At 46.1% G+C, this 107,429-nt stretch overlaps 2 protein-coding genes across 4 annotated transcripts; one reads left to right on the top strand and one right to left on the bottom strand.

Annotated features, from left to right (window-relative positions):
• Positions 1–25,671: 25,671 nt before the first annotated feature.
• Positions 25,672–104,362, top strand: FGD1 (FYVE, RhoGEF and PH domain containing 1). 3 transcript variants are annotated; one of them, XM_072124327.1, is made up of 18 exons: positions 25,672–27,096; positions 84,166–84,357; positions 85,453–85,630; positions 85,806–86,256; positions 96,656–96,745; positions 97,024–97,172; positions 97,451–97,607; positions 100,313–100,451; positions 100,955–101,013; positions 101,179–101,325; positions 101,519–101,611; positions 101,693–101,772; positions 101,920–101,950; positions 102,224–102,325; positions 102,423–102,548; positions 102,689–102,847; positions 102,947–103,090; positions 103,176–104,362. In XM_072124327.1, the coding sequence occupies exons 1-18, from the start codon at positions 26,832–26,834 to the stop codon at positions 103,440–103,442; spliced, it is 2,829 nt and encodes a 942-aa protein (XP_071980428.1). In that variant the 5' UTR covers positions 25,672–26,831; the 3' UTR covers positions 103,443–104,362. The 3 variants fall into 3 exon arrangements, with proteins under 3 accessions (XP_071980428.1, XP_071980430.1, XP_071980429.1); XM_072124329.1 differs by lacking the exon at positions 25,672–27,096 and adding an exon at positions 56,881–57,714; XM_072124328.1 differs by lacking the exon at positions 25,672–27,096 and adding an exon at positions 82,639–82,745.
• On the bottom strand, positions 71,893–76,387 carry ITGAV (integrin subunit alpha V). Its single transcript, XM_072124322.1, has one exon. It carries the CDS (start codon positions 76,377–76,379, stop codon positions 73,188–73,190), a length of 3,192 nt encoding a protein of 1,063 aa, XP_071980423.1. The 5' UTR covers positions 76,380–76,387; the 3' UTR covers positions 71,893–73,187.
• Positions 104,363–107,429: the final 3,067 nt, after the last annotated feature.

The following is a 107,429-nucleotide window of genomic DNA, read 5'->3' as shown; positions in this document are numbered from 1 at the left end:
GGTGTCCTCATTACAATGGAAAGTGCCCCCATAACAACAAGGTGCCCTCATTACAATGGAAAGTGCCCCCATAACAACAAGGTGCCCTCATTACAATGGGAAGTGCCCCATAACAACAAGGTGCCCTCATTACAATGGAAAGTGCCCCATAGCAACAAAGTGCCCTCATTACAATGGAAAGTGCCCTATAACAACAAGGTGCCCTCATTACAATGGAAAGTGTCCACATAACTACAAGGTGCCCTCATTACAATGGGAAGTGTCCACATAACTACAAGGTGCCCTCATTACAATGGGAAGTGTCCACATAACTACAAGGTGCCCTCATTACAATGGAAAGTGCCCCCATAACAACAAGGTGCCCTCATTACAATGAAAAGTGCCAGATAACAACAAGGTGCCCTCATTACAATGGGAAGTGCCCCATAACAACAAGGTGCCCTCATTACAATGGAAAGTGCCCCCATAACAACAAGGTGCCCTCATTACAATGGGAAGTGCCCCCATAACTACAAGGTGCCCTCATTACAATCGAAAGTGCCCCCATAACAACAAGGTGCCCTCATTACAATGGAAAGTGCCCCATAACAACAAGGTGCCCTCATTACAATGGAAAGTGCCAGATAACAACAAGGTGCCCTCATTACAATGGGAAGTGCCCCATAACAACAAGGTGCCCTAATTACAATGGAAAGTGTCCACATAACTACAAGGTGCCCTCATTACAATGGGAAGTGTCCACATAACAACAAGGTGCCCTCATTACAATGGGAAGTGCCCCCATAACAACAAGGTGCCCTCATTAAAATGGAAAGTGCCCCATAACAACAAGGTGCCCTCATTACAATGGAAGGTGCCCCATAACAACAAGGTGCCCTCATTACAATGGAAAGTGCCCCCATAACAACAAGGTGCCCTCATTACAATGGAAAGTGCCCCATAACAACAAGGTGCCCTCATTACAATGGAAAGTGCCCCATAACAACAAGGTGCCCTCATACATTGGGAAGTGCCCCCATAACAACAAGGTGCCCTCATACATTGGGAAGTGCCCCTATAACAACAAGGTGCCCTCATTACAATGGAAGGTGCCCCATAACAACAAGGTGCCCTCATTACAATGGAAAGTGCCCCATAACAACAAGGTGCCCTCATTACAATGGAAGGTGTCCACATAGCAACAAGGTGCCCTCATTACAATGGAAAGTGTCAGATAACAACAAGGTGTCCTCATTACAATGGGAAGTGCCCCCATAACAACAAGGTGTCCTCATTACAATGGGAAGTGCCCCCATAACAACAAGGTGTCCTCATTACAATGGGAAGTGCCCCCATAACAACAAGGTGCCCTCATTACAATGGAAAGTGCCCCCATAACAACAAGGTGCCCTCATTACAATGGGAAGTGCCCCATAACAACAAGGTGCCCTCATTACAATGGAAAGTGCCCCATAGCAACAAAGTTCCCTCATTACAATGGAAAGTGCCCTATAACAACAAGGTGCCCTCATTACAATGGAAAGTGCTCTATAACAACAAGGTGCCCTCATTACAATGGGAAGTGCCCCCATAACAACAAGGTGTCCTCATTACAATGGGAAGTGCTCTATAACAACAAGGTGTCCTCATTACAATGGGAAGTGCCCCCATAACAACAAGGTGTCCTCATTACAATGGGAAGTGCCCCCATAACAACAAGGTGTCCTCATTACAATGGGAAGTGCCCCCATAACAACAAGGTGCCCTCATTACAATGGAAAGTGCCCCCATAACAACAAGGTGCCCTCATTACAATGGGAAGTGCCCCATAACAACAAGGTGCCCTCATTACAATGGAAAGTGCCCCATAGCAACAAAGTTCCCTCATTACAATGGAAAGTGCCCTATAACAACAAGGTGCCCTCATTACAATGGAAAGTGCTCTATAACAACAAGGTGCCCTCATTACAATGGGAATTGCCCCCATAACAACAAGGTGCCCTAATTACAATGGAAAGTGTCCACATAACTACAAGGTGCCTTCATTACAATGGGAAGTGTCCACATAACTACAAGGTGCCCTCATTACAATGGGAAGTGTCCACATAACTACAAGGTGCCCTCATTACAATGGAAAGTGCCCCCATAACAACAAGGTGCCCTCATTACAATGAAAAGTGCCAGATAACAACAAGGTGCCCTCATTACAATGGGAAGTGCCCCATAACAACAAGGTGCCCTCATTACAATGGAAAGTGCCCCCATAACAACAAGGTGTCCTCATTACAATGGGAAGTGCCCCCATAACTACAAGGTGCCCTCATTACAATGGAAAGTGCCCCCATAACAACAAGGTGCCCTCATTACAATGGAAAGTGCCCCATAACAACAAGGTGCCCTCATTACAATGGAAAGTGCCAGATAACAACAAGGTGCCCTCATTACAATGGGAAGTGCCCCATAAGAACAAGGTGCCCTAATTACAATGGAAAGTGTCCACATAACTACAAGGTGCCCTCATTACAATGGGAAGTGTCCACATAACAACAAGGTGCCCTCATTACAATGGGAAGTGCCCCCATAACAACAAGGTGCCCTCATTACAATGGAAAGTGCCCCCATAACAACAAGGTGCCCTCATTACAATGGGAAGTGCCCCATAACAACAAGGTGCCCTAATTACAATGGAAAGTGCCCCATAACAACAAGGTGCCCTCATTACAATGGAAGGTGCCCCATAACAACAAGGTGCCCTCATTACAATGGAAAGTGCCCCCATAACAACAAGGTGCCCTCATACATTGGGAAGTGCCCCCATAACAACAAGGTGCCCTCATACATTAGGAAGTGCCCCTATAACAACAAGGTGCCCTCATTACAATGGAAAGTGCCCTATAACAACAAGGTGCCCTCATTACAATGGAAAGTGCCCTATAACAACAAGGTGCCCTCATTACAATGGAAAGTGCCCCATAACAACAAGGTGCCCTCATTACAATGGGAAGTGCCCCCATAACAACAAGGTGCCCTCATTACAATGGAAAGTGCCCTATAACAACAAGGTGCCCTCATTACAATGGAAAGTGCCCCATAACAACAAGGTGCCCTCATTACAATGGAAAGTGCCCTATAACAACAAGGTGCCCTCATTACAATGGAAAGTTCCCCATAACAACAAGGTGCCCTCATACATTGGGAAGTGCCCCCATAACAACAAGGTGCCCTCATACATTGGGAAGTGCCCTATAACAACAAAGTGCCCTCATTACAATGGGAAGTGCCCCATAACAACAAAGTGCCCTCATTACAATGGAAAGTGCCCTATAACAACAAGGTGCCCTCATTACAATGGAAAGTGCTCTATAACAACTAGGTGCCCTCATTACAATGGGAAGTGCCCCCATAACAACAAGGTGCCCTAATTACAATGGAAAGTGTCCACATAACTACAAGGTGCCCTCATTACAATGGGAAGTGTCCACATAACTACAAGGTGCCCTCATTACAATGGGAAGTGTCCACATAACTACAAGGTGCCCTCATTACAATGGAAAGTGCCCCCATAACAACAAGGTGCCCTCATTACAATGGAAAGTGCCCCCATAACAACAAGGTGCCCTCATTACAATGGGAAGTGCCCCATAACAACAAGGTGCCCTCATTACAATGGAAAGTGCCCCCATAACAACAAGGTGCCCTCATTACAATGGGAAGTGCCCCCATAACAACAAGGTGCCCTCATTACAATGGAAAGTGCCCCATAACAACAAGGTGCCCTCATTACAATGGAAAGTGCCAGATAACAACAAGGTGCCCTCATTACAATGGGAAGTGCCCCATAACAACAAGGTGCCCTAATTACAATGGAAAGTGTCCACATAACTACAAGGTGCCCTCATTACAATGGGAAGTGTCCACATAACAACAAGGTGCCCTCATTACAATGGGAAGTGCCCCCATAACAACAAGGTGCCCTCATTACAATGGGAAGTGCCCCCATAACAACAAGGTGCCCTCATTACAATGGAAAGTGCCCCCATAACAACAAGGTGCCCTCATACATTGGGAAGTGCCCCCATAACAACAAGGTGCCCTCATTACAATGGAAAGTGCCCCCATAACAACAAGGTGCCCTCATACATTGGGAAGTGCCCCCATAACAACAAGGTGCCCTCATACATTGGGAAGTGCCCCTATAACAACAAGGTGCCCTCATTACAATGGAAAGTGCCCCATAACAACAAGGTGCCCTCATTACAATGGAAAGTGCCCCATAACAACAAGGTGCCCTCATTACAATGGAAAGTGTCCACATAGCAACAAGGTGCCCTCATTACAATGGAAAGTGTCAGATAACAACAAGGTGTCCTCATTACAATGGGAAGTGCCCCCATAACAACAAGGTGTCCTCATTACAATGGGAAGTGCCCCCATAACAACAAGGTGTCCTCATTACAATGGGAAGTGCCCCCATAACAACAAGGTGTCCTCATTACAATGGGAAGTGCCCCCATAACAACAAGGTGCCCTCATTACAATGGAAAGTGCCCCCATAACAACAAGGTGCCCTCATTACAATGGAAAGTGCCCCCATAACAACAAGGTGCCCTCATTACAATGGGAAGTGCCCCATAACAACAAGGTGCCCTCATTACAATGGAAAGTGCCCCATAGCAACAAAGTGCCCTCATTACAATGGAAAGTGCCCTATAACAACAAGGTGCCCTCATTACAATGGAAAGTGCTCTATAACAACAAGGTGCCCTCATTACAATGGGAAGTGCCCCCATAACAACAAGGTGCCCTAATTACAATGGAAAGTGTCCACATAACTACAAGGTGCCCTCATTACAATGGGAAGTGTCCACATAACTACAAGGTGCCCTCATTACAATGGGAAGTGTCCACATAACTACAAGGTGCCCTCATTACAATGGAAAGTGCCCCCATAACAACAAGGTGCCCTCATTACAATGAAAAGTGCCAGATAACAACAAGGTGCCCTCATTACAATGGGAAGTGCCCCATAACAACAAGGTGCCCTCATTACAATGGAAAGTGCCCCCATAACAACAAGGTGCCCTCATTACAATGGGAAGTGCCCCCATAACTACAAGGTGCCCTCATTACAATGGAAAGTGCCCCCATAACAACAAGGTTCCCTCATTACAATGGAAAGTGCCCCATAACAACAAGGTGCCCTCATTACAATGGAAAGTGCCAGATAACAACAAGGTGCCCTCATTACAATGGGAAGTGCCCCATAACAACAAGGTGCCCTAATTACAATGGAAAGTGTCCACATAACTACAAGGTGCCCTCATTACAATGGGAAGTGTCCACATAACAACAAGGTGCCCTCATTACAATGGGAATTGCCCCCATAACAACAAGGTGCCCTCATTACAATGGAAAGTGCCCCCATAACAACAAGGTGCCCTCATTACAATGGGAAGTGCCCCATAACAACAAGGTGCCCTAATTACAATGGAAAGTGCCCCATAACAACAAGGTGCCCTCATTACAATGGAAGGTGCCCCATAACAACAAGGTGCCCTCATTACAATGGAAAGTGCCCCCATAACAACAAGGTGCCCTCATACATTGGGAAGTGCCCCCATAACAACAAGGTGCCCTCATACATTAGGAAGTGCCCCTATAACAACAAGGTGCCCTAATTACAATGGAAAGTGTCCACATAACTACAAGGTGCCCTCATTACAATGGAAAGTGCCCCATAACAACAAGGTGCCCTCATTACAATGGAAGGTGCCCCATAACAACAAGGTGCCCTCATTACAATGGAAAGTGCCCCCATAACAACAAGGTGCCCTCATACATTGGGAAGTGCCCCCATAACAACAAGGTGCCCTCATACATTAGGAAGTGCCCCATAACAACAAGGTGCCCTAATTACAATGGAAAGTGTCCACATAACTACAAGGTGCCCTCATTACAATGGGAAGTGCCCCATAACAACAAGGTGCCCTAATTACAATGGAAAGTGCCCCATAACAACAAGGTGCCCTCATTACAATGGAAGGTGCCCCATAACAACAAGGTGCCCTCATTACAATGGAAAGTGCCCTATAACAACAAGGTGCCCTAATTACAATGGAAAGTGCCCCATAACAACAAGGTGCCCTCATTACAATGGAAGGTGCCCCATAACAACAAGGTGCCCTCATTACAATGGAAAGTGCCCCCATAACAACAAGGTGCCCTCATACATTGGGAAGTGCCCCCATAACAACAAGGTGCCCTCATACATTAGGAAGTGCCCCATAACAACAAGGTGCCCTAATTACAATGGAAAGTGTCCACATAACTACAAGGTGCCCTCATTACAATGGGAAGTGCCCCATAACAACAAGGTGCCCTAATTACAATGGAAAGTGCCCCATAACAACAAGGTGCCCTCATTACAATGGAAGGTGCCCCATAACAACAAGGTGCCCTCATTACAATGGAAAGTGCCCTATAACAACAAGGTGCCCTCATTACAATGGAAAGTGCCCTATAACAACAAGGTGCCCTCATTACAATGGAAAGTGCCCCATAACAACAAGGTGCCCTCATTACAATGGGAAGTGCCCCCATAACAACAAGGTGCCCTCATTACAATGGAAAGTGCCCTATAACAACAAGGTGCCCTCATTACAATGGAAAGTGCCCCATAACAACAAGGTGCCCTCATTACAATGGAAAGTGCCCTATAACAACAAGGTGCCTCATTACAATGGAAAGTGCCCCATAACAACAAGGTGCCCTCATACATTGGGAAGTGCCCCCATAACAACAAGGTGCCCTCATACATTGGGAAGTGCCCTATAACAACAAGGTGCCCTCATTACAATGGGAAGTGCCCCATAACAACAAAGTGCCCTCATTACAATGGAAAGTACCCTATAACAACAAGGTGCCCTCATTACAATGGAAAGTGCTCTATAACAACTAGGTGCCCTCATTACAATGGGAAGTGCCCCCATAACAACAAGGTGCCCTAATTACAATGGAAAGTGTCCACATAACTACAAGGTGCCCTCATTACAATGGGAAGTGTCCACATAACTACAAGGTGCCCTCATTACAATGGGAAGTGTCCACATAACTACAAGGTGCCCTCATTACAATGGAAAGTGCCCCCATAACAACAAGGTGCCCTCATTACAATGGGAAGTGCCCCATAACAACAAGGTGCCCTCATTACAATGGAAAGTGCCCCCATAACAACAAGGTGCCCTCATTACAATGGGAAGTGCCCCCATAACAACAAGGTGCCCTCATTACAATGGAAAGTGCCCCATAACAACAAGGTGCCCTCATTACAATGGAAAGTGCCAGATAACAACAAGGTGCCCTCATTACAATGGGAAGTGCCCCATAACAACAAGGTGCCCTAATTACAATGGAAAGTGTCCACATAACTACAAGGTGCCCTCATTACAATGGGAAGTGTCCACATAACAACAAGGTGCCCTCATTACAATGGGAAGTGCCCCCATAACAACAAGGTGCCCTCATTACAATGGAAAGTGCCCCCATAACAACAAGGTGCCCTCATTACAATGGGAAGTGCCCCATAACAACAAGGTGCCCTAATTACAATGGAAAGTGCCCCATAACAACAAGGTGCCCTCATTACAATGGAAGGTGCCCCATAACAACAAGGTGCCCTCATTACAATGGAAAGTGCCCCCATAACAACAAGGTGCCCTCATACATTGGGAAGTGCCCCCATAACAACAAGGTGCCCTCATACATTGGGAAGTGCCCCTATAACAACAAGGTGCCCTCATTACAATGGAAAGTGCCCCCATAACAACAAGGTGCCCTCATACATTGGGAAGTGCCCCTATAACAACAAGGTGCCCTCATTACAATAGAAAGTGCCCCCATAACAACAAGGTGCCCTCATTAAAATGGAAAGTGCCCCATAACAACAAGGTCCCCTTATTACAATGGAAAGTGCCCCATAACAACAAAGTGCCCTAATTACAATGGAAAGTGCCCCATAACAACAAGGTGCCCTCATTACACTGGAAAGTGCCCCCATAACAACAAGGTGCCCTCATTACAATGGAAAGTGCCCCATAACAACAAGGTGCCCTCATTACAATGGAAAGTGCCCCCATAACAACAAGGTGCCCTCATTACAATGGAAAGTGTCCACATAGCAACAAGGTGCCCTCATTACAATGGAAAGTGCCCTATAACAACAAGGTGCCCTCATTACAATGGAAAGTGCCCTATAACAACAAGGTGCCCTCATTACAATGGGAAGTGCCCCCATAACAACAAGGTGCCCTAATTACAATGGAAAGTGTCCACATAACTACAAGGTGCCCTCATTACAATGGGAAGTGTCCACATAACTACAAGGTGCCCTCATTACAATGGGAAGTGTCCACATAACAACAAGGTGCCCTCATTACAATGGGAAGTGCCCCCATAACAACAAGGTGCCCTCATACATTGGGAAGTGCCCCTATAACAACAAGGTGCCCTCATTACAATGGAAAGTGTCCACATAGCAACAAGGTGCCCTCATTACAATGGAAAGTGTCAGATAACAACAAAGTGCCCTCATTACAATGGAAGGTGCCCCATAACAACAAGGTGCCCTCATTACAATGGAAAGTGCCCCCATAACAACAAGGTGCCCTCATACATTGGGAAGTGCCCCCATAACAACAAGGTGCCCTCATACATTGGGAAGTGCCCCTATAACAGCAAGGTGCCCTCATTACAATGGAAAGTGCCCCCATAACAACAAGGTGCCCTCATACATTGGGAAGTGCCCCTATAACAACAAGGTGCCCTCATTACAATGGAAAGTGCCCCCATAACAACAAGGTGCCCTCATTACAATGGAAAGTGCCCCCATAACAACAAGGTGCCCTCATTACAATGGAAAGTGCCCCATAACAACAAGGTGCCCTCATTACAATGGAAAGTGCCCTATAACAACAAGGTGCCCTCATTACAATGGGAAGTGCCCCCATAACAACAAGGTGCCCTCATTACAATGGAAAGTGCCCCATAACAACAAGGTGCCCTCATACATTGGGAAGTGCCCTATAACAACAAGGTGCCCTCATTACAATGGGAAGTGCCCCCATAACTACAAGGTGCCCTCATTACAATGGAAAGTGCCAGATAACAACAAGGTGCCCTCATTACAATGGGAAGTGTCCACATAACAACAAGGTGCCCTCATTACAATGGGAAGTGTCCACATAACAACAAGGTGCCCTCATTACAATGGGAAGTGCCCCCATAACAACAAGGTGCCCTCATTACAATGGAAAGTGCCAGATAACAACAAGGTGCCCTAATTACAATGGAAAGTGCCCCATAACAACAAGGTGCCCTCATTACAATGGAAGGTGCCCCATAACAACAAGGTGCCCCATAACAACAAGGTGCCCTCATTACAATGGAAAGTGCCCCCATAACAACAAGGTGCCCTCATACATTGGGAAGTGCCCCCATAACAACAAGGTGCCCTCATACATTGGGAAGTGCCCCTATAACAGCAAGGTGCCCTCATTACAATGGAAAGTGCCCCCATAACAACAAGGTGCCCTCATACATTGGGAAGTGCCCCTATAACAACAAGGTGCCCTCATTACAATGGAAAGTGCCCCCATAACAACAAGGTGCCCTCATTACAATGGAAAGTGCCCCCATAACAACAAGGTGCCCTCATTACAATGGAAAGTGCCCCATAACAACAAGGTGCCCTCATTACAATGGAAAGTGCCCTATAACAACAAGGTGCCCTCATTACAATGGAAAGTGCCCTATAACAACAAGGTGCCCTCATTACAATGGAAAGTGCCCCATAACAACAAGGTGCCCTCATTACAATGGGAAGTGCCCCCATAACAACAAGGTGCCCTCATTACAATGGAAAGTGCCAGATAACAACAAGGTGCCCTAATTACAATGGAAAGTGCCCCATAACAACAAGGTGCCCTCATTACAATGAAAGGTGCCCCATAACAACAAGGTGCCCTCATTACAATGGAAAGTGCCCCCATAACAACAAGGTGCCCTCATTACAATGGAAAGTGCCCCCATAACAACAAGGTGCCCTCATACATTGGGAAGTGCCCCTATAACAACAAGGTGCCCTCATTACAATGGAAAGTGCCCCCATAACAACAAGGTGCCCTCATTACAATGGAAAGTGCCCCCATAACAACAAGGTGCCCTCATTACAATGGAAAGTGCCCCATAACAACAAGGTGCCCTCATTACAATGGAAAGTGCCCTATAACAACAAGGTGCCCTCATTACAATGGAAAGTGCCCTATAACAACAAGGTGCCCTCATTACAATGGAAAGTGCCCCATAACAACAAGGTGCCCTCATTACAATGGGAAGTGCCCTATAACAACAAGGTGCCCTCATTACAATGGAAAGTGCCCCATAACAACAAGGTGCCCTCATTACAATGGAAAGTGCCCTATAACAACAAGGTGCCCTCATTACAATGGAAAGTGCCCCATAACAACAAGGTGCCCTCATACATTGGGAAGTGCCCCCATAACAACAAGGTGCCCTCATTACAATGGAAAGTGCCCTATAACAACAAGGTGCCCTCATTACAATGGAAAGTGCCCCATAACAACAAGGTGCCCTCATACATTGGGAAGTGCCCCCATAACAACAAGGTGCCCTCATACATTGGGAAGTGCCCTATAACAACAAGGTGCCCTCATTACAATGGGAAGTGCCCCATAACAACAAAGTGCCCTCATTACAATGGAAAGTGCCCCCATAACTACAAGGTGTCCTCATTACAATGGGAAGTGCTCTATAACAACAAGGTGCCCTCATTACAATGGGAAGTGCCCCATAACAACAAGGTGCCCTCATTACAATACAGAGTACCCCATGTAGCTACAGAAAGTAACCCCATAGTAACGGAAAGTTTCCCCATTACAACAGAATTACCCCTACAGTAACAAAAAGTGCCCCATAACAACAGAAGTTGACCATATAGCAAAGAAGTTCCCCGTTAAAACAGATTATGCCTCCACAATAACAAAAAGGGCCCCCTTAATAATAGAAAATGCCCCCATTATATCGGGAAAATACCACCATAACAACTGAAAGTGGCTCCATAGCAGAAAGGTGCCCTCATTACAGCAGAATTACCCCTACAGTAACCGAATGTGACCCTTAGCAGTACAAACTCACCCTATAACAACAGAAAGTGCCCAATAGCAACAGATTGTGTCCCAAAGCAACCAAAATTACTCCCCCTACCCCCCGTAATAATAAAAATTGCCCCCATTACAACTGATACAACAGATAGTGCCCCCATAATGTCCCTGTGCAGACAATGGCCAGTCCTTGTATCTTATTGACAGTGAGAATGGTGACGCCCATTTGTCATTTTATTTCTACATTTCCAGTTGGAATAACAGAGGATCAGCAATGTAATGTAATGACAGATTCTCCAGCACTGAGGGGGCAGGAGATACATGTGATCTGATCAGTGTAACAAGGGGCAGCACCAGCACACGTCTTGTGACCTATAACCTGTTTAATGAGGTTTACCTCGATTTTTACTTTTTTGGGGGGTTTTTTTGTTCACGTTTTCCTCTATCATGTAGAAAAATGATAGCTTGCAGTGACAAGACAACCCCTTTAATTAATCAGTAATTACTGATGTCATTACTATGTGATTGATGACAGGGATGACACCACGGCCCCCACACCAGCAGTTTTGCCCCCGGTAAATACAGGACACGACTGGCCACTCCGTTCCATCCAAAGTTCTCTTGATCCGTGGTAGACCCCACTATCAATCAGCATTATGTAAGTAATTATATAGTAATTAATTATATTTAGTTTTGAGTTTCAGATGTGAAGGCCAAACACTATTCAGTAAAATATATTATACAGGCGGTCCCCTACTTAAGTACACCCGACTTACAGACAGGTACTTTACTTTAGTCCCAGGCTGCAATGATCAGCTGTAAGGTGTCTGTAACGAAGCTTTATTAATAATCCTTGGTCCCATTACAGCAAAAAATGTTGAAACCCCAATTGTCACTGGGGCAAAAAAAAAATAAAAATCTGGATTTACAATTATAAAATATACAGTTTCGACTTACATACACATTCAACTTAACTATGGAACCTATTATGTACATAACCCGGGGACTGCCTGTATATATTATATTAGCGCTGGGGTCCTGGGTTCGAATCCCACCCAGGGTCAACATCTGCAAAGAGTTTGTATGTTCTCTCCGTGTTTGCGTGGGTTTCCTCAGGGGTCCTCCAGTTTCCTCCTACACTCCAAAACATACTGGTAGGTTGTTTAGATTGTGAGCCCCATTGGGGACAGGGATCAATTTGTCATGCTTTGTGCAGCGCTGCGTAATCTGTGTGCGCTATATAAATAAAGAATTATTATTATGGTTTGTTCTAGTCAACTCGAGGCTGACGTCTGCCTGTATGAGACCTTCCCGGCCACAAGATGGCAGCACTTATTTATACCCAGTACTATGTGCTGGGCATCGCTGTCTGCGGTGGGCAGCCTGGCGCACTTGGCAGCTTGTCATCGACAGTTGGTGAATAAAAATAAATAAAAATCTGGATTTTATCTCGGTTTGTATTTATTTTTATTTAATTTTATTAAATAGTGAGAGCGGGAGGGAAAACAGTGACGCCCAGCAGGAGGGACGTAATGCAGGCTGTACATGCACTGCCCGGGCCCTGGGAGGGAAGACATGATGGTCTCTTTACACCTGAAGATCATGTTGTAAGTGGTTTCTATCATAGATTAATGGGAAAGGTACAACATCACTTATACAAGTCTTAGAGGGATATTTTTAAGATGTCTCAACATTCGACGATCCAATCAAATTGGTGACATACAGAAGAGACTGGACCCTTGTTTTAGAGCTTGTTGCCAGTTCCAGAGGTGGGACTTCCCTGCAGAGATGCATAAATGAGCATTTTATAAATCTTAAAGGGGTTTTTCCACAAACAAAAGTTAGGCCCTATCCACGGGGAGTGTCCATGATGAGACCCTCACAGATCACGAAAACCACTCGGCAATTTCCGTAATCTCCATAGAGATTAATGGAGGAGAAAGGTCATGCGCGGCCGTCCGCTCCATTACTCTGACGGAGCGACGAGGGGTCCGACTGAGGTACGTGGGATCCCATTGGACCCCACGTTTTCATAATCTGTGGGGGTCTCAGTCCTGTTTCCTTGCAGCTCTGTTTATTCTGGGTGTCACTGTCGGAGGTATCCAAGTGCCATAGTGGTGATGCACGTGTCCTTATTTGGACAGTTACATCACTAGGATCCTTCAAGAGTGGACGCTCAGCGGAGGTAGGGAATGGATGCAGTACAGGTGCATCCGTCCTCCACAGGATATTATGGCCTCCTCGCCACATATGTGTTGCTCTGCAGCAGGATGGAAACACGTAGCTTGATCAAGTGTTTCCTTCTGGATATGACATCTAATGAGCAGACAGAGGCAAAAAGGATTCACCCGCCTACCAATATATGGATACGTTCAGCAGCTTCCCTGGTATATACCCCAAATGTATGAAGAAGACATTGTATGCATGTATCCTTAGAGTCATGTAAAGAGACGTCATGTGGATATTCACTCACCAGCCACTTTATTAGGTACACCTGTCCAACTGCTCGTTAACATTTGGCTTTCTAATCAGCCAATCACATGGCGGCAACTCAGTGCATTTAGGCATGTAGACATGGTCAAGACAATCTCCTGCAGTTCAAACCGAGCATCAGTATGGGGAAGAAAGGTGATTTGAGGCCTTTGAACGTGGCATGGTTGTTGGTGCCAGAAGGGCTGGTCTGAGTATTTCAGAAACTGCTGATCTACTGGGATTTTCACGCACAACCATCTCTAGGGTTTACAGAGAATGGTCCAAAAAAGAAAAAACATCCAGTGAGTGGCACTTCTGTGGGCGGAAATGCCTTGTTGATGCCAGAGGTCAGAGGAGAATGGACAGACTGGTTCAAGCTGATAGAAAGGCAACAGTGACTCAAATCGCCACCCGTTACAACCAAGGTAGGCAGAAGAGCATCTCTGAACGCACAGTACGTCAAACTTTGAGGCAGATGGGCTACAGCAGCAGAAGACCACACCGGGTGCCACTCCTTTCAGCTAAGAACAGGAAACTGAGGCTACAATTTGCACAAGCTCATCGAAATTGGACAGTAGAAGATTGGAAAAACGTTGCCTGGTCTGATGAGTCTCGATTTCTGCTGCGACATTCGGATGGTAGGGTCAGAATTTGGCGTCAACAACATGAAAGCATGGATCCATCCTGCCTTGTATCAACGGTTCAGGCTGGTGGTGGTGGTGTCATGGTGTGGGGAATATTTTCTTGGCACTCTTTGGGCCCCTTGGTACAACGCCACAGCCTACCTGAGTATTGTTGCTGACCATGTCCATCCCTTTATGAGCACAATGTACCCTGTAACATCTGATGGCTACTTTCAGCAGGATAATGCGCCATGTCATAAAGCTGGAATCATCTCAGACTGGTTTCTTGAACATGACAATGAGGTCACTGTACTCAAATGGCCTCCACAGTCACCAGATCTCAATCCAATACAGCATCTTTGGGATGTGGTAGAACGGGAGATTCGCATCATGGATGTGCAGCCGACAAATCTGCAGCAACTGTGTGTTGCCATCATGTCAATATGGACCAAAATCTCTGAGGAGCTTCCAGCACCTTGTTGAATCTATGCCACGAAGAATTGAGGCAGTTCTGAAGGCAAAAGGGGGTCCAACCCGTTACTAGCATGGTGTACCTAATAAAGTGGCCGGTGAGTGTATGTGACTTCAGCAAAGTAAACATGCGATATGCAACTTTATTGATCCCCCGGGGGGGGGGGATTGTTTTGTACATGGTACCAGGCAATTGCTACATACAGTTAGGGATAAGGATAGGCTTACACGTTACAGATACAGTTACATACTTTACAAGAGACGCTTTATGTACACACATTACAAATACAATTACTCACAATGTTTGTTACTAATACAAGACTTGCTTGCTGACTACTTGCTTTATGTTACTGTTGACATGATTCACACACACACCTACGTGCATAATACAGTTTGTATACATATTACATGACATATTTTATAGGCTACATACAGGTTGGAGGATACAGGGAAATGTAAGACAAAAGACTAGGGGGGTGTATGGCATTACACTGTAGGGGGCTCAAAGCCCTCAGTGGTTCACCTTGGCCTGGGATATGCATGGCCCAGATGGCATTCAGTGCTGGCGCTCCTCGCTTTCTGATGTAGTAACACTGAGGCTTGGGTGGCACCATGTGGGGTTAGGGCTTCTGAAGGCCCAGTGATGAAACAATGAGCTGCCTGGTGCGTCACGGGTGCTCCTGAGAAGCTTGATGCAAGTGCTGCCGATGCTGAGCCCCATGGTAACCGAGGACACCGGTTGTAACGAGCTTACAAATGCTGGGGCCTGGTGGCTGTGCCTACTTCTACTTTTGGGACTTGATTGATAGGACCTGGTGACGGGAGTTTGGGGGGAGATCAAGGGGGAGGTAGCAGGGGGCAGGGCACACACAGCAGCTGGTACAGGACACGCCGCCGCTAGGGATGCGCACGCCAAAGCTGTGGTTGTCTCTACATGATTTCTGATGCACCGTTGGGTTGGTCTCCGTAGACAGCCCTTGCGGTCCCCTGTGGGTCTACGTTGGCTTCCGATGCCTGAAGCAAAACTTTGTGAGAGCAGGCAGGTCACACTGGTCCACGTTTCCGTCCCTTCGTTAATGGTTGTGGTGGTCACTCGACTCCCCCATCGAGTTGGGCTCGGATCCCAGTTCCCAGGGCAGGACACCTTCTGTGGCTGGACTCTGGGTTGTGCCGGTCTCCTGCCAGCTGGTCTTATCTTTGTGCCCGAATTGGCACTGGAATGGTGTGGTGGTAAGTTTGGGCCAAACCAGGTAAAGAAAATCGGGAAAAGATAGGGGGGAAATGCTGGAGCTGCTATACAGGCAGCTGTCTATTGCGGCGCCATTACAAAACCCTTTGGACCATGGTGGGGGTGAATGGCTGCAGAGTTGAATATGGACCACATGCCACGTGGTTACGGTGCCACGGCGCAGCGCGTGCCCAGGACCCAGCTATGACCTCAGTGGTTGTGTGCTTCTCATAAATATATGGCAGGGTCACAAAGGCTGCTCTAAATTTTCCAGGCAGTGAATCAGCTAAATTGATCCAAATCATAATTTCGCCTCCCCCATAGCACTTCATGCATTGTGCTTGCCCCTCCGGCGTCCGGTTTGCCAATAATCGCCATGCGCATTTGTTTTCTTGGTCTGCAGACATTCCAGGCAGGACTTTTATAACGTGACCGCATCCTCTCCCCACGATGTGATGTCTTTGTAAGGGGTTTGGTTCACGCTGCCGTTTAATCTTCTTCACAGCTGGATGGGAGCAGTGTAGACACGCAGTCTGCCCCGGCCTCAGCCGTCAGCTCATCTGGAGGACAGAAGTGCGGAGCGATGTGATAATCACGGCTCTCATCTACTGGGAGATCATTACAGCGCACCAAGAATAGTTTCACTTTATTCCAGCCTTGCCTGTGTCCTGGATTCAGTCGGACCCCTGTCCTTTCAATTTCAAGCCCAGCGCCGAGGATAATTATACGGCAAGCCTGTGCTAGACGTGTGTCACTGCCGTATGGTAACAGATAGGAGGCCGGGGCAGTGGTGGATTGAGCAGGGATCCATTAAGATTCCTGCAGACACCAGTCCTTGAGATGGCCTTGGTGGTCACAATTTGTCCCTTGTTGTACCAGTCCCTAACCTTCCATAAGTGCCTATAGAGAAGATTGAGAATGAAGAATTTCAAAGAAGACCTGTCACCAGAATTTGACTGTCCTGACTAACAATGCCTGCTGATATAGGGTTACAAGTCCTCCCCATAGCACCTTAAATTAGCTGCCAGTGGGGCACTGTACCTTAATTACAGCCATTTTTCATATATGCAAATTCGTTTTTGTGACTCATCTCTGGTATCACTGACTCCTCTCTTTCAGACTGGCAGTGAGCCACGCCCCCTTATTGTGACTGACATATCTGTGTCTCTTCAAATCCCTGCTGTGCCTACTTAGGGACTGTCTGCTAATATTCAACTAGACATGTAGAGCTCTATGTACAGATGGGTGCATCTAAGTGTTGGATCTTGCGACACAATTTAAAATTTAAATCCCGCACGAATCAGTCTGATTGTCCGACGGCACGCCCCCTAAATTGTGCTGCATGGAAGCCAGCACAGCTGCGCCAAAAATCTATTGCGTGCGCCAAAATCCCAGCGCAGACACTTGCTAAATACCTGTGCAAGCCGTGTAATCCCTGGAAAAGGTGCACAGAGCAGTGCTACTCTTAGTAAATGAGCCCCATTGTGTCACATTTTTATACATTGTGTTACATTCATGACATATGACCAGTGACGACATCATAGGTCCTTCAGACTTCTAAGAATAGCAAACTGTACACCATGTATGTGATTACATGAAATAACAGCAGCCTCCATGGAGGATGAAGAGGAGTGGAAGTCCATTTAGGCTGCTGTGACTTCATGTGGTCAGATACATGCATGGGGTTCAGTTTGCTATTGTTAAGAGGCTAAAGTACCTGAGATGATGTCACTCTGGTCACATGACATGAACTGTGACCAGTAAGGACGCATAAGGCATGGGGAGGAGTAGATGGGAGGGGCCGGATGAGGAGGCAAAACTATTTTTGGCTAATAGAAGGGGTCAGTTAGTTATAAGGGCTTTATAGGAACCTGTCACTGGCTGTATATGTGCAAATGTGGTGACATGTTCCCTTTAAGCCCCAGGCATAGGAGAATGTTAGCTCCAGGACCTTGTTTGCACTGCAGGTTGTGCAAGAGGCGACTTAAAGGGGTTGTCCCTTAGAAAAACAGGGCCAAATTCGGACAAAGGTTGTGAATGATATTGCAGGTCAGCTCCCTACAAAAAGAACATGTGAAAAAGTGCATATATAGCATTTCTAAGCCCCAGGTCAGTGTAGGCGGCAATGTTATGTGAGCAGTCAGGACAGTGATCGGGCAAGGCTGCAGGGTGATTGCCGCTGGATCTGTCTCTATCCTCAACTACAAAAAGTAAAAGCAAATGAGGCTCGATGAATCAATACAGCAATTGGGAGCACTTGTAAGAACTGCAGCGCTCCCCCATCCAGCTGTGCGACTATTCATCCAGGATCTATATGACTGATTGTTACTATTGAGTGACAGCTGCAGTCCAGATTGCATATAACTGAATGCATTTGGGCTACGGCTGTAGGTCAATAGTTGAAATCAATCCGGTCACATCATAACCCTGGCCTGAGGCCGTGTTCACACCTTGCGTTTATATCCATGTTAATGCAATGTAAATGCAAAGTGTGAACGCACCCTGAGGGTGAAGACACACATGGCGTTTTTGGGCCGTTTTTACTAAGTGCGTTTTCAGATCTTTAAAAACTCATGCGTTAAAAAACGCATGCGTTTTTGTCAGTTTTTCAGAAACGGACAAAAACGCATGCGTTTTCAAAAACCGCATGCGTTTTTAAAAAACGGATGCGTTTTTAACGATCTGAAAACGCACTTAGTAAAAACGGCCCAAAAACGCCATGTGTGTCTTCACCCTAAGTGTGAAGACACACATGGCGTTTTTAGGCCGTTTTTGGGCCGTTTTTAGTTAGTGCGTTTTCAGATCGTTAAAAACGCATGCGTTTTTTGAAAAACGCATGCGTTTTTGACCAGTTTGAATTAAGATAATTGCTCAAACCTGTCAAAAACGTATGCGTTTTCAAAAAACGCATGCGTTTTTAACGATCTGAAAATGCACTTAGTAAAAACGGCCCAAAAACGCCATGTGTGTCTTCACCCTAAGGGTGAAGACACACATGGCGTTTTTGGGCCGTTTTTGGGCCGTTTTTACTAAGTGCGTTTTCAGATCGTTAAAAACGCATGCGTTAAAAAACGCATCCGTTTTTTAAAAACGCATGCGTTTTTTAAAAACGCATGCGTTTTTTGAAAACGCATGCGTTTTTATCCGTTTTTCCGAAATTGTGCAATGAAAAACGGACAAAAACGCATGCGTTTTCAAAAAACGCATGCGTTTTTAAAAAACGGATGCGTTTTTTAACGCATGCGTTTTTAACGATCTGAAAACGCACTTAGTAAAAACGGCCCAAAAACGGCCCAAAAACGCCATGTGTGTCTTCACCCTAAGGAGACCATGGTCGGTCCATGAATCCTGGACCATGCATTGACCGGATTCACCGACCATCCATCATATACAAGGAGTCCCGTTGTCTCCAGCAGCGCTGAACTATATTCAGACGCGTCAGCAGTGGTCAGCGTTCCTCCATTATCTAGGATTTATTAATCATTTAACATTTTGACAAAGTCATTACTTTACACAGAAATCTAAACGGTAAATGACTGATATTATGGTTAATAGGAAGAGAAAAAAAATAATGGGAAATCGCCGATTCCGGAATTCTGATTATTTCCTGTGATTGGCATGGAAGGGGTGCAGCTTCCAGCGGGTGGCACAGTCTGGCAGAGCCCGCTCTGTAATTTGTAGCAGCGCGGCCTTTTGTCAAGCAATCCTTCCATGAGGGCTCCACACCGCGAGGAAATTATTATGTTAACTAAACTAAATGGCAGGCGGAAGAAAGAAACGAGGCAAAGCGTGAAATGTAGAAGAAGTGCTGGGGAGCCGGGGGGAGATTATACAGCACCACAGACAGAAGCAAATGATCGCCGATGGATCCTCGAGCATCTTTTTGTCAATTTTTTTTTTATATATAGCGGAGATTTTATCCGATTTTTTTTGGATTGCATCTGGGTCTAGACATTATACCCTACCTTCCAGAACCAGAGCAGGTTCCACATCAACATAATCCCACCCTTAATCAGGAAAGGGCCATTCACTTTAACATAGGGCTTCATCAGCCCTTCCCTTTTTTCAGAATTGGGGACATGTATTTGTATGTGGCCCATAAGTAGATGACCTGTACAGCCAGTTAAAGGGGTTGTTTGCCCCTAAATACTAAATTTATAAAAGCTGAACCGTCAGTGTCATCAAGAAAATGCTTCTTGTCTTACAAAAAACAAGAACTCTGAGATTGAAACGCCATGAGAATTCTGGGAAAGGGATATGCAAATATGTTTTCCAGGATGGGAAAAGGAAAGAGTGAATTCAGTTAAAGGGACTGTGCCTCCAGATGTGACCCCTTTAGATTACTAGCCCCTTCAGTGAGGGTATGAAAATATGAGGACATTATTAAAAAAAAAAATCTGGTTTATCACATTGCAACATTAGTATGTGGTCTCTAAGGATTGCAAAACTACAACCCCCAGCATCCTATGAGGGACCGCAGCTGCTGGGGATGTCATAGATAAGAGAGTGCTGATGTAGAGTATAAAGCTGTGTTCACATATGGAATATTTCTTGCACACATTTCATGGTTCTTCTGAATAGGGTTGTTTTGGGTCACATATGTGGATTTCTTCCCCCTGTCACCAGATTTTACCAAATAAAACAACCGCTCCTCAGGTAGGGTATGAAGTGTCCTTTCCAGAATTCCCTCTTTTATGTGAAAAAAAATCTCCTCCAAAGACATGTGACAATGAGAAGAGAAGAGTCATGTTTTGCCTGAGATGAATTTAGAAGCTGCAGTGGGAGTGTCAGTTCAGACGCCCTTATCTTTGGTTCTGTAGCGCCCAGAAACATGCTACTGGTGTCATATTAAAGGTAAGAATCTCATCTTATAGATCATAGCATCAGGCTTGTAGTTCTTGCACAACTAGTGAATCTAGAAGTTAAAAACATAGCTGGAAATGGGAGCTGCAGATAGAAATCCAATGTCCATGTAGCTTACAAAACCACAAATCTGTTGTGATCCTCATCTTTAATAAAAGCCACAAAGATGGGTGCGTCTGAAGTAACGCTTAACTTAGTTTGAGTAGTTTTATGAGGTAAAATCTGGTGACAAGTTCCCTTTAAACTGTAGTAGGGGGGAAGAAAACCCTGTACTTGACCCAAAACAACCCCATTCAGAAGAACTATGAAACTGACGAAATTTCTGCAAGAAATCTACTGTGTGTGAACACAGCCTTATGCTCTCCATCTACTGTCTCTTGTCTTTGACTCTCCAGCTGTTGATCTATGACATCCCCAGCAGCTGCGGTCTCTCAGAGCATGCTGGGGGTTGTAGTTTTGCAATCCTTGGAGACCACATACTGATGTTGTAATGTAATGATAAACAGGAATTTTTTTTATTATGTCCTCATATTTTGGGCACAGAGTGTATACGGCCAATGATGCCAGGTCGACGTGTTGTGCAACCGGCAAGTTTGTGGAATTCACAGGTCAAAACAAGCGATGTCACAACACGGAGCGGTCATGGGATCCGGGGACTCGTGCCTGGAAGTGGAAGTTTTATTTAGAGATTCCAAGGATTCTCTTCTGGTTCCACTAAAGGGATGGAGGGGAGAAAACAGGAAATCGACATTATCCTATTTATGTCTTGTGGGAAAGCTGGGATAGAGATATAATTCATGGTGTGATGGGCCGATTATGTCATCTTCTGGATGTAGCAGGGTCCAGTTTGTCACTTGGTGCCACTCATCTTACCTTGTGCATGGACCATAGCACCGCATTAACCGGGACCAACTTCTTAGGATGATGTCAGATGCCTGGGAAAGTTGGGTGCCGAGTCATATCGTAATATTTGCTTGGTGGGGGGTCTTAGTGTCTGCTTTTACTGTAAATGCTTATATAGTGGTTCCTGTTATATGACTGGTGCTCTTAATATCTGTCCAGGGAGGGCACAGTAGGATGAGCCACCATCGCCCTCCTGACACCCCCCTATGGATGATGTGACGAGGAGACAGAACAGGACGCGTTGTGTCAGACGCCAGCACGTTGGTGGGAACAGCAGATCTTCTCCTTAAAGTCACACCGTGTCCGCAGTGTTGCAATAAAGCTTCCTTGTTTTGTAATTTCCTGATTTCAAGGAGCACAATCCCGTCTCTATTATGCGCTTCTGCCCGCTGCGGCTTGGCGGATAGGTCGCCCTGGCACCGCTGAGGATCGCCTGCCACGTGCTGCTCACATTGGACTTTTACTAAAAGAATCCAGTGCACAAAATAAAGAGTTAGATAAGGGGTTAAAAAAAGTTTTTTTTTTAGGGGGGAGCCGCCGGACATTGCCCAATGAGGACAGGCAGCATCAGATTATATTGGGAAAGTAGAATGTCCACAACTGATTGTCAATATATCCTTATATTTCCAGGAGGAATTACAGAGGAGGAGCACGACACAATGTTATGAAAATAGATGAGTATTTTGTACAATAAGTCAGTAGAGGAGACGGGTCGTTATAAAGGGTAAACCAATAAGGCAGCGTTCACACGTTGGGTTTAAATTGCGTTAACAATGTGCTAACATGATGTTAACACTGCATTTACAGTACATTTATGTATGGTAAATGCAATGTAAACACAGTGTTTACAATATATTAACAAACACTGCATGTGAACACAACCTAAGAGAGGTACTGAGTCCGCATTCACACCCCTGCTCACACATTGAGGTAACATTGCGTTTCCAGTACGTTTACTAAATGCTCAGGAAATGCCATGTTAAAGGACATTTATCACCAGATCAAGTATTGTAAACCAATCACGCTGACATACTGATGTGGGCCTCCTCTGGCAGGATCCTCTTTTAGCTTCTTAAGCCCTTGTTTTTTTTTAGAAAAAAAGGTTTTAAAAATTATGCAAATTAGCCTGAGGGGCTCCAGCGTCCATTAACTCCTATGGAGCCTGGAGCCCCTCAGGCTCATTTCCATAATGTTAAGCCGTTTTTTCTTAAAAAAAAACAGGGCATAAGAAGCTAAAAGAAGAGAGGATCCTGCCAGAGGAGGCACACACCAGTATGACAGTGTGATCTGGTGATAGATGTCCTTTTACTCAATGGGGCACATTTACTTACCTGTCCTGCGCGATCCCCGAAAGTGCATTGTCCAACCGGAATGCACTGCTGCCGCGATTCAAGTAGATTGTGCGCCCGATATTCTGCATCAGGTGCTCCGGAGTTCACCTACGTCTTCCTGATGTATGAAAGTGCATAATCTTGCGATTCAAATTGAAAGTTAAATCCCCCGCTTAGTCCGAATAAGTCAGATCCCCCCATTTCTGGCACACAAAAGCCGGCGCCCATGCGCCAAAATCCGATCGCACGCGACACAATCCCCTTCTAAATGCCTGTCCCAGCGGCGCAATCCCTGAAAACGTCGGAAAACCCGACCGAAATGCAGCCATGGGACTTGTGAACTTGGCCTAAGGGTGCAGGTCAGTGTGTAGCGATGACTCCCTTCCAATAGGAGTGGTGGGTGCAGTTAGTTATTAATTAAAGGGCATAAAACACCAGGAAGGACTGTATGCAAATGAGCCTAAGGGGCTCCAGGCTCCATAGGAGTTAATGAAGCTTGCAGCCCAATAGGCGCTTTTGCACACAGTCCTTTATCCTGATGGTAGATGCCCTTTAACAATGGGCAGAAGACTGGCGGGTAAATGAATCCTGCTGGTTTGTAAAATTCGCACCTTTGTGACCTACCTGGGTGGTTTTCTGCACTTTTCATGGTTGTAAATTGGATTGTATAAAAAGATGGCGCTTCACAGTGTGCAAGGAATAGGCTGACGGACTGACCCAGATTGTCGTTCCGGTTGAATTGTCTATCTCTGGTCTACTCCACAGCATAGGTGGGTGATATTCCTGGGGTTTCTGCACTATGTATGCATTTACCTGTATAATCTGACTGTAAATGTCCGTGGCCTGATTATGCCACGGGGATAGATATCTGATCTGGCATGACCACTATAGGCAGAGCATGACCACACACAGTCTGACAGGAGCTGTCAGCGCGCTTTCCTTCCGGACCACTTACTATCCTCTCCCTATTATAAAGAGGATCATCTGGAAAGGGGGCTTGTTTAACCCCATAAATGCTGCACTAGTAGCCCCAGATGACTAAATTTGATTGTACTTTTGTTTTTGGCCCTGATGTTGGTTGAGACACATGATGGCTGATATGGTCTCTTATCTCTCAGATGTACGTGCTGATGAATAATGTGACTGCTGGAGGCTGTAGTCAGGTAAGTTGTGCCATTTCCATAGTGATCCGTCTGTAACTCCTACTTATCGGGCTCTGAAGTTCTGCAGCTGTGATACATTTGGGTTCTGCCTCTGCGGGTAGTCATACTTTTAGTCATACTTCCCACTCATTGTCTCGTAAATGAAAGCATATCCAATTCTTCATCAGCTCCGGACCCTAGTGGACTGGAGGGTCGTCTCTTGTAAACCGTGGATCAGACCCATTGATTTTCATGGGCTGCCATTCTTTATTCGTCCTGTAGAGGCGCTGTAGGCAAAATTATCATAAATATTGTGAATGCCCTTCTAGTTTGGGGCACATGCTCAACTAACATGAACATTCGACCTCTAGTGTTGGGCTAAGTTGGCTCAGGACCCCCGTTCTAGTCATGGGTTGGGGTCCCAATGATGCGACCACCCCCAGAGATCAGACCACCCCCTGTGATGGACATGACTGTGTTGTTCTAGCTGGAAAAGTGATAGTGATTAGTGTTTATTGGCACAGACACAGGTCACAACTGAGTCACAAACACATCCGGCCTCGCCCCTACATGTGGTTTACACATTTACTTACAGATCTTTACCAAAAATACCAGATTGTCAGAAGTTGGTCATAATACATACGGCTATAACGAGCGCTGAAGTAGCAGTTGCATTGCACAAAGACCCCTAAAATAAGATTATTATCATTATGGCACCTTTTACCCCATGCAGAGCACATGATGTCACATACTTTATATAATTGTTATGGTTTATACGCTTATTTGCTAAGCCAATTATTGGGTGCAAACAAATCCACAAGCTCATTTCTAAAAGGGTTTCATAGGTGTACATAGAGTCTGGAGCCCCTCAGGCTCATTTGCATACACTATTTGGTGGTAGATTCATTTTAAGTAAAAGATGGCTGTCTGTTTCTAAAGCAGCGCCACCAATATCCACAGGTCGTATGTGGTATTGCAGGTCACATCAGTACAACATAGAGTGGCATAGAGGAACCCTACTAGTTCACACCTATAAGGAGGGGGGGCACGATGTCTGTCTAAGGTGTTTAGATGTAGGTGCAATGTGGGCAAAGCGATGCTACATTGATATGACCTGTAGTACCACATAAAACCCGTGGACAGGTGTGACACTGTATTCGTAAAGGATTTTATTTCTTGTATTTGACACTGTATTTCTTGTAAAAGTGGCCAAAGTTTCACACAACCTCACGTCATCCTTGAGTTCTCCCATTCCTCATTCCGATGGCCATTCCGGAACATGGTGCGCGTTATCTGTGATAAATCAACTCTTATTGGGTCCTCAGTTGACATCATCAATCCATATGCTACAAATGGGGGACTCGGGACCCCTTTCTCCTAATTGTTAAGTGTCAAGTCCGCAGGCTACATGTAGTAAATTTGATCAAATCTTCCAACTTTATTTATACCTCTATTCTTTACATTTTCGACAGGTGATCCAACCCAATTTGACCTCGAGGTGTCACCTACTACAATTAGGATGAAGACAAGGTACCCTGCGCCAGTGACAGGTGGTGTAGTAGACCTGAATATTAATTAACCCCGTGGTGTAAGCCGATCAATGCGTCGTGATAGATCCATCAAGCAGAACGGCAGCAGATGTTAACCCTTTATATCATCACCCCCACGGATGATGATTCGCTGATGGGACGGTTACATCTCCCTTCCTCAGGGGATCTGCTTGTATTTGTAGAGCGGGGAGCGAGGGATTGACCTCATCCATATGCTCCGGGGTTACACTGCTATACCAGACCTGGCAGTGCGGCCGCTGAGGGGTTAATAGGGACTATAAGACAGGATGCAGCATAAGTCATGAAAAAAAGCAAAGGACAGTATTCCAGAGAGATGGGGGGTGGGTAAACCATGTGCGAGGGGAAAATCCAGACCAGATTTTAAATACATCTGACGTGAAAATCCAACGGCAAGGAAAGAGAGTCAGATTTCACATACACAGAGAGAAAAAAAAAGGGAAGAGAACGGGAAGAAAAAACTGAAGGCAGAGGAGGAAATGTGAAAGCCAAAAGCATCACTAGCAAAAGGAAGAAGGGAGAACAAAAGAAAAGACACAGTGAGACGCTGCGAGGTGTAGAGGTGGCAACACAAGGCATGATTGTGCACCCAAGGGTGCTGCCAGAGACAAGATCAGGGTGCTCTGCTGCGGGGTTTTTTTTTTTTTGGGAAGCAGCGCCGCAGAGGATTTAAGGACAACTCAGGACAGGGAATTAATTCAAAGAGAAGCAATCTGCAGGAGCAGAGCAGCGGCGATGGATTAGCACGGAGGATGTTGGAGCATGGACACCGCCGTCCTATAAGATAGGATTAGACAAGATCCCATAGGCAAGGCTGTGCAGTCATACTGCAGTGTCTGCTCCACAGCGGCATCCCCTGCTGATACAGCACCTTGGATTACAAAAATACTGCAGGAGGAGGGAAGAGGCGGACAAAAAAATGAACATCAAACATATGGATATTTACGTTTTTTGAGGTTTTATCAGCGGCTCCTCATCCGGCACAAGGAGAAGGATTATATTGGGCTCTTGTGCAATAAGGGTGCCGCTACTACTACTAGTCCATGTTCTTCTACCAATGCCTGGAGCCTCTTTATGTCTGTGCGGCCAGACACCTCTCCTGGCTTCCCATATGGTCAGAGGGGAAAGGGTGAGCTGGCAGGTAAAGGGACGCAGGCCTGTCCCCTGTCCCCTACAAACATGCAGGTAAATAGACCTCGGAGCACGGCGTACACCTACCCACCATCCAGCACCAGAGAGGAACCAGGCTCCTACGCCAAGCAATTCCAAACCAGACGCTTCTCATACCATATAGGGGGTGCCGCACCTGGTCCTGGCCCCCATGCACCTCATCATGATGGTAAGTGACCCAAAGCATTCAATATACTGCATCAATCTGTGCTATATACTGTATATACAGTCAGCTAGGAGGGCGAAGCTGCGTCCATAGAACAGGTCATTATAGTTAAAACCATTAAAAGTGTCAAAGATTTGCATTTTTTTTTGGTTGCTCACAACATCACATACTGGTCATCGGTGGTACTGCATCTTCAATCAATTATTAATTGCTTATTACATGTTTTGAGGGGCATTTTTTCGGAATGACAATCTGTATAGGAGGTTACTTCTTCCTATATTACGTGGACAGCTTGTAAATGAACAATCTGGGTCCGAATCATTGCTATGATAGATATTAGGATTGATGGCACCCCCTTCCGCTTATCTAATGCACAGAACTACTAGGTTGCATACAAAATAGGAAGGATTGATACTGGATACTGGAGCTACCACATTAATTCATTTGGTAGTGAGTGAATTGTCCAATATTACGGTACAGACACACGTTGCGGCAATCGCTTACGACTCCTGACACCTGCGCAGGTCTGTGGATGCACAATTTTAGTAAATGCATAAGAATTGCAATCCCTTTGGGTTTTCTTGCACTGATGAGGGGTAAGAATCCAGATATAACTTACTTTTGGTGGAGGCTTTGATTTGATTTTTCTAAACTACTACTTTGCATACTTTACCCATAAAGCATTGCCTAAAAATAACCTCCCTAAATGGGGTCCCTTCATTGAGAACCCTTTAATTTATGGGGTGGTAAATGTATCACCTATGCATATAGGTTGGATTTTTATATGAATTGTGACAGGCTCCCTAGATGTACCCCTAATGTAACGGTGGCAGGATTTGGGGTGGGTCCTATGAGGAGTCTTGTGCTATCTTTGCATAAAGCCATCCCGACCTCAAATATGCATTATGGGAAATGGATACACTAGGAGAAGTTGTTTCCCGAGATTTCCGGACACGGTCACATTCCAGAATGCATCATGCTACTCGGCCAATTATATCATAGCCACCCCCAGTACAGGATCACGTCCCCCAAGCTGTGTTATGCCGAAAAGATATCCTAATAATAACTTATGGCGGCCACACACGCCACTTAGTGGCCCACCCACAGAATTTCCCTAATCTATAGGACCAGATGCTATAAGATCCCACCGGTCCAGTAATCTCCATATTGTTATCTATATGTAACATTGCATAACAGGGATTTTGGTTAAGAGGGGAACACTTCTCCCCCCTCCGCTATGACAGAACACCTGCATTGCCCACATGGGCCAAATACCTTCTGCTTCGTCCAATGTAAATAACAGCGACCATCTGCAAAGGAAACATTTCCAGCAAATCCGTTAACATTTCCATTGCCGGAGACCCCAGATTTCCACATTTTCTCCTAGGAGATTATCAGTGGGACATGAAATATTATCCATCTGTTAAGTTAGAAAAGTTATTAATATGACCAATGAAAATGTTTTTCCCAACCTTTTATGGTCTTCTGAAGAGCGAACCTCTCTAGTAATATATCACAAAAGAACGGTAATTGTGCTGTGTATATACTCTTCTCTACTACCCTGTTCCACACAGGGCCGCCATTAGGAATTTTGGGGCCCTTTACTGGTAAATTTTGTGGGCCCCACCACACCCAACAGAATGATAATCCGGCCCTGTGTACACAGTGGGGGTCATTTACTAAGGGCCCGATTCGCGTTTTCCCGACGTGTTACCCAAATATTTCCGATTTGCGCCGATTTTCCCTGTATTGCCCCGGGATTTTGGCGCACGCAATCAGATTGTGGCGCATCGGCGCTGGCATGCACGCGACGGAAATCGGGGGGCGGGGCCGAAGGAAAACCCGACGGATTCGGAAAAAACGCCGCATTTAAAAAAAAATGTTTCGCGGAGCTTGCACTTACCTTCACTCAGCTCGGCTCGGTGTATTCCAGTGCGTTCCGGGGAACTTCAGCGCAACAGCGCCACCTGGCGGACGTCGGAGGAACTGCCTTAATAAATCCCGGCTGGACCCGAATCCAGCGCAGAGAACGCGCCGCTGGATCGCGAATGGACCGGGTAAGTTAATCTGCCCCAGTGTGTTCCCTGCACCTGGGAAGGGAGGAGGGTTTTCTGTGACTAGGGGGCCCTTCTCCTCCTCACACTAAATCCCTCCTGATGGTGGCCCTGGTTGCACATGGCTTATAAAGTCACACAGACATAATAGAGGGGTCTCCAGTTATCTAAAAGGTTTCAGTCATTCAGTGAATTCATTGGTCGTAGCATACTCCTTGAATCCGGGGTGTATATTTCCTGGGGCACCAGAGATGGGTCCAATGCAACTCTTCTATAGGTAAAATTAAAGGGGTATTCACATTAAGTTTAATTAATCTGCCATATATATATATACATTTCTCCAATTAGTTATTACAATTAAATTTACACGGTGAGAAGATAATTTCTCATAAATGTAGTGATATGGTCCGTTAGAAACAAGACTGTGTCCTTGGATACGACCTCCCCTGCTGGAGAGATTGCACAAAGAAACAAAAATTTTTGTATGTGAAATGTCTGGGAGTTACTGCAAGTCCCATAACCGTCCTGAGGCATTGAAGGCTGAATCCAGGTGGTCGTGGAGGGCTCAATACAGGGCTCATGTCTGGCCACTGCTGCTAATGTTGCTGGGTGGTTGTATCCAAGGAAGCTGTCTCGTTTCTAAGGGTCCATATGACTACATTCATGAGAAATTATCTTCACACAGGAACTTTTGTTTTCATAACATCCAATTGTAATGTTTACATAAGGCAAATTAATCAAATTAAATGTGAATGCCCAGATGGGATTTCCCCCTTAAGTGTTCTTGGGGAGACACTAATCCACAGGAAGTTGAGATCCTGTGAGTGGTTTAGTTTCCCAATTAGTCCTGGTCACCTCTTTGTGCGTTTTCTAGCTATGTGGTTCCTGGCACCCACTCCACAAGTATGGATGAAGCTTTGATGATCCACATCTGGATCTGCTGGTTCAGACATTGATGGTGCATCCTTTGGTTTTTGTCTACACTACAACCTTTATATATGTTGTCTTAGATTAGACCAGGATCTTTTGGCCTCCTAATACACCAGGTCCCAACATCAACTTCAACCACTGTTAGAATAGAGGAACCTTGAGCCCACCATTAGTGGTGAGGAGACCCTCCATCTATATTGGAGCTGTTCCCTTTAAGGCCTAATCTAATGTAGTGGTCTCCCATCACAGCCTTAATCCACATGGCAGCCTGGTGTCTCGGAGAGTGTTTTGGTCTTGCCTTTATTAAATTTTGGTTATGTGTCCCCTCCATATGTCATCAAACATTGTTCTATGTGTCTGCGATGGGCAGGAGGAAGCCCACTTTGTACTACAGGTGGTCCCCTACTTAAGGACCCCCGACTTACAGACAACCCATAGTTACAGACGGACCCCTCTGACCTCTGGTGAAGCTCTCTGGATGTTACTATAGTCCCCGGCTGCAATGATCAGCTGTAAGGTGTCTGTAATGAAGATTTATTGATAATCCTTGGTCCCATTACAGCAAAAATTTTGAAACTCCAATTGTCACTGGGACAAAAGAATTTCAATTATGAAATATACAGTTTCAACTTACATACAAATTCAACTTAAGAACAAACCTCCGGACCCTATCTTGTATGTAACCCGGGGACTGCCTGTACTAGGATCTTCTCCATTGATTAAGGTGAATGTTTTTGCACAAGAACAATCGAGTAGCTGATCAATACTGCCACCAATCTCATCGGCTATCCTCTTTTCCAGCTGCATCCGTCTTCTTGCTTTTACTATGATGGCCTCCCTGCATGTACCCAGGGGTGTGCATACTGCTTTAAGGTCTATCCGTATGTCTACAGCTGATGATGTCCATGCTATCTATGATGAGTTGTAGCTACTGCTGGAAATTTCGGAATATAAATACGTGACAACTCATCTGTGTCAGGGAGAAGGTCCTCATTCAGAGCTGCATTGTTCAGGCCGCGCTGTGTTTATGTAGCGTGGGCTGGAAACATCTGGACAAGGAGTCAGCAAACCCGCTGGAGTAAGGATTTCTGGTCTCTTGTGGTCTGTGCTGAGCCCAGGCACTGCAGGAAGATGTGGCAGCTCTCCACCGAGCCGGCCTGCGGGTGAGACGTCTCTTTCAGTAACTCTTAGGACGAAGATTTGACGTCAAGAAACAAGGCCTTACTGTACTTAGCTATATGTTCTGATTCCCAGGTCCCCACCAGGAAAAGCTGTGTGTGGCCCAATAAATGGGCAACCATATTTTACCCACATCTGAAGCCCTACAGCTCACAGGCGGGCTCCCAAGCAAAAGGCTTCCCTTGATAAGACAAAGCCTAGCTGCTTCACAGTCACCTTAAAAAAATTCCACACTAGAAATCCTTATTTATATGAAGATATACATTATATACTGACAATACATTGAACATAGTCTATCTATATCAGCTCTAATCTGAGAGGAAACCGGGCAGTTAGTGTTGAATTTCCCTACAGCACTCCCAGTGGAGGAGGGAAGTTGTCACAGCCACGGGTGCCCCTGCGACCCATATCCCGGGTCGCAGGCGCACCCATGTGCCTTACTCTGCCCCCAGAGCCTGCCTGCCAGCTAACTCGCCTTTACCGGCTCCAGCGACGGTCCCCGCAATGTCTGCGCTCCAGCGTGCTCTTTCCCGTTTCCTAGGGCGCACGCACACCGGCTCTGTAAAATTTAAAGGGCCTGCGCGCCGATAATTGGCGCATGGCCAGCTGCCTTCCCTGGTAAATTCCAGCCCCTTCCTGTGTCCCCTGCTGGATCTTTGTGCCTCGTGCCTCAGAGAAAGCTGTTCCACACATTTTGCTGTGTTTCCAAATTCCCGTTGTGACCCCGGTTCCGTTATTGACTCCGATCCTATGCTGCTTGTCCTGACCTACCACTACGTCCCCGACTCTGATCCTGTGCTGCCTGTCTCAACCTACTTCCTGTCCTCGACCAAGAGTTTGTCTGACGATTTTGTATTACACCTTGGCCGCCACCACCGATCCTGACATAAGTATTACACAGTCCCCAATCTAAGAAATTGGTTGCGTCTGTAATGCAGGATTAGACAAGTCCTCCAGTATGAGAGACTCTCTGTATTAAACCTAATGGGGGTCATTTACTAAGGGCCCGATTCGCGTTTTCCCGACGTGTTACCCGAATATTTCCGATTTGCGCCGATTGTACCTGAATTGCCCCGGGATTGTGGCGCACGCGATCGGATTGTGGCGCATCGGCGCCGCCATGCGCGCGACGGAAATCGGGGGGCGTGGCCGAACGAAAACCCGACGTATTCGGAAAAACCGCCGCATTTAAAAAACCAAAAAGTGTCGCTTCCAAAGCGCTTACCTTCACCTGGTCCAGCTCGGTGCATTCCGGCGCGATGAGATGATTTTCAGCGCAGTAGCGCCACCTGGTGGACGGCGGAGGAACTAACTTCATAAATCCCGGCCGGACCCGAATCCAGAGCAGAGAACGCGCCGCTGGATCGCGAATGGGCCGGGTAAGTAAATCTGCCCCACTATGTTTTCTAATTGGACAACCTTTTTTAATCCAACAAAATGAATCTAGATAGTCCTAGAAAGATGCCACTTATCATAACTATCTACAGTCAGATCCTTAACCATTCTGTTGATTTTCCTAACCCCTACCCCCTCTGCCTTTGTTTGCAGGACAGATCTTACATTGTTGGCCTGGTGTTGCTTATTATAGCACCGATATATTCTGCATCTGGGATCAGAGGCCAGACTCTAAGTGTGTTTTTGGATTGTGGGGGGAAATAGAAATACTCATAGGAAACCAGAGCAAACACGGGAAGATCATACAGTATGGCTAACCACGGAGAAGCCTTGCCACCCACATAAGAGCACGAGCGCTCATGCAGGGAGATCTGCCGCAGCCTGACCCATCACCAGAGGCGGAGACCTTGAAAATATCCTGCTGTCCTAGAGGAGAATACAAGCCACAAGATATTGTACGCCTTCTAAATTTTTGACACCCATTTAAGGGGATCTGGTGAGAGCTTAGGAAGACATGCATCCTCATCCAAACTGAAAGTGTTTGGCCAAGTGGCTCTATGGTCAGCGTCAACCTTATGCAGGACTCCTACTTTTTCTCCTAGGAGTCCTAAGAGGGACATATACACTTATATACCCCAGAGCTCAGCTTCTCCATAGCTTGAGGCTTCAACATCTGAAGGTTGTATAGAGCTGTGATAGTGTAGTGTGCATATGGTTTTATCTTGGTACATCCCCGGTTAAAGTTCTTACACCCTAACTAGATGATGTGATGGGACGCGTTTCAGTCTCGCCTCCCCCATGCAGTGTAGATTGGCGGCCCTATAGTGACCCCTCCGTTCACCCGAGTGGCGCTGATAAGGGGCGCACGTGCTTGCACTGGCAGAGCCGAGCAGGCGGCCGTGTGTCGAGCGCTGGCTGACGCGAGCATCTCCACAAGCTGCCCTGTAATTTTCGCCTTCTATTTCGGGAACATACGCTTCCCCTCAGGGAGACGACTCGGCTTTTATTTGTTTGCTTTGAATTTTAAAGGCTAAGCGGCTGAAATAGACGAAATGCCATTATATCGAGAATCGCCAAATAGCCGTAATCTCAGATCTATTTGCTGCAAGGACGTTCTCACCGTCACCCGCTGCGGTGATAGTTTCATCTGTGAAAAAGTTGAAGCGAAATCCTTTTGTTTTAGAGAAATTCTGACTATAAATTGAATTTCATGCTGTACGACACACACTACGGAGCGGCAATGATACTACGCTGTAAATGCTACCTATAAATGGGGAAATCGCTTTGTATTATGGGATTGCTATGATATTGTATCACTGCTGACTCTGTAGCTCCAACAAAGGTGTGTGGTACTATGGGGGACACTTGGGTATCGGCAGTGGCTGGTCCTTGGACAGTGCCTTGTCAAAGTGACATATATCCCTGGGAAAGTCTGATTATGGCTACGGAGGAATAGGCAATGGGTGGTGGGTGCTATAAAAGCCACTGAGATACCCACGTTAGTGCTGGCTAATATGCCACGGGAAGTGGTTGGGGGTTTCCAGCACAACTTGCCTGTTCTGCTGATATGGGTGAGGACATCTACCATCAGTTGTACTGATGGTAGACTAGTCCTACTAACCGGTTCATTAGGAACTGTTCTTCTCAGGACTTCTATTGTTATGACTCTATAAGCCACAATCTCGCCTCATCAGTCTGGGGTGCTCTGGGTATGTCACCGGTGCACCTCCAAGCAACTTGTGTTATAATTTATTCACTCCCCTGCTACGTTACAAGTCCCGCTTGGTCCCTGATGTCACCTGCTTTATGCACTGTGGATGGGCTGGACCAGATGGGATTTGTAGAGTAACGGGGAGTGAAGAAATTATAAGGCGAGGTGCTCCGCGGTGGCGGCCAAGGCGAAGTACAGAATCGTGGATGACTGGGCCCCCGACTGATGAGCAAAATTTACATACTCTATATTGCCGAAATTGCGTTTTACATAGATATAATATTAGAAGTCGTGAGAAGAAGCGTTCCTCAGGGACTGGTTAGTAGGACTAGTCTACCATCAGTACAACAGGTGGAAGATGTCCTTTAAAACCAAAGGTGAAAACCCTTCTTCTGGGCGCCTAGCTCCGCTCCCCTTTTTAGTAAATTATTTGTAAAAAAAAGAAAAAAACCCTCCTAGATGATTTCCAAATGATGTGTGTAAACCCAGGAAGCTCTAGCGCTATCATTTACTTACAGTGGTTGTCATGGTAACTGAGCAGTGAGCTCCAGGGTTTCTATCGACCATAAGATTGTGATCCTAAATATCTGAATTTAGGATGCAGCGGATGTCATCAGTGAGCGGGAATCCAGTCTTCATTAGGCGGATATACAACTATGTATAGGATTGGCCATGTAGCCTGCGGCAAATAAATGGCGTTCCTATTATTTGGGAAACACAGCGCGGCGATATATGTCTATATGGGAGTATAGTTTGTATATTGCATTTTATTGGTGTATTGTTCAATTGTGGAAGTGAAATGGCGGCATTATATGGACTGTACATGCAGTATTAGGCTACATTCACACTAACGTATGGGGGACGTATATACGGCCGACGTATATACGGCCGATATACGTCCCCCATACACTTCTATGGGCGCACGGCATGGTACGGGAGTGGTACGGTGCAGCACACGTGCGGCACCGTACCGTTCCGTACCCGGGAAAAAGATAGGACCTGTCCTATCTTTTCCCGTAATACGGCGCCGTGCGCCATAGGTTGCTATGGAGAGGGGCGGGGGTGAGCTGCGCTCACCTCCTCCTCCTCTCCCCGTACACTGCCGTTGCCCGCTACGGTACGGTACGGGTGGGCAACGCCAGTGTGAATATAGCCTTACAGCGAAACATTACTTATGTGTTGTATGGTGGGGGTTATTTATCATCAGGCGGCTCCTTGGGATAGTTCTATCTCTATTTTTGGAGCTCTGCTGCCCATCAGATTAATTAAAGTGGCTTTGGTCCTTTAATAAATTTTCTGGAATTTTCTTTTTTCAATAAGTCCCCAAAAAAAGTCTCAAAATGCATAAAAAGTCCCAATACATGGACCAGCAGGGGATTAGTCTAACTATGAGAATTTTTATGGGACTTTTTGCAAAAGTCTCAAGTCATGAATCTGGCTTTGCACAGTGTTGCAGTAGTTCTAGGTTTACGCCAGATTAATGAAGAGGTGGAAATAGTCCTGTGAGACTTTTTAGCAGTAAAATGTCCCAAAAAACCTCAATGTGACTTTTTTGAGATTTTTGACACTATGGGGCGGGGGATTTAACTATGTGGGGCAGATTTACTTACCCGGCCCATTCGCGATCCAGCGGCGCGTTCTCTGGATTCGGGTCCGGCCGGGATTTATGAAGGTAGTTCCTCCGCCGTCCACCAGGTGGCGCTGCTGCGCTGAAAGTCATCTCATCGCGCCGGAATGCACCACCTCGGACCAGGTGAAGGTAAGCGGTCCCCAAGCGACACTTTTTTGGTTTTTAAATGCGGCGGTTTTTCCGAATACGTCGGGTTTTCGTTCGACCACGCCCCCCGATTTCCGTCGCGGGCATGCCGGCGCCGATGCGCCACAATCCGATCGCGTGCGCCACAATCCCGGGGCAATTCAGGTACAATCGGTGCAAATCGGAAATATTCGGGTAACACGTCGGGAAAACGCGAATCGGGCCCTTAGTAAATAACCCCCTGTGTCTCAGGTTCTGCCAGTCTGCAGCTGAAAAACACTAGTTTGCTGTGCCAGATTTATCACTGTCATGATGAATTCTGGTGCATAAGACCTACTATTGGTTGGTCTAAACTGTGCGCCAGCATTTTGGGTGCATGAATGATTCCCACAAGCCACACCCCTTTCTCATGTGGCCATGCCCATCTCCCTTAAAGGCCACCCCCTTAATCGGACAAGTCGGGAAAGTTCCCAAAAAAAGGTCTACAAGCATTGATAAATGTGGCGCAAGTGCGTTAATAAATCCCCCCCCCCCCCCCCCTGTATAGCAGTGTTATGTGTGCAGTACCTGCTAGCTATGTTTGGATATACTGTCAGCATTATTTTGGCAGTGTCCTTATATACTGCCATGTGACTGTGTATACCATTTATTATTGTTACTAGATGGCAGCACACGCGGCCACTGCAGACTTCACTTTCCCACAGTGTAAGGAAAGAGTAAAATCTCTGATAATCTGATAAGCTGTGTGTACACGGAGCTTGTAGGGCCATGTATGGTGCGCCCATAAATCCCATCCTGCCAGATATGGCTCTACATTATTCTACAGTTTGTTTTATCTCCAGATAAAAGACAATGCAGCAGTCGCCTCTGTCAGATTATAGGGACCCCAGCTCAGATTGCATCGAGATTTAACTTCTCTAACGCTGGAGGATTTTTTGGTAAATCTAAAGGACTGAGTAATGGCACAGGAGATTTTTTTTTTCTCCATTGGTGCAAGGATAATCCTAGACAAAATATGGCTCAGAAAACATGCAGTGGAATCCAATGTATCAGTAAAAATATATAATATATAAAATGCCATAAATGGTGGCCTCCATTGTGACCCCTAAGTGCTTCAGCTACACGTGAACCCCCATAGAGGCCTCATTCGCAGGTCTGACCCCATATGTACCTCAAATATGTGCTGCAAATCAGCCCTCATGCTGCATCCATAGGTGTGAACCCTATATGTACTTCAGCCGCAAGTAAACCCCTATATATGCTGCATCCATAGGTATGACCCCCCATATGTACCACAGCCACAAATAAGACACTGTATATGCTGCATCCATAGGTGTGACCCCCATATGTGCCTCAGCCACAAGTAAACCCCTAAATATGCTGAATCCATAGGTGTGACCCCCATATGTACCACAGCCACAAGTAAACCCCTATATATGCAGCATCCATAGGTATGACCCCCCATATGTACCACAGCCACAAATAAGACACTGTATATGCTGCATCCATAGGTGTGACCCCAATATGTGCCTCAGCCGCAAGTAAACCCCTATATATGCTGCATCCATAGGTATGACCCCCCATATGTACCACAGCCACAAATAAGACACTGTATATGCTGCATCCATAGGTGTGACCCCCATATGTGCCTCAGCCACAAGTAAACCCCTAAATATGCTGCATCCATAGGTGTGACCCCCATATGTGCCTCAGCCGCAAGTAAACCCCTAAATATGCTGCATCCATAGGTGTGACCCCCATATATACCACAGCCACAAATTAGCCACTGTATAAGCTGCATCCATAGGTGTGAGCCCCATATGTACCACAGCCACAAGTAAACCCCTAAATATGCTGCATCCATAGGTGTGAGCCCCATATGTACCACAGCCACAAATAAGCCACTGTATAAGCTGCATCCATAGGTGTGACCCCAATATGTGCCTCAGCCACAAGTAAACCCCTAAATATGCTGCATCCATAGGTGTGAGCCCCATATGTACCACAGCCACAAATAAGCCACTGTATAAGCTGCATCCATAGGTGTGAGCCCCATATGTACCACAGCCACAAGTAAACCCCTAAATATGCTGAATCCATAGGTGTGAGCCCCGTATGTACCACAGCCACAAGTAAACCCCTAAATATGCTGCATCCATAGGTGTGAGCCCCATATGTACCACAGCCACAAATAAGCCACTGTATAAGCTGCATCCATAGGTGTGAGCTATATATGTACCACAGCCACAAGTAAACCCCTAAATATGCTGAATCCATAGGTGTGAGCCCCGTATGTACCACAGCCACAAATAAGCCACTGTATATGCTGCATCCATAGGTGTGACCCCAATATGTGCCTCAGCCACAAGTAAACCCCTTTATATGCTGCATTCATAGGTGTGATCCCCTTTTGCAACACAGGTGAGACCCGAAAGTTGTCTCATTCACAGAAGTGCCCCTTTAAGTGCCTCCGCTATTACAGAAACCCAACAAGTGCCACATGTGAATCTCCATCACTATTGCATCTACAGATTCAATCCAATATGCGCCTCTTCTGTAAGTGTGCTCCCATAGAGAAGGGGGTTCCTATACTCCTACCTAGTGATCACCCATAAGTGCGGAAGTGTAACTTATGGCAGTGCATCGGGACCTTCCTCATGCTGTTCCCTCCTTAGTGGCTTCATTGAAATTAATGAAAACAGAGAGGTGTGTTCATTTAGCGCCAATACTGCAGATCTGCGTGTAGTGACTACTTGGATCTTATAGTATTTTTTTTTTTTTAATGGTGCGCTTAATGAGAACAGCCAGGGTTAATGTGCTTTAGTAAATTGTAGCTATGTTGACTACAAATGGGTTAAACATCATAGTGTTCCCATGATCTCAACCAAAGACCCTAATCCAACTTTCCACATCACTGACATTGTCCTAGTGACCCCACAGCGGAGAGATACCATGTAGCAGCTTGTGTCAAGGTGCACTGACCCCTGCAAGAGACTAGGGAGGGAAAGAACATGTGCTTGAAGAAGAATGCAGTTCCGCAGATCCTCCATAAAGTAGAATAGAATTCTTTATCCTCAACATCACTGAAAGGCAGTCAAGGTGCAAGGAACTCATTTCGACAAGGTTAGTGGTGGAGAGTCTTTCAGCAAGGTCTACCATTACTCTACCACTTATTCTCACGAAGAGGAGAGGATGCCACATTTAAAGTACCACGTTTATATGACTGAAGAACTTAATTTCAAATGTTCTAGCCATGTCCTAGGTTTCTGGAGCTTCTAGTTCAGAACATAAGTAGGTCTACATGTTCCCACTAGCATATTGTGAGAAAGTAAGAGGTATTGTGTGGGAAAACCGCTATCTGTCCTATAGGCAGATGAAATGCATGTGGTAAAAGCCCTCGGTTTGTCTGCAGTAACCCAAGGGTTAATGCAGACATGATAAGCAGGAATAGTCTGTTTTGTCTGTGTTGGCCTAGCTAACACAGACACATTTGTAATGTCCGTACTGGGCTGCTTATTATGGAGTAGGGGTAGGCTGGTAGTGGGACTCCTACTCCACCCGGGCTTCGGTCCTGGGTTTGTGAATTGCCCACAGGTGCGGGTCACAGGTCTCGTTAGGGCCTGATTTAGTCTGCAGGCCAGACGCAGTAGGAGAGGCCCTACCTGGAGAGCTTAAAGCGAGATTGCATTCTCACAGCAAAGGTAACTGAGGGCCTCCTGTCTTACTGCTGGCCAAGAGCGGGTGCCAGGCAGCCTGATACCTGCATAGCTAGGGTCCTCCAAATGTATTAGACAGCGCCTAGCCGGGCAGGAATTACTTTTATAATGTTTTTGCATGTTCTGTTTTGCAAGTGTGAATAAACACTTAAGTTGGACTTTTAAACCTGCGTGTGTCACTGCTTCCTGCACTGCTACCAGTCAACTACCAGAGCAATTCCCCACACATGGTGGATTGGAGCGGGCATAGTGCAGTGAAGTATACACTAGTGCATGTCCTGGACAGCACTGAAGCTGCAAGCCACGGCCATGGAGGAGTTAATCAAGCAGCTTGTCCAGTCCAACGTGCAGCAGCAAGAGACAAACAGATTGCTGCTCCAGCAGGTAACAGCCCTGACCGCTGCTCAGCAAAGGACTGTCCCAGCAATGACGGTGAAGGACGCCAGGAAAGAGGTCCGCAAAGCTATAACCAAGATGACCGCCGAGGATGATGTGGAGGCCTATCTGACAGGCTTTGAGAGGGTGGCCACCCGAGAGAGGTTGCCACAGCAGCACTGGGCAGAGGTGTTGGCCCCCTTCCTCGTCGCTGATCCCCAGCAGGCATACTACGACCTGAGCGAGGAGGATGCCCGGGACTACTCCAAGGTAAAGGCAGAGATCTTGGCCCGACTAGGAGTGGATCAGCATCTACGCGCTCAAAGAGTGAATAGCTGGAGATTCTAGGAGGCGCTACCACCGAGGGGGCAATTGCACCAACTTGTTCACTTGGTCCGCAAGTGGCTTCAGCCGGAGACATCAACCCCAGCCCAGATGGTCGAGAAGGTTGTTTTGGACCGTTTCCTGAGGGCCTTGCCGGGTGAGATCCAACAATGGGCGGGACACGGGGACCCGTCTGATGCCGAGGCGCTGGTGGGGTTGGTGGAGAGGTTTTGTGCCACTCAGGCCCTAACAAAGAAAGCCCCTTATACCCAGACAGGCCTTAAGGCACGGAAGGTCTTGTCACCCACAAATTCCCGGGGCAGGACAACGCCCAATGTCCGGGAAGTACCCCAGGGGAGGAGGAGGGGGGAGGCTCCCACCTGTTGGACCTGCCATGAGCCAGGTCATATTGCAGCCCATTGCCCCAATTCCTCAGAGTCCATGGACTGCAGTTCCGCCAGAAGGGTTTCTCTCTATGCTGCCCCTGTCTACACAGCTACTAGCCCCGACTCTGCTGATGACCGCCACAGAAGATGGAAGTGTAATGTTTCCCCTAGATGTTATGGCAGGCGAAACTGAGGAGGTAGTGACAGGACCGCAGTTGTCGGATTTGGAGGTATCCCGTGACAACTTTGGTACTGCACAACTCCAGGACCCCACTCTGGTCCGCGCCAGAGAAAATGTGGTAGAAATTAATGGTGTACCTCAGCACCCAGGTGCGGATCAGTTGTTCCCTCGAGTGGTGGTAAATCAGGAGTTATTGTACCGCATTGATAAGGTCCACGGTGAAACCCGGGAGCAGTTAATGGTACCTCAGCCATATCGTCAGATGGTGTTAGACCTTGCACATAAGCATGTGATGGGAGGGCACCTAGGTACCACAAAAACTCTGGAACGCATCTTGTAGCGTTTTTATTGGCCCGGAGTGTTCGATAGGGTAAAAAGGTATTGTGAAACTTGCCCTGATTGTCAATTGCATGCTCCCATGGTACACTTTTGAAGTCCGTTGGTACCTCTGCCCATTATTGAGGTACCCTTTGAAAGGGTCGCCATGGATTTGGTCGGTCCTTTGGTTAAATCTGTTCGGGGGCATCAGCATATCCTGGTAGTCATGGACTATGCTACCCGATATCCTGAGGCCATCCCACTACGGCACACCTCGGCGAAACTAATTGCTAAAGAGTTGTTTGCCATGTTCTGCCGGGTGGGACTTCCCAAGGAGATCCTCACAGATCAGGGGACTCCTTTTATGTCAAAAGTCACCAAGGAGCTATGTCGGCTCTTTAATATTAAACAGTTACGCACCTCTGTGTACCATCCTCAGACGGATGGATTGGTAGAACGGTTTAACAAAACTTTAAAGAGTATGCTAAAAAAGGTGGTAAACAAGGATGGGAAGGACTGGGATGTACTGTTGCCATATTTAATGTTCGCCATCTGAGAAGTCCCACAAGCCTCTACTGGGTTCTCGCCGTTTGAGTTAGTGTATGGAAGACATCCCAGGGGTCTCCTGGACATAGCCAAAGAGACATGGGAACAAGAGCCCACCCCCCACAAAAGTGTAATAGACCATATCTCAGATATGCAGGACAGGGTAGCAGCCGTCATGCCCATTGTCAAGGAGCATATGGAGGAGGCACAAAGAACTCAAAGCCGGGTTTATAACAGGTCAGCAAAAGTAAGGACCTTTAATCCCGGTGATCGTGTGTTGGTGCTAGTCCCCACTGTCGAAAGTAAGTTTCTCGCTAAATGGCAAGGACCGAATGAGGTTATAGAGAAAATAGGAGAGGTGAACTACAGGATACGTCAGCCCGGACGGAGAAAACCCGAGCAGACTTATCATGTAAATCTGTTAAAGGCCTGGAAAGACAGAGAGAGTCTGCATACAGAGATGGTTCTGGCTAGTCCACCTCCTGCGATACCCTCACAGGCTGCAGATAAGCCTGTGCCGGAGGCAGAAGTGCGAATAGCCGATACCCTTACCAAAGAGCAACAGCGAGAGGCTCGAGAGTTTGTAGCAAGAAATACAGATGTGTTCTCAGAGTTGCCAGGCTACACATCTGTAATTAAACATGATATTGTCACTGAGCCAGGGGTAAAGGTAAGATTTAGGCCGTACTGAGTCCCTGAAGCTTGTAGACAAGCCATATCAGAAGAAGTTCAGAAGATGCTGAAGCTAGGGGTTATTGAGGAGTCCAAAAGTGAGTGGGCCAGTCCAATTGTTCTAATTCCCAAACCGGATGGGACGTTGCGATTTTGCAACAATTTTAGAAAATTGAATGAGGTGTCTAAGTTTGATGCCTATCCCATGCCCCGGGTGGACGAGCTTATTGAGAGACTAGGGGGTGCTCGGTACTTCACCACCCTGGATCTAACTAAAGGATATTGGCAGGTACCCCTGACAGATAGGGCTAAAGAAAAGACAGCCTTTGTTACCCCTGAGGGCCTTTTTCACTATGTTGTGTTACCGTTTGGGCTTCATGGGGCCCCCGCTACCTTTCAACGGTTAATGGACATAGTGTTAAAGCCACAAAGGAGATACGCCTCCGCCTATCTAGATGACATTATCATCTACAGCCAAGACTGGGCGAGTCACTTAGCCAAGGTACAGGCCGTAGTGAACTCTCTAAGGGCAGCGGGCCTGACTGCAAACCCCAAGAAGTGTGTGGTAGGAATGGAGGAAACACACTATTTGGGGTATGTGATCGGTCGAGGTATAATTAAACCTCAGGTCAACAAGATTGACGCTATACAGGGTTGGCCTCAACCAGTGAGCACGAAACAAGTCAGGGCGTTCCTGGGCATTGTCGGGTACTACAGACGGTTTATACCAAACTTTGCCACCGTGTCCGCTCCCCTGACAGACCTGCTGAAGGGTAAAAGGCCGGTCATGGTGCGGTGGAATGAACAAGCAGAAGGTGCTTTTCAGGCATTGAAGTCTGCGTTGTGTGGATCCCCCGTCCTTATTACGCCAAACTTCAAGAGAGAGTTTATTGTGCAGACGGATGCGGCAGATGTAGGGCTGGGAGCTGTCCTCTCTCAGGAGGTGAATGTAGAAGAACACCCCATTACCTACCTGAGCAGGAAGCTCACGCCAGCAGAGAAAAATTACAGTATCGTAGAGAAGGAATGTCTGGCGATAAAGTGGGCATTAGAGTCTCTACGGTACTACTTGCTGGGACGACAGTTCCGTCTCAAAACTGACCACTCTCCTCTCACGTGGATGAGTAGAACTAAGGAGAAGAATGCCAGGGTCACTAGGTGGTTCTTGTCCCTCCAAAATTTCAGCTTTACGGTGGAGCACAGAGCCGGGAAACTACAGGGCAATGCGGATGCCTTGTCCCGAACGCATTGCTTAATGTCAGGAGTTCGCCCCGGTGGGTCTGAACTGAGGGGGAGGGTATGTGAGAAAGTAAGAGGTATTGTGTGGGAAAACCGCTATCTGTCCTATAGGCAGATGAAATGCATGTGGTAAAAGCCCTGGGTTTGTCTGCAGTAACCCAAGGGTTAATGCAGACATGATAAGCAGGAATAGTCTGTTTTGTCTATGTTGGTCTAGCTAACACAGACACATTTGTAATGTCCGTACTGGGCTGCTTATTATGGAGTAGGGGGTAGGCTGGTAGTGGGACTCCTACTCCACCCGGGCTTCTGTCCTGGGTTTGTGAATTGCCCACAGGTGCGGGTCACAGGTCTCGTTAGGGCCTGATTTAGTCTGCAGGCCAGAAGCAGTAGGAGAGGCCCTACCTGGAGAGCTTAAAGCGAGATTGCATTCTCACAGCAAAGGTAACTGAGGGCCTCCTGTCTTACTGCTGGCCAAGAGCGGGTGCCAGGCAGCCTGGTACCCGGATAGCTAGGGTCCTCCAAATGTATTAGACAGCGCCTAGCCGGGCAGGAATTACTTTTATAATGTTTTTGCATGTACCTAAGCCAAGGCTGAATTTGTGTTCTGTTTTGCAAGTGTGAATAAACACTTAAGTTGGACTTTTAAACCTGCGTGTGTCACTGCTTCCTGCACTGCTACCAGTCAACTACCAGAGCAATTCCCCACAGTATATATATAAAGAAATATTAATAGACTTTGTTGGAGATCCACCATCCATTGGAGATCACATCAACCACTAGTAAATAGACATTAGTAGTCCTCAATGGTCAGTCATTGGTCATTAACCCCTTAAGGACGCAGCCATTTTGTAGCTTAAGGCTCAGCCCGATTTTTTGGATTCTGACTTGCGTCTCTTTATACGGTTATAACTTTTGAACACTGTTACTTATCAAAGCGATTCTGAGATTGTTTTTTCCCCACATGTTGTGCTTCATTTTAGTGGTAAATTTTGGCAGATAAGTTTTGCGTTTATTTACAAAAAAAAAGAAAATATGATAAATTTTTGGAAAAATTTGCCATTTTCGAAATTCAAAATCATTGCGTTTTCAGGCAGATCGATTTACCACCTAAATAAGTTGCTGAATAACATTTCCCATTTGTCTACTTTACATTTTCATAATTTCTGAAATGTCTGGATAATTTATTTTGATGTCACGCGGCTTGCAAATAGAATATCGCTTTTCCGGATTTTCAGAATTGACTATTTTGGGGATAAATACAGTTTTGAATGAAATTTTACATATTTAGCATCAAAACCCCCTATATAACCAACGCATTTTCAAATCTGGACCCCTCAAGCTATCAGAAACAGCTTTTACGAAGATTGTTAACCCCTTGAGATCTTCATAGTAATTGAATCAAAATGGAGGTGAAATTTAGAATGGTCATATTGTTCCCTTATACGTTCATTTAGCCCTAAAATTTACACATTTCCAAAAGATAAAAGGAGAAAACTCACCATACAATTTGTTCTGCAATTTCTCCTGAGTACAAAGACCCCCCACATGTGGCTGTGACTTGTGTTATGGGGGCACAGCGAGGTGCAGAAGGGAAGGAGGGCGCTGCAGCTGCCAGGATTTTAGTTTCCTCATTGGCCCCTTTTGAAGGCTGTAAAATTTTCGCTTTTCCGTTATTTGGGCCATGTGATGCCATTTTTTTTTTTGCGGGATGAGATGCTTTTTCCAGTGTTACCATTTTGGGGTTTGTATCACCTATTGTTGAAAATTTAGGAACTTTTTTTGAGGACAGGAGTAGAAAAGCATCAATTCTGTACTGGATTTTTTACTTCTTTTTTTTTTTTGGTGTTCACCGTATAGACTAATAATCCTGTTATCTTTATTCTATGGGTCGATACGATTACGGGGATACCAGACATGAATATATTTTCTTACGTTTTACTAAATTTGTCAAACAAAACCCTAATGTGGGGAAAAATCTATCATTTATGTATTGCCGTCTTCCAAGTGGCATAACATTGTTACTTTTTTGGCTACGGAGCTGGTTGATGGCTTGTTTTTTGCGGGACATGTTGTACTTTGCACCAGTATCATGTCTGAGTACATATGGTTTTTTGATCACATTTTATAGCATTTTTTGTGGGATTGAAAAGGTAAAAATCATAATTTTTGGAGGGTTTATAACAGTTTTTTTTTACGGCGATTATCGTGCGGGTTCAATAATGATTTACTTTTATTCTACGGGTTGTTACGGACGCGGTGATACTATATATGTGGGGTTTGTCTTATGATTTAGACTTTTTTTTGAGTTATATGTCTCTTTATATGTTTTGGGGGTTTGGGGCATTTTTAGTGATTTATGACTTTCTTTTTTTATTGAATAACTTTTTTTTTTTACTTTTTCACTTTTATACCATGGGACATGAAGAAGCAATCATCTGATTGCTTGTTCATGATAATATTCTGCAATACTCATGTATTGCAGAGTATTATCAGTGTCAGCCTATACACTTGCATAGGCTGGCACTGTGCCAGTAAGATGACGTCACAGACGCCATCTTACTGGCAATTCTTGCAGGTAACTCTGGGGTCCAGATCGGACCCCAGAGTTACTATAGCAACGATCGGCGCCCCCCGAAAATGGTTCGGGGGGGCCGATCGTGGGGGAAAGACCCCCCAGATACATGTTAGATGCCGCGGTCGCGCTGACCGCGGCATTTAACAGGTTAAGCACCCGCGATCGGAGACAACTCCGATCGCGGGTGTTACACTGGGGTGCCGGCTATTAGTTACAGCCGGCACCCCGTGTTTCCCGATGCCGGTTCGGCTCAGATCTTGAGCTGAACCGGCATCAGCTCAGCGTCTGATATATCGGACGCTGAGCGCTAAGTCATTGAGCTCAGCGTCCGATATATCGGACGCTGAGCGTGAAGAGGTTAAAAATTTTCACAGCTCTTGACAGTCAATGTAGTTTCTTATCTCGGTTACACCTACAGGAGCAAAGCAAGATCAGAAAAGTCTGTCACCCAACATGTTCTCTGTTGCTTTCATGGAGGCCAGGAGATACAGCAAAGGTTTGGTGGTCCGCCAGTTGGACAGCCCTTGAAGCTGAGGAATCTCTGCAGTGTAGCCTGCCCATTATAACTCTTTTAATATTTCTTCCAAGTCTGTTTACAGTCCTACTCTACATCTGCCTGGAGATTCTTTCAACCTCTTTTACGACTTGGTTACATTTCCTTCTATAACCTTACTTACCCCCAAGAGCATAGCCTCATTTCAGATGTATGTACTGCTGCAACTTCCTAAAATAGTTTGTCTGTGTTTGTGTTAATCTTATCGTAATATCTTCCATGTTAGCTGCGTGACTATATGTTACGCTCTACAATTTTGCAAGCCCTAGGCCGGGGTAGTGCAATAGAGATGAGACTAGACATAATGATATACCTGGCACCACATATTGAAGACCTTGCACATAGTCCATCTTGAACCATGGATCAAAGCTTGCTAGTGGTGACGTCTTCCTCTGTTTTCAGTCGTTATCTTGCTCTATTGCCATCTTCTTCTGTCTACGTGGGTTATGAAAGCAAAAATGAATAGACTGTGGCTGTTGACCATCAGATTACCACAAGGTGTGATGGACTACATTGTCTTACATTAACTTCCATCTGCGTTCTGCCATGGTATCCTATGTTTGAAGGTTTGAACGAGAGCTGAGCTGCAATATCTCCAGGAAAAGAAAACAACATTTATGAGGTACTTCTGCCCCAGGATCGTAAGTTTTGGTGGGTGACCTGACTCGAGAAGTGTAACCTACTTAGACTTTAATTAGGGGGACTGAAAGCTCCTTAAACCATGGACTATGGCCTACTAAAGTTTAAGGCCATACAAGACCATACGTACAGTAAGGAATATTAAGAAAGTCACTATGGACCTTTTGGAGCCATGGCGAAACTTATGAAGGACCAACCTCTCCAGACAACTATGAGCAAACTAGAGTTGAGGAATTTTCCAAGACATTTGCTTCTGTCCGACGTCCTTGAGCTTGATCTTTACAATACTACAGAGCTCCCTATCTTCTATGTACAGCACTGTTGCCGAGACAGATGTGGCTGAAGAACAGGGTTTGCAGATACTTCAGACCTGGGGCTACAAAGGGTTATGTAGCTCTCACAAGGTGCACTTTACAAAGAGACTGCAACGACTTCTACATCTGTAAGCAATCGCATACCTAGTGCATGTGTGCTCAGTGTGCTCGCGTGTCCACCACATACCCTGGTGGGTACCGAGTTATGGAAATACTTAAAACTACAGCTTAATTGGTGAGGCCAAACCTGTATACTGATATGTCGGGAAGCTTCCATGTCTTTGTATATAGTACACAGACTCCTGTATCTGACAGCTTCTGAGCATCGGGGAAGGTGAATGTGGAGGTGTTATCGCGCCTGATGTCACCCAGCCCTGCTGCAGAACTGCTTCCCTCAGCTTTTTAACACAAGAATCTCAATGTGCTCACAAGTAGCTCTTCTTTCTCCTTGCGGCCGCTCCGGTAATACTTTCCATATGTCACATTGGGAAATTAAGGGAAATAAAAAGTTATTGGATAGAGCAATGCAGAGCTGGCAGTGGAGGTCGCTTTCCTTGTCCTGGTTCTGAGGCCACAGATACCTATAGCAGTGTGTAATGGCATTTGCAGACACATTAAGTATAGAGGCAGTGCCCATTTGGGTCTTACAGGCTCCTATTAAATTCTTTAGACTTATTACTGGGTTTTATTACTACTTTGAGGACCACTGAATATAGTAATTGAAGAACCACCAGTGATGGAGGCACCACCACTGACTTAATAGGAACTGATGGTTAATAAATGGTTAATATAGATTCCACAAGGGTCAATGAGATCTATCAGACTCCAGCAGGCTCTGAGTGGCCCACAGAGGGGCAGATGAATCCCCTGGAGACCCCAGACCTCCATTCACTGCCCTACACATAGAACAGCAATACCTCATTCAGTCGATGCAACCTAATAATAAATGGAGGAGACTATTGAGATTACTGAGCGGATGTCCAGATGTACAGGCAGGTCAACCATCCAACCGTACTCACCTTATTGATTTGGGGCCGGCGCTCACAGGTCCTGGAAGGTAACATATATTACAGGGCTCCGCTGGTAAATGTATACAATTCTATCTGTGTCCTAGGGAGTGGAAAGCTCCTCAGTGGGCCCTCCAAAGTCCCAGGGCCCAGAGCCAATGCCACCTTTGCACCCCTGGTAGCTAGCCTCTGAGGCAAGGGCTAAGAAGCAGGATACTGACAGGACCCCGATAAGAGGCAAGGGCTAGATGAAAGACTACTGACAGGACCCCGATAACAGACAGTTCGTGGTAAGCTCTAGGCAGCAGCATACTGACTGGACCCACATCAAACAACAAACAGTGGTAAGGGCTAGGCTACTGCCGGGACCTCCATAACAGAGGCAAGAGCTAGGAAAAAGACTACTGACAGGACCCTGTTAATGGGACTACTGACAGGACCCCATAACAGAAACCGATTCATCAGCTAGGGAGCAGGCTATTGATGGGACCTCCCCACGGCGGCGCTCACCCTCACCTCCTCTGCCCGGTGCCGCCATGCTGAGCAGCATTGTGAATGTGCCCTTACAAACAGGAATATGTAAGTTGTCCATTTGGAGGCACGTTTTGGTAGCCATGGCTTTTGGTAACAAAACTATATAGTGATCTGAGTTACAAGCAGCAGGCGCCATCCATTGTATAGTGGCTGGGCTGAGGAACTGCAGCTTTGCTCCTGTTCACTGTATGGTTCTGACACCAGGCCTGGATTAGCTGACCGTGTGTGGGGTCCGTAATGATCTCATACTGATCAGGCGGCCGTCTCTAAAGACTTTCCAGCCGCGTTATTTGATGGTGTACATTCTAGATGAGAGCAGAAGATGTAATAGTAGCGCTTTCTGCTTAGTAGTGATATTACGGTGTTATTTATATAGGGTTATTACTACGCTGGGCCACGAGCCTCCTGTCATGACTGCTGAGATTAGACGGTATCCTAGCAACAGCTGAGATAAGGCCGCGAGCCTGTAGTAGAGTACAGCCGAGCACATAGGCTCCGCTGACCCGCGCCATTATCTCAGACGCCAAGGTCGCCATTACTTTTCTCTCTGCAAGGTAACCTCTACCACAGGATTTCTCTGCGTAAGCAGTTTTTATCCAGGTCACTAAAATGTTGACTTATGAGAAAACCGTGAAATGCCACAGTCTGTATTATGTATTCATCCAGGGTGTCGGAGTGAATTTTCAATATACACTTTTCTTCCTAGGTTATTAAAGAGGTTTTCCAGAATCCTTCGGATAGGTCATGCATACCGGCCCAGTGGGGGTCTGACCCTAAGAAACCCCTTCAATTAGCTTGTACCTTCACCAATTAGGTCTTCTCATCAGCTTCCAACTTCCAGAGATAGAGTAAACAGAGTTGTAAGAAAACAGTGCCTTACACCGTATAGTGGCCATGTTGGGGCAGTGCAGCTTAGCTCCGTGGACTTAAATTATGACTAAGCCTACCTTCTGCTTGTCTTTGTAACCTTAATACTAGGGGAATGGACAAAACCACATCACTGTAACCTAGTATACCTGAGCAATAACTCCAGGCTCCACCATAACATCTAGTCTGTGTGGCTTTCCTTCCACCATGCCACATCCCAAGTCTGCGATGTCCCATCCATTCATCACATTAACTGTTTGCAGGTGATTGTGGCTGAGATGCAATACCAAGTACAGCCACTATACCATGTATGGCGCTGTACTTATTGAAAAAAATGACTACATCTCACATCTAAACACTGTGGGAAGTAATTAGTGTAGCCCTTAGTAGCCGGTTCACTGGTTATATAATGTGTTAAGTCCCGAAGCTGCAAAAAATGTGGCCCTAGGGGAGCAAGGTCCTGATATAGAAGGTTGTGATTGTAGCAGGAGCATAGGCGAGGAGGGTTAAATATAGTAACAGGCGGCGGAGGAGGTCCCTGTATAAGAATGTGAGGAGGGACCCGACAGGAAATGGGGAAGGGGGAGCGGACACATGGAGTGCACCGAATATAGACAGAGAGGTCTCTTCTCCGGGGTCTGCTCACATGCCATCAGCTGTGGCTTGAACCAGGGGGACCCGTCTGACCCTCTTCTAGTCCATAAAAATGGCAGATGACGAGTCATTTAGGCAGAATCCATCCCGCTGACCAGGTCCCATTTGTTTTCATTTATGCAGAGCAGGCGAAAAAATGTTTTTTTTGCATATCTGAAATGATGAATGAGAATGTCGGCTGCTGCGTCCTCCTTATTGCATCCACTATTCATGAGGTGGCATCGCTGAATAAGGAAAACTCCATGAAGATATACCTGCCTAATTTATACTGTCCAAAATGTACCTAAATTTCGATGTAAAAATGGTCCACGTGTCATCTGTATCCAAAAACAACGTTTGTGCGCATGAGTGCTGGGTCCCAGCAAATACAAGCCGCGTGTCCTTCAAGCACTTCCACAAAGTATGTGGCACTGCCCAGTATAGGGTCAAGATCGGTCTGCATTTAAAGGGGTTCTACAGTGGCAAGCAAAATAAAAATTTAAAAAGTGTTCTTATCGGGCTTTGCTATTGGTTCCTGTCCTGTATCATGATGGTCATCTGTTCACGAAATGCCCTGCCAGACCAGAAGTATTGGTGGTCAATGACTTAGAATATGTGGCATCACTCTGACCAGCTGAGGCCACTGACTCCCTGGGCGGGTACCTTGACCACTGCCACTTCTGTCCTGGCCAGGAAGGCAGGTTAACAACTGGGAAGATTCCTAGAAACCTCCCTGTGAAAGTAGCATGCTAATCCCTATTGTTCTCCTGATGATGGACCATCTGCCAGTCCCATAGGTGTATAATTGTCAGCAGGTCATGCGGAAACGTGGCAGCAGATACTCCGTTGTAGCTCTGGCATCACCCAAGCTGGGCATGTATCTGTAGTGGCAAGTAAGAGCTGTCTCGGCTAATGTCATACATTCAGGTCCACATTCACCATGGGTGTATGAACCCTCAAACTCTAGTAAAACTAGAGGTTAAGTTTAGACACTTTCATTTCATAGAGACCTCTAACAAGCCATGGATTGACACTGGGGGCATTGAACCCTTGTATCTTGTCCAGTCCTTTATCAGATTTGTAGAGTAATTTTGTCTGGTCGGAAGCAAGGTGATCTTTTCTCTTCATTGGATATTATTATGACAGATTATCTCCTCATTTCTACCAGACTTGAGGACGGTTCTCTTGTCCAAGGTTTCTTATGAACTGGAGGGTCTGGTCATTGTAGTGTGAGAAGACTAATAACAAAAGACCTTGGAGGGACGTCTGGGCTCATGCCAGGGCTACCACATGGTGGCACATAGTACTTTGGGTAAACTTTGTTACACCTAGAATAGGGTAGTCCTAGTAATTCATGGAAGGACAGATTGGAAAGATTGTGACGTACAGGGGTTCCAGATAAAATAGGGGTCTGTCTTCCATCAAACCATATGAAATAGCCCCTTGTAGTCTCCACATTGGATTGTCTTTTGATGTAAGGCATAGTTCCCAGAGGTCAAACCGGCAATGATGGCCTCTCCTAGTCTTATGATGTAACTTTCTGGGATGGGAAAACATAATTCCATCAGATTCCCAAAAAGTTTCTCTTTCTTCAAATCCATCAGTCAGGCTATAAGTGGTATCCTGAGTTGCCCTGAGGTCTTGGCTGGGCGCCTCTCATGACAAGCTGGCTCCCGGATCACAGTGTTGTACTGCATTCTATAGAAGGCTTTTCTTCTGGGTTGTGCAGGTAGGTGTGGCAGGGGACATGGTGGTTGTTTTTGGAACCTTAGGACTCTAATAAAAGTGAAACAAAAATAAAGTAAAGTTTCCCTTTCATTTACGAAAATAAAGTATCCTCCTTTATGGTGGCTCAGATCAATACCCTGCGCCGGCCACATCTAGGCCTTGATGACCGGGCCGATAAGGAACAATGCTTTGAAATGAACGGCCCGAGGGGGGGAAAGGAACAAGGCTTTGTGTATTAGGGAAGGAAGTCTTCCAGGGGGCAGGGGCAACACCTTTTCCCAGACTCGTATCAGCCTAATCTGCGGGGACTGTGTTTGACCTTTTGTATATTCGCCAGGCATATTAGCGCTGGTAGTTGCAAGTCCCTCAGCGGCAGCATTTACTTTCACGGGGCTGATTCAATTAAAGGTAATGGCATATTAAACATCTAATCGTTGTGTTGTTCTAACCGCAGATCCGCAGAGGGAACTGGTGGTGGAGACGCTGAAATAGAATACGAGTCTTGAGAATAACGTTGGGTGTTAGTGCGCTATTCAGAGACATTAACAAGTTGGCCCAATAAAGGAGCACGAGCTGGAAGACATGGAAAGGTGCGCCGCCGATTGTCATGTTTATTGGATTAGGCCCAGTGGTCAGGGGCGTAACTTGAGGGGGTGCAGAGGTTGCGGTCGCACCTGGGCCCAAGAGGTTTAGGGGGCCCTTATGGTGTCACTTTCCCATATGAGAAGACTATTACTATAAACCATACATTATAGTCGGGGGCCTGGCACAGACTTTGCACTGGGGCCCATCAGCTTCTAGTTACACCAATGCCCAGTGGTGCAGGTGTAACGGGCTTTTTGTGTAGACTGCTCGCATCCATGCATCATGGAGTTAGTAGGGTGATGGTGCTTATTCACAAAGGATGCTTCTCATCTGATGGCTATTCCTCCCAACCACCTGATACACATGCACACTAAGCCAACCCAAGTTTTCAGTCTGAGGAGCTGCATCAGCCAGGGTCTATCATTTCTGAAAAACCACCCATTGGACCATTGATGGACTGGTCAGTCAGTGAAGGCCATGAAGAAAAACATCCCCAGCACAAGGATCAAACTAGGTCTTCCTTTCCACCACATTGTGTAAAGATAATGAATGATAGTTGCAAATACAGAAGTGGGGTCTTTTATTTCCCCATAATTAGGTTACACACTGATCCCACCAGAGTCCTTTGATCCCGTGGTAGGTCAATTTCCCCCCCATAAATAGTCAGGGAATTGTCCACTTTTACAGTCTTCAGAGTCTAAGAAACAGTGCTGATGAGAAGGTATCCTGCTGCTGCACCACAGCACCCCCGCAGAGGAAATGAAGAAGTGCATGATTATCCATCTAATGCATTGATGAGCTGAGTCCTCCAGAAAACTAGACTCTTTGTAGCTACTCTCTGTTACTGAATGAGGGACCTCTTCTGTAAATTCAGAATCCCTAATAAGGTGTTTAAAGGGGTTTTGTAAACCAGACAACCCCCCTACTATCTGCTGAAACTAAGCAGTGATTCAAATTCCGGTCCCAGAATTAGTAGAAGTAAAATTCAAGTTACATAGACCCTCAGTATAGGTTTATGTGACCTAAAAACATTGCCCAAAAAATCTGGACCATCTCACTATATTAGATCAGACTACACCGGTGACATATGGTCGTCTGAATTCATTAACGGTGCATTGTACAGATTGATGTTCTGGATATTGACCTCATTTATACAGGGGGGCTGGAGGTCACTTAGGGATCTGCCACAAACCTCTGTGGTGTATTTTTAATTTTTTGGGAATTTGTCTTCTATATTCTGTATCAGTAGCATCAAACCTTCTCCTATGTTAACAGGACCTATGTGTATACAGTTCTTCCTAGTTCATGAATAGAATACCAGAGCTACGGTAAAGACTGACACTTATGTTGAATATTAGAAAGAGCAAATAGAAATCCAACTAAAAATGTAATAAGCAAAAAAACGCAGGTTAATATGTAATATTAGAGTGACGCTTCCTATGGCTACTGTAAGCGCTGACATTAGTCATTGTCCCATGCACAGCTGCCGGCTAGCAGATGGCCAGTGTCTCACTGTGGGCCATTATCTGATCTGTCAGTGTGACTTGGACAGAGCAAACCTCATCTAAAGTCACTGCTGTTCCCTCTAATCTGAACTGCAAGATTGTAGAATCAAGTCAAGTGGCTGATAACAGTGGACAATAGCTCAAAGTTCCAAAAAGAAAAGTTTCCTTGAGACATATGGAAGCGGGGGATGTGTCAGTGATTAATCATTTAGGGTGGTGACATCCCCTTAGGGAGCTGTAATGTCAGCCATGTTGGTTGTCAGGATTAGGTTAATATTTTAAAACGAAGTAACAATAAGTAAAACTTTTATACTATGCACTACGGACAGATCAGCGATATTGTCTGTGGTGTCAACAGCCTGCAGGACGTACAGATTAGGGTTCAAAGGTAAAATGCAAATGTCATTTGCTAAAAGATAAGACAAAAGCACAAAAAAAAAAAAACGCCCCAATTTTCGCCCCGGAGCATCATGGGATAGTAATGAGTTTTACATGAACAAAAGAAAGTCTACGCATGGGTTCCCTTCAGTGGTCTCCGGTAAGCAGAATACATTTTTACCTAAAAAGGATAAGAAGTGTTAGGATTTATACATATAAAGTTTTATACATATATGGAAAAATCGGATTAATAATGCCACCCATCTCCCATTCATTTCATATGGACATCTTCATATTTCATAATTCAGCTTAAGGTCACGTTGGCCCCGGATTGAGACAAGGAAGGATGTTATGGGGTCATAGACATCAGATTTATTATTTATGTATATTAGATGTTTAGCTGATGTTCATTCGGCAGATAATGGGGGAGATGAAGATTGGAGAAGTTGGATATCTTGACCCAGTCCTATCCCTGTGGCCGTACTGCACTGGCCACATGGGGCGCACTGTCGATGGGGTAAACTGATGTCCTATAGATCAGTGGAGGGGAATATTAAGGAGTGGAATCCCCCTTTTAAGTTAATGTGGTGTCCACAAGAGGGTCATACAAATATTATTAGCTGGGGGCAGCCATCAATAATCCACTTTTATCTATGTAGATGCAAATTAAGGCAGTAAACTGACCCTGTGCCCCTGGGGGAAGGAGAAGCCTAGATCCATGTCTGGTCACCACTGCCACCTCCACTACTGTCTAGGGTTGTCACCTGCGGGGCTGGAATTTGTTTGATGGTCCCTAGAGACAAGTTTTTTCACAAATGTGCACTTACATGACTATAGGACCCCTTACCCACCCCCATATAGTGGCCACTATTTTGACAAACCCCCCCATTCACACCTAGTAATAACTATAATAATTGATGACATCCTTATTACACTTATTATTACCTCCATAACACTGATTCAGTGCTGAACAACTCACGCGTACACCTGATGTCACTGACCTGAGCAGGTAAGTGACCCATTAATTGAGTGACATCATGCACACTCAGGTCAGTGATACGGAGGCGCCTATAGCCGCAGGCTGCTAGTAACACCGCTTGCTCAGGGTTTGTTACTGTATGTTCTGTATGTCATTTACATTTCAATTGCAAATCCATGAACAGGTCTGACAAGCCGCCGAGATGGGGTTGTTGCCTTTATTGTCTTCTTTCGACATTTGCAATTTTGTGAGTCACATTGAACTGACTTGTCACCCCCCCCCCTTCTCTATATTTAGAGATGTGATAATTACTTTCATTTAACTCATTAGACTCTTCCCGTTTACCCTATGTAATGTGCAAAGTAAAACGATTAAACTTGCCCATCAAGAGTTAAAAAAACAAAAGCAGAGTTGTTGTTTTTTTTACTGTTTGATTTTTTTTTTTCTGGCACCCTTTCTTTTCTATTTTCATGTGTATTTTCCATTCCACTCCCCTCTCTCCTCCTCCTTCCCTCCTCTTCTCCTCTGTCTTCTCCTCTCTCCCCCCTCCTCCAAAAGATGTGATTCCGCCTTTCAGACTTGCAGCTCCCTCATTTGTTAACACCGTCCTATAGGCCTCAATTAGTAGCCATGGCAATGCTTTTTGAATGGGGAGGGGTGGTGCCGGGGAGGGCTAAGGACAAGCTAAAATTACAGGGGGTTAAACAAAATGAGTGAAAAATCTGTGAGAGGGGCTGAGCCCTGCCAGAAGAGGAGGAGAAGGAAGCTCTCTGACTGAGTTCCTGGATTCCCAGCACTACCGAGGATTCCTGGGAAGATTTTGGGATACAAGCCAATGTCCCGATATCCTGCCCCTGTCAGATTCCGAACAATCGACCAGCTAGACCTGAAACCTACAAAGCTGTCAAGGGACCTCAAGTACGGGAACTGATTTTTTTTTTTTGGATTGTCCGATGCATGGAAAATTGTCCTGGATCACATGTTCCAATCCTACCGGGATCCTTGTGGAGGATTGCTTGCAGAATATCCAAGACTACATCAAAGGAACTAAGCAGATTTACACCGTAAGACATCAGGGACTGTATACTTTCAACTTTTTGGATCTGGAAACCTAAACTGAAGCCTTGGAGATGTCATCTTTGGAGAACCTTGCTACAGATCGTGGAGATTTATGATGGAGTCTTGTATCTGTCAAGAACATCCTGAGAACTCGAACCCTGGAGTGATTTGTATCTGTTGAGTTAATCCCAAGCATGGAAACCTGAAGATGTCTTATCTGGTCTCCTTGTAGTAGGTTTCTGGAGGAATATGGTTTACTTTTTCTCATGGGAAGATTAGATTCACCGTGACCATTCGGTATCTTTGATGCCGGTCTTTGAACGCAAGGGTTTTGGAGATAAATGGCAAAGTCTATATGTGTCCGAAAGATTCCACCTCTAAAAACCTCTAAAACTAGCTTGGATCGAGGAGATATAGTCCTCTAAACCCATTGCTGTTGTGTCTAACTGGACATGTATATGGAAAAAAGTAACCTGAGAGGTAAGTCAATTCACAACAACTTGGGCTTAGGGTTATCTTTATTAGGAAGATCTAGTGTAAAGGTATCAAAACCCTACCACCCACCACACGTCCTGTGTCCTTGCCGGATTTCCTGCATTGTTTCTACATCTGTCTTTGAAATTTGCTGTACTGTAGTATGGATGTATGTAGGGAAGTGTAGATGCAAGCAAGATCCTAAGTACATATTTAGAATTGGATTTCCCCGAATGCACTTTAAAGGGATTGTCCATTTTAAACATGCATGAAAATCGGTGAGAATGTCCCATCTGTGAGGATGTAAATTCTCAGTCTTAATGGTTTTAGCTACAAGTCAGAGGTCATAGTAAAAAGTCCTTGGGTACCTTGAATATTATTGTGTATTTTGGGAACTTTGATGGTTGCTCTTGCTGACAAGTGAAAAGGTCAAGTCAGTGGGGGGGTCTCATCACTGGGACCCCCATTGATGTCAAGTGCAAATGCATCTGGACAGTGTCTTTAATAGCTGACCTCCATGGCTCTGATCTACCTTTGGCTCATAAATTTCCATGGATTTCCAACATTCCCATTGATTTCTGTGGTGTCATGGTTGTGCTCTGCCAGTAATACCCCTTTGAAAGCTAAGAGGGCTAAGAGATCTCCACTATTATTTTAATAAGAACATCATAATCAACAAACACCTTCAAGTAGGCATTGAATTAACTTTTGTTTAACCATCAGCTATTCTTCTTTTGCCCAAATATCTCTAGCGAGGCATCTCCATTTAGCCTTTTCTTTTCCGAAATACATTGGCTGCAGTACTAATACCTATTAAATGGTTGAAAGGTCCTGACAATTTTTTCCACTTTGGACAATTTTAGTCTAAGGTATTGGCCAACCTAAAGGTCCCCATACACAATAGATACAAATTGCCCAAATCTGCTGATTTGGACAAGTTTGGCTATTCATCTATTGCGTATGGTTCATTCCGACTCTTCCCAACTCCTGGCCTATGGCAGATATTGAGGGAAACAAGGATCGGACAAGTTTGAACTCGGCCGCCCTGATCCTTTTCTTCTTGGGAGATAAGCTGCTTTCAGAAGACCTATTGTGCTAAGAGTATAAGGAGTCAAAAGTTTTCAGTTCAGGTGAAGTTAGGCATTTTCGAGACGAGTGCGAGACTCCCCCACAATCAGCAGGATGGGGTACTGAAGATCGGCCTCAGCTGTCATACAAGGCTCGTCATCTTAGCTTGTCCGGAATTTATTTTGGGCTCCATTGATTTCCATCGGATGGCTTTCTTGTGGTCTCAACTGTTGGACCCCCCCAACTGCCCTATGGATAAGGGATACATGTTGAGTAAAATCGAACCCTCTCAGTTCCTTCTATATGACTCCATTATGTCATAGTCTGCGTCCTGTAGTGAGCCATTCGGACCCTGACAACCCTTATGTTGTACCGAAAACCAGTGACCCGACACCGTCATCCCTCTCATTAGTAAAGTCTTTTCGGGATTGTGCGTCTTTATTACAATTACAGAGGAGTAAGCAGACACATTTGCGGCGTATTACCCAGAATCCTTACCTAGACATCAATTACCGCGCAGCACGTGAGGTGAAGCAGGTTTAAATAAGCGACGTCTCACTCCGCTGCCTGATCTCCGAAAATTACTCATCACTTGATTAATAATTAAGATAAGAGTTAATAATTAATTCTAGGCACAGCTGCTGGCCTATGTGCGGGGCGGGTGAGCAGCAAAATACTGAACCGCCACTCCTCGCCTCCTGTGACTTCTCTGGTCCTCCCCAAATAGCGTCTCTGGGGCACTGTAGATACGGCTATTAGTTATGTCTGCAGGGCTCCATTAGTGATCCTCAGGAGGCCCCCGATCTTCAGTAATGTGGGTTAGTTGATTCTGACATAGGGCGTGTATATTTTACTGTCTACAGACCACACATGGCATCGGAAGGGCATCTTCACACTATGAAGTGGATACATCACCACATTTACACCAAACAAAATCTATAGCTATAGGTACAACACAGACTGGGCCAGATTAAGAATGCTAGAGGCCTATAGGCGCAGACTGGTGGGGGCCTCCAGACAATTTTTTTCATTAAAGTAAATGTTGCTAGTATTAAATATCCAGCCCCCCCTATTAACTATATACAGCCCCCAATAATAACTATATACAGCCCCCTATAATAACTGTATGCACCCTTCCTACAATAACTATGATGGATATGTGTCTTTTCTTTTTCAACCATATAAACTATGATTCTATGAACTATATAGACCCTTCCTATAATAACTGTATACAGCCCCCTATAATAACTATATACAGCCCTAGGTAAAATAATAAAATTGTACTCCCCTTCTCCCATGCCCCTGATGTGCACCAACCTCCTCCACTTGCCTTGCGGTGTCAGGATACTGGCACTGGCAATTTACTGTGTGACGTCCCTGCACTGCCACCGGCAGGGTGCCTCCATCTTGGTCGAGCTCTAATGGCAGAGCAGGCAACTTATCGTTTCCTTGTTTTGTTATAGACTGAAGTATATAGGATGACGCATGGGGAGCCGGAATTGTACATACTGTGGGCAATTCAGACGGCCATGCGACCGCCTAAATTGCCCATATTTGGTGGGGGCACAGGGGTGCGCGCCCCAGGAGCCCACCCTATAGTCCGGCCCTGAGCACCAGCAAGGCTTATTACCAGCTATAAGTATGGTACCAGTAAGGCATTTTACCAGCTACAGGTACAGCACCAGTAAGGCCTATTACCAGCTATAGGTACAGCACCAGTAAGGTATATTACCAGCTATAGGTACAGCACCAGTAAGGTATATTACCAGCTATAGGTACAGCACCAGTAAGGCCTATTACCAGCTATAGGTACAGCACCAGTAAGGTATATTACCAGCTATAGGTACAGCACCAGTAAGGCCTATTATGAGCAGTGGGTACAGCACCAGTAAGGCCTATTATGAGCAGTGGGTACAGCACCAATAAAACACATTACCAGCTATAGGTACAGCACCAGTAAGGCATATTGCCATTTATAGGTATGGTACTGGTAAGGACTATTACCAACTATATAGTACGGTACCGGTAAGGCATATTACCAGCTGTAGGTAGAGCACCGGTAAGACATATTACCAGCTATAGGTAGAGCACCGCTAAGGCGTATTACCAGTTATAGGTACAGCACCAGTAAGGCATATTACCAGCTATAGGTACAGCACCAGTAAGGCCTATTACGAGCTGTGGGTACAGCACCAATAAAACACATTACCAGCTATAGGTACAGCACCAGTAAGGCATATTGCCATTTATAGGTATGGTACTGGTAAGGACTATTACCAACTATATAGTACGGTACCGGTAAGGCATATTACCAGCTGTAGGTACAGCACTGGTAAGGCATATTACCAGCTATAGGTAGAGCACCGCTAAGGCCTATTACCAGCTATAGGTACAGCACCGCTAAGGCATATTACCAGCTGTAGGTATGGTACCAGTAAGGCCTATTACCAGCTATAGGTACAGCACCGGTAAGGCATATTACCAGCTATAGGTAGAGCACCGCTAAGGCCTATTACCAGCTATAGGTACAGCACCGCTAAGGCATATTACCAGCTGTAGGTATGGTACCAGTAAGGCCTATTACCAGCTATAGGTACAGCACCAGTAAGGCATATTACCAGCTGTAGGTACAGCACCGGTAAGGCATATTACCAGCTGTAGGTAGAGCACCGCTAAGGCATATTACCAGCTGTAGGTATGGTACCAGTAAGGCCTATTACCAGCTATAGGTACAGCACCAGTAAGGCCTATTATGAGCAGTGGGTACAGCACCAGTAAGGCCTATTATGAGCAGTGGGTACAGCACCAATAAAACACATTACCAGCTATAGGTACAGCACCAGTAAGGCATATTGCCATTTATAGGTATGGTACTGGTAAGGACTATTACCAACTATATAGTACGGTACCGGTAAGGCATATTACCAGCTGTAGGTAGAGCACCGGTAAGACATATTACCAGCTATAGGTAGAGCACCGCTAAGGCGTATTACCAGTTATAGGTACAGCACCAGTAAGGCATATTACCAGCTGTAGGTACAGCACTGGTAAGGCATATTACCAGCTATAGGTAGAGCACCGCTAAGGCCTATTACCAGCTATAGGTACAGCACCGCTAAGGCATATTACCAGCTGTAGGTATGGTACCAGTAAGGCCTATTACCAGCTATAGGTACAGCACCGGTAAGGCATATTACCAGCTATAGGTAGAGCACCGCTAAGGCCTATTACCAGCTATAGGTACAGCACCGCTAAGGCATATTACCAGCTGTAGGTATGGTACCAGTAAGGCCTATTACCAGCTATAGGTACAGCACCAGTAAGGCATATTACCAGCTGTAGGTACAGCACCGGTAAGGCATATTACCAGCTGTAGGTAGAGCACCGCTAAGGCATATTACCAGCTGTAGGTACAGCACGGGTAAGGCCTATTACCAGCTATAGGTACAGCACCAGTAAGGCATATTACCAGCTATAGGTACAGCACCAGTAAGGCATATTACCAGCTGTAGGTATGGTACCAGTAAGGCCTATTACCAGCTATAGGTACAGCACCGGTAAGGCCTATTACCAGCTATAGGTAGAGCACCGGTAAGGCATATTACCAGCTATAGGTACAGCACCGGTAATGACTATTACTGGTGTTGTTACTATTGGTCTGACTACAGGACCATTTGAGGTTTGAAATAATAATAATTCTTTATATAGCGCACACAGATTCCACAGTGCTGCCACAGATCTCGCCAAATCAGTCCCTGTCTCCATGGGGCTCACAATCTAATGAACCTACCAGTATGTTTTGGAGTGTGGGATAAAACCGGAGGAACTGGAGCAAACCCACGCAAACACGGAGAGAACATACAAAGTCTTTTTTCAGATGTTGACCTGGGTGGGATTCGATCCCAGGACCCCTGTGCTGCAAGGCAGAAGTGCTACCCACTCAGCCACCGTGCTGCCCTTGAAATATCTTTCCTATAGGACGACTGGAAAATCTTATAGAAGTGAGTGAGAGCAGGTTGATCATATGCGGCAGCACGGCAGCTCAGTGGTTAGCATTACAGCCTTGCTTCGCTGGAGACATGGGTTCAAGTCCCAGGGTCACCATCTGCAAAGAGTTTGTATGTTTTCTCCGCGTAGGTTTCCTCTGGGTCCTCCGGTTTCCTCCCACACTCCAAAACATACTGGTAGGTTGACTAGAGTGTGAGCCCCATTGGGGGACAGGGACCGATTTGGCAAACTCTGTGCAGTGCTGAGTAATAATAATAATAATTTTTACGTACACTCTATTTGGTATGGGGCACATAGAGGATTATGGGTCCACCATTCTCCCAGTAACTAAAGTTCCCAGAGGTCAGACCCCAGTGATCAGATATTCATCCCCCAACTTAAGTGTCTGATCGTCCCAAAGGGGTTAATCTGATGCAGCCCCTTGTCAATTTATATGCTTTAGTTTTTTTGGGGAGGAGAGGGGCAACACCTTGGCCGGGCTTGATGATGTTTTGCCCTTGCCAGTCCCATGCAGCACTAGACCGGCTTCCTCCATCCGCTCTGTCCATAGAAAATACATGTCAGAGGAAACAGACGTGAGGGCACAGCGCAGGGGATAAAGGACGTTACATGTCAGTGAACAGACACAGGCGGCTTCCTTACATGGTTGACATTTAAAGAAAAAAAAAGTGTTATTTTTACTCCTTTTCACCTTCACAGCATTTTACTTTTTGTCTTCGTACAGACCAGTGACCTACAGATGTAGCAGGGCTGAATGTGTCATCCCTTGCCCCTTACTATACACCCCTGGGATACCCCAGCTGGTAATAGAATATATCGTCTGCATCGGCAGTCCCATGTAAATCCTTACACAAGTCACAGTGACATGATGTCACGTTGGTCCTATGACACATTCAGCTCTGCTACACGTGTACAAGGCGCTGACAGCTCGGAGAGTGTCACAAGGTGCACATTGCTGCGGACACTAATGACTATATTGAATTATATAGTCTTTAATATAATGGATTGAGGAGGATACACAGAGCCCTATTGTTTATCCTGAGTAGAGGCGGGCACAGCACAGCTCGGGGGCACATATCGGATCCAGCGCACACCAGAGGGGTCACCTGTAAATACCCCCTTTCACAGAGCTCCGTGATCCCTGTCACAGCTGCCCCAGCCCTATTCACATTGACCACGGATATAGATAACCTTGGGACGAAAATAGCGTCTGCATTGTGTGGACTGACGTCACTGTGAGCGCTGATGTCAGCCGCATTGTGCCGGGACTGGAGAAGCAGAAGTTATATTCTCTAAAAATGGGAGAAATCACAACTTTATGATATAGTGTCTGTTATAATTTAGGTTTCCCATCCTTAAAAGGAACCTGTCTGGATCTGTGACCCTGCAGCCAGTGTTTGGAAATCCCAAATCTGTGTATGTTATTAGTAGCAGCAGGACTGTGAAATATGAATTTAGATTCCAGAATTGTAGCTTCTCCGGGTGCACTGGTGGCGTGTCCTCACCCTGCTTTTCTCTGTGGTCTCTGCTAGTCAAAGTTAGGTACAGTATAGTCCCTGGAGATCTGTGAACTCCTGCCTTTGTGTGTGTTGTGAATAGCAGCCGGACTGTGAAATATGGATTTATATTCCAGGATTGTAGCTTCTGGGGTGTATACTCACACTGCTGTGCTATTTATTCTCTGCATTTAGAGGTTTAAACACTACATTAATCACACGGAGGAGGAGGGAGATTCTGTGGATTGATTCATTGCAGAGAGCCAAGAGTAGTGCGAGGAAACGCTTCCGAAAATGCTTTAATCCTGGAATTTAAGTTACTTTTCACAGTCCTGCTTCTACTAATAACACACACACACAAAGGTATGATTAAGCATCTTTCCAGGGAGAATACCTAACACTGTCTTCAGCTTTGTATGTTCAATATCAGCGACAAATTCCCTTTTAAAGGGGTTGTGCAGGGTATGAAGTTTGTCTCTATCAAAGTGAATAGAGCTGCAATACCATGCACAGCCTGTAGAAAGTTGTGGTGCTGTTTTTGGAACGTAAAGCAGAACCTTTTAGTAGTTGGACTTTAGTTGGACTTTAAGGGTCACAGTGGCTGTGGGGAGAAATCAGCCCTGGAAGGACAGGGTTATACAACCAGGAACAAGATGTAAGTAAACATGTCCTGCAGTGATGGAGAAGACGAGAGTAAACATCCCCCCCCCGAGCCCCTGGAAGCCCCCCAGGAAGCCGCGGGTACCAGGAGAGCACATATACACCTATATACATGTCAATGGCCATGATGTAGTCCCATCAGGTCTGTAAATAGTGGAATTGACTGAGGCGCCGATTAACAGGTCTAGTTCTATAGAAGAGGTTCTGTAGCAGCTGCAGGGTGTCACATACAGTACTGTTTGGGATCTAAGGTCCGTTCTTAGGCGGCGCTGGTATTGTACAGCTTGTTCTGTGCCATAGCTGCTCCAAAACATCACCCAAACTTGCCAACAGTCCCAAATTTGCTGAAAGTGTCAGAGACAAACATATGCAGATGTTTTGTTACAATCCCTGGACTCCAAAATGAGGTTCTGCAGAAGCTGAGGCTATATAAATTTCAGTGAATCTTTAAAACAGAACCTTGTCTTTGTGGAGCTGTTGATACATTGTGTTATACATTGGCCCTGGTGGACTGTGAAAAATGGATTTCTGTTCCAGGATTGTAGCTTCTCCATGTGCACTGGGTGTCGTCCTCACACTGCTGTATTCTTAGCTCTCATCAAATAACGTTATAACTCCTCCCCTGCTTTGAGTAAAAGTTGTATGTTTTTTTTTTTGTATGGCTTATTACTACAGCATTTACTCAATATAGAAAGGAGGTATATGCAGAGAGCTTAAGAGCACAGCAGTGTGAGCACACACCCCCAGTGCACTTGGAGAAATTCTTGAATATAAATCTATATTTCATAGCCCAGCTGCTCTCTAACAACACACACAATGGTGTGATTATACATCTCTCATGGGAAATTGCTAACTCTGTAGAGGGCACAGAGCACAGCAGTGTGAGGACACCCCAAGTGCACTTGGAGAAATTCTTGAATATAAATCTACATTTCATGGTGCAGCTGCTCTATAACAACACACACAATGGTGCTATTACTCGTATCTCCAGAGAAATACCTAACTCTGTAGAGGGCACAGAGAACAGCAGTGTAAGGACGTCCCCACAAGTTACAATCAGGGAATGTAAATCTATTTATCTCAGTCTTGCTACTAATTCTAACAAAATACACAAAGGTGTGATTACACATCTCTACAGGGACAATACCAAACACTGGCTGCAGACTGCATAGTCACACCTGCTGACAGGTTCCCTTTAAAGACCCCATAGTCGTTGCTGCTGCCTCAATTTGGGTATGGGTATATTTAGAAGTTAAAACTTTTTCTTGCTTTTCTCATTATTTAGTAGGATTCGTCTGACATATGCTCCACGTTATCTGCTCCACAAGCTTCCCCTACACACTATATGTATATGAGGGGAGAGGCATACCTATAGCACAGCGCCACCTGCTGGAAACATGGCTGGTCTACATGGTCATAACTTCTCTCTCTCTCTATATATATATATATATATAAATATATTTATGTAAGTTTAGGCAAAGCATCCCATAGTTCTCCCACTATGTTCTGGAGGCATTGTCTGCACTTATCCCACATGATTTAAGCAGTCTAAATCAGCTACCTGTCTCTGTGAGGGTGGTCGCTGACCTTTAAATGCCCATGGTTAGAGGGTAACTCCATTTTAAAGGTACTTTACATTGATTTACATTAAAAGATCTGTCATGATGGTGGTCATAGTGTGGGGGATGTCTCACCTATAGGGTTCCCATCGATAAGCAGAATTGTGGCTACACCTGGTACTGCTGCTCAGACCATTTTAGTAAAAATATTGAGTTGTAGTACCAGCCACGGCCACAGGGAGCGCATCAGTACAAGGAAAGGGCTGCGGCGATGGAATCGTCACCGATCGCGATCTTGTAAAATCCTTTCAATTTTCAAAAATAAAACTTGGGCCAGAATTTCAAAGAGGGTTAAAGGAAACCTACCACTGCTGGCATGATAAAATCATGCGAGCAGACCACCTGGTAGGCTATTTAATACTGATGCCGGCACATACTTTAGTTAGGCACGGCGATCGTTAGTTTAGATAAAAAAACGTTTTACTTACATATGAAAATATTCCTCCGGTGCTACCCCTACGTCATCTTCGGAAGGGAGATGCCTTCCGATCTTTAATTATTCACGCCTCCTTCATTGTAGCCGTTTCCTTCGGGTGCCGAGCTCTCGGCACCTATCGCGCATGCGCAGATACTAACTCTCACACAGCCGGACAGCAATAGGTGCCGAGAGCTTGGTGACGTCACGGCTCTCGGCACCCGAAGGAGGACGGCTACAATGAAGGAGGCGTGAATAATTAAAGATCGGAAGGCATCTCCCTTCCGAAGATGACGTAGGGGTAGCACCGGAGGGATATTTTCATATGTAAGTAAAACGTTTTTTTATCTAAACTAACGATCGCCGTGCCTAACTAAAGTATGTGCCGGCATCAGTATTAAATAGCCTACCAGGTGGTCTGCTCGCATGATTTTATCATGCCAGCAGTGGTAGGTTTCCTTTAAGGAAGCCTTACAAGTGATTCAGTCATGGAGATGGAAACTGGTTGGTTTGATGTTTTTGTATCCATTTGACTAGCAATGATTATCCCTGGAAATTGTATCCTATTTATGAAGTGTTATGGGTCATTAGTACACAATGTAACGACCCCGCTCTACGCTAATAGCCATAGTGATCCATTGTCATACTGGATAATGCCTATGGGGTACAAAGAGGCAATACAGAGAGCCCCCTGCAGAGAGGCGCCTGCTCCTCTTAAATTCATGAATACATTATATACTACAGATCAATACTTACCGCAAGTACCTTTCTATTCAGACCATGTCAGTGGGGGGGGGTCGAAACCCTAATACAGTGATGGCGAACCTTTCAGAGATCGAGTGCCCAAAATGAGACCCAAAAACCATCAGCTTTTCCCCAAGTGCCAACACTTGGCAGAAACAAACTTATTGCTACCAGAATCTTTGAGCTCCAATCCGACCCTGTCCACACCTTTTTACTCTTTGGACAGGACCAAGCAGCACAGGATGGGTCACTTTAAAATAGCAGGGCACTACTTGGACTGCCTGAGACTGCAGGAAGGTTCCATGTCTGGCAAACTCTGTGCCTGGGAGACAGCCAGTGTGCCCACAGAGATGCCTCTGAGTGCCATCTCTGGCACCAGTGCCATAGGTTCGCCACCACTGCCCTAATACATAGTGCAGTTAAGGTCCTTGGCTGAGTGGTCTGTCAAACTCAGAGGAGAGGCCCATTCCAAATAAATCTTGTATATCATGTGTGGCTTAAGATATGTTATGAATATATGAAAGTTGTTGCTGAATCTGCATCGCTATTTAAAATGTACTTGTTCAAGCACAAAAAATTTTGCCTACCTCTGCACTAAGCAAAAATACGCAAAAACGCATGCGTTTTTAAAAGGACTGAAAACACAGTGGAAAAGATGGTGGCACATCATTACAGAAAAAAAATATATAAGTCAACACGATACAAGTCTTTTTAAGTGAAATGTTTATTGAAATGTTTGGTGTTTTTTTTTTACAAATTGTCAAGCATCACAGGAGACGCACAAATCCACAGCTCAACAAAAGAGAATCAGTGCAAAATATAACAAAAGGAAAGAATACAAAAAGGTTCTAAAATGAGGCCTAAAAAACCTGTTGAAAAGTAGAAGTAAGCAGCTGCCCATGGCAACCAATCAAGTTTCAGTTTTCCTGTTGGAAACTGCTGTAGAAAAATGAGAGCTTCTCTCGGATTGGTTTTCAATGACCGCCACTTCTCAGAGCCACTTTTTACAAATATAAGAGTTTGGGATCAAGTGGCTGAATATATAGAAATGTATATGTTAATGTGTATGTGTTTTACAGCAGCCACCTTTTTATTAATGAGAATCATATAAGTGGTGGAAATAAAGACACTAAGGCAAGGGCTAGACACCAGCAGCATACACCATGTCAGAGGAAAAGGCATCATGGCTGTGAAAGTAAACTTTTTAAAAGGAACACTACAGGCAAATAGGTTCATTGTTATCTCCAGTGAAGGGGCAGAGCATAATTAAGGATTGCCTCTGGACTTCTTTTACTCTTCTGTTGCGCTTTCAGGCCCGTTAAATCATGTCCACCCAGTGTTTCCATAGAAAACCACCTACTGAAGTCATCCCCCTCAAAGTATTGCAGCCATTGTGGTCCTAACCTCATGAATAAGTTCCCATGTGACAGTCACTCATTTGGTATTAGATATATTTACCATTAACCCTTCATCCGCCCCACAAAATGGCCACCATATAGTGTTGCACCTTAATGTAACGCTTTAGACAAAAGTGATAAGTCATCGATATACAGAGGTTTATAACCGGCGTTTAGGACCAGGCTCATGTCACGATGGAACATTTATCTTTTATTATCTGACATTTTGTAAAATTTTTGATAAAGTTGCATAAAGTGTTATTTATATTTGATATACTGATATCTATGATTGTTATATTTGGGCCTTAAAGGGGTTTTCCAGTCTGGATAAACAAAAGACTGATCATAGGTGGTTTCCAAGTAATCATACGTAAATTTGTGGTAAAAACCAGGCGCAGGTATCTTCCCTGTTTCCCTACAGCACCCCCATAGGCAAAATGAAGCATTACACTAATTACCTATTGGTCTGTCTATATATTAAAATGTTGTGTCCTCCATAAGTCTTTCTAGCCATTCTTTACATAATCTTGGAGTCCTGAATGAAGCATATCCTTATATGTAACTCATACCTATGTAACATTAGGCACTTATGGAGGCATTTCATGTGTTTTACTCAAAAGGCCCTATCACATAATCAGCAAGTACCATAATTGACCTGAGGCATCACATCTCTTTCTATTTTGTGTCCCTGTAGCTATATTTAGGGAACAGGTCCAAAGCAGGTAAATACATATGGGGGGGGGGGGGAATTGTTCAAGTTGCCCACAGCAACCAGAGCTCAGCTTTCATTTTCCCACAGTTGCTTATAAAATTTAAGAGTTCTGATTGGTTTCCATGGGCAACTGGAACATTTTTACCTCAGACATTACTGATAAATCTCCCCCATGGAGTATAAGTATGGGATAAAGATTGTTTACATTGGCAGCGCCATTCACAATCCATGATTAACGGATGGTGGTGATCAAATAAAAATCCCATTCACTAGACCCAATTCTAACCGCTAGTTACTATCACCTCCAGGCGCTGTGCCCAGTACTTCCCAGCCACCGTCCCGACCATAAATACATTATGGGCGGATACATGCGATCCAAAAACAACAACTGCTGAAGGAACGATGTCCTCTAGAAAGTGAAGTCATTGTCACTAGTTTCTTAAGACTGACCTGCTAAGATAATATTATTAGTCATGCTTTAAGAAATAATCAGCCATTGTTTTATATCTGGAAGGAATTAGCCATGAAAAAATATGTCTTTGTTATCGTCAAAAGTTGTCACCCAGGTTTTTAAAGGTGAGGTTCCCAATGCTCAAGGTGGGCAGACTCAAAATCCTGAACATGAGACCCAAAGGCCACTGCCCGATAGTTATGACCAATAGACCAACACTTTTCTATAAAAGAAATGGTAGGACTACAAAAATCAACTTGATTTACAAACGGAAAAGCTAAAACTAAACGCTCTAGGAAGTTACATATTTAGCTTCTGTGGTTTACCTAAAAAAAATTGCGAAACTAAAATCATTGATGAGATCTGCAGTTTCCTTCTAACTTTTGCAAGGCAAACACGTAAGCTGGCGGCCAGCACGAAGGCGGAGGTTTACACAGTCAGATAAAATCCCATCAAAAAAAGCTATGCGATATAACCTCTAAATTTCGGCTCGAAAACTATATTAAAAAACCTGAATGTGTGAACACACCCTCAAAGAGGCAGGATTTAGACCGCCATAACGAGGATGTGTTTCAGAGAGGGGGGTCTAAGTACCACGAAAGCTAAAAAGCTATTTAGTCACTTTATTCCAGTCAAACACAAATTACATTTTATTACTGCTACTGGATAAGGACTGTGGGAATTAGTTTGCTATGGGTAAGACTCAACCTTTTGCTTATAGTAGATATTACACAATCTCCAGTCCCATACGGTTAATAGAAGCATTTCTTCTGTAAATTTTGACCTCAGAAACGCACCATAAAGTCTTTTAACTAAAATACAGGCAGTCCCCGGGTTACATACAAGATAGGTTTGTTCTTAAGTTGAGTTTGTATGTAAGTCGGGACTGTATACCTTATAATTGTAACCCCAGACAATTGGATTTTAAAAATGTTGGATTGTCATAAGAACCAGGATTAACAATAAATCTTAATTACAGGCACCATTAATAACTGTTATAGCTGTTTATTGTAGCCTAGGACTCAAGTACAGTAAGTTACCAATTACCAGAGGTCCGTTTGTAACTAGGGGTCGTCTGTAAGTCAGGTGTTCTTAAGTAGGGGACCGCCTGTACAGTTTTAGGGACAATTGTGGCACATAGAAGAGATTCTTCCTATGTTTAGATTGTCAAGTGAAAAATATGGCTGCTTTCTTAAAAAAAAAAAAAAAACACTGTTGTCCGTGGTCCTAGTCTAATACCACATTTCCATCCGCTTTAAGTTAAAGGGGTTGTCCAGTCACAACAAATTAGTCAAATCCTGGCTATCTTGCTGATCGATGGGGATCTCAGTGGTGGGACCCCCACAGATCCGTTGTACTCCCTCGCACCCTATGAGAATGGAGCAGCAGGTTGGACAAGCATGCAGCAGAGACCCCCACCACCGAGACGAGACCCCCACCGATCATAAATAACCCCTTTAAATATTGTTGAGCTGTAATACCACACACACACAACACATGGAAAACACCTATAAAAACTAACCTCCCACCATGACCCTCAACCTTCTGCAGTTGTACATGTTGCATAGTAGCCATACATTAAAGCACTATAGAAAAGAGAAATAAAACAACCAATACTGTAAAAAAAAAAAAAAAATTTTTTTTTATTAGCGGATGACTTTCCCCTTTAATATCTTTTGGCAGTGATAAGCCAGTAACACAAATGCTCAATAAAATCATCAGCAATATCTTAATTTGTTATAAAACAAAACAACCTAAGATTTGTTTTTTTAAAAAGTGCATTTACATATTATTAGCATAAGAGGTATTCTCTTAGTACTCGTGGTTGTATTATATGTTTTAGTAGTATAATGAAATTGAAAATGAGCTAAAATCTCTGTTGCCATTGTCAAGCAGTATATAAAATCTCATGAATTGGTAGGACAGAAAAATGTGTAGATCTAAGGAAGATTTTGTATAAAATTGTCCATAAAACTGATTAAAAAAAAAAAATGAAGGCTTGTGCATGGTACATGTATGGTGGCACATAGAGTCCTTAAAGCTTAGTACCGCTCCTTGTGCCACATAGGGGTCCTGTGTATGGCAGCGAGTTACAATAAAGAAATTCCCTCACATTCCCCCATACCAAAAAAAAAACGGATGGAGATACAGTGTGACCAAATGTGGGTGGCATATTATGTGACTTGTACAAACACCCTGAAGCTACAGATTCAGAAGTGATAGAGTTAAAAATTGATTTCTGAGGTAAACGGTTGGGGTTAATACACCTACAGATCACACCCACTAATAGGAACTATTCAAAGTATTTAAAAAATGCATCCCGACATCGCAGGATCATGGGAAAGCTAATAAAAACCTTACAGTATTTATCAGATTCTATAAAAAATTGGCCAAACAAGATTTCCCAATTAGACGTCAACTCATGTCTCCTTAGAGATAGAGGAAACCTAAGAAGGCCAAGTAACCATCAGCCGTAATGGTGCAAGTTTAAGGACCCTACAAAATCTAATGGAGGCCATGAGGATGGAGCCGAGTGAGGCTAAAAAAAAAAAACCTCACATTTGAAGGAGCTAAAAAGTTCATCTATCAAAATGTATAAAATTTTTCACAACCTAAAAAATTTTTGGTCAAATATTTGGGTTTATGGAGATATGTAAAATCTCAATGACAAATCTACTGAGTAATGGGGATGTATGGATCTTGTGTATCAGCTATAGGTGACCCCATAGTGGAGGCAGCTATGACGGCAGACAATATTCATTAGAATGAAAGCTACTGATCCACCACCGTAACAAATACCCTACCACTCAATAGTCTCCTCACTTCTCAATGAATTTCTACGTTGGTCTATCCGACAGATTTCACGTCAGGTTGACACCCTACATTCCTGAAGAAAAGGAATAATGGCCTCACGCGTCAGTGGCTACCTCACCATTTTCATGAGGCTGAAGCTGCTCCCGCTCGGTCTCCTCCATAGGAGGACGGTCACGTTTAAAGAACCCAAACTTATACATTATGAAGACCATCAGAGCCAAAAGCAGCAAACCTGATAATACTGCAAGTACTATGACCCAGATGGGTACCGGTGCCCCGGATGACTGGTTGACCCACAGAATGTTAGTAGTGACCTCTGTAGAGTTACTTATATCAGGAAGGTTCATGTTTTTGTATGGAAATTCCAAGACCTGGAATGTGGCAGAGGACTTGAGAGAGTAGGAATGATTTTGGTTCTCGCTATTCATGAAGGTTGGTGTCCATAGTCTTGAGCGTATATACAAGATGGCACTTTTTCCTTTTTCCACACGTTCCACGTGACATTCAATCTTGAGACACTGGGCCGTTCCGCACCTAAGGGTCTGCAGGTTTCCATCCACTGGCGATACATCACGCCGATTGCGTTCATTACGGGTGACATTTTTAATGTCGTCTGCCAGTGAACTGGATGGTGTGAGGTTGAGAGGGTTGATTACAACATCAGAAGTACAGTTCATAGGTCCATCAATTTCATACTGAATGATGTACAATAAGGTTTTGCTTTGGTACTTGTATGGCCACTGGATGTTGAGGATTGCTTTACTGAACGTACTGGGTCCATTGTTGCGAAGCTCAAAGATATGTTGGACAAGTGGACCAACTTCATCTTCAGTTGTTGGGTCTTCTTTGGGTTCCCAGTTGGCAATTGGCAGGAAAACTTCGTTTGGAGTAGAAACACCTCTTATTTCGACTGCTGCCATCACTGCCAAGGCTACCTGCAGTGATTTTTTAGGACTCGTATTGTTGTATTGGTTGGAGCTTTGAATCTGGAGGTCAAAGTTTACAGTATCGTCCATTTCGTTTAGCTGATGAACACTGAATAGTAGGGCGGCTACCACCTTTGTTCCGGCCTTCATGGGGTTTCCAAGATCACATACTACAAGCCTTGTCTGATTCTCCGTCTTGAACGCACAGGACAACCTTACTAAGGACTCATTTTTCCGGACAACCCCAATAAAGTCCGCTTGGGGTGGGATATGGACAAAAAGTTCAGCCTCATAAGCTCCTTCTCCTTGATTCTGGGCATCAACCACCAGCGTCAGAGGACTGTCATCGCCGATGTAGAGCTGCTTTTGCTCACTTTCTACTGACAAAATCAAGTTGGGCTTGCAGATATTGTCTTCACCGCAGTCGAGTAAGATGTGGGCCTGTTTGGTCAGGTTGGCAGGGGTGAACTGATTCAAAATTGGCATTAGTCCAGATGCATCTGCAGCCGCCCTGTAATCCATTTGGTAATCCATGAAGACTGTGATAGGTGAAAGCTTGTCTCGAAACTCTGTCTCATCCCGCAAATATGCCTTTAATTCTTCACACTGCAAGGGTCCGCCATTGATCACCTTCATGTCCTTAGTATGAGTGGGCTGTTTGTTGTGGAGAAACAGCGCCCGCCTCACTGCACCCTTTTGCTTAAGCTTATCAAGTAGGAGTTCTACCTTAAAGGCTAAGTTTTTGGGTACATTGCCCTTGCTGCTGGCTCTCAGGCAGAATTTTACGTCAAAGCAGGAGACTGCAACTCCATTAGGCAGGTTACAAGTCTTGCTATCGGGATTGAGGAGAGACGGGTTCACCTCCAGTACTGCATTCACTGTAATAACGGGTCTAGATCGGTACAGTATGGCCTTGTCAGCCCCAAAGGCTCCAACCACCAGGTCTGGGTAACCATTCACGTCCACATCTGTGGCTCCTTTAAGCGAGTAACCAAAGCTTGGTGGCATGGTTTTAGATGCCCACTGACCTTCAAGAACCTGAGATGGTGTTGTGCTCATCCCAGAACTCCTGCCATTGTAGATGTAGACCAGACCCCTTTTATTCTCTCCTGCGTAAGGTGCACCTATGGCAATGTCATTGTACCCATCCTGGTCCAAGTCACCCAGAGGGCCAATAGAGCTACCAAATCTTGAAAACAGATCAAACCCAGGCAGTTTAGTCAATAATTGCAGCCCAGATCTGGCTTGTTGAAGGTAAACAGACACTTGCCCGACTTCCTGAAGTTTCCCATCCGAACCTCGGTCCATAAAGAGAGGGGCGCCAATAAACAAGTCCATCAAGCCATCTCCATTGATATCAGTGGTGGCAACGGAGTAGCCGAAGTAGGCAGCCATCTGCTCACCGGTGAAATTATACAGCGACGTCATACTCTGGCCATCGTAAATAGACACCATGCCTTGTGTGCGGGCAGCTCGGGGGACACCGGAAACAAAGTCTTCAATGGCGTCACCGTTAAAGTCCCCGACTGCCACAGAGTAGCCCAAGTAGCTGTCGTCATACAGGGGGCTGGCGGCCCGGGTGGCCAGTTGTTGCGGGTAGGTAATGCTGTAGCTTTTGTCATCATAACTGCTTATGATATCGTCCACGGTATCTGAAATTATTTGCCCCTGCCAGTAGAAGCTGCCAGGTCCTCCCAGGAGAACCCGATTGGTTTTGGTAAAGTCCACACTGAAGCCGCCCTGGCAGAACCCTTGCTCCTGGGCATCGTGCTTGGAGTTGGACCTGCAGGGGGCATATTCTACAATCCGATCTCCAGATTTCAGGTAACAAGTCCCCACTGGTTCCCTCTCCTGCTTCCTCTGCTGGGTCCTCCAGTGGTAGAGGGGGGCACAGGCCAGGATGGTGCCCGCCTTAGCCCTCAGCGATGCCCCGAACCACTGGTTGGACTTGAATTCTATAGGGTCATTGATGTCATACATTCTGTTACCGCTGGAGTCGAAGACAATGGACTGGCACTTGGCATTCCTCCAGTCGCACTTCTGCACGTCTCCTCCCTGGGTGATGCCAGGCTGCGACGTGTTGGCTTTGGGGGCACCAATAAGCAGGAACGAGGAGCTGGCATCCGGGAGGAAGAAGTCCACAGCGAAGCCGAAGTAGCTGCCCTCCGGGCCGGACTGGACCAGCGGGTTCTCCACGTCCAGATTGAATCCGGAGGAGGCGGGCAGCAGCAGCGGCAGGAGGAGCAGGGCGGCGGCGGCGGCCATAGTATCACACACACAGCGTCTTCCCAGCAGACCGAGCCCCAGCCCGGACACTGCACAAACTTCCGCCGATCCCGGGGACTTTCCTTGTTTTCTCATCAGACGGGCTGGGGGCAGGCACAGGGGCCGGACCGGGGCGGAGTCATCCCGGGAGGCGGGGTTAGCGGGCGGAGACCTCAGCACCGGAGCAGCAGCACCTACCGGGTTAAAAACAACTGCTGCAGGGGGGAGGGCTGCAAGAGCAGGGATAGGGGGCCGCAGGGGTTAAACCAGGGATAGGGGACCGCGGGGGTTAAACCAGGCAAATGAGACTACAGAGAGAGAGGGGACCACAGGGTTTAAACCAGGGATAGGACACTGCAAGGGCTAAATCTTGTATAAAGGACTGCGAGGGTTAAATTAGAGATTGGGGACGGCAGGGGTTAAACCAAGTATAGGAGACTTCAGGGGTAGGAGATATACGGGTTAAACAGGGAATGGGGAACTACAGGGGGTTAAACCAGGGATAGGAGATACAGGGGTTAATTCAGGGATAGGGGAATGTAGGGGTCAATTTAGGGATAGGGGAATGCAGGGGTTAATCCAGGGATTGGGGAATGCAAGGGTTAAAACAGGGATTGGGGAATGCAAGGGTTAAACCAGGGATTGGGGAATGCAGGGGTTAAACCAGGGATTGGGGACTGCAGGGGTTAAACCAGGGATTGGGGAATGGAGGGTTGAAACCAGTAATAGGGGAGTGCAGGGAATAAACCAGGCAGTGCCAGGGGTATGAGCAGGGATTTGGGGCTGGTAGGGGTTATGGTAATTAGGGGGGATATAGGGGTGTAATCCCAATGTCTAGGCACATGAGCAGCCCCCAGCATTGCCAGGCAGAGAAGGCTGCAGGGTGATCGGGCGGTGCCAGGCGCGGTGCCCGTCCTGTTAGCACATTATTTGGATGAAGGCCGTGTTGTTGTTCCATAGATTAATCAGTTTAGCCTAATTCTGTTGATCCTGATTAAATTCTGTGTGATCCGCCCTCGCCCTGTACTGCTGACATCACCCCGCGACATGACACATCTGCGTCTCATTGTGTGACAGGAGGATTACACATCTGCATCGCATTGTGGGGAAGTGCTGTCCTGAGAGTTCCCTGCCCCACGCGGGGTGGGAAGGGTTAATAGGGGGGAGGGGGTACTGCTTGTCTGTGCTGGTTACTGCCTGTGTCCTGCATTCTCTGTATAAAGTAAACAGCTTCTCCTCAAGTCTTCCTTATAAGGAGCCTCCCTGACAGAGAACAGCCCTGCAGCCCAGTCACTTCCATGAATGCCTCGCCTGCAGAGCTAGCACTTCACCTGGATCTCGCATAACATCTAGTGACACGTCCACTTGGAAAATTGGTGTCACTCGGCTTTCCTAGCGAGACACATGCTGAGGTTACACTGCGTTTTAGCGAATGCTGAAGGCTGAAAGAATGCGTCAAAAAACGTGACACATCGTGTGAACGTGGCCTAAAAGAAAACGTCTGATTCCTAAATGATGGGTTAATTTAATCAACAGAAGGATGCCAGGCTACATGGGCAGTATTCAGAGGGCGCTTGGCATGTAGCCCAATACAAGCCTATGGCTGCAGTCACATTGCGCAGGCTCAGTCCGTATCCAGCCTAGGGCCATGTATACATGCTGCAGCTGTGTCCTGCGTGACTGTACATGCAGACAAGCAGGAGGATCAGATTCTGCTCTTATCTGACTTCTGTATTTGTCTCCTTTTTCAGATCTTGGAGGATGAAAACATAAAAATTATTGACCATATTCCCCGTCCATATTTATTATCATGTGTATATACATATATCTCCCATAAAATAATATACAATTGGTAAAAATATTGCACCTTAAAAGAAGATTTGAAGAAGTGAATGCAAAGTTGGCTCTGCTTTAAAAACACGGATCTACCTATTAGGGTAGTAATAGGTAGATCCATGGTGGGAACTTCTTTCTCCCAGAAACAGCGCCACCCCATGTCTATAGGATGTGCCTGGGATTGCGGCTCTACAACATTGGGGATGAGTTGCAGTATAGACCTGAGATATTCGCTATAGATGGAGTTCTGTATCTGTGCAGTAGAGGTTAATCCAGGCAGGGTGTGAGATATGAAGGCAGGACGTTAGGTGTCTGTGCGTCACCTGCAGATGTCTGGATCATAGTGACAGGTAATGGGTCAGGAATGCAAGGACGTCCCTCCCTTTCCCGCCTCTCCCTCCCATATCCTTTCTCTGTTATTTTCCACATTCTGTGTGCGTTATTTAGGCTTTTGTTTTGTGTCTTTTCTGTACTGCCCCCTCGTTTTTTTTTTTAGTTTTGACCCTCTCTAGTCATCGCCATTCACACACAGCGTTTACCTCACATGATGGGACATGTCAGGTCCACACATAGTGGCTCCAGTCAGACTGACGTCCCGATAATTATTCCCATTGTCAGCCATTAACTTACAGGTGTGCAAATTAAAAAACATTCGTGCAGTCTTAGGGCGCATTCACACGATGCGTTGCGTCACGTTTTTTGATGCGTTTTTGGCGCATTACAAAGGCTTCAGCCTTGATTACATGCTGAGTTTACATTGCGTTTCCACTGCATCTGCTAAAACACAATGGGGGACATTTACTTAAAGTGTCGGTGTCTGCATTGGCTTTGTTACCGACCTGCTCTCGGTAAGAAGACACACATTTAATATTGTGTAGCTGTGCAGAGACATTTCTGGCGCCAAGACTATTTTCTGTCCCTGGGACCAAAATCTGTCCCGAGCACCAGAAATGTGTCCAACAGTCCCTGCTAGACCAGTTTTCTTTTGGTCTACTTTCCGCCAGTTTACAGCGCCCAAAAAGGCTGCGACACATATTAATTGTGTCTGAGTTTCCACTCCGCCAAAGCCACGCCCCTTTTCGGAGAAGAGTCGGAGCAGACGGAAAAAGTCATTTTTTCTGGCGCCGCCAGCTAATAAATAGGTCTGAGAGCAGAACATGTGGTGAGAGCGCCACAAAACTGGCGGAAACGCCATAGTAAATGTCCCCCAATGTAACCTCAGCATGTGATCAAAGCTGAAGCCTTTGGAATGCGCCAAAAACGCATCAAAAAACGTGACGCAACACATCGTGTGAAAGCGCCCTCACGAAAACAGCACCGCAACGGGCCACGGCAGTTCAGAGATTAATGGGTCTTAGTGGCAATACCACACACTACCTATGGTCAGGAGAGGAGCTGTTTTTGGAAAAAAGCAGCCCTGTTTTTTCAACCTCCGTACAACCCCAACAACACGTTGCGTTGTGGCTTTGTTTGCAAACACAAACGCAGACCAATCGGCACCCACCCGGGTGGGTTGCGGCCCGATCCCATTGGCGTTTCTATGGAAACACCTGTGTTTGGGAACGAGCCACGGTGTTTTGCATGAAAGTAACGCAAAACACCGGCGGCTCGTTCCCGATCGCAGGCTTTTCAATGGAAAGGCTGATACGATCGGGCCGCGACCCGTCCCGGTGGGTGCCGTTTGGTCTGTGTTTGTGTTTGCAAACGAAGCCACAACGCAACGTGGGACAGCGCCCTGAGGAAACATTGCATGGATATGTATATTATATACATGCACTTTTTGCTTCTCATTAATCTAAATGTACAGTTGGGATACATGTACTGCATTGGTGATCCCATCCCATATTGTATCGCCATATATGAAGCTTTCTGTAATTTTGGGGTCTTCTAATAAGAACTATATTCCCTGGGCATGCTGGGAGTTGTAGTTTTGGTTCAGGTTGGGTTCTGCTTCAGAACATAGATAGATGAGGGTTGCGTATAATGGACCATAATGGTTTTTGTGACAGCAACCAATCAGATCCCCAGTTCTATTCTCTTACATGCATTTCAAAAATGAAAGGCGGAAGGTGATTGGTTGCTAGGGGCTAAATCAATCTAGTCTGTTTACATGGGCCTTGTGTGTTTATTCTCCTCACTCTTGTATGTGACGCGTCCGTTATACGTAGATGTAGATGCAGTTGATAAAACGTAAAGACCTGTTATATCTGCAGTCTGACGGTTGTGCCCTGCCAATGTCTGAGGCGTTTACTTGAAATCCGGCGCTTATTACATTACAAGCCGAGCCTCAGGGAGCGTTTTCACACGATGCGTCTCGTTTTTTGATGCGTTTCTGACACATTCCAAAAGCTTCATCCTTGATCACATGTTGAAGTAACATTGTGTTTCCATTGCATTTGCTAAAACTCAATGTAACTTCAACGTGTGATTAAGGCTGAAGTCTTTTGAATCCGGCAAAAACGCATAAAAAAAAACATGACGCAACGCATCGTGTGAATGCGCCCTTGGCCTTGATCACATGCTGAGAATACATTGGGGGACATTTATTATGGTGTTTCCGCCAGTTTTGTGGCGCTTTCACTGCATCTTCTGCTCTCCTACCTATTTCTTAGCTGGCGGCGCCAGAAAAAATGACTTTTTCCTCCTGCTCCGACTCTTCTCCGAAAAGGGGCGTGGCTTTGGCGGAGTGGAAACTCAGACACAATTCATATGTGTCACAGCCATTTTTGGGCGCTGTAAACTGGCGTAAAGTAGACCAAAAAAAATTTGGTCTAGCAGGGACACAAAACAGTGCTATTGCACTGTTGCCTGTTCTCTGACTGTTGGACACATTTCTGGTGCTCGGGACAGATTTTGGTCCCAGGGACAGAAAATGGTCTCGGCGCCAGAAATGTCTCTGCACAGCTACACAATATTAAATGTGTGTCTTCTTACCGAGAGCAGGTCGGTAACAAAGCCAATGCAGACACCGACACTTTATGTAAATGTCCCCCATTGAGTTTTAGCACGACATTTCTGGCGCCGAGACCATTTTCTGTCCCTGGGACCAAAATCTGTCCCGAGCACCAGAAATGTGTCCAACAGTCCCTGGTAGACCAGTTTTCTTTTGGTCTACTTTCCGCCAGTTTTCAGCGCCCAAAAAGGGCTGCGACACATATTAATTGTGTCTGAGTTTCCACTCCGCCAAAGCCACGCCCCTTTTCGGAGAAGAGTCGGAGCAGGCGGAAAAAGGCATTTTTTCTGGCGCATCCAGCTAATAAATAGGTCTGAGAGCAGAACATGTGGTGAGAGCGCCACAAAACTGGCGGAAACGCCATAGTAAATGTCCCCAATGTAACCTCAGCATGTGATCAAGGCTGAAGACTTTTGAATGCGTCACGCAACGTATTGCGTGAATGCGCCCTCACACAACACAATAGACGTCCTGTCAGAATATCTGACATTATTAATAGAAACCTGACAGACACATTATAAGGCCTCATGCACACAGCTGTAAATGGCAGCGGTGAGCTAGCCGCACAAATGGCCACCATTGACTTCTTTTCTGCACAGTCATCGACAGGGCGACAGCGCCGAAATTTATAGAGCTGCCCGTTTCAGAACATGATCATGTGTCAGATGCCTCGTTCCCATGTGGTGATTGCTTTGCCTTGAGTTTTGAAACACAACGCAATGGCTCCTCCTTGAAGTAATATTGGTTTTTGACCTTTTTTACTTTTCTGACAGAACTTTTTTTTCTAAAAACAGCGCCTCTCATATTAATGGATCTACCTGGTATTACAGCTCAAATGAGATTCAGAAAGAAAAAAAAGGAATGTCAGCTCTGTTCACTGTGGATGTTAGAGGTCTGTGGCACTCCCACAGATATTGAATGGAGTGGCATTCCTTATCATGTGGATAAGGAGTAACGAATGGGTTTTTTTAACGGACTGCTTAAATACCGGCCCAAAAACGGGTTCAAAATGCCATGTGTACCAAAATGCTAAATAGACTTTATGTGTGAACGCAGCCCGAGACTTCTGTTATCATGGCTTTAGTGACGGAAGATAATTATGGAGGTCAAGACGAAGGTGTGAACTGGACTAAAGATAAAAGTTGTCTGAACCCATTGATTTGAAATGAACAGCACTTACAAAACTCCCGCTCTGATGGGGAAATCCCTTTAGGGCAGATAATATGGCGCTTGTGTGTCTGAGGAAGGGAGAGGATCAAATATCAGCCAGGTACACATCACAGAGGTGTTTCCGCTCCCTTGTCTCACCACTCTGATAGATGGTTGTGTGTTTGTTCTCTATCATCTCCTAACTACTAGTCTTCCACGTGATATCATCCACTACACCTCCCTCCTCCTGTCACCACCTCTCCACCAGTGAGTGTAGCTCACCTCTAGCCCTCGCACCACTCCCTCCTCCAGTGCTTGCCAGGAGCAGCTGCTGACTATAGAGCTTCTGCGGGACTCCAGGTGTATGGCAGGGAGACAGGTATGAGCGTCGGGGGTTGTCTTATCTGAGATCCACAAGTTCATGTTATGTTTCTGCGACATTAGCAAAGGCCCCGGCGCCAAACCTGTACTTACCGCACCACAAGCCACGAGCTGGAGTGACGCCCGGGTGCTGCTTGTTCAGGGTATGCTGCTATCACGTCTGTACGGCCCAATTATAGACTAGTCCTATATGTCTGGCCGGTCCGTAAGGAGGGTAGTGCGCATCAAAATATTTGCCTGGAATTGGATCTCCTGTGGAATATTGACCGCGAGCAGCAGCCTGTATTCTGCAGACACTGGTCATAGGTTGGAAAACTGGAGGAAAGAATAAACCGTAGGAAAATCTTACATTTCTATATAATTCTCTATAAATAGGATATATATATAACTATTTACTGATAGGAAGACGTGATTCACTAATGATAATAGTTAACCCTTTTATCACCGGTGACCGCGCGTCTCCGAGGACACTATAGTCCACGTTATCTCTGAGTGCCGTGCAATTGACTATTATCTATTGTCCCCTGTTATCTGCCAAGTCCAGACTTTGACTGGGCGACTAGAGGTTTGGAAATTTTTGTACGATCCTAGTCCTTCTTTAGCATATACGTTTAACAATCACACGCAGACGCGATGTGAACATCCCCCCACCACTTACTGACGGGAAGTGCCCCCTATAATCATTACTTTATCTCACATCTCCAGAGACGCTGACAAACAGATGTGGACAAGATGGTAGCAATTATTTTTCTATAAATTGTACGTTTTTGGTGGCGCAGAAATCCGAGGGGTTAATTTTTGCCTTAAATAACTTGCAGTTACATGTTATAGGCAGGCGGAGCTGCGAGGACAAAAAGAAGAAAATGCGGTAGCAAACATACCGCAGATACCGAGAGACGGTTCTAAAAATATCACTCGGACTGAGTCGGGTTGAATGCACTTTGCAAGTGGAGGGAGAAACAATTGACCATGGCGGGGGTTGGCGCACTACCAGGGATACGTGACCCTGAAACCGATTGCAAATCTCATTAAGACTGTCTGGGAGCCGACACAAGCCGGGAGTAGATTTAAAGGGGAAGTTCACTATTATTAAAGGAACTACAGAGCGTGCAAGTGGTTCCATCCTCCCATAGTGATCACATACTCATTAGCGATGTGTTACTTGCTATTCTATAGTCTCATGGGTCCTGTGAAGTAGTGGGTACCCAACTTTCCCAGATGCAGATATTATAAATCAGAACTTTTACAACTTGCCTGAACATCCCAGTGACCTAGTTCTACGCTATTTTTGGGCATAAGCTATACTTATTACTTTTATACACTACAATTATCAGTGAAATTTGATGGTAAAACTTGGTGACAGACCGATTCAAGAGCTTTCTATACACCCTGAATGGCCTATACTGTTCTGTATTATCTCTCTCATATACTAAGTGTCAGTCCTCACTTTGTTCACTATGTTACATCGGCTGGATCTGTATCGGTTATATTCACCCTTTGTCTGCCGTCTATGAATCAGCCGTCCCTCTTACATTTTCTCACCACTTCCTCTTTATTTTTCAGGGCTCCAGCCCAAGAACCCGGTGCTTGTCAAGAGCCTTTCCCTGGAGCCGGCTCATATCTCCGTGCAACCAGAAAAACCCCAGCGTCTCCGATCTGACCCTGGAAACTCAACCGACTGCAATGGGATCCCCTCAGATCAACCCAATTCCAAACCAGCAGCACCTCGGCGCCCCCCACACACCAAACCCGAAGGTGAGATCCTTATATATAGAGTAAGGAAGTGAGAACATGTGATGCACAGAAACCAAACCACAAACCCACCACAGCCTGAGAGTCTGGAGTGGAGTCTGAGAAAAAGACATGATGTGTGTATGATGATGTTCTGCAGCAGCTGGGGCACAGCACTGCAGGGATACTTCATACAATGAAGTGAGAGAGACAGATGAAGGGATCTGAGCCTGCGGTATCTCTATATTATCACCAGGACGGTATTCTACACGTATACTCTATGTGCACAAGGGAATGGGAAATCTGTAACATAAACCCCATTCCTTAATCTCATCCTTCTATGTACATTCCCGGATTATGGGAATTATTGTTCTTGGAATATCTAAAAATACAGACTGATAATTACTTAAAAGTAAGCTTTCCTAAAAGGGTAAGGGGATACTGAGGGAACAGCTTATCTAAAGAGAGAACAAGGTTTTGGGTGCGTTAAAAAAAAATGGAGCTTTGTTTGCTCCAGCAGCAGGAGACTGGGAAAGTTTGGGCACCCCCCCAAATACATAAGATTATTGATGTGATACAACTACATCTGTAAGGACCAATTCATAAGCATCTTAGTCTGCCCATTCACATTAGATGCCGGACCACGCAAATGTGGTGGCTGAGCATTCCTGTGCATGGGGGAGTCTGGAGGAATAGCGACCTTGGCTATGTGCAGTGTATGGCGAGCTTCAGTCCAGTGCTATCCGTTAGAACAATTACGTCCAATCTTCCTTAGGGAAGATTTCATAGGGTTAAGGCGAAGCTTCACTGGGTCACAACCCAATATCTGCACTAGACCCCCCAACTATAATGTATTGCTCTCTGTAAGGGAAATAGACAGTTTATGCCCCCTTAAGACATGTGGGCTGCACCCCTCAAGTCCTTGACCATAGGCCACATATCGATGCTTGGGCTGGTGGACTATTTATCCTAACAGTGATAATAGTTGTGCCCCCTTTTTGGTGTACCTCCATGGTGTGGGTGAGTTGTATACATACATTGAGTGTATCTGCTATAAGCCCTCTGCTTCATTCAGTGTGAATATTCTGATATAACATCCATCTCTCTGTTCCTGTACAGTTCCTCCAAAGCCCCCGCACCTGCAGAGCGTGAGAAGACCCCGGCCTCCTGGCCATATCCCTCCACCCCCTTCACGTCCGCTGCCTGCAGACCCCCGCCTTGCCAGGGGGCCCCTGCGTGTGGAGAACAAGGATGGGACACCCTCCGCAGTTACCTCCCTGATAGAGAAATTTGAGAGGTAAGTGATGATGATATTGGTGTGATCATCATACAGCATATTAGAGGGGGTGGGATGATGACATCAATGACCAGGTGGGGTGGTCTTATAACCTAGATGTCCACCAAAGGGAGCAGGTAAGGAGCAGATGCCATATACTGGTCAGATCAGTAACACTGTATCTCCTCTTCTCCAGGGAGCCAATCATCCTGCCTGCTGAACGCACCAACCCCACCTACGACACGGACCCCGAAATCACCAGCACCCCTTCCCTGCACCCTGACTATAGCATGGGAGATCTGGGGAACAAACTCCTTGATTTACTGGAGCCGGAGACGTCTCAGGCCAGCCTGGAGAGAAGACGTCGACTTGTCGTAGAAGGGGGCGATGCAGAAGAAAGGGGGGAGCAGGACTCATTGGGGAAACTGGCAAACAGGGACAGTGGTATTGACAGTATCAGCTCTCCATCCACCAGCGAGGAGATGTGCTTCCTGGGAGAGGTGGAGGAGGGTGGGAGAGAAGAGATGGAGCCCCCTCATATCACAGTACAACACAGCTCGCCCCGGGACTCGGAGGGCGACAGCGACATGGAGGACGGCAGCGGAGGAGAAGAGGAGCTGACTCCTAGAAGACTGGATCCATGTGAGGTAAGAGGAGGTCATGGCGTGCATGTGTCTGCGGGGCAGGAGATCTGTCACTGTGGTTGGAACGCCTTCAGCTTATCACACCAAGGCTTCTACGCCATTATTATGGGTCATTGACATTGAGAAGAACATCGTGGTCAAGGTTAAGGGCATACAGAGATGGTAGAGGGGTCCTGTGCCCAGGACTGGAGAGACACTCGTATAGATTACAGCACATGGGCCACCATTGATTTGGATGGATGCCATGTAATACTACATTTCACCAGCAGGGAATGTTTTCTTGCTGTTAGTAGTGAATGCTAGCATTGCCATTGGCTGGGAATAATACACGAAAAAATATTTCCCCACCGCAAATCATTTGTATCATTTGGATATATCGTTTCCTGTAAGCGCATCCATCTGTGGTCTATGTAAAGAGGAGCCGTCACCGCTCCAAAAATTTCAGTATTAACTTTAAAAAAAAGGCTTCAAAAATTATGCAAATGTACCTCAGAGTCTTCGTCTTCATTAACAATTATGGAGCCTCATTACGCATAATGTTTGAAGCCTTTCTTTTGTATAAAGGGCATATAAACAAGAGCATAAGAAGAGCAAATCCCTCCAGAGGGGGCAACACAGCAGTATGTCGGTGTGCTTGGTTTACAATCCTTCATCCTGGTGGTAGATGTCCTTTGAAAAACGCTTCTGTGGTGCGGTGCTGTTGGGGACCCAGGGCCCAGAGCCATGGGGGCTATGTCTGCCAGGATGGGTGCTGAGGGGGATACGTAGGGACCCACTTCAACAAGGACACCGTGAATTGTTAGTGGTTTATGCAATGTGATCAAAATGTAACTAAGAAATCACGTTCTTTTGTGAATGTTGCCTAATGGCAGTAGATCGTTGTGTTGTGTGGATGTGCGGTCCACCACCCTACTATATACATGGGCACAGTACTACTATTCCTATCTTTTATATGAAGACAGGGGACATGTATCACTCCTATTGCTTTCTTTTTCTCTTTTTGTGCAACTTTTTGTGAGACTTTTTAGGTGCAGAATCCAGCAGCGCACCACAGTTATCTGCCTCCAGGATTTAGTGCAGTCGCCGGATTTATCTTTGTAACCCAGAAGTTTGTGACACTTTTGGGCTCTGAAATTGTCCCATTCTTGCACCTAATAAGTCCCAAAACAGAGCATGCTAGACCCAGACTTACTTTTGGTAAACTACTATTTGGGATTAAAAAGTTGCACACCACAAAAAGTTACAAAAGTGATACTAAAAGGGCAACTCATCGCATGTATCACGGAGGGGGAAAACTTAAGATACATTGCAGTGATTAAAGGAAACATGTCACCAGGGACCTAATTTTCACCTGCAGTGCAAAAATGTCCCTCTGCCTTCTCTGAGCATTACAATATAATTGTGTGTTATAACTTACTTGGCACCCTGACAGAATCCTCTGTGTAGTCCCAGGGGCTGGACTTTGGTTTGGATGCATTTAAAAAAACATGTGACTTGTCTGTGCTGCAGGCTCCTCAGCTCTCAGCCCCCACCTTTGTGCTCCTGTACAGCTCCTCCCTCTTCCACTGATATCACTTTACCAGGCTGTGACCTCTGTGAAGGAGCAGGAGGGAGGAGCTGTACAGGAACAAAAAGGTGGGGGCTGAGAGCTGAGGAGTCTGCAGCACAGATAGGTCACATGTTGTTTTTTGAAATGCATCCAAACCAAAGTCCAGCCCCTGGGACTACACAGAGGATTCTGTCAGGGTGCAAGGTAAGTTATAACACACAATTATATCGTAATGCAAATGCTTATAAAAGGCAGAAAGGCTTTTTTGCATTGCAGCTGTAATTGACTTCTATAACCTGTCCTTAATGAAAATGAGGTCCCTGGTGACAAGTTCCCTTTAAGTAGCCAAATTCAGGAAACTTGAAAATGTGGCAGCCGATAAACTATAATACACATGTCCCATACTATAGTATTGCTACTCCTATCCTAGGGGTAGTAGTGCTATGGTATGTCTTTATACAGGATAAGAGTTGTAGTACTGAGCTGCGGCCATGTATACCGGATAAGAGTAGTAGTACTGAGCTGCGGCCATGTATACCGGATAAGAGTTGTAGTACTGAGCTGCGGCCATGTATACCGGATAAGAGTTGTAGTACTGAGCTGCGGCCATGTATACCGGATAAGAGTTGTAGTACTGAGCTGCGGCCATGTATACAGGATAAGAGTAGTAGTACTGAGCTGCGGCCATGTATACCGGATAAGAGTTGTAGTACTGTCCTGTGCCTTTTTATACAGGATAAGAGTAGTAGTACTGAGCTGCGGCCATGTATACAGGATAAGAGTAGTAGTACTGAGCTGCGGCCAAATATACAGGATAAGAGTAGTAGTACTGTCCTGTGCCTTTTTATACAGGATAAGAGTAGTAGTACTGAGCTGCGGCCATGTATACAGGATAAGAGTAGTAGTACTGAGCTGCGGCCATGTATACCGGATAAGAGTAGTAGTACTGAGCTGCGGCCATGTATACCGGATAAGAGTAGTAGTACTGAGCTGCGGCCATGTATACCGGATAAGAGTTGTAGTACTGAGCTGCGGCCATGTATACAGGATAAGAGTAGTAGTACTGAGCTGCGGCCATGTATACCGGATAAGAGTAGTAGTACTGAGCTGCGGCCATGTATACAGGATAAGAGTAGTAGTACTGAGCTGCGGCCATGTATACAGGATAAGAGTAGTAGTACTGAGCTGCGGCCATGTATACCGGATAAGAGTAGTAGTACTGAGCTGCGGCCATGTATACAGGATAAGAGTAGTAGTACTGAGCTGCGGCCATGTATACCGGATAAGAGTAGTAGTACTGAGCTGCGGCCATGTATACCGGATAAGACTAGTAGTACTGAGCTGCGGCCATGTATACCGGATAAGAGTAGTAGTACTGAGCTGCGGCCATGTATACAGGATAAGAGTAGTAGTACTGAGCTGCGGCCATGTATACCGGATAAGAGTAGTAGTACTGAGCTGCGGCCATGTATACCGGATAAGACTAGTAGTACTGAGCTGCGGCCATGTATACCGGATAAGAGTAGTAGTACTGAGCTGCGGCCAAATATACAGGATAAGAGTAGTAGTACTGAGCTGCGGCCATGTATACAGGATAAGAGTAGTAGTACTGAGCTGCGGCCAAATATACAGGATAAGAGTAGTAGTACTGTCCTGTGCCTTTTTATACAGGATAAGAGTAGTAGTACTGAGCTGCGGCCATGTATACAGGATAAGAGTTGTAGTACTGAGCTGCGGCCATGTATACAGGATAAGAGTAGTAGTACTGAGCTGCGGCCATGTATACAGGATAAGAGTAGTAGTACTGAGCTGCGGCCAAATATACAGGATAAGAGTAGTAGTACTGTCCTGTGCCTTTTTATACAGGATAAGAGTAGTAGTACTGAGCTGCGGCCATGTATACAGGATAAGAGTTGTAGTACTGAGCTGCGGCCATGTATACAGGATAAGAGTAGTAGTACTGAGCTGCGGCCATGTATACCGGATAAGAGTAGTAGTACTGAGCTGCGGCCATGTATACAGGATAAGAGTAGTAGTACTGTCCTGTGCCTTTTTATACAGGATAAGAGTAGTAGTACTGAGCTGCGGCCATGTATACAGGATAAGAGTTGTAGTACTGAGCTGCGGCCATGTATACCGGATAAGAGTAGTAGTACTGAGCTGCGGCCATGTATACAGGATAAGAGTAGTAGTACTGAGCTGCGGCCAAATATACAGGATAAGAGTAGTAGTACTGAGCTGCGGCCATGTATACAGGATAAGAGTAGTAGTACTGAGCTGCGGCCAAATATACAGGATAAGAGTAGTAGTACTGTCCTGTGCCTTTTTATACAGGATAAGAGTAGTAGTACTGAGCTGCGGCGATGTATACAGGATAAGAGTTGTAGTACTGAGCTGCGGCCATGTATACCGGATAAGAGTTGTAGTACTGAGCTGCGGCCATGTATACCGGATAAGAGTTGTAGTACTGAGCTGCGGCCATGTATACCGGATAAGAGTAGTAGTACTGAGCTGCGGCCATGTATACCGGATAAGAGTAGTAGTACTGAGCTGCGGCCATGTATAACGGATAAGACTAGTAGTACTGAGCTGCGGCCATGTATACCGGATAAGAGTAGTAGTACTGAGCTGCGGCCAAATATACAGGATAAGAGTAGTAGTACTGAGCTGCGGCCATGTATACAGGATAAGAGTAGTAGTACTGAGCTGCGGCCAAATATACAGGATAAGAGTAGTAGTACTGAGCTGCGGCCATGTATACCGGATAAGAGTAGTAGTACTGAGCTGCGGCCATGTATACAGGATAAGAGTAGTAGTACTGTCCTGTGCCTTTTTATACAGGATAAGAGTAGTAGTACTGAGCTGCGGCCATGTATACAGGATAAGAGTAGTAGTACTGAGCTGCGGCCATGTATACAGGATAAGAGTAGTAGTACTGTCCTGTGCCTTTTTATACAGGATAAGAGTAGTAGTACTGAGCTGCGGCCATGTATACAGGATAAGAGTTGTAGTACTGAGCTGCGGCCATGTATACAGGATAAGAGTAGTAGTACTGAGCTGCGGCCATGTATACCGGATAAGAGTAGTAGTACTGAGCTGCGGCCATGTATACAGGATAAGAGTAGTAGTACTGTGCTGCGGCCAAATATACAGGATAAGAGTAGTAGTACTGTCCTGTGCCTTTTTATACAGGATAAGAGTAGTAGTACTGAGCTGCGGCCATGTATACAGGATAAGAGTTGTAGTACTGAGCTGCGGCCATGTATACCGGATAAGAGTTGTAGTACTGAGCTGCGGCCATGTATACCGGATAAGAGTAGTAGTACTGAGCTGCGGCCATGTATACAGGATAAGAGTAGTAGTACTGAGCTGCGGCCAAATATACAGGATAAGAGTAGTAGTACTGAGCTGCGGCCATGTATACAGGATAAGAGTAGTAGTACTGAGCTGCGGCCAAATATACAGGATAAGAGTAGTAGTACTGTCCTGTGCCTTTTATACAGGATAAGAGTAGTAGTACTGAGCTGCGGCCATGTATACAGGATAAGAGTTGTAGTACTGAGCTGCGGCCATGTATACAGGATAAGAGTAGTAGTACTGAGCTGCGGCCATGTATACAGGATAAGAGTAGTAGTACTGAGCTGCGGCCAAATATACAGGATAAGAGTAGTAGTACTGAGCTGCGGCCATGTATACCGGATAAGAGTAGTAGTACTGAGCTGCGGCCATGTATACAGGATAAGAGTAGTAGTACTGAGCTGCGGCCATGTATACAGGATAAGAGTAGTAGTACTGAGCTGCGGCCATGTATACCGGATAAGAGTAGTAGTACTGAGCTGCGGCCATGTATACAGGATAAGAGTAGTAGTACTGAGCTGCGGCCAAATATACAGGATAAGAGTAGTAGTACTGAGCTGCGGCCATGTATACCGGATAAGAGTAGTAGTACTGAGCTGCGGCCATGTATACAGGATAAGAGTAGTAGTACTGAGCTGCGGCCATGTATACCGGATAAGAGTAGTAGTACTGAGCTGCGGCCAAATATACAGGATAAGAGTAGTAGTACTGAGCTGCGGCCATGTATACCGGATAAGAGTAGTAGTACTGAGCTGCGGCCATGTATACAGGATAAGAGTAGTAGTACTGAGCTGCGGCCATGTATACAGGATAAGAGTAGTAGTACTGTCCTGTGCCTTTTATACAGGATAAGAGTAGTAGTACTGAGCTGCGGCCATGTATACCGGATAAGAGTAGTAGTACTGAGCTGCGGCCATGTATACAGGATAAGAGTAGTAGTACTGAGCTGCGGCCATGTATACAGGATAAGAGTAGTAGTACTGAGCTGCGGCCATGTATACCGGATAAGAGTAGTAGTACTGAGCTGCGGCCATGTATACAGGATAAGAGTAGTAGTACTGAGCTGCGGCCAAATATACAGGATAAGAGTAGTAGTACTGAGCTGCGGCCATGTATACCGGATAAGAGTAGTAGTACTGAGCTGCGGCCATGTATACAGGATAAGAGTAGTAGTACTGAGCTGCGGCCATGTATACAGGATAAGAGTAGTAGTACTGAGCTGCGGCCATGTATACAGGATAAGAGTAGTAGTACTGAGCTGCGGCCAAATATACAGGATAAGAGTAGTAGTACTGAGCTGCGGCCATGTATACCGGATAAGAGTAGTAGTACTGAGCTGCGGCCATGTATACAGGATAAGAGTAGTAGTACTGTCCTGTGCCTTTTTATACAGGATAAGAGTAGTAGTACTGAGCTGCGGCCATGTATACAGGATAAGAGTTGTAGTACTGAGCTGCGGCCATGTATACAGGATAAGAGTAGTAGTACTGAGCTGCGGCCATGTATACCGGATAAGAGTAGTAGTACTGAGCTGCGGCCATGTATACAGGATAAGAGTAGTAGTACTGTCCTGTGCCTTTTTATACAGGATAAGAGTAGTAGTACTGAGCTGCGGCCATGTATACAGGATAAGAGTTGTAGTACTGAGCTGCGGCCATGTATACCGGATAAGAGTTGTAGTACTGAGCTGCGGCCATGTATACCGGATAAGAGTAGTAGTACTGAGCTGCGGCCATGTATACAGGATAAGAGTAGTAGTACTGAGCTGCGGCCAAATATACAGGATAAGAGTAGTAGTACTGTCCTGTGCCTTTTATACAGGATAAGAGTAGTAGTACTGAGCTGCGGCCATGTATACAGGATAAGAGTTGTAGTACTGAGCTGCGGCCATGTATACAGGATAAGAGTAGTAGTACTGAGCTGCGGCCATGTATACAGGATAAGAGTAGTAGTACTGAGCTGCGGCCAAATATACAGGATAAGAGTAGTAGTACTGAGCTGCGGCCATGTATACCGGATAAGAGTAGTAGTACTGAGCTGCGGCCATGTATACAGGATAAGAGTAGTAGTACTGAGCTGCGGCCATGTATACAGGATAAGAGTAGTAGTACTGAGCTGCGGCCATGTATACCGGATAAGAGTAGTAGTACTGAGCTGCGGCCATGTATACAGGATAAGAGTAGTAGTACTGAGCTGCGGCCAAATATACAGGATAAGAGTAGTAGTACTGAGCTGCGGCCATGTATACCGGATAAGAGTAGTAGTACTGAGCTGCGGCCATGTATACAGGATAAGAGTTGTAGTACTGAGCTGCGGCCATGTATACAGGATAAGAGTAGTAGTACTGAGCTGCGGCCATGTATACAGGATAAGAGTAGTAGTACTGAGCTGCGGCCATGTATACAGGATAAGAGTAGTAGTACTGTCCTGTGCCTTTTTATACAGGATAAGAGTTGTAGTACTGAGCTGCGGCCATGTATACCGGATAAGAGTAGTAGTACTGAGCTGCGGCCATGTATACAGGATAAGAGTAGTCATGGGGGTCATGGTGGAAGGAGATGAGGAAAGGGCCAATCTACTGAATGTCGCCTTCTCAACTGTCTTTACCCAGGAAAATCCCCTGGTGGAAGACACAATGAGGAATAATGTAAATTCTTTTTGGAATGTCAACAGTTTAACCCAGGAAGAGGTACGGCGCCGCCTCGCAACCACTAAGATAGATAAATCACCGGGGCCAGATGGCATACACCCCCGGGTTCTGCATGAACTATGTACCGTGATAGACAGACCGTTATTTTTAATATTTGAAGATTCACTGAGGACTGGTTATGTTCCACAGGACTGGCGCATAGCAAATGTGGTACCAATATACAAAAAAGGATCAAAAAGCGATCCTGGAAACTACAGACCCGTGAGTCTAACTTCTGTGGTGGGGAAAATATTTGAGGGGTTTGTTAGAGATGCTGTCCTCGAGTATCTCACTATGCACAACCTTATAACCCAGCGTCAGCATGGGTTTATGAGAGATCGCTCCTGTCAGACTAATCTGATTGGTTTCTATGAGGAGGTAAGTTCCAGACTGGATCTGGGGGACGCTGTGGATGTTGTATATCTGGACTTTTCAAAGGCATTTGACACCTTGCCGCATAAAAGGTTGGTATATAAAATGAGACTGCTGGGAATAGGGGAAAATCTGTGTATTTGGGTAAGTAATTGGCTTAGTGATAGAAAACAGAGGGTCGTCATTAATGGTACATTCTCAGATTGGGTTGACGTTACCAGTGGAGTGCCACAGGGGTCAGTATTGGGGCCACTTCTTTTTAATATTTTTATTAATGACCTTGTAGTGGGTTTACACAGTCAAGTTTCAATATTTGCAGATGATACTAAGCTGTGTAAAGTAATAAATACTGAGGTCGATAGTTTAGCATTACAGAGGGATTTGTGGAAGCTTGAGGAGTGGGCAGAGAAATGGTTGATGAGGTTTAATGTAGATAAATGTAAAGTTATGCACTTGGGCCATGGAAACAAAAAGTATAATTATGTTCTAAACAGTCAATTACTTGGTAAAACTGCAGCTGAAAAGGACTTGGGGGTATTGGTGGATGGTAAACTTAATTTTAGTGACCAGAGCCAGGCGGCTGCTGCTAAAGCAAATAAAATTATGGGATGTATCAAGAGAGGAATAGATTCTCATGATAAAGACATAGTTTTGCCCTTATACAAATCCCTGGTCAGACCACACATGGAATATTGTGTACAGTTTTGGGCACCGGTGTATAAAAAGGATATAGTAGAGCTGGAACGGGTGCAGAGGAGAGCAACCAGGATTATTAGGGGAATGGGGGGATTAGAATACAATGACAGATTACAAAATTTGGGATTATTCAGTTTAGAAAAAAGACGACTGAGGGGAGACCTCATTACAATGTACAAATACCTGAACGGACAGTACAAGGATCTCTCCAGAGATCTTTTTATACCTCGGCCTGTGACCAGGACAAGGGGGCATCCTCTGCGCCTAGAGGAGAGGCGATTCTACCATCAACATAGACAAAGGTTCTTTACTGTAAGAGCAGTGAGACTATGGAACTCTCTGCCGCAGGAGGTTGTTATGGTGGACTCTATGTACATGTTCAAGAGAGGCCTGGATGCCTTTCTGGAGAGGAAAAATATCACGGGTTATGGGGATAAAAGATTTATTTAATTCTTAAAGGTTGGACTTGATGGACTTGCGTCTTTTTCCAGCCTTATATACTATGATACTATGATACTGAGCTGCGGCCATGTATACCGGATAAGAGTAGTAGTACTGAGCTGCGGCCATGTATACCGGATAAGAGTAGTAGTACTGAGCTGCGGCCATGTATACCGGATAAGAGTAGTAGTACTGAGCTGCGGCCATGTATACCGGATAAGAGTTGTAGTACTGAGCTGCGGCCATGTATACCGGATAAGAGTAGTAGTACTGAGCTGCGGCCATGTATACCGGATAAGAGTAGTAGTACTGAGCTGCGGCCATGTATACCGGATAAGAGTAGTAGTACTGAGCTGCGGCCATGTATACCGGATAAGAGTAGTAGTACTGAGCTGCGGCCATGTATACCGGATAAGAGTTGTAGTACTGAGCTGCGGCCATGTATACCGGATAAGAGTAGTAGTACTGTCCTGTGCCTTTTTATACAGGATAAGAGTTGTAGTACTGAGCTGCGGCCATGTATACCGGATAAGAGTAGTAGTACTGAGCTGCGGCCATGTATACCGGATAAGAGTAGTAGTACTGTCCTGTGCCTTTTTATACAGGATAAGAGTTGTAGTACTGAGCTGCGGCCATGTATACCGGATAAGAGTAGTAGTACTGAGCCGTGCCCATGTATACCGGATAAGAGTACTGTCCTGTGCCTTTTTATACAGGATATTAGTAGAAGTGATGCGCTGTGCCAATATTACAGTAAAACTCCTTCTTAATGTCGTCATATGCAGATAGGTGACAGCAGCTTCTGTCTGGGTAGAAGTCAGCAGGCAGGGCACAGCGGCATCAGCAGGGTCCTGCCCATCACCTACCACGCGGGCAGCTCTACCAGTCATGTAGATGTGTGATTAATCCTTGTATAATACAATAGCAGGGGTGGCTCCTGCTGGGAGGAAGAATGACTAATGACATGATTGTGGGTGCGGCGGGTCCACATGGCACAGCTACAGAACCAGACTGGAAATGTATCCAGATTCTGCTAAAGACGACTTCTATCAGATACTCAGATGCCAACACAGCAGCAACGTTATCTGGGATTGTTGTGTCTGGAGGTCATACACTGACTCATGGGAAATTACCCAAATATCCCACTGCCCGAGGTCCACCTACACGTCCCCTCCTACATACAGTGATGAGATTGGGAATGTCATTGGATATTGTGCATTAGATGAGATGATCTTTTCGGCAAGTTTTAGGGGTCAGACTTTTGACCTTTATTTCTTATACTAATTTCTACCTTCCAGTTCACCGCCCGCCAGAAAGTGTACAACATCGCCAACGAGCTGCTGCAGACGGAGAAGGCCTACGTGTCCCGTCTACACCTCCTGGACCAGGTGAGGGTGACGCCTCATACGCTGTTTATGTCAATGGGTGCACATACAGGTCTATAGCAGCCACTGACCGGCCCAGGAATGGGCACCGCGTCCTCACCGATCCTTGTAGAGATGATTGACGTCACCTTTACGGTGTCCTATTAACCCCTTGTGAAAGGAGATGCCTGGGGTTCGGACATTTGGACTTTAACATACCTGATCCTTTGATCTCATAGGAGATAAAGCGCTGCCTGAGGAGTCCGATAAGAAATCTCTAACTTAGAAACTTCCATTTCCAGGTATTTTGCGCTCGGCTCTTGGAAGAAGCGACAACGAAGGGCTCATTCCCTGCCGAAGTAGTTCTGGGGATTTTCTCCAACATCTGCTCCATCTATTGCTTCCATCAGCAGTTTCTGCTGCCCGAACTGGAGAAGCGCATGCAGGAGTGGTGAGTGCTCCCTCGTCCTCCGCTGCCCCCCTGCTGCATAATTGTGCTTTATGATGGCTTTCAATGGAGAGGGGAGGGGTGAGGAGCGCTCCTCGCCCCTCCTCTCTCCTGCACCTGGTTAGATGCTCGCCCGGGTGAGCATGCGTTCACTTGCCGGAGGCCTAAGACACGACCAAAAAGTAGCTCTCCCTGAGACAGAGCATCCATAGCATGGAGACCACACATCAGCCCTTTACTTTCATGTGTTACTGATTTTTCTGTGTTTTTTTTCCATGAAGGGACAGCAACCCCCGGATTGGGGACATTCTACAGAAACTGGCTCCATTCCTTAAGATGTACGGCGAGTATGTGAAGAACTTTGACAGAGCCATGGAACTGCTGAACACATGGACCGAGCGCTCATCTCAGTTCAAAAGCATCATCCAGGAGGTGCAGGTCAGTCCGCAGACCCCCCACAGTGATAATAATAATAATCCTTATTTATATAGCGCCTTACATATCATAGGGGACAGATACAGATATAATATTACATTACAGAGTACAAACAGTCATGTGGAACAATAGGAGGGAGGGCCCTGATCACAAGAGCTTACAGTCTATGAGGATGAGGAGGTGACACAAGAGCTTACAGTCTATGAGGATGAGGGGGTGACACAAGAGCTTACAGTCTATGATGATGAGGGAGTGACACAAGAGCTTACAGTCTATGAGGATGAGGGGGTGACACAAGAGCTTACAGTCTATGAGGATGAGGGGGTGACACAAGAGCTTACAGTCTATGAGGATGAGGGGGTGACACAAGAGCTTACAGTCTATGAGGATGAGGGGTGACACAAGAGCTTACAGTCTATGAGGATGAGGGGGTGACACAAGAGCTTACAGTCTATGAGGATGAGGGGGTGACACAAGAGCTTACAGTCTATGAGGATGAGGGGAAGACACAAGAGCTTACAGTCTATGAGGATGAGGGGGTGACACAAGAGCTTACAGTCTATGAGGATGAGGAGGGACACAAGCGCTTACAGTCTATGAGGATGAGGGGGTGACACAAGCGCTTACAGTCTATGAGGATGAGGGGGTGACACAAGAGCTTACAGTCTATGAGGATGAGGGGGTGACACAAGAGCTTACAGTCTGTGAGGAGGAGGGGGTGACACAAGAGCTTACAGTCTATGAGGATGAGGGGTGACACAAGAGCTTACAGTCTATGAGGATGAGGGCGTGACACAAGAGATTACAGTCTATGAGGATGAGGAGGTGACACAATAGCTTACAGTCTATGAGGATGAGGGGGTGACACAAGAGCTTACAGTCTATGAGGATGAGGAGGGACACAAGCGCTTACAGTCTATGAGGATGAGGGGGTGACACAAGAGCTTACAGTCTATGAGGATGAGGGGGTGACACAAGAGCTTACAGTCTATGAGGATGAGGGGGTGACACAAGAGCTTACAGTCTATGAGGATGAGGGGGTGACACAAGAGCTTACAGTCTATGAGGAGGAGGGGGTGACACAAGAGCTTACAGTCTATGAGGATGAGGGGGTGACACAAGACCTTACAGTCTATGAGGATGAGGGGGTGACACAAGAGCTTACAGTCTATGAGGATGAGGGGGTGACACAAGACCTTACAGTCTATGAGGATGAGGGGGTGACACAGGTATAAGAGCTTGTATAACAGTCCAGCCATTCTTTATAAGGGAACAGTGTGAAATAATTTAACAAATAAATCTGCTGCTGCTTGTACCAGCCATCAGCCAAATCTTATATACAAAGTCCAAAATGAAAGTGTCTGCAGATAAGCCTGGAGCCTGGTATTTATCTGGTGTTTGCTGGATAACAGGAGGAAGAGGACACATAATGGGTTAGTAAAGACAGAACTGACATCTCATGCAGTTAGTGAGTGTGAGCGGCTGCCTAAAGAGATGGGTTTGGAGAGCACCCTTGGAGGTTGGGTATTAGTCTGATAGTCTGGGGAAGGGCATTCCAGAAAATTGGTGAATCTCGGGAGAAGTCCTGGAGACGTGAGTGAGAGGACTGACATGCTGAGGTTGTAGGGGTAGGACCCTCTGACAACCCCACATATGCAGAGCATATTCTAGGTCTCATCTCCTGCACATCAGACCATGTATGGGCACATCTCTAACTACAGACACACAATTGGCAATTTCATCATAAATTTCTCTGAAGAAAGACAGAGGAGCAGCGCAACCTAAACGTGCTGCAGGATTATGGTTTTAGTAAAGACTTGTACTACCCATAAAACACACATGTCATGAGAGGTGAGAGGTCACTGTTACAAACATATTTTGTTAGGTTTTTGTACGGGGTTAGACCTGATGGACCCTATCCCACACTAGTCACACGTGACCTCTGCCCCCTGCGGAGCCGTCACGTTCTCCCGAATATCATACGGAATGAATAAATCTGGATGAGTTTTTTTGCCATTTAATTTTATGACCAAGAATTATCAGATTCTGGAGATGGAAGGAGGGATTTCTCTTCCTCCTGGTATTCCTGGACGCCTCGGGGTCAGATACCTCGGCAGGGTCATAGTGTACGTCTCTCATGGTAGTGAGATGAATGTCCCCGGTGAGGACCATTGATGTCAGTCTGTGGCTTGTACGTGGGTGAGGCCGGATTCCTCAGGTCCTGTAAACCCTGCGGGCGATCCCACAATAACACGGAGACTATAATTCATTTACTGTTCTCGTCTCCCCGAAATATACAAAGCCTCAGACGTCAGGGCGTGCGCCTGGTATATCACACAAAGGTCATGGAGCTATAGTGAATGGGACTAAGGGGGAATAAAGATTTTCCTTGGATCCATTCTCACACACGCACCCTCAGACTAGTACACCACCACACACACTGACAGGTAGGGCGTAGTATGGCTGATCATATATCCTAGGCCCAGGTAGAGCAATGCTTTGTATCTTCCCCATAGTTGCCCTTAGAGCCTGGGACAAGACTGAACGTGGCTGTGTAAGCCGCCTATGGGGCCTATGGGGCGAGGAGTATTGTAAAACAGGCTGCAGCGTGTCCGTCACCTCCCTGCCCCGGCCTCCTAATACATGGAGATCCATATATACAGACATGAAGACGTTGCAGTCATTGTGCCATGTGCTTTGTGTTCCAGAAGGAGGAGGCCTGTGGTAACCTGACGTTACAGCACCACATGCTGGAGCCCGTCCAGAGGATCCCACGCTATGAGCTGCTCCTTAAGGATTATCTCCAGAAGCTGTCAGAGGAGTCCAGAGACCGGAGGGATGCGGAAAGTATGTGACACCTGGGGCTGTATACATCATGGCCAATACACAGACGTCCACATGGTGCCTAAAGGTCACGGCTATCTCGTGAGCTTCTGTAGAACTACATGTCCCAGCAAATGGGGATCACAGGGGTAATGTGAGAGGGTGACGTACTGCTATGATCCTCACGTTCCCCAAATAAAGGGGTTGCAGATGATTGGCTGCTACATCCCCTTCATGGGACTTTCCTGCGCTGTAGCACCCACTCACTCCGCTGTGCAGCCCACCCCATGTGCTTAAAGGGACAAAGCACCGAATCATTACTGTACCCTCCTAATTCCCAGAATGACCCCATCTGATCATAAAGTGATCAAAAACACGTAAAACACATCAAATATACTCAGTATTTCCTAGCAGAATGCCCCCCGATAATGTGTCTGCTTCTGGGGACCCTCAGTCCTTCACATAGAGATACACTGCCCCCTAGTGGGTGTCCTGGTCTCACACTGTACGAATGTCTTTCCTTGCAGAATCCTTGGATCTTATTGCGACAGCCGCTGAGCACTCCAATGCAGCAATAAGGAAAATGGTGAGTGCTCCTCGCCTCTAGGTGTTCTGTAAATAGGGGCGCCTTCTATGGTCCATGTCCTCATCCCAAAATAAGTTACCTGGAGGTTAGGACAAGGCAGATCATGGATGTCGTGATCCATAGAATAGTTCGGCCCGTTACCATGTCCCCTCTATCCTCTCGCAGGAAAGGATGCACAAACTCTTGAAGGTGTATGAACTCCTGGGCGGAGAGGAGGATATCGTGAGCCCCACTAATGAACTCATCAAAGAGGGGCATATTCTTAAACTGTCAGCAAAGAACGGGACCACCCAGGACAGATACCTCATACTGGTGAGTGATCGCCAACCTGTGGCAGAACTACAACTCACAGCAGGCAAATGGCCAACCCAGTGCCCGAGCATGCTGAGAATAGTAGTGATGCCACGGATAGAAGACCACGGGTGGGATGCCCCATCTTCCCACGGCCTGGATATAACTATGATATGGTGCGATACAGTTCTTATCGTCCTTCATCTGTCCACAGTTCAATGACCGCTTGCTGTACTGCGTCCCAAAGTTACGTCTGATTGGTCAGAAATACAGCGTAAGAGCGAGGATTGACGTGGAGGGGATGGAGGTTCGTGTATATGATGTGTACACGGAGATACTGGTGTGACTGGTCCGTCATACATGACATGTTGTGTTCTCTCCTCCATAGCTGAAGCACAGCAGCAGTCCCAACCTCACCCGCACCTTCCTAGTGTCTGGGAAGCAGCGCTCCCTGGAGCTACAGGCCAGGTATGTGGGACCTAAGATTAGAGTGTCAGCTCTGTGGACACTTGTTGCGGATTGTCCAATGACTGCACACCCCATATTACCCCTATAAGCCCATTCTGCATTGTCCTCATTTCCCCTCTTTATTGTCCTGATTTCTATATTTTACAGGACGGAAGAAGAGAAGAAGGATTGGATCCAGGTGAGACGGGGTGATGCCAGGGTGATGCCAGGGTGATGCCGGGATGATACCGGGGTGATACCAGGGTGATGCCGGGGTGATGCCGGGGTGATGCTGGGGTGATGCCAGGGTGATGCCGGGGTGATACCGGGGTGATGCAGGGGTGATACCAGGGTGATGCTGGGGTGATGCCGGGGTGATGCTGGGGGAGGCACATACACGGACCCGGGACCTCTCTGGGGTTATTGAGACTTCTGCGCGGGGGAGATCCAGTAATGTTCTTCTATCTCACAGGCCATTGAAGCCACAATGAGTCGCCATGAGCAGACAATGGAGACCTACAAACTGCTCAACTCCACCCATCGGGAGGACGAGGAGACGCCTCCAAACTCACCGGTAACTACCCGGCGGGTGGGCGGATAGGACTGGGGCACTGCAGAACGTGTATATTGTACTGCCAGGAGAATAATTACATGTTCTGTTTGTGATCCAGAACACAGACCTGGGCAAGCGAGCGCCAACCCCGATCCGGGAAAAGGAGGTGACAATGTGCATGAAATGCCAGGAAGCTTTTAATTCCATAACCAAAAGGAGGCACCACTGCAAAGCATGCGGACACGTGAGTCATCTTCTCAGTCTTACCACCACTAGGGGGAGCACATCATGGACCCTCTTATCAGATGCTACCGTCCTCCTCCTCGCTCTGTAGTAGTGGGGGCTACCTGCTGGACATGACACGTGATGCCCCTTATCTTGTAGGTGGTTTGTGGGAAGTGCTCAGAGTTTCGTGCCAAACTCATCTACGACAATAACCGAACAAACCGCGTCTGTGTGGACTGTTACAGCGCCCTGCACGGTTCTACGTCCAGCCCAGGGTACAACTCCCATACACCACAGCGGAGGAAGTCCATCCTAGAGGTGAGTGCAGCCTATAATACTGTCCCCCTCCATACGATCAGTAGTCACCCCCGGACTGGCCGTGACATACTGACCATGGGGTGTGATTTGCCCCTATAGAAGCAGGCGTCCGTGGTGGCGGAGCACAGCGTCATGTGCAGTTATATGCACTACATGGAGAAGGGCGCCAAGAGCTGGCACAAGGGCTGGTTTGTCATCCCGCAGAATGAGCCCCTGGTCCTGTACATCTATGGCGCCCCCCAGGTCAGTATAAAGGGGGTCCCCGGGTACAGAATACAATGTGTATGGATGGTTACAGGTGATTGAGTGTCTCTTCTCTGCCGCACAGGACGTGAAGGCTCAGCGGAGTATCCCTTTAATTGGCTTTGAAGTGACCCCCACAGAACAGTGCGAGCGCTCGGACCGCAAGCAAGTGTTCAAGATCCGCCAGAGCCAACTCAGCTTCTACTTCAGCCCGGAGACGGAGGAGCTGCAGCGGCGCTGGGTCCAGGCCTTGTCCCGGGCCGGCCGCGGGGAGGATTACAGCAGCAAGGACTTACTCCTGGAGGCTGAAGAGGAGCATGATGGGACTGGGGACCCTCTGGGGGACACCTGAGGACCCATCCTCCACACCCCGCCCCCTTGTATAAGACGCTCATCATCACCACATGGGGAGGGCTGGACTCACCCATTGTACTTCCATGTTCTACAAAGGACCCGAAAGGAGAACTGAAGCGCAACCCCAGAGGAACAACTTCCTCTCCTCTGGGCCAGCGCAAAGGATGGGGCTGGACCGACCCATCATCACCGACATAGGAAGGAGCCGGATACTGGTTTGACCCGTTAACCCTTCCTAGGTCACCAGATGCTTCCGCTCTCGAGAACTTATTCCTACTCAAACCCATCACCGGCACTTTCTCTTTTTTTTTTTTACATGTATTATAATTATTTTAATAATATTTAGCAACACTTTTTTTTTTTTTTTTTTAACGTTGTTCTTTTGCTCGTTCCGGGATGTTCCTGGTTCCTTTTTTTTAAAGTTCATCGTCATTCCAGACTCCTCGCGTGTCCCTATCAGCCTGTAAGGAGTTAATAGGAGGCGCAGGGTGTAATGAAGCAGCAGGTGTGTACAGTGCCATAGAGATCACTGTCCCAGCATGCCCCTCCCCCAATCTGTATATAGCGCACCCTGGGGGGAGGTGAATATGACATCACCTGAATCAGGGGGTCACACTAAGGAGCAAGGGTGTAACCCGAGGGGTGCAGAGCCCCCCCAGTACTATATACAATACTTATACCAGGACAATTCGTGCCAAGAAACTATAAATTGTGCCAAATTCCACCAGAAGGAGCGGCACAGCAGAGCAGACGTGTAGCAGTGTGTGTCCTGTCATTGCCCCTCTGTGCCGCGACGCCAGCTGCTGGGTGGGCGATGACGTTGGTGGCCGGGCCACTGGGGATGTATGAACGCGCCCCTCCCCCCGGGCTGGAGAAATGTTCTGTCTCTTCAATACAATCTGTTTATTGCAAACCGTCTCATTTCTCTACTTGTTATTTAATGGTCGTCGGGAAAGTTGGATGAATCTCATGGGAAGTGGCCGACATCATCTCATGAGCAGGATTGTCCCTTACAGGTGTAACCATTTGTGTGTGTGTGCTGCTGTAGCAGCAGTACTGTGAAATATGGCTTTATATTCTATGATTGTAGCTTCTCCGAGTACATTCCTCACACTGCTGTGCTCTGTGCTATTCCATCATTGCAGCTTCTCCAAGTGTATCCTCACACTGTTGTGCTCTCTGAATTGAACATCTCAGTGTGAGGACACAGCACAGAACACTTGAAAAATACTACCGAATGTAAATCCATTTTTCACAGTCCCGCTGCTACTAACAGCATTCACAAAGCTGTGGTTACACATCTCTCCGGATTTGCACATTTGTCAAGGGTTTTAGGCAGTTTTCAGACACTTTGAGTAGTAACGCAGGGGGCGTGGCCGTGCGTCAAAAATAACGCTAAACTCAAAAAAACTAGACCAACTCATAGGAGGTGCAAAGTATGAGCCGGCAGTCGTAGGGCTCATTCAGACGGCGCTCATCCCCAAACAAGCAGCCGCAACTCTGCCAAAATAGAAATCATGTGACCAGATCAGGCCCCTCCCCCCAATAACTGCTCGTGAATGAGCCCCAATACTGGCGACTTTTCATGTTTCTACGACCCGAGCACCGCTGTGGACGTGTTGTTGGACTGTATCTAAACACGTCTTAATGAATCCCCCAATGTCTGACTCTGGATGATACATCTGGAGTGATGTAAGACCTTTTGCACCATTTATTAGTTGGTTTCGCTTGTTGTACCAACATATTTTATTGGCCGCACAGAAATCATCTAGCAGAGAGGCCCCGCCCCCTTGTCATACAAGTTGGAAAACTTCCCAAAATCCTTGATAAATGTGGTGTAAGGCAGGTCAGACAGAGGGCAGATTTATCATGGGGGCCGTGAGGTGCAGCAGGTCCATCCCTGTGTCTGGGTGATAAATCTGCCCCATCTGCTGGAGATTTATCATTATTAGGGGCAGATTTATCAAGCCGTCTGCCTGAAGCTCTTGATAAATGTGGCACAGACGGGTTTTTGGTGCAAATGATTCCAGAATTGTGTGGCCGGAGCCCTGGATCCATCTCCCTCGCTGCCTCATCATACGGGTCACCAAACATTCGGGTAAGGAGATTGATGTTTAGGTCTATGGACCATTTATAATACAGTTTTGCTTCTTCAGAAAGCGCCCCCTAGTGGCAACTACATGTAATAATGGAACCAGAGGCAACAATACAGGTCACCTGCAGCTTGTAGATGAACAGTCACCGGAATCCAGTCGCCTCTGAGCATGTGCGCTTTCCACTCCACAAGACTCTGCACACCGAGATTAACCCTTTCAAGATTAAAATAGTGAAATAAATACACAACTAAACCGACCATGAAAGCCAAAGACGAGCCGGTGTCTAATACTCAATGGCCACATTTACCAAGAACAGGGCAGTTTGCATGTGTAGTCTGCAGGGGGCGCCACATTCAAGATTTCTGGCGGCCCTGCACTGCTCCGACAGTGCACCATTTATTTTATTTTTTTTCTGTATCTTTAACATGCGGCGTGTGACACAATTCTGTCGGACTTTGCATGATAAACGTGGCGTAAGGTCCCCAGACGCAGAATTTTATGTCACATGAAGAATATCGCAGCCACGACACAAAATGGTCACGGACACGTCTTAAATACCTGTGCAAGGAGCATGCACTAGAAAGAACCTGCAAAGTCCAACAGGAAACTGGCGCCGGAGCTTAGTACATAGTAGATATTTCACATAAATAGAAAGCAGATCCAACTATTAGTGATGGCGCCATCTGGTGGGCAGAGGTGGTCATTCACCCTCTCTGGGTGCATAGTATTACATCAGGACCTCCTGTATAATCACTCACAAGTAATAGAGATTACAGATACACACATACCCGCAGGTATTCCCTGTGACTCACCCATACACATGCACCATCCATTACCAATGTGTACAAGTGTGTGCATAATACTCTATAAGATGGTTACTAGAACCTGTGACTACAGTGTAGCGGCTGTACCACCTACCACCAGGCATCTACCACCAGGATGAACATCTGTATGCAAATGAGCCTGAGGAGCACCATTAACACCTACGGAGCCTGCAGTCCCTCATGCTCTTTTGCATACAGAAGTTCATCCTGGCGGTAGATGCCCTTTAAGGTAGTCTAAGACGGAGGGGCGTGGCCTGATGCCGGACTGAGCGGACGTGCGCCGCGGAGCTCCCGGGACCCGACACCCTATCTCCCTTCCCAGGCAGCCATCCCTCACCTGTGCCACCTCTCTCCTGCTCCGCTGTGCCCCGCACACCTGCCGCTGTCCACCGGCACCGATCTTGAGGCGGTTGTGGACTCCGCACCGCTCCCCGGCATTCCCCTGCAGCCGGCCACGTGACCAGCGCTGCGGCCCGATCCTAGCCGCCCGGTACCGCGGCAGGTACACAGCGCTGCTGATCACCGGGGAAATCATCCGCCTCCCCTGCAGCCCGAAACACCGCTTCCACCACCGGAGGCACCGTGACAGCTCCAGCCAGCACTGCATCCTGCCGGAGGCGCCATCTTGTGGGACTCCCCTGCGCTGCCTGAGGCCTAGGCGCGCAGGGTTAACCCTGACACTGCCACACTGAGCCGGGACCAGGTAGGGAAGTAATTCCCCTGTTGCTGCCCACCTCTGCCCTGGGGACCCCTAGTTGTGCAGCCCAGCACTGAGTCCTCCATACTCCCAGTGATCCCCTGTTCCTGGGTTCTGCTTTATATTAACCCTCGCAGTGCCGCTGCAATACTCCACGTGGGTTTGTACTGTATCTCTGCTAATTACAGGACGCTAGGCTCCTCGATTGTTTATCACTGGCCCCCCTGCCCAGACGCCATGGGTAACCGGAGGAGAACGGCTAAAATGCTCAAAGCAGTGTCTGCGCCTCCATCGGATGATGAATCCATCCATGAAGATCCTCCATTCCAGTCCCTGGAACCCCTGGACGCGCAGGATTGCTCCACATC

This window comes from Engystomops pustulosus, chromosome 9 (genome assembly GCF_040894005.1).
Source record: "Engystomops pustulosus chromosome 9, aEngPut4.maternal, whole genome shotgun sequence".
Taxonomy (NCBI): Eukaryota; Metazoa; Chordata; class Amphibia; order Anura; family Leptodactylidae; genus Engystomops; species Engystomops pustulosus.
The sequence above is the reverse complement of the archived record's forward strand: the minus strand, read 5'-3'. Positions and strand labels throughout refer to the sequence as shown.

Bases quoted from the DNA above. Each gene is read 5' to 3' on its own strand.
- ITGAV (XM_072124322.1), bottom strand. From the start codon at position 76,379: ATGAGAAAACAAGGAAAGTCCCCGGGATCGGCGGAAGTTTGTGCAGTG.
- FGD1 (XM_072124327.1), top strand. From the start codon at position 26,832: ATGTCTGTGCGGCCAGACACCTCTCCTGGCTTCCCATATGGTCAGAGG. The intron at 85,631-85,805 runs GTAAGTGATGAT...CCTCTTCTCCAG, and splicing joins CTGATAGAGAAATTTGAGAG to GGAGCCAATCATCCTGCCTG. The intron at 102,326-102,422 runs GTAACTACCCGG...TTTGTGATCCAG, and splicing joins AGACGCCTCCAAACTCACCG to AACACAGACCTGGGCAAGCG.